This window comes from Ranitomeya variabilis, chromosome 3 (assembly GCF_051348905.1).
Source record: "Ranitomeya variabilis isolate aRanVar5 chromosome 3, aRanVar5.hap1, whole genome shotgun sequence".
NCBI classification, from domain to species: domain Eukaryota; kingdom Metazoa; phylum Chordata; class Amphibia; order Anura; family Dendrobatidae; genus Ranitomeya; species Ranitomeya variabilis.
Window position 1 is genome coordinate 657662160 of NC_135234.1, and position 144179 is coordinate 657806338.

The 144179-nt window shown below is 44.0% G+C and overlaps 1 long non-coding RNA gene across 2 annotated transcripts; it reads right to left on the reverse strand.

Moving 5' to 3' along the window:
- Positions 1-16549: 16549 nt before the first annotated feature.
- Positions 16550-114289, reverse strand: LOC143816876 (uncharacterized). Of its 2 annotated transcripts, none has more exons than XR_013224009.1 (4): positions 113709-114289; positions 91272-91319; positions 20323-20456; positions 16550-16855 (listed from the first exon to the last, which is right to left on the reverse strand). It is a non-coding gene; the product is annotated as an uncharacterized LOC143816876 (long non-coding RNA). The 2 variants fall into 2 exon arrangements; XR_013224010.1 differs by lacking the exon at positions 113709-114289 and adding an exon at positions 96492-96554.
- Positions 114290-144179: the final 29890 nt, after the last annotated feature.

Sequence of the window (144179 nt, forward strand, 5' to 3'; positions counted from 1 at the left end):
TTGGTCGCTAGATGTCTCGCGCCAGCCGGAGGACTAACTACCCCTAGAAGAGGAAAACAAAGACCTCTCTTGCCTCCAGAGAATAGACCCCAAAAGTAGGATACAAGCCCCCCACAAATAATAACGGTGAGGTAAGAGGAAATGACAAACACAGAGATGAACTAGGTTTAGCAAAGAGAGGCCCGCTTACTAATAGCAGAATGTAGTAAGATAACTTATATGGTCAACGAAAACCCTAACAAAATTCCACACTGGAGATTCAAGAACCCCCGAACCGTCTAACGGCCGGGGGGAGAACTCCAGCCTCCCTAGAGCTTCCAGCAAGGAAAGGATACAGATAATGAACAAGCTGGACAAAAATGCAAACAAAAACAAATAGCAAAAAGCAAGAAAGCGGACTTAGCTTAATCACGCAGGAACCAGGATCAGTAGACAAGAGCACTACAGATTAGCTCTGATATCAACGTTGCCAGGCATTGAACTGAAGGTCCAGGGAGCTTATATAGCAACACCCCTGACCTAACGACCCAGGTGAGCATACAAGGGATGATAGACATACCCAGAGTAAAATCACTAGTAGCCACTAGAGGGAGCCAAAAGGTAAATTCACAACACTGCGCGGTGCTTCCCTATACCGCCGGAAACTGCAATCATGTTTGATCGCAGTGTGCCGGGGGTTAATGTGCCGGGGACGGTCCGTGACTGCTCCTGGCACATAGTGCCGGATGTCAACTGAGATAGTCAGCTGACACCCGGCCGCGATTGGCCCCCTGTGAGCGCAGCTGATCGCACTGTACGTACTATCCTGTCACTGGGAATTAAGTCCCAGGTCACCTTGACGGGATAGTACGTCCAATGGGATTAAGGGGTTAAGTTTTATCTTAAGTATGTGAAATGCATGCTCGAAGCAGGTTGAGATCTGTCAATTGACTTGGCCATTGCAGAATATTCCACTTCTTTGCCTTAAAAAACTTCTGGGCTGCTATCACATTACGTTCTTGGTCAGGGAGACTCCATTTTGGATTTCTTAATTCAGGCCCAATATATTGTCCAGAGATCTTCCTCCACTCCTGAAGTGGCCCCTACCCTTGGGATAAGTACACAAATCCCCAAACGAACAGAACTTTTGCCAAATGGCCAGAGTATTAGAGGCCACGTGTTCATGAAGGTGAGGAGGAACAGATCTAGGACCCCCTGCTGTCTTTTGTGCAAGGTGGCCAACATCAAAGGAAGCTAGACTGAGTGTCACCAACACCTAGAGATGAATTATGAGAGTACCATGAAAGCATAGACACATGGGCACCGACACCCAGAGATGAATTACAAGAGTACCATGCATCTCAGGAGTGAGTCCAATATACCACCAGAACCCTGGAAGCCCTCTGCACACACCCCAGTGTCTCATATTTCTCTAGCTGTCCTGGATACCGAGCTATCGAGACTGGCTCTCCAGAACCACTTAGCTGACCCAAGTTTGGACTCTCCATATCGATCCAGCTCCAACGAACCCGTTGAGATGTTAGTCGTACCGTTTGGACCTCCCGCTAGGAAGTTATGGCCCACCCTAGATATTGGGAATTATTTCAGCTAGGAGATCAAGGGAGGAGAATTCAGTCCAACCCAGAGGGGCGGTGGCAAATATGGGAGGGGGCGAGCTAGGAGTTAATAGCTAACTTCACACCTTTAGCCTTTGTCATTGTTCTGCCATGAAAGCCACATAATGTCACGTGACCAGAAACTAAGATGGACCAGAAACTAAGAAGGTGCCTGTGGATATGAAACCTTCTCTCCATCCACAAATTATAAGAAATGGTAACGTGACGCATACAGCTAACTGCTATCCCCAACCTGTACCCTACTTTTATCTGTACTTCTGGCTGTAATATCTGTATATTACTCTGTATAGATTTGTATTATCTAGTGCGCCTTTTGGCAATTAAAATATCAATTCATGTTGGGCTGTTCTTTTATCTTGAAACCCAATTTCCCACAACCGTGAGTTTGGCTAGTACTTATATGCTACCTGGGGTTGGTTTCTGACCCAATATATATATGCTTGCTAATGGACTGGGCTTATATCTAACGAGGAACTGGTGGAGGCATACCATTCTGGTGTTATTGAGGGAGCCTGGCAGTGACAGATCAGAGGTTTATATATTTTCCCAGACTGGGACTAGTGAGATATATACCGCCCTCACAGCAGAGTGCCCCGATAATCAGTACGTGACAGGGCAGCTTCTCCGGTGACAACTTATACTAGGCGCAGTTCCCTGACTGACCTTAGGGTAAAGGGGGATAGCTGTAACTGTGTAAGCTCCGTCAAAGATTGGTGATGGTGGGGGGGATATCCATATCCCCTGGCTCTCCTCTCGTGTGTTTTTCTTACACCGTCCAATCAACCCTGCTGCATTTGGTTGAATCTGAGAAGAAAGTATCACCCTGTACACTTCCGAATTCATCTTTCTGCTTCTGTCTTCAGTCACTAGTGACCCAGTGCCATTGGAAGCCATAGCAATACAAAGCATTTATGGAAAGCAGGATGGATGAACACAGAACTTAAACACATGCTAAAAAGGAAGAAAGAAATGTTTATCAAATGGAAAGAGGGAGGCATATCTAAATAAGAATATAATGCTGTCTGCAGAACCTGCAGGGCACGAATCAGATTAACTAAAGCTGACAATGAAGGCTTGCAAGAGACGTCAAAAGCAGTAAAAAAGGATTTTGGGAATATGTCAAAAGTAAAAGAAAAGTCAAAGATGCTATAGGATTTTTACAGAATGAAAATGATGAAATGGTAAGAAAGGATGTTGAGAAGGCCGAACTTTTAAATTCCTATTTTGCATCTGTTTTCTCTTAGAAAGGAAATGTAACATCAATTGATCTTCACTGTCCTATTAAAGGAGTAGAAGAATCCAGGATATCTATAGATAGTGAGGAAACACTTAGCTAACATAAATGAATTCAAGTCTCCAGGACCAAATGAATTACACCCCAGAGTACTGAAGGAAATAGCAGAATAAATTTTTGAACCACTCTCCATAATCTTTGAAAATTCTTGGAGAACAGGAGAAGTCCCAGAAGACTGGAGAAGGGCAAATGTTGTTCCTATCTTCAAAAGGGGAAGAAGGTGGACCCAGGGAACTATAGGCCGGTGAGTCTGACTTCCATACCAGGAAAGATCTTTGAACAAATTATTAAACAACATGCATGTAAGTACCTGGATAAGAATGAAGTGATTAAACAGAGTCAGCATGGGTTTGTAACTAATAAGTCATGTCAGACTAACTTAATTTCCTTCTATGTCAGAATCACTGACTGGGTGGTTCAGGGAAATGCTGTAGATATAGTATATCTTGACTTCAGCAAAGCATTTGACAAAGTGTCTCACACATTGCTTATTGAAAAATTGACTAAGCATGGAATGGACAAGTCAACTGTTAGGTGGATTCATTACTGGCTTAGTGATCGGACCCAAAGAGTGGTTGTAAATGGCTGCACATCCTGTTGGAAGAATGTGTCAAGTGGGGTAGCACAGGGTTCTGTCCTGGGCCCTGTATTGTTCAACATCTTTATCAATGATTTAGATGAAGAAACTAAGGGTACACTAATTAAATTTGCTTAAACTGGAGCAGTGGGCAGCAACTAACAGAATGGTTTTTAAAAAGGAAAAGTGCAAAGTACTACATCTGGGCAATAAAAATTAAAAAAGCATATACAGAATGGGAGGAATAGGGCTAAGCAACAGCACATGAGAAAAAGACTTGGGTATATTAATAGATCATAAACTGAACATGAGTCAACAGTGTGATGCAGCAGCAAAAAAGGCAAATGCAATGGGATGTATTAACAGAAGCATACAGTCTAGATCACGCAAAGTCATTATTGCCCTCTACTCATCTTTGGTCAGACCTCACCTGGAATACAGTGTCCAGTTTTGGGCACCACATTTAAAAAAAAGATATCAACAAACTGGAGCAAGTTCAGAGAAGAGCGGCCAGAATGGTGACCGGTCTGCAAACATGTCCTATGAGGAACGATTACAGGATTTGGGAATGTTTAGCTTGCAAAAATGAAGACTGAGAGGAGACTTAATAGCTGTTTACAAATATCTCACGGGCTGTCACATTGTAGAATGATAATCTTTATTCTCATTTGCACAAGGAAAGACTAGAAGCAATGGGATGAAACTGAATGGGAGGAGACACAGATTAGATATTAGAAAAAACTTTTTGACAGTTAGGGTGATCAATGATGGGAACAGGCTGCCACGAGAGGTGGTGAGTAGGGTTGAGCGAAACGGATTGGACATTTTCAAAAGTCGCCGACTTTCAGCAAAGTCGGGTTTCATGAAACCCGACCCGATCCCACTGTGGAGAGAGAGAGAGAGAGAAAAAAAAAATCCTCATAGACTTGCATTGGGTTTCGTGTTTCGGTCGGCCCCCCGACTTTTCACAATAATCGGCCGATTTCACACGATCCGACTTTCGAGACAGTCGGGTTTCACGAAACCCGACTCGATCCTAAAAAAGCAAAAGTCGCTCAACCCTAGTGGTGAGTTCTCCTTCTATGGAACTTTTCAAGCAGAGGCTGCATCATCTGTCTGGGATGATTTAGTGAATCCTGCTTTGAGCAGGGGGTTGGACCAGATGACCCAGGAGGTCCCTTCCAACTCTATCATTCTATGATTCTATGAACTCCAAGTAAATCAAACTTCTGTGAAATCAAATTGTCCACTTAGGAAGCAACACTGTTTGACAATCAATTTCACATGCTGTTGTGCAAATGGAATAGACAACAGATGGAAATTATTGGCAATTATCAAGACATACACAATAAAGGAGTGGTTCTGCAGGTGGGGACCACAGACCACTTCCCAGTACCAATGCTTTCTGGCTGTTTTGGTCACTTTTGAATGTTGGTTGTGCTTTCTCCCTCGTGGTAGGATTAGAAGGATTCTACAACCCACACAAGTGGCTCAGGTAGTGCAGCTCATCCAGGATGGCACATCAATGTGAGCTGTGGCAAGAAGGTTTGCTGTGTCTGTCAGCGTAGTGTCCAGAGGCTGGAGGCGCTACCAGTAGGCAGGCCAGTATACCAGGAGACATGGAGGGGGCCGTAGGAGGGCAACAACCCAGCAGCAGGACCGCTACCTCGACTCCATGAGGATGGTCTGAATGCCCGACATCCACAGATGGGGGTTGTGCTCACAGCCCAACTCCGTGTGGGACGCTTGGCATTTGCCACAGAACACCAAGATTGGCAAATTCACCACTGGCGCCCTGTGCTCTTCACAGATGAAAGCAGTTTCACACTGAGCACATGTGACAGACGTGACAGAGTCTAGAGACGCCGTGGAGAGCGATCTGCTGCCTGCAACATCCTCCAGTATGACCGTTTTGGCAGTGGGTCAGTAATGGTGTGGGGTGGCATTTCTTTGGAGGGCCGCACAGCCCTCCATGTGCTCGCCAGAGGTAGCCTGACTGCCATTAGGTACCGAGTCGAGATCCTCAGTACCCTTGTGAGACCATATGCAGATAGCCCTGGGTTTCTCCTAATGCAGGACAATGCCACACCTCATGTGGCTGGAGTGTGTCAGCAGTTCCTGCAAGATGAAGGCATTGAAGTTGTGGACTTGCCCGCCCATTCCCCAGACCTGAATCCGATTGAACACATCTGGGACATCATGTCTTGCACCATCAACCAACGTCACGTAGCACCACAGACTGTCCAGGAGTTGGCGGATGAGTTTGGAGCTCCCCCAGACGCAGGGCCATGGGGTACTCGGTACCGGGCTTCTCTGTCTCAGTTCTGGGGTTGTCACGGTGTCTAGACCCGGTCCATGACCCTGCTAAGGGGCGTCCAATAAAAGGTGTAAGTGGTGGTGCGTGGTGCAAGTCGCGATGAATAACGAGGACACAGGGTTGCAGTCTCTTTACCTCTTTACTGAAGGCTTCAAGGTCCTCAATCCGGAGTACGATTAACAGGGCTGTCTGAGACCGGCCGGTCTGATGGCACCTCCAGAGTTCCCTTTGCAGGTGGAAATCTGTGCCTACCTTCTAGCGCCTGTGTGTTGTAGTACTTCCCTGCTGAGCACCACGGGATAGTCCTCACAACTGTTGTGTCTGTTTCTGATGTTCTTTCCCACAACCTATGTCTGTTCTGATGTTCTTCTCCGTCCCCCAGATGATATGGATAGGACGCACCCGTATGACGGATAGGCCTGGAGTTCTTCCGGGACCCTAGTGACTCCCCTCTCCCACAATTGCCCCCTATGTCTTCTTAGGTGATTTAGGTGAGACAGCCAACCTATAATTAACTGTCCTGCCGTTGGTTTGAAATAATGCTTGGAGCCCAATACTTCCTCGGCGTTCCGGCCACCGGCTACGCGCCTCAGTAGGATGTTGCCTCGATCTTACAGCACGACTCCTACTGGTGTTATCTCCTTGTTTGCTTTGATCTCGTTTCTCACTCTCCACAATAAACCTCGCTTCTTGTCCTTTCTTGAGATACCGCCGCGATGTAGTGCAGGCGCGGTTCCTTAACGTTCTTTCCTGTTCGCTAGGCCTCTGTCAGGATCCCACCCCTGACAGGGACCCCCCTGAATCTTCCCCTGCAACACCCTCTGCCACAGGATGTTGCCTGGTTCCAACCCAGTCAGCTTCTGTCCTAGCTTTCTATCTAACCCCCAGTTTTACCAGATTGTGAGGAGTGGCCTAATACATAGCGCCCTTTGCTCCCCCTGAAGGCCAGACTATGAAGTGTATTGGTGTCTGTGATACCTGGTCAGATGAACTCCTTCAGTGCCATCAGACGTACCATCACTCCCCTTAGCAGCGGAGCATGAGTACTGCAACGACCAGGACCCTGGGGCGCTGCACTCCCCCCCGGTTAAATCCAGTACTCCCGGACTGGGAAGAAAACAACAATACATGTCAGTAAAAGACATACAAATTTTGAAATGCAATAAACAAGTAATAAGTGAAAATAACAGTGGTTCCCTTTATAGGAGGTAAGGATTCTTGAACGTTACAAACATGGTTAAATATCTTAAATAACACACTATAAATAACTCCTATTACCCAACCGGGTATTCTACTGAATGCAAATACTGGACAATAATTTAACTTTGCCTCTAAGGACGTGTAAGCTGAATCCACTAAAGGCCTATGATAAAACTTCTACAATATAAATTAACTTTTCTTTCTAAGTGCAATATTTTATTTTTATTCTCTGATTTGTCTTATGCAGGACCGCCTGTCTATCTGCCCAGGCCTACTGCCTCTCTCTTAGTACCAGATCACTGAGCCATCCCTTTATGGCTCCTAGGAGGACTCATCCACTAACCCCTACGGGTTCACTTCCTGTCCTCAATTTCTAACAACATTATCAAACATTTTCTATGACTAACTAACTACATATAACCTTCCAAGTAAAACATTATTACTGTTCACAAGCAACATTGTATATTAAGTCCAAATGGTGAACATTCCCTTTAAGAGGGAACCAAGTCTCTTTAAGATAGTGCAACTACTCATGTTGCAAGTCCGTGTAGGGCAGGAACTCCGATGCTGTTTCCAGGAACAGTTTCTTCGCAAAGAGTTCTCTATCTTGTAAAACCAGTAGAGGGCACCCTTAAGAGGGTGCAAACTATTTACAGAGCAATTTGTGAACCATTCACCGTCCATGATTTGGTAGTCTTTAGAACAGTAATAACAAAACAAAAAGGCAAAATAGGGATCCCGGGTCAACTAAGGGATCCCTTTAAGAGATAACCCTGGTCAGGTTATAGCAGCAGAAAAACACAAAAAGGACGAACAGTTAACTATTTACATACTCGTGGTTCCGAGGCTTGTCCTCACAGAAGGTTACACTGCATCAATTGGTGACGGACACTCGCCGGCCGGGAAGGCTGCGGTCCTCTGTCCTCAGCGGATGCAGAATCAGTATGATTGGTTGGTCTCCCAGACGCAGTCAGGTCACCCGGCGTCTGGTTTCGAATATCAGCGGTGGTTGCAAGTTCAGTAGCAGCGATGATACACACCGTGGCGACAGTAGTTGCATTGGTCAAATCTGGGTTAGTCGTAGTCGGGACAGCAGGTGGCGCTACGGCCGGCTCACATCGTTGGACGTCTCGAGCGCACCACCCCTGTGCACTCCGGTGGCGAGTGTAGGTCACCTGGTCCTCTTTACATGGTAGCTGATTGTCATATCGATTGCGGGACGGGGTTTTCACGTTGTAGCTGGTAAAGAAGATTTCCGTCGGCAGTCCCGGTTCATGTATAGAGCCCCAACCCCGCTTCGGATGGAAGGCTAATACAGTCCCTTGCTTGACCGAGTTCCTCCTATTATGTTCAGTCTTTGGTCTCTGTACTCTCGGTGGGTCATTTGGTTCTGTCTCTTTTTGTTTTTGCCATTGTCGAATTAAGCATTGCTTATACTGTTCCCAGGTGAGCGCAGCAATGCTGAGGCCCTCCTGCCTGGTCCCATCTGGCCCGATCCGTGGGGTGTCCCACTGGAAGGTCACCCTGTTGTGAATTTGGATTCTGGGCTCCCCCGGTGGCTACTGGTGGAATTGAACTGGTGTCTTCATCTTCTCTGTTCACCTGTTCCCATCAAGATGTGGGAGTCGCTATATAACCTTGCTGCTCTGTTAGTTGCTTGCCGGTCAACAATGTTATCAGAAGCCTCTCTGTGCTTGTTCCTGCTCCTAGACAACTACTAGATAAGTTGGACTTTTGTCCATGTTTGTTTTTGCATTTTGGTTCCAGTTCACAGCTGTAGTTTCGTTACTGTGTCTGGAAAGCTCTTGTGAACAGGAATTGCCACTCTGGTGTTATGAGTTAATGACAGAGTTTTAAAGTAATTTCTGGATGGTGTTTTTGATTAGGGTTTTCAGCTGACCATGAAAGTGTCCTTTCTGTCTTCTGCTATGTAGTAAGTGGACCTCAAATTTGCTAAACCTATTTTCATCCTACGTTTGTTATTTCATCTTAATTCACCGCCAATACATGTGGGGGGCCTCTGTCTCCTTTTGGGGTATTTCTCTAGAGGTGAGCTAGGACTAATATTTTCCTCTGCTAGCATTATTTAGTCCTCCGGCTGGTGCTGGGCATCTAGAATCAACGTAGGCATGCTACCCGGCCACTGCTAGTTGTGTGTTAGGTTTAGTTCATGGTCAGCTCAGTTCCCATCTTCCAAGAGCTAGTTCCTATATATGCTTATGCTATGATCTCTTGCCATTGAGATCATGACAGTTTGACCGGCCCACTAAAGGGTTAAAATCCTTGGCTGAGAAAGGAGAGAAATAAGTAGTCTGCTGATATTTTTTTTTTTTTTTTTTTTCCTCTCCTTTGAATGGCTTTGTGTCCACCTGTTTGTAATGGATCTTCAGAGTGTAACTGCAGGTTTGAATAATCTCGCCACGAAGGTACAAAATTTGCAAGATTTTGTTTGTCATGCACCTGTATCTGAGCCGAGAATTCCTTTGCCGGAATTTTTCTCGGGGAATAGATCTGGGTTTCAGAATTTTCGAAATAATTGCAAATTATTTTTGTCCCTGAAATCTCACTCTGCCGGAGACCCTGCACAGCAGGTCAGGATTGTGATTTCCTTGCTCCGGGGCGACCCTCAAGACTGGGCTTTTTCATTGACACCAGGGGATCCTGCGTTGCTCAATGTGGATGCGTTTTTTCTGGCCTTGGGGTTGCTTTATGACGAACCTCATTTGGAGCTTCAGGCAGAAAAAACTTTGATGTCCCTATCTCAGGGGCAAGATGAAGCGGAAATTTACTGCCAAAGATTCCGTAAATGGTCTGTGCTTACTCAGTGGAATGAGTGCGCCCTGGCGGCGACTTTCAGAGAGGGTCTCTCTGATGCCATTAAGGATGTTATGGTGGGGTTCCCTGTGCCTGCGGGTCTGAATGAGTCCATGACAATGGCTATTCAGATCGATAGGCGTTTGCGGGAGCGCAAACCAGTGCACCATCTGGCGGTGTCCACTGAGAAATCGCCAGAGAGTATGCAGTGTGATAGAATTCTGTCCCGAAGCGAGCGGCAGAATTTTAGACGGAAAAATGGGTTGTGTTTCTATTGTGGTGATTCTACTCATGTTATATCAGCATGCTCTAAGCGCACTAAAAAACTTGGTAAATCTGTTTCCATTTGCACCTTACCGTCTAAGTTTATTTTATCTGTGACCCTGATTTGCTCTTTGTCATCTATTACCACGGACGCCTATGTCGACTCTGGCGCCGCTTTGAGTCTTATGGATTGGTCCTTTGCCAATCGCTGTGGGTATGATTTAGAGCCTTTGGAGACTCCTATTCCTCTGAAGGGGATTGACTCCACCCCATTGGCTAATAATAAACCACAATACTGGACACAAGTAACTATGCGTATTAATCCGGGTCACCAGGAGATTATTCGCTTTTTGGTGCTGTATAATCTACATGATGATTTGGTGCTAGGATTGCCTTGGCTGCAATCTCACAACCCAGTCCTCGACTGGAGAGCTATGTCTGTGTTGAGCTGGGGATGTAAGGGGGCTCATGGGGATGTACCTGTGGTTTCCATTTCATCATCTATTCCCTCTGAAATTCCTGAGTTCCTGTCTGACTATCGTGACGTCTTTGAAGAATCCAAGCTTGGTTCGTTACCTCCGCACCGAGAGTGCGATTGTGCCATAGATTTAATCCCGGGTAGTAAATACCCAAAGGGTCGTTTATTTAATCTGTCTGTGCCTGAACATGCTGCTATGCGAGAATATATAAAGGAGTCCTTGGAAAAGGGACATATTCGTCCATCGTCATCTCCCTTAGGAGCCGGTTTTTTCTTTGTGTCAAAAAAAGACGGCTCTTTGAGACCATGTATTGATTATCGGCTTTTGAATAAAATCACTGTTAAATATCAATACCCATTGCCGTTGCTGACTGATTTGTTTGCTCGCATAAAGGGGGCCAAGTGGTTCTCTAAGATTGACCTTCGTGGGGCGTATAATTTGGTGCGAATCAGGCAGGGGGATGAGTGGAAAACCGCATTTAATACGCCCGAGGGCCACTTTGAGTATTTAGTGATGCCTTTTGGTCTTTCTAATGCTCCGTCAGTTTTCCAGTCCTTTATGCATGATATTTTTCGCGATTATTTGGATAAATTTATGATTGTGTATCTGGATGATATTTAGATTTTTTCGGATGACTGGGACTCTCATGTCCAGCAAGTCAGGAGGGTTTTTCAGGTTTTGCGGTCTAATTCTTTGTGTGTGAAGGGTTCTAAGTGTGTTTTTGGGGTACAGAGGATTTCTTTTTTGGGATATATTTTTTCCCCCTCTTCCATTGAAATGGATCCTGTCAAGGTTCAAGCTATTTGTGATTGGACGCAGCCCTCTTCTCTTAAGAGTCTTCAGAAATTTTTGGGCTTTGCTAACTTTTATCGTCGATTTATTGCTGGTTTTTCGGATATTGCTAAACCATTGACCGATTTGACTAAGAAGGGTGCTGATGTTGCTGATTGGTCCCCTGATGCTGTGGAGGCCTTTCGGGAGCTTAAGCGCCGTTTTTCCTCTGCCCCTGTGTTGCGTCAGCCTGATGTTGCTCTACCTTTTCAGGTTGAGGTCGACGCTTCTGAGATCGGAGCTGGGGCAGTGTTGTCGCAGAAAAGTTCTGACTGCTCCGTGATGAGGCCTTGTGCCTTCTTTTCCCGTAAATTTTCGCCCGCTGAGCGGAATTATGATGTTGGGAATCGGGAGCTTTTGGCCATGAAGTGGGCTTTTGAGGAGTGGCGCCATTGGCTTGAGGGGGCCAGACATCAGGTGGTGGTATTGACTGACCACAAAAATTTGATTTATCTTGAGACCGCCAGGCGCCTGAATCCTAGACAGGCGCGCTGGTCATTATTTTTCTCTCGGTTTAATTTTGTGGTGTCATACCTACCGGGTTCTAAGAATGTTAAGGCGGATGCCCTTTCTAGGAGTTTTGAGCCTGACTCACCTGGTAACTCTGAGCCCACAGGTATCCTTAAGGATGGAGTGGTATTGTCAGCCGTTTCTCCAGACCTGCGGCGGGCCTTGCAGGAGTTTCAGGCGGATAGACCTGATCGTTGCCCACCTGATAAACTGTTTGTTCCTGATGATTGGACCAGTAGAGTCATCTCTGAGGTTCATTCTTCTGCGTTGGCAGGTCATCCTGGCATTTTTGGTACCAGGGATTTGGTGGCAAGGTCCTTCTGGTGGCCTTCCCTGTCACGAGATGTGCGAGGCTTTGTGCAGTCTTGTGACGTTTGTGCTCGGGCCAAGCCTTGTTGTTCTCGGGCTAGTGGATTGTTGTTACCCTTGCCTATCCCGAAGAGGCCTTGGACGCACATCTCGATGGATTTTATTTCAGATCTGCCTGTTTCTCAGAAGATGTCTGTCATCTGGGTGGTGTGTGACCGTTTCTCTAAGATGGTCCATTTGGTTCCTCTGCCCAAGTTGCCTTCTTCTTCCGAGTTGGTTCCTCTGTTTTTTCAAAATGTTGTTCGTTTGCATGGTATTCCTGAGAATATCGTTTCTGACAGAGGGACCCAATTCGTGTCTAGATTTTGGCGGGCATTCTGTGCTAGGATGGGCATAGATTTATCTTTTTCGTCCGCTTTCCATCCTCAGACGAATGGCCAGACCGAGCGGATTAATCAGACCCTGGAGACATATCTGAGGTGTTTTGTGTCTGCTGACCAGGATGATTGGGTTGCTTTTTTGCCATTGGCGGAGTTCGCTCTCAATAATCGGGCCAGCTCTGCCACTTTGGTGTCCCCGTTTTTCTGTAATTCGGGGTTTCATCCTCGATTTTCCTCTGGTCAGGTGGAATCTTCGGATTGTCCTGGAGTGGATGCTGTGGTGGAGAGATTGCATCAGATCTGGGGGCAGGTGGTGGACAATTTGAGGTTGTCCCAGGAGAAGACTCAGCTTTTTGCCAACCGCCACCGTCGTGTTGGTCCTCGGCTTTGTGTTGGGGATTTGGTGTGGTTGTCTTCTCGTTTTGTCCCTATGAGGGTCTCTTCTCCTAAGTTTAAGCCTCGGTTCATTGGCCCGTATAAGATATTGGAGATTCTTAACCCTGTTTCCTTCCGTTTGGACCTCCCTGCATCCTTTTCTATTCATAACGTTTTTCATCGGTCATTGTTGCGCAGGTATGAGGTACCGGTTGTGCCTTCCGTTGAGCCTCCTGCTCCGGTGTTGGTTGAGGGTGAGTTGGAGTACGTTGTGGAGAAAATCTTGGACTCTCGTGTTTCCAGACGGAGACTCCAGTATCTGGTCAAGTGGAAGGGATACGGCCAGGAGGATAATTCTTGGGTGAATGCATCTGATGTTCATGCCTCTGATCTGGTTCGTGCCTTTCATAGGGCCCATCCTGATCGCCCTGGTGGTTCTGGTGAGGGTTCGGTGCCCCCTCCTTGAGGGGGGGGTACTGTTGTGAATTTGGATTCTGGGCTCCCCCGGTGGCTACTGGTGGAATTGAACTGGTGTCTTCATCTTCTCTGTTCACCTGTTCCCATCAAGATGTGGGAGTCGCTATATAACCTTGCTGCTCTGTTAGTTGCTTGCCGGTCAACAATGTTATCAGAAGCCTCTCTGTGCTTGTTCCTGCTCCTAGACAACTACTAGATAAGTTGGACTTTTGTCCATGTTTGTTTTTGCATTTTGGTTCCAGTTCACAGCTGTAGTTTCGTTACTGTGTCTGGAAAGCTCTTGTGAACAGGAATTGCCACTCTGGTGTTATGAGTTAATGACAGAGTTTTAAAGTAATTTCTGGATGGTGTTTTTGATTAGGGTTTTCAGCTGACCATGAAAGTGTCCTTTCTGTCTTCTGCTATGTAGTAAGTGGACCTCAAATTTGCTAAACCTATTTTCATCCTACGTTTGTTATTTCATCTTAATTCACCGCCAATACATGTGGGGGGCCTCTGTCTCCTTTTGGGGTATTTCTCTAGAGGTGAGCTAGGACTAATATTTTCCTCTGCTAGCATTATTTAGTCCTCCGGCTGGTGCTGGGCATCTAGAATCAACGTAGGCATGCTACCCGGCCACTGCTAGTTGTGTGTTAGGTTTAGTTCATGGTCAGCTCAGTTCCCATCTTCCAAGAGCTAGTTCCTATATATGCTTATGCTATGATCTCTTGCCATTGAGATCATGACATCACCCCCTCTGAGCTCACATCTATCGGTTTCCCCATCGTTGTTGGTAGCGGAGGCACCAGCTTCTCCATGGTGCCTGGGGTTAGTATTACTAGCTCAGCGGTGAAAACTCGACTATTGTCGGGCTGGGGAGCGGTCACGGGAGCAGGGTCGGTCAGGAGAGCGGGATCGGTCGGGGGAGCAGGGATGCTTTCCATACCTGCGTCTGATGTGATTCCACCGATGTCGATCGGTTCCGTTAACAAGGACACTGGAATCGGCTGCAGCCCGGACCGCGGTTCTCCCGGGGCGGTCTCCTGACACGGCTCCGACCCCCATTGCTCCGCATCGGCTAGCTCCACATTCATGATAGGCTGACTCGGCTCCACCGCCTGTGGCTCCGAGAGGTCCGGATCCTCCGACTGCGGTGGGTCCGGGTCCATCTCCAGTGGGTGAGGACAGGCCGGGATCGCTCCGCCGTCGCTCTGGGACTTGCTGATCTCCATCCCTGCTCCGGGACCGTCGGTGGCACATGCACGTTGCCCCTCCATTTTCTGAGGGCATTGCTTCTCCTTCCTCTTCACGCCGTTGCAAATCAGGGGGCAGTTCTCCTCTCCTTGGCAGGTCGTCATCTCGCAGCAAGAGTCAGAGGGGGCGGTCGCCACTTTTGGTGCCGCTTGGATAGTCTCCTCCCATGGCATGCCCTTCTTCTTCTTCTGCGCTCCCCGTGGCGCTGCAATGGCGGCGGTTTTGGCGGGAACTTTTGGCGGCAAGTGGCAATCCACAGTCTTTGCAATAAGTCACACTCCAAGCACAATAAATCACAGTTCCAAGGCACACATGACCTGATTCTTCAGGCTTAAGTAGATCCTGTTCATGACGCCAAGTTTGGAGCGCCCCCAGACGCAGGGCCGCGGGGTACTCGGTACCGGGCTTCTCTGTCTCAGTTCTGGGGTTGTCACGGTGGCTAGACCCGGTCCGTGACCCTGCTAAGGGGCGTCCAATGAAAGGTGTAAGTGGTGGTGCGTGGTGCAAGTCGCGATGAATAACGAGGACACAGGGTTGCAGTCTCTTTACCTCTTTACTGAAGGCTTCAAGGTCCTCAATCCAGAGTACGATTAACAGGGCTGTCTGAGACCGGCCGGTCTGATGGCACCTCCAGAGTTCCCTTTGCAGGTGGAAATCTGTGCCTACCTTCTAGCGCCTGTGTGTTGTAGTACTTCCCTGCTGAGCACCACGGGATAGTCCTCACAACTGTTGTGTCTGTTTCTGATGTTCTTTCCCACAACCTATGTCTGTTCTGATGTTCTTCTTCGTCCCCCAGATGATATGGATAGGACGCACCCGTATGACGGGTAGGCCTGGAGTTCTTCCGGGACCCTAGTGATGCCCCTCTCCCACAATTGCCCCCTATGTCTTCTTAGGTGATTTAGGTGAGACAGCCAACCTATAATTAACTGTCCTGCCATTGGTTTGAAGTAATGCTTGGAGCCCAATACTTCCTCGGCGTTCCGGCCACCGGCTATGCGCCTCAGTAGGATGTTGCCTCGATCTTACAGCACGACTCCTACTGGTATTATCTCCTTGTTTGCTTTGATCTCGTTTCTCACTCTCCACAATAAACCTCGCTTCTTGTCCTTTCTTGAGATACCGCCGCGATGTAGTGCAGGCGCGGTTCCTTAACGTTCTTTCCTGTTCGCTAGGCCTCTGTCAGGATCCCACCCCTGACAGGGACCCCCCTGAATCTTCCCCTGCAACACCCTCTGCCACAGGATGTTGCCTGGTTCCAACCCAGTCAGCTTCTGTCCTAACATTCTATCTAACCCCCAGTTTTACCAGATTGTGAGGAGTGGCCTAATACATAGCGCCCTTTGCTCCCCCTGGAGGCCAGACTATGAAGTGTATTGGTGTCTGTGATACCTGGTCAGATGAACTCCTTCAGTGCCATCAGACGTACCATCACTCCCCTTAGCGGCGGAGCATGAGTACTGCAACGACCAGGACCCTGGGGCGCTGCACTTTAGTCCAGGCTTTGGAGGACATCCCTCATAAGACCACCCTTCGCCTCATCAGGAGCATGCCCAGGTGTTGTAGGGAGGTCATACAGGCACGTGGAGGCAACACACACTACTGAGCATCATTTCCTTGTCTTGAGTCATTTCCACTGAAGTTGGATCAGCCTGTAACTTCAATTTCCACTTTGATTTTGAGCATCATTCCAACTCCAGACCTCCGTGGGATATTAGTTGTGATTTACGTTGATTATTTTTAGGTTTTATTGTTCTCAACACATTAAACTATGTAAAGAATAAAGATTTACAACTGGAATTTCATTCAGTGATGTCTATGATGTGGGATTTTAGTGTTCCCTTTATTTTTTTGAGCAGTGTATATTACTTAGTGTAAACATGCCAAGCGAAGAAAATATTAGTGTCAAAATTTGTTCATCCACGTATGAGTCCTGAAAATATGCAATTAATTGGAGATTCGTGTGGTTAAAAATCCCATATTGCAAGAGAAAATAATCATAGTGCTATGGGTTGAGGCAACAGACTGCCAATTCAACAATCCTCTTTTACTTGCCACCAAGAAAAAAAACTTTCTCTAAGTAATCAGAACTTTCTGCTTCCTCGTCGTACGCCAGGATATGTTTTCATTTTTCCAAGAAATCCTGAGACACACAGTGTGAGCTGGGACACCACAGAGTCTGCACAGGAACAAAAAAAAAAGAAATTAAACTGACATGACACAAGACCATTATTTTATGTTCTTGGCCTGACCCCACCCCACCAACATCCTGTGCAGTGCTCTATGGTTGAGATCAAAACTCAACTGGCTAGTGAAGGCTTGAGGCACCCAGTGATGGGAAAGCATCTCTAAGCACTACACTTTCATAGATCTCAAGGTAGTGGGTTTGGAATAGCTCTGGTATTTCCACGTTATTCTCAACTTAACCCATTCATAACCAGGGTATTTATTTAGAACCTAAATTTCAGCTTTTAGAATGCTGCATTCTAAAGATGATTTTATTTTTACTTCTTAGTCTTTCCATTTTTTTTGTTTTTGTAGGACACGTGGGGCTCTCATATTATTTAGAATTTGAGCTAATTTTTGTATGGAAATCCTCCTATTCTCCTCTGTATAAAGATGACAAACATGTTTACGCTGTCAAATCTATAGTGCTGAAGACCAAGACCCTATTGTGGTTCTTCTTTAATCACCATATGAAGTTTTCTGCTGATTAAAATTGGGTGCACAGGGACCAGACTGTGCACGAGGTCTTCTCCTCCATGTCTGTGATTCCCTCCGCTGCCTTCGGTCTCTGAATAACCTCCATTTTATATATAGAATGTAAAAAAACCTCCTCCCCCTATGCCATCATAAAAGACTCTAAAAAAGACAGCAGAAAAACACAACTTGTGCACATACCCGTATAGGGTTTTTTGCAAGTATTTTCTGCTGATTTTGAAGCCTTGCGTAGTGGCGTAACTTTATTAAAAAAGAAAAACCTAAATATCACATCGTCATAAGACCCTTTGCTCAGGCACTCATATTTAAGTAAGTCACATGCTGTCATTTACCTTGTGAACCTCCTTGAGATTGTTCTACTCCTTCATTGGATTCCATCTGTGTTTAATTAAACTGATAGGACTTGATTTGGAAAGGCACACACCTGTCTATATAAGACGTCACAGCTCACAGTGCATGTCAGACCAAATGAGAATCATGAGGTCAAAGGAACTGGCCAAGGAACTCAGAGACAGAATTGTGACAAGGCACAGATCTGGCCAAGGTTATAAAAGAATTTCTCCAGTACTCAAGGTTCCTAAGAGCACAGTGGCCTCCATAATCCTTAAATGGAAGAAGTTTGGGACCACAAGAAGTCATCCTAGACCTGGCCGTCCAGCCAAACTGAGCAATCATGGGAGCAGAGCCTTGCTGAGAGAGGTAAAGAAGAACCCCAAGATCACTGTGGCTGAGCTCCAGAGATGCAGTAGAGAGATGGGAGAAAGTTCCACAAAGTCAACTATCACTGCAGCCCTCCACCAATCGGGCCTTTATGAGAGAGTGCCTCTCCTCAGTGGAAGACATATGAAAGCCCACATAGAGTTTGCTAAAAAACACATGAATGACTTCCAGACTATGAGAAATAAGTTGATGAGACGAAGATCGACCTTTTTGGTGATATTTCTAAGTGGTATGTGTGGAGAAAACCAGGCACTGCTCATCACCTGCCCAATATAATCCCAACAGTGAAACATGGTGGTGGCAGCATCATGCTATGGTGGTGTTTTTCAGCTGCAGGGACAAGATGACTGGTTGTCATGGAAGGAAACATGAATGCGGCCAAGTACAGAGATATCCTGGATGAAAACCTCTTCCAGAGTGCTATGGACCTCAGAATTGGCCAAAGGTTCACCTTCCAACAAGACAATGACCCTAAGCACACAGCTAAAATAACAAAGGAGTGGCTTCAGAACAACTCTGTGACCATTCTTGATTGGCCCAGCCGGAGCCCTGACTTAAACCCTATTGAGGATCTCTGGGGAGACCTGAAAATAGCTGTCCACCAACGTTCACCATCCAACCTGACAGAACTGGAGAGGATCTGCAAGGAAGAATGGAAGAGGATCCCCAAATCCAGGTATGAAAAACTTGTTGCATCATTCCCAAGAAGACTCATGTCTGTACTAGCTCAAAAGGTCCTTCTACTCAATACTGAGCAGAGGGTCTGAATACTTATGACCATGTGTTATTTTGGTTTTTCTTTATTAATACATTTGCAAAAAATTCTACATTTCTGTTTTTTTTCAGTCAAGATGGGGTGCAGAGTGTACACTAATGAGAACAAAATAAACTTTTTTGAATTTACCAAATGGCTGCAATGAAACAAAGAGTGAAAAATTTAAAGAGGTCTGAATACTTTCCGTCCCACTGTATGTGTATATGAAGTCTTTTTGATGAGTGTTGAAGCGGAAACTGTGCAGAAACTATACTTTTTGGGAGTTTTGCATTTTTGAGGAGGATTTGGAGAGTTTCTACATGCACACAGAGTTTTTAAGGAGTTTTTGGAGCAGAAACTGAGCAGAAGTTCTCCAAATCATTCTCAAAAAGTCAAAACTCCTTAAAAACTCTTGGGTTTCCCCTCAGTTTCTAGTTTCTGCTCTGAAAACGCTGCCAAGAAATTACGTGTGCACATAACCTTATAACAAAGCCTATAGGAAAATATCAGAGCATTCTGTTTTGAAAAAAAGGCCACGAGCTCTATAAGTGCCACCAAAACAAACAAATCTCTTGTGTATAAACAGCCGTTTCAATAGTTTGTTCTTAGCTTTACAGTAACAAATGAAGGAAACACTTTTGAAAAAATTAAAGAGACAAAGATAACACCATATAAAATGCTGTGTATGACTCCAGCCTAACTGTAGTTACAAATGAAGCATAAACTGGCGGAGCTACATTTATAAGAATACGCAATAAATAAGCAAGAAAATGTCTACGTTGATGTATTTACGGTTGTTTTTTTCCAGCTTCTTTCCCTCTCCTAAATTTTCCTGCTGTACAATGTTTACATTAAGTTTGGACACAGGCAAGAGTTTCCCTTACTGGGCCCCTCGCTATAATCTGAGGTTGTTTCCTATTGCTGCCACATTGGCTATGCATTCCTGAGCTCTGAGCAACAGCCTTTTTCTCCTTTCCCCGCCCGCCCATGCTCCAGAGGTGAAGGATTTAGTACACAGGAATTAAATTGGGGGTCTCATTGCATATGGTATGAAATCGCAACATGCGCTGTAGTAAGGCCGATATACAATGGTGTGATAACCAGATGCCCGACGGTTATACTGTAATTTCGGCACTTACGGTACAGATGCTACAGTGTGGCGCTGCAGAGTTTACCTTATCACTGTAGCAGAGCTGGATTTGGCACAGCTCATTGTGATATCGTTCTAACTTATCAATCATGATTTACTCTAGGACTGCAAATTAAAGTTATCGCTGTGCGCACCAGAAATATGGTACAAATTCACTACCTCTACATTTAGAAGAGGCGAAGGGGACTAAATAAATAATTATTGATATACATTTTCAATGTGTTTTTCTAGAATCGGTTACATACAGGGCAAGAAAAAATGAAATAATGTTAAAAATGTTCCATTTGAGCTGAGGCCCTACTTTATTTTTCATCCCCATTTTGTGTTTTGAAGGAAACTTTCCAGTTTTCTTCGGAGATTTTGGGAGAGGGTTGCAAATGCTGATCATTTGTAGTCTTGGGAAGGCAGTGGAGCAGGTGGGCTTGTCTGCAAAGTCTGTAGGAAGAATAGAATGTTAGGAATGTGGCGTTTCTTCAAGCCTGTATCCGGTTCATTTCTGTCTTACAGATGGATGGGGAAGGTCAACAAGGGTTGCTGCATTAGTAGCTATGTCCTATTCAACGCACATTCACAGCTAGTCAGAAAAACTACTGAATATAGAAAATGTGCTCGCGTCTACTAACAATTACATACAACATAAGTTTAGAACAACTTTGTAATAAGAACATATATAAAATCCACACTGGCTATACATTATCATGAGAATATTATGTATAACAATTGCATTCAAATTCCTAAGATGTTTTTGTCCTTGCGTTCCTCCAGCAGCCACCACCGAATGTCTGCACTCGATAACGATCAGGTTAGTGGCTAAGCCTACAGAGAAATACATTAATCCGTATTCACACCTGTGATCCTATATAGTTATAAATGGGCTCAATTCCATTTTTTTAACAAATAATACTTGTTGCTGCACTATTAAATAAAATATTCTTCAACTAGAATTCTGTATTCTTTGTCAGCTTCAGTAGACACTGTAACTGATGTGAAGTGGTCACATAATGTACAAAATATATTACCCTTTCAATCATTTATTAATCTACTTTCCATTTACTTTAGAGCTGGATTCACACATGCGGTATTTTTGTTCAATATTTTTTTTTCAGCCAAAGTGAGAAGTTCATTCAAAAAATAAAACAGGAGACATGTAATGCTGTTTCTTTGTCCTTTTTATTACTTTATGGCTTCAACTAAAAAAAATGTATCAGAATTGTATAGTTGTTACTTATGACTTGTATATGAACTGTTGGATTGTAAAGAGCTGCACAATATGTTAGTGCTATATAAAAAAAAATATTATTATTGTATTAATAGAGATGAACTCGTCTAATGGGCAAAAATGATAAGAAAATGAGTCTTTTGATTTTTTTTTAGACTTAAAAATTACACTTAAATAGGGGAATTTATTTGATCTATAAAGTTGTTTGCTTTTTTTCTGCCAGTTTTTCTGCCAGCTGCTTTTGCCATTGATTTGCATTTTGAAAATTGCTTAATACAAGTATGGATGCATTTTAGCATAGAAAACTATGGGTAAAATCTTCATAATTGAATTTAATACACAGGTATAAATGTCTGATATTGAGCAAAGGCATGATGCAAACGGAGCCTGTAAAAACTGATGAATTTTATCAATGGTAAATTTGGATGTGAGAAGAAAGTGATCCATTCATGGGGTCGTCTTCTGCTGAACATAATGGATTATGTTATTGCCCAAACCTGTGCTCATTGCAAGACCTTCCTAGTGAGTGAGTTTCACACTACATTTTGTGCATAAATCATCAAATACATAGGAATCTATTGCAATAAGTAAAAGAATAACAATAAGAACAAAAATAAACACTAATGTTCCAGAATGAAGTCTGAACCATTTTTACTCTAGTGTCATTTTTTACCAGAGGGTTTAAGCTTTACCGTCCATGCGTGTCTTTAATATCCTGTCCTGTGTGGGGTTAGCAAAAATTAGGTCAAGTATTTGATTATCTTCTGTCTAGAAGTGACTTAGAACAAAGCACGGTTCCTAAATGCTTTGATCTCTTATCAGAACAGGAAGCAGTGGTGTAAACATATTTTTTTATGGTGTTTATCCCTCGGATGACCTGTTTCACAATTCCCTCAAAAATATCAGCTGGATTACCTGACAATGCACTTGATTTCTGATGGTCAACCTACTGTAATTGGGTTTTCAAGTGTGGATCATGTACAATATGACATTTGCTGCTTCTTTTTCAATTTTCTTTCCCCAGTTTTAAAGGGAATCCTTTAGTAGTAAAGGTCCTCTAAGCTTGAAATTTCAACTAGTTTATTGCATGCAATTTATTTCTTTCAGATAAAAAAAATAAATGGTCTCACTACCTTTAGCGGTAGGAACTCTATGAGCCTATGTCCGATCCTTTAAATGAGAGTTTAGTCAGATAGTTCCTTATCCTGAAACAGATTTTGGTGGATGGATGTTTGACTTCACTTGACTAATAGTCATTCCCCAAAGCTCGTTTTAAGGGTTGGACTTAGACCTATAGGTTAGCTATAATTGTATTTCTTTATGGCAGAAAGCTAATTTGCTTATCTTTTCCCATGCAGCATTGCAAAAAAAGACTCTACACAGAGCCGATCTCCTTATAGAAACCCAGTCCCACCTCCCTCCTCCAATACACCATCATCACACCAAGTAAATAGTTTCATTATATTTTGTTTGCAAACACACCTATCTCCAAATTGTCATTTTTGCAGACAAGTTTGTCAAGTTTGTCACTATTACAGCTTTAGAAAAAAGATCCTATGCTGTAATAAATGGATGTAATAGATTAAAAAAACTAGACTTTACAGTACACTTCAAATTCACAAGCTTGCGACTCTGATTGTACCTTTTCTGCCATCATGTTCAGTGATCAGATTACATTGCAGGTCTCCTTTTAATGACACACAGGAGAAACGTTGCTTTGAAAATTTCCATTGGGCTAGGAGCATCATTACATTAAAAAAAAATCTATCACAGACTAGAAAATTCAATTTTTTGTAGGTTATTCAGAATAAGATGATGCAACGTTAAGCCACTGTCTCTCCTCTGGTTGTGTAGTCTGCTTTGTGTGGCTCTCACCTAGGTGTTCTGATCAATTTAACCCCTCTTCCCCGCCTTTCTTTGCTCTTGGCGTTTGCCTCCAGGTACTGATTTTTCTTCTGAAATTGTTACTAGTTCCTGTACATACTCCTTGTTAAGACTATTCAACAGCTGACCTCCCAACCTTTAGTCTAAGTGTTAATTCACACCTCAGTGTTTGTCATATGTGTGCTGTCAGTGTTTTCACTGACAGCACACTGACATATTATACTCTCAGGCTATTTACATGTCCTATTTTGTTAGGACTCTCTGGCCAAACTGAACTATTCAATTAAAAAATGGACAGTACATGGAAGATATCCAAGTTGCATCCATGTGTTTTAATTTTTTTCGCTTTCTGGTTGGAGAAGTTTTTTATAAATTCCAGAAAAACTGATGACTCAGAGATGGTAAGAATGAACACTTAGACCAAAAACAAATAAAAAATAGACCATGCACACTGGTGAAATAGTGGACCGGCATTGTTTTTGTGGATGAGAAATAAATGGAAGCGAGAATTCAGCCTAATTTCTTGTGTGCCCCCTGGTATTGTTGCCATCTGACCTTTGACTTGACCTCACCTCAGTTCACTGCTTCAAGAGACAACTGTTTGGAGCTGTGATATTGGTATTACTCTACAAAAAAGATTATATGTTGTGACCACACAGCATTTAATCTTAATTATTCAGACGTCTATTTTCAGTAGGCCAGGAGAAATAGGCTATTGTCTGAATGTTGGCAGGGTCCTCTCTCCTCCTGTACCAGTTGTGACTTGTATTGTTCAAGATTATTGTACTTGTTTTTATTATGTATACCCATCCTCACATGTAAAGCGCCATGGAATAAATGGCGCTATAATAATAAATAATAATAATAATAATAATAATAATAATAATAATATTAAATGTATGTTTTTTCTTCAGTAGGTCAAGAAACATAGACTGTTGTCATATTGTTTGAATGTTAACTCTTGAGTTGTTGTTTGCTGCAGCTTATTGTCTGCTATCTTTGGAGGACAGGGTCAAAGGGTAATTGAACAACTGAAGTTTGCTAATATGTTGATTACCTATTATATAAGTCCAGCTAGTTTGTTGACCTGCAAAACAGAAAGGGACAAACTATGCAGATTGATTAAATACTAAAACAATGAGAGCTAAACTCATCCCACCACCCCCCTGACCTGTGGATGATGACCTGAGCCTAAGATGTGGGTATAAAAAGGGATTTTCTATCCTTCTGCAAAAGGAGACTCTTTACAAAACCACAGCCAGGAATATTCTACAGGATAGCTACCAGTACACCATGGCTTCATCAAGGGGACTTTACAAAACCACAGCCAAGAACACTCTACAAGACAGCTGGCAGGACACAGCTTTGATATTCTACAAGCTGCCAGCTTAAAGACCATGATCCTAGCTGTATGAATACAGATTTGTTCCATTGACCATCACTGAACTCATGGATATGTTGACAGAAGCCAGGAATGGAACCCACCGGTCATCTGGCTTCATGGAGACATTTGTACCCACCAAAAGCGAGATGCTATTGGTGGGCGTAGTCAGCCCTGGAGTCGCAGCAAGTCAGTGGAAGTGTGAAACTCTGTAATTTGGACACACTGACCCCCCGTGTTTCCACATTTGGTAGCAGTAGTGGGATACTACTCAGTCCGGCAAATTTGGGGGAGCTGCAGGGCACTGGTGTACGTAGACACTATCCAAGAGCCCCACAACCAAGGAAGCATATAGACAGACCAAGCAGACCATAGGTCAGGCAAACACAGCAGGTTTGGGAAGCTACTATGTCCAACCCCACCAGCTCGGTCCTGGAAAGAGGATCGGAGTGGATATATAAGTACAACAAGAAACAGCAACTACAGGAGCTGTGCCAGCTCTTGCAGATTGAATGCCAGGACAGTGCCACTCAGCCAGATGTGATCCAGGAACCACAGGATGTTGAGGACGCCATGTGTGGATGCAATGGATTCGAGTTGGATCTTGTCAATTACGTGAAGAGCTCCCTAGGTCAAGCCGAGGACCAGGAGATGGATCGGAATCCTATCAGGTCTGGCTAATTAAGATGGAGGAGCAATGTGATGATACAGTATTTAATCTTAATTATCCAGATGTCTATGTTCAATAGACCAGGAGAAATAGGCTATTGTCTGAATGTTGACAATTGAATTTCTGTGTTTTTCTTCGATTGGTCAAGAAACATAGACTGCTGTCGTATGAATGATAGACTATTGTTTGAAAGTTGTCTCTTGAGTCAAAACCACAGCCAGGAACACTCTACAGCAGGGGTGGGGAACCTCAGGCCCCAGGGCAATTTACGGCCAACAATGACCTTTTATCAGGCCCCCAAGCAGATTCTCAGGGACCGCATTCTTGAGCAAGGAGCTGTATTTTGATCTCTACAAGCTCATTAAATTCTTCTTGCTTTGTTGGCACATACAAGCAGTGTTCACTACTGAACATTGAAGGGCATGCAATGAAAGATTAAGTCCTGAAACCAGTGCCAGAGTCAGGATGTACTTTGTGGGTGGCGTTTGTACAGCCCCCGAAGGATGGTATAAATATCCAAATGGCCCTTGGCAGAAATAAGAATCCCCACCCCTGCTCCACAGGATATCTGCCAGGACACCATGTCTCTCCATCAAGGGGACTTTACAAAACCACAGCCAGGAACACTGTACAGGACAGCTAGCAGGGCACCATGGCTCCATGAAGAGGGCCACAGGTTTGACATTCTACAGGATGCCAAATTAAGGAACACGGCCCTAGCTGGAAGATCTGCTCCATTGACCATCACTGAACCCCTGGATATGTTTGGGAAACCAGGATTGTGACCCACCAGTCACCTGTCTCCATGGTGACGTTCGGATAGGACAGGTTGCGACCCTCTGGTCACCTGGCCAAGTGCCTCAATAGACTGTCAGCTTCCTAAGCTTGTTGTTATCTCCTCTCTGTGTGTCCAACAAAGGCGGGGTGCCACGGGTGGGGGTATTCGGATCTGATTTGCCCTGGTCCATGCGGTCTCGGGCCAGCTGATGAGAGCACCCACAGACCTCAAATCTCTCTACATATGTACTTTAATGTTTGGGTTAATTATCAAATAGTAGCCAGACTCTATATTACAAAGGGACCAAAAATATATAACAACAAGCGGGTTCCCAAATAACTGATGCTAAAATATAACCTTTACTAGTTTATAGCCTAAAAAAAGTGCAACCATATAGTGCTAACAAAAGTGCTGGGTGCAAACATACAAACGAAAGACACATTAAAAGTGTCACCGCCAGAGGATTATATCCGATTACCTATTAATAACCGGTATCCCACAAATACCAAGGAAACATTCTTGGATAAATCACTACGGGACCAAACGGAGAACCAGTCCCGATGTCTCATACACAAATGTATCCATTAAGCCTTAAAGGGAACCTGTCACCCCGTTTTTTGAAGATGAGCTAAAAATAGCGTTAAATAGGGGCAGAGCTGGGCGTTACATTAGTGTCTTTGTGTGCCTTTATTACCCACCTATGCTGCCGAAATACCTTTGTAAAGTCGCCGTTTTCTGCTGTTAATTATCAAAACAGGGTCACCTTCCAATAAGACAATGACCCAAAGCACACAGAGGATAGCAGGGGATCCGCAAATCCAGGTGTGAAAAACTTGTTGCATCATTCCCAAGAAGACTCATGGCTGTACTAGCTCAAAAGGGTCTGAATACTTATGACCATGTGATATTTCAGTTTTTCTTTTTTAATGAATTTGCAAACATTTCTACATTTCTGTTTTTTTTCCAGTCAAGATGGGGTGCAGAGTATACATAAATGAGAAAAAAAAATTAACTTTTTTGAATTTACGAAATGGCTGCAATGAAACAAAGAGTGAAAAATTTAAAGGGGTCTGTTAGGGGTCGAGTACCCACCTCTGCACAGGGGGACTCTCAAACCATCTCCACTGCGGTCTCCCATTTTTCTCCAGCCGCAGTGGAGACGTCGGTCCCAGTGTCTGGCTCAGCCTGATACTGTGCGGATGGTTACTGCTGCCTTTCCAGGCTCAGCCATTGTAGCCAGTACTGGTCAGCGGCGAGCAGACGTCTCTGGGACTAATCCAGCTTTTCCCCTTTTGAGCATGCCCTTTTGAGCAAGATCTCTCATTGGAGGTCGGGGGTCACATGCTCAGGTGGCAGCTCCCATTGGTCCTCTAGGAAGGTCCTGAAGTTGCTCAGGTACTGTAGCAGCTAACATTGGTCCTCTAGGAAGGTCCTGAAGTTGCTGCAGCTATAAAAGGTTCGCATGGCCGCACGGCCATGCGCTAGTATCAGCTTATGTTATGAGCTTTAGCTACTCAGTGGTCTTGTCTGCTTGTGGTCAGGGTCCGGCTGAAATAAGCTACTAGAATACCCGCACCTCCGGTGAGGAGTTTGTATGGTGAATTCAGGGCTGGCGTAAAGCCATTAGAATTCCGGTTCCACCGGAGAGGAGGTGTTGGTGTGCTTGCTACTCCCTGACCACTGATTGCTTTTGCTCTGTTAGGCAGCTGTGTTTCCCTGTGACTCTAACAGGGCACAGTGTTTTCCCTTCTGTTCGACTCTGTGAAGTAACAGAGTTCGCTTCTACCGCCATATTGTGCCACCGTTTGCTAGCAGCAGGTTGGTCTCCTGCATGGTGGACCCCGGGCTGTGAACGCACCAATAATAATATCTAAATATACTCGGTGCGTTCCGCCAGCCCTAACAGGGTCTGAATACTTTCTGTACCTACTGTATATAGTGGCTTAAATGAAGCTATTTATCTCCTACATAGTAGTAATTCACCTGTTTGAATAGCAGTTTGTTTATCACAGTCCAGTTTTCCATTGACAACATTCTTGTGTTATAATTTGTTCAGATCTTCAGCTCATAAATACATCCATAAAAAAAGGATTAAAGAACTTAGTTTTCTTCACAGAAGAAGTGGAATGTCTATGTAATTGTGGAAATAAATAAATGAGTCCTATGCTAACAAGGGTGTGTTTTTAAACTTCAGGAATCCTTTGAGCTAGTCCTCATAAGCAGGGTGGTTCAGGGCAGTTGTAGTTGACAACTCCCTACGACACAGTGCCTCCATCCAATTTTTGCTGGGAACTCTGAAGGGATGCAAAAGGATCTTTCTCTTCGGCTAGGGGTCGAAGGGAGCAAATAAAGTGGCAGGATCCTCCCCTGAGGTAGGCCAAGAGGTAGGCCAAGATACTGTGTCCAGTATACTCTTTTCTGTGCTCTCGAATGGAAGGCTTTCTGTGTTCTGTAATGGAAGCTCACACACATCTTCTTTTAGCCATGTAATACTTCTCTACTCTGTCTCCTTGCTCAGCCAATTAGTATGTAAAGGGAACCTGTCACCCCGTTTTTTCAATATGAGCTAAAAATAGCGTTCACTAATTGTAACCTCTGTGTCCCTGAAGTCTCAGTATGCAAATTTGCATATCGAGACTTCCGGGGCACAGAGGTTACAGTGAAAAACCGACGCATGCGCAATGATGTGCTGTATGCTTTGCCCACAGTTGGGCAAAGCATACTGAGCAGGCGCTAGAGCCAAATCCACTGCACAACTGCAAAAAAAGAGCGCGATCTGTGCTATTCACAGATCAAGTTACGTCTGACACGCCGAGGAGCGGGGGGAGAAACAGCGATTTGGCTAAGCCCATCGTACTGGACGGGGGTGATTGACAGCCGAAAACGGCGGGTTTACTAAGGTATTATGGCAGCAAAGGTGGGGAATCAGGCTATAATAAAGGCACTATTGTAAAGCACAGCTCAGGCCCTATTGAACGCCATTTTTAGCTCATATTGTAAAAACGGGGTGACAGGTTCCCTTTAACTCTGCTACTCCTCCTCTTCCAGGTTGCAAAGAGAAGCAAAGGCTTCTAGGAACTGTAGTCCAGGGCACCGCAGTAAAAGAAGTATTAATGCCATTTTTTCCTGCTTGGCATCAGCCTCAATAACCTTCCCCTACAGGGGCTACATACGGACAGTTGATAGCATTGTTACTATACACAGTGGTAAAGGTCTGCCAGAGCTAAACTCCCTCTTACTACTGAACTCATTCATGATTCATAGAGGTGGTACTTTCTCTTTGATGTTTGAGGGCAGGGATTATAGCAATAAGAACAATTATTTTATTTATATAGCACCAACAAATTTGACAGCACTTGACAATTAAGCGGGAACATATGTTTTTAAAGTGAACCTGTCTTCAGGATTGTGCATAGTAACCTACACACAGTGTCAGGTCGGCGTCGTTATTCTGAATAAAAAGATACCTTGATTGATGAAATCCACTTTGTTGTGTTTCTTAATCTTTATTTTCAGTTTTGTGTTAAAGAGATTCTCGTGCCCTAAGGCGGGGTTCATGTATGTAGTTCTATGATTATATATTCATAATGCAGACTGCTGACAGGTCACTGATCCCTCAGTGAACTGCCCCCTAGTTTGCATAATGAATATACTAATGTGTGTATTTGAAAAAAAGCACGTCACTTAATCAAAATGGCGGCGCCTGTACACTTTCTCTTATCGGTTAGTGCCTATTATCTTCCTGTGTTTCAAAGGGAAAAAAATCACCATCAATAAGGCGGCGTTGGGTGCGCCTGTGTATTAGCATCTATCGTTTTCCGATAAACGCTACTGCGCAAACGCCGCTGCCGGATCCTTGTTGCTGCAGCCCAAAAAAAGTACAATACAACAAAATGGCAGCGGTGCTAGCACAGTAGCATCTCTCGGTATGCTACTGCACAAGCGCCTCCGCCGGCTCCTTGTTGCTGCAGTCAAAAAAATAAATTTACAGTATGACAAAATGGTACCAGAGGCGGCGCATAAATGCGCAGCGTCAAACCCACAGCAACTCCAGATTGTGGGCACATTCATTAAGAGTTTTTCAGTTTTAAAAGTGACTTAAATGTCAGATTCTGGAGATGTTTTTATGATGCAGGTAATCTGAGTGATTGATTGTATATAGGGAATAAAGGAATGTTCTGTGTTAAATATGACCCCAAGGACGTTATGGTTGAACCACCCAAGGCAATTGCAATATCAGTGATAGGTTAGAGTCATCTCACAGTTGCAAGATATCCCGTAATTAGGGGCTCCTTCCCTATCCGTAAAGATAGGAGCGCCCTAGCTATCCCTGCTCTCTGGATTATTTCTGAAGATGAAGATGCCGGGGCCACCTGCCTTACTGAGCTCCTGAATCAGCCCTTATCTGTCCCCTCCCCAACCCAGGGAAGAGAGGAGTTGTAGTGTATGAGAATACACAAACCAGACTAACAAAGGAAGACGTACAGAGGTAAATGAAAATGCCAATCATACAAATAGTGAGTAGAACGACCAAGTAAAGAAGTTTCTTTTCAATCTATAACAAGTGTCTATCTTGGTCTGAGCGCGCTAATGAGCCGTACCTTTCCTTCCTTGCAATTTACACCCTTATGGGTGAGCGGCTGAGTGCAGCACGGTCCCAGCAGACCACCTACCAACCTGTTAGGACCTGTAAGGCGTAGGACCTGCGGTGACATCAGCATCACGTGTCGATCCACATGACAGGTCAACCCCCGAACATGGAAGCGGGGATGGCGAATGGTGCATGGTAAGCACCGCAGGCTCTGCAAACGTGGTTATGCCGGTAGCATAACCATGGCAGGTTAGTGTACTTTGTTCTCAGTCTCCTCCATTTGACCGCCGGGTATCACACCAAGACCGCCTTTTTCTCTCTTTTCCATTTTTGTTTCCAATCACACAGATAGGCACTCACAAACAACAGAGTGGAACAACAGGAAGTAAAGGAAGGAAAAATCAAATAGGAGAGGATGAGAATATGCACACAGACAAATCACCAAGCAACAGTCTTTAGAACAACAATCCAAACACCTCCTCAAACAACCTAACCTCCAGCTCCTTAACCAGTCAGTGTAAAACTAACTCTAGCAATGTTGTAAATCATTAGAAGGAAGAAGTGGCAGCACTCACCGATCTTCAAAGCACAAACCCGTTGAAGCGCTCAAGCAGCGCGAAACGGCCGTCGTTTGAGCTTGTACACTCCTTTGTATATGCACCCCCGAGCCGTGAAGATTTTAATGCAATAAAGATTCATCCGCTTTGAAGATTGGTGAGTGCTGCCACTTCTTCCTTCTAATGATTTACAACAGTGTGTCTTCTGGGCTCGGCACCCGAGATCAGCTGGCCAGCGTCTGCTGACAGCCGGCGTGTTCGCAAGGCTTGGAATTGGATGGTGTGGTCAGCTGTTTTCTGCTTCAGTAACTCTAGCAATGCCTGCTTGCTAGAAGTGACTACCGTATTTTTCGGACTATAAGATGCAATTTTTCCCAAAAACTTTTTTGGGGAAAATAGGGGTGCATCTTATATTCGGAATATACTTACAATTACCGTGGCGGTGGTCCTGGTCCGACTCTGCAGCTTCCCTTCCTAGGCTGGTGCGGCCCTTTGTTGTGGTGGTGGCCTGTTGGGACGGGGGCGGCGGTGGTGTGTAGGGCGGCAGGGCTCCGTCGGCACTTCATGAATGCCGGGAGGCACACACAGATCCATTCCTGCGATGCGGTGGCCTCCGGGAAAATGGCTGCCAGGTGCAGCGCATGCTCAGATTCAGATCTCGACAACAAGATCTCATCTCCCGAGATCTCGTTGCCGAGATCTGAATCTGAACACGTGCTGCTCGGCCATTTTTCTGGAGGCCACCGCATTGCAGGAATGGATCTGCGCAGGCCTCTGGGCATTCACAAAATGCCAGCGAATCCCCACCGCCCCACAGACCACCATGGCCCCCATCCCACAGAGCACCGCCGCCCAACAGGCCACCGCCATCCCACAGGCCACCGCAGCCCCACAGGCCATTGCAACCCCACAAAGCACTGCAGCCCCACAGAGCTCCACAGCCCCACAGAGCCCCACAGCCCCACAGAGCACCTGTCTACCTGCCACACCACAGAGCAGCACCACCGCACCAGCCTGGGATGGGATTTACCAGAGGCCACCGCACCAGCTTGGACCACCGAACAACCCCTGTGACCACTCCTCCACCTGTGCCGAAACCCCTCCCCGGTAAGCTGACTTTGGACTGTAAGATGTACCCCCATTTGACACATTTTTTCCCCCTATTTTCCTTCTGAAAATTTGGGGTGCATCTTATGGTCCGGTGCGTCTTATAGTCCGAAAAAAATACGGTATATATAGCAGAGATGAGTAGCCATCACTGAACAACAGGAAAGTTTCCAGGAGCTCTCAACTGAACAGATTAACCCCTGTAAAGCTAGCAGAAACCTGCACTGTTTAATATGAAGATGAAGTGCTTTTAATCAATGCAGGAGTGCAAGAAATCAGACAGCGCGGACTTCTGGCTTATCTCTGTCATGGTAAACTCATGACAGTTAGTAGAGGGAGGAAACACAAGAAGTTCAGTTTTGGAGAGATTTAGTTTCAGAGGGAGGACATGATGTTAGATACAGCAAACAGACAAACCCTGGTATTTTGCATTAAGGTGGTGGTGAGGTGTATAATTGGGTGTCATCAGGATAGAGACCATACTAGAAACCAAATCTGCTGATGGTTTGTCCAATAGGGGCAGTGTATAGAGAGAAGAGGAGGGGGCCTAGGACTGAACCCTAAGGAACAGTAACAGTAAGGGTAAGAGGAGGGGAAGAAGAGCCAGAAAAATGGCGGTCAGAGAGCTAGGAAGAATCATAGAATCATAGAATGTTAGAGTTGAAAGGGACCTCAAGGGTCATTGTGTCCAATCCCCTGCTCAATGCAGGATTCAATAAACCATCTCAGACAGATGTCTGTCCAGCCTCTGTTTGAAGACTTCAATTGAAGGAGAACTCACCACCTCTCATGGCAACCTGTTCCACTCATTGATCACCCTCACTGTCAAAAAGTTTTTTCGAATATCTAATCTATATTTTCTCCCTATCAGTTTTATTCCATTGCTTCTTGTGTTTCCATGTGCAAATGAGAATAAGGATGATCCCTCTACACTGTGACATACCTTCAGATATTTGTAAACAGCTCTTAAGTCTCCTCTTAGCCTTCTTTTCTGCATGCTAAACATTCCCAAATCCTTTAACCGTTCCTCGTAGGATATACTTTGCAGTCCCCTCACCATCCTGTTAGCTCTTCTCTGAACTTGCTCCAGTTTTTCAATGTTTCTATGCTTCTCTTCACACATCCTAGAATTGTGTTTGCCTTTTCTTCTGCTGCATCATACCGTTGACTCATGTGCAGTCTGTAATCTATTAGTATACCCAAGTCTTTTTCACACGTGCTGTTACTTAGTTATATTCCTCCCATTCTATAGATGTAATTTTCATTTTTCTTGCCCATATGTAGAATCTTGCATTTCTCCCTGTTAAATACCATTTTATTAGTCGCTGCCCATTGTTCAAGCTTATCTAGATCCTCCTTTCTCTAGTGTTAGCTATCCCTCATAGCTTTGCAGGAAGAAAACCAGGAGAGAACAGTGTCCTTCAAGCTGATAGAGCGGAGCATAGTGAGGAGGAGCTTGTAGTCCACAGTATCAAATGATGCAGAGGGATCCAGGAGAAACAGCAGGGAGTAGTGGCCATTAAATTTATCTATCACTAGATCGTTAGATACTTTAATAAGGGTAACTTCAGTAGAAAGTGGAAACCAGATTGTGAAGGGTCAAGAAGAGAGTTAGCAGAGAGATAGCGGATTAGAGGAGAGTGGACTAAGGGTTTCAGGAGTTTAGAGATGAATTGAAGATTAGAGACAGGTCTGTATTTAGCAGTGCTGTTTTCATCGAGGGATTTTCTTTTTAGTAAAAAGGTTATAACGCCATTTTTTAATAAAGAGGAAAGGATAATGGAAGTAAGAGAGAGGTTAAATATTTTAGTTATGTGAGGGACTGTATGAGATGTGAGAGAATAGGATCACTGGTGCAGGTTGTAGGGTGAGAAGAAGCGAAGAGCCTGGTAAGTTCTTCTTTGGTAACAGGTTCGAAGGTGGAAAGTGAGATGAGGTGCAGTAGGGAAGGGGATCCAGGCTCTGAGTGGATCGTATTAAAATGTCCTGACAAATATGGTTGATGTGTAAGAGACAATCACTCTAATATAGAATGGGCCACTTAAAAAAATGTTTAGTATTCAGACAATGTTTTATTGCTTCGTGGCTACAATAAATAATTTAGTCATTATGTGGAGTGTCTTTTGGTACAATGTCTAAAGAATGGAGGGTCTTTTCATCCTCTTTAACCCTGCTGTTCTGTTCGGGTCATAGTGACCCAGGAGCAATACAAGTGTATAGTACATGAGAACAGAACAACAGGGTTAATGATGAATCTGTTATGATTGAACTGGTGGTTAGGAGCACTAGAAATGACCAGATGAGCAAACTAGTAATACAGGACGAGCTCTGGGAAGTGGGAGCTCTGCTGACCGCAAGTCCTAATCCTATCAAACAACAACTAGAAATAGCCGTGGAGCATTCCTGACTCTGCCTAGACGCCTCTTCACAGCCTAAGAGCTAACTACCCCTAAAGATAGAAAATACAGCCTACCTTGCCTCAGAGAAATTCCCCAAAGAAATAGGCAGCCCCCACATATATTGACTGTGAGTTAAGATGGAAGTCACAAACACAGAAATGAAACAGGTTTCAGCATAGGAGGCCAGACTTAACTAAACAGACTGAGGATAGAAAAGGTATCTTTGCGGTCAGCATAAAACACTAACAAAAAACCACGCAGAGTGTGCAAAAGAAACCGACTCACGGCGCGGTGGTGCCACTCTGCATCCCAGAGCTTCCAGCTAACAGAACAAAATCATGATAGCAAGCTGGACAAAAACAATGATAACAAATAAGCTAGCAGAAACTTAGCTTTTGCTGAAGTAGACAGGACATCAGAAAGATCCAAGAGAACTGAACCAGTACTAGGACATTGACAGCTGGCATCAAGTAACGATCTGAGTGGAGTTAAATAGAGCAGCCAGCCAAGGCCTCAACGAGATCAGCTGGAGAATGAATCTCAGAACCAGCAGCTCCACTCACAGCCACCAGAGGGAGTCCATGAACAGAACTCGCCGAAGTACCATTCATAACCACAGGAGGGAGCTCGAGAACAGAATTCACAACAGTACCCCCCCCTTGAGGAGGGGTCACCGAACCCTCACCAGAGCCTCCAGGCCGATCCGGACGTGCCAAATGAAAGGCACGAACAAGATCGGCAGCATGAACATCAGAGGCAACCACCCAGGAATTATCCTCCTGACCATAACGTTTCCACTTGACTAGGTACTGAAGTTTCCGTCTCGAAATACGTGAATCCAAAATCTTCTCCACCACATACTCCAACTCCCCCTCAACCAACACCGGGGCAGGAGGATCAACGGAGGGAACCATAGGAGCCACATATCTCCGCAATAACGACCTATGGAACACATTATGGATGGTGAAAGAAGCTGGAAGGTCCAAACGAAATGACACAGGATTAAGAATTTCCAAAATCTTATAAGGACCAATGAAACGAGGCTTAAACTTAGGAGACGAAACCTTCATAGGAACAAAATGAGACGACAACCAAACCAAATCCCCAACACGAAGTCGGGGACCAACACAGCGACGGCGGTTAGCGAAACGTTGAGCCTTCTCCTGGGACAATGTCAAATTGTCCACTACGTGAGTCCAAATTCGCTGCAACCTGTCCACCACAGAATCCACACCAGGACAGTCCGAAGGCTCAACCTGCCCTGAAGAAAAACGAGGGTGGAAACCAGAATTACAGAAAAAAGGCGAAACCAAAGTGGCCGAGCTGGCCCGATTATTAAGGGCGAACTGTCATGATCTCTGCAGGCAGAGATCATAGCAAGCCTATAAAGGGACAAGCTCTCGGAAGATGGAACTATACTGACCATGAACTAAGCCTGCCGCGCAACTAGAAATAGCCAGGTAGCATTTCCTATTTATCGCTAGATGCCCAGCTCTGGCCTAAGACCTAAATAGCTAGCAGAGGGAAATATAAGACCTGGCTCACCTCTAGAGAAATATTCCAAAGAAGACAGTAGCCCCCCACATATAATGACGGTGAGTTCAGATGAAACAACAAACGCAGCAGGAAAATAGTCTTAGCAAATTTGAGGTCCGCTTACTAGATAGCAGAAGACAGATAGTATACTTTCATGGTCAGCAGAAAAACACTAACAAAACACCATCCAGAGATTACCTTAAACTCTGGCATTAACTCATAACGCCAGAGTAGCAATCCCTGATCAACGAGAGCTTTCCAGACACAGTAACAAAACTTCAGCTGTGAACTGGAACAAATAGGCAAAACAAAACATGGACAAAAGTCCAACTTATCTAGTAGTTGTCTAGAAGCAGGAACAAGCACTGAGAGGCATCAGATAACATTGCTGACCGGCAAGAAACCACCAGAGAAATGAGCTTAAATAGCGACACCCACTACTGATGGAACCAGGTGAAACAGGAAAGAGGATGACAAGTCCAATTCCACAAGCGGCCACCGGGGGAGCCCAGAATCCAAATTCACAACAGCGAACTCAGCCAAAGGCAAGAAGGACACCCAATCATCCTGATCAGCAGAAACAAAGCATCTCAGATATGTTTCCAAAGTCTGATTGGTTCGTTCGGCTTGGCCATTTGTCTGAGGATGGAAAGCTGAAGAAAAAGACAAATCAATGCCCATCTTAGCACAAAAGGACCGCCAAAATCTTGAAACAAACTGGGAACCTCTGTCCGACACGATGTTCTCCGGAATGCCATGCAAACGAACCACATGCTGGAAAAACAATGGAACCAAATCAGAGGAGGAAGGCAATTTAGGCAAAGGTACCAAATGGACCATCTTAGAGAAGCGATCACAAACCACCCAGATAACTGACATCCTCTGAGAGACAGGGAGATCCGAAATAAAATCCATGGAAATATGCGTCCAGGGCCTTTTCGGGACCGGCAAGGGGAAAAGCAACCAACTGGCACGAGAACAGCAGGGCTTAGCCCGAGCACAAGTCCCACAGGACTGCACAAAAGAACGCACATCTCGTGACAAGGAAGGCCACCAAAAGGATCTAGCCACCAAATCTCTGGTACCAAAGATTCCAAGATGACCAGCCAACACCAAACAATGAACCTCAGAGATAACTCTACTAGTCCATCTATCAGGGACAAACAGCTTCTCCGCTGGACAACGGTCAGGTCTATCAGCCTGAAACTCCTGCAGCACCCGCCGCAAATCAGGGGAGATGGCAGACAAAATTTCCCCCTCTTTGAGAATACCAGCCGGCTCAGGAACTCCCGGAGAATCAGGCACAAAACTCCTTGAAAGGGCATCAGCCTTCACATTCTTAGAACCCGGAAGGTACGAAACCACAAAATTGAAGCGGGAGAAAAACAGCGACCATCGAGCCTGTCTAGGATTCAACCGCTTGGCAGACTCGAGATAAGTCAGATTCTTGTGATCCGTCAAGACCACCACGCGATGCTTGGCTCCTTCAAGCCAATGTCGCCACTCCTCAAACGCCCACTTCATAGCCAACAACTCTCGATTGCCCACATAATAATTGCGCTCAGCAGGCGAAAACTTTCTAGAAAAGAAAGCACATGGTTTCATCACAGAGCCATCAGAACCTCTTTGAGACAAAACAGCCCCTGCTCCAATCTCAGAAGCATCCACCTCGACCTGAAACGGGAGCGAAACATCTGGCTGACACAACACAGGGGCAGAAGAAAAACGACGCTTCAGCTCCTGAAAAGCCTCAACGGCCGCAGAGGACCAATTGACCACATCAGCACCTTTCTTGGTCAAATCAGTCAATGGTTTAACAACACTAGAAAAATTAGCGATGAAGCGACGGTAAAAATTAGCAAAGCCCAGGAATTTCTGAAGGCTCTTCACAGAAGTAGGCTGAGCCCAATCATAAATGGCCTGAACTTTAACAGGGTCCATCTCGATAGTAGAAGGGGAAAAAATGAAACCCAAAAATGAAACCTTCTGAACTGCAAAGAGACATTTAGACCCCTTCACAAACAAGGAATTAGCACGAAGGACCTGGAACACCATTCTGACCTGCTTCACATGAGACTCCCAATCGTCCGAAAAGACCAAAATATCATCCAAATATACAATCATGAATCTATCCAGGTACTTTCGGAAGATGTCATGCATAAAGGACTGAAACACAGATGGAGCATTAGAAAGCCCGAATGGCATCACCAAGTACTCAAAATGGCCCTCGGGCGTATTAAATGCTGTTTTCCATTCGTCGCCCCGTTTAATACGCACAAGATTATACGCCCCTCGAAGATCTATCTTGGTGAACCAGCTAGCCCCCTTAATCCGAGCAAACAAATCAGACAGTAGCGGCAAAGGGTACTGAAATTTGACGGTGATTTTATTGAGAAGGCGGTAATCTATACAAGGTCTCAGAGAACCATCCTTCTTGGCCACAAAAAAGAACCCTGCTCCCAACGGTGATGACGACGGGCGAATATGCCCTTTCTCCAAGGACTCCTTTATATAACTCCGCATTGCAGCGTGTTCTGGCACAGATAAATTGAACAGTCGGCCCTTCGGAAACTTACTACCAGGAATCAAATTAATAGCACAATCGCAGTCCCTATGAGGAGGTAGGGAACTGGATTTGGGCTCATCAAATACATCCCGGTAATCTGACAAGAACTCAGGGACTTCAGAAGGATGGGAAGACGAAATAGACAACAAACGGACATCCCCATGTACCCCTTGACAACCCCAGCTGGATACAGACATTGATCTCCAATCCAATACTGGATTATGGACCTGTAGCCATGGCAAACCCAAAACGACCACATCATGCAGATTATGCAACACCAAAAAGCGAATATCCTCCTGATGTGCAGGAGCCATGCACATGGTCAATTGAGTCCAGTACTGAGGCTTATTCTTGGCCAAAGGTGTAGCATCAATTCCTCTCAGTGGAATAGAATACTGTAAGGGCTCCAAGAAAAAACCACAGCGCCTGGGCAAACTCCAAGTCCATCAAATTCAGGGCAGCGCCTGAATCCACAAATGCCATAACAGAATAGGATGACAAAGAGCAAATCAGAGTAACGGACAAAAGAAATTTTGGCTGTACCGTACCAATGGTGGCAGACCTAGCGAACCGTTTAGTGCTCTTAGGACAATCAGAGATAGCATGAGTGGAGTCACCACAGTAAAAACACAGCCCATTCTGACGTCTGTACTCTTGCCGTTCAGCTCTGGTCAAGGTCCTGTCACATTGCATAGGCTCAGGCCTCTGCTCAGAAAACACCGCCAAATGGTGCACATTTTTGCGCTCACGTAAGCGTCGATCGATCTGAATGGCCAAGGACATATACTCATTCAGACCAGCAGGCGTGGAGAATCCCACCATAACATCCTTAAGGGCTTCAGAAAGACCCTTTCTGAAAAATGCCGCCAGGGCACATTCATTCCACTGAGTCAGCACAGACCACTTTCTAAACTTCTGACAATATACCTCCGCTTCATCCTGACCCTGACACAAAGCCAGCAAAATTTTCTCTGCCTGATCCACTGAATCTGGTTCATCATAAAGCAATCCAAGCGCCAGAAAAAACGCATCTACATTACGCAATGCAGGATCTCCTGGCACAAGGGAAAATGCCCAGTCTTGAGGGTCGCCACGCAGCAAAGAAATATTGATTTTTACTTGCTGAATGGGGTCACCAGAGGAGCGGGGTTTCAAAGCAAAAAACAGTCTACAATTATTTTTGAAATTCCGGAACTTAGATCTATCCCCAGAAAACAAATCAGGAATTGGAATTCTGAGTTCTAACATCGGGTTTTGAACTACATAATCTTGAATGCCTTGTACCCTTGCAGTGAGTTGATCCACACAAGAGGACAGACCTTGAATGTCCATATCTACACCTGTGTCCTGAACCACCCAGAGATTTAGGAGAAAAGAGAAACAAAACACACTGCAGAGGAAAAAAAAAAAAATGGTCTCAGAACTTCTCTTATCCCTCTATTGAGATGCATTAACACTTTGCTGGCCAGCTGTACTGTTATGATTGAACTGGTGGTTAGGAGCACTAGAAATGACCAGATGAGCAAACTAGTAATACAGGACGAGCTCTGGGAAGTGGGAGCTCTGCTGACCGCAAGTCCTAATCCTATCAAACAACAACTAGAAATAGCCGTGGAGCGTTCCTGACTCTGCCTAGATGCCTCTTCACAGCCTACCTTGCCTCAGAGAAATTCCCCAAAGAAATAGGCAGCCCCCACATATATTGACTGTGAGTTAAGATGGAAGCCACAAACACAGAAATGAAACAGGTTTCAGCATAGGAGGCCAGACTTAACTAAACAGACTGAGGATAGAAAAGGTATCTTTGCGGTCAGCATAAAACACTAACAAAAAACCACGCAGAGTGTGCAAAAGAAACCACCGCACCGACTCACGGCGCGGTGGTGCCACTCTGCATCCCAGAGTTTCCAGCTAACAGAACAAAATCATGATAGCAAGCTGGACAAAAACAATGATAACAAATAAGCTAGCAGAAACTTAGCTTTTGCTGAAGTAGACAGGACATCAGAAAGATCCAAGAGAACTGAACCAGTACTAGGACATTGACAGCTGGCATCAAGTAACGATCTGAGTGGAGTTAAATAGAGCAGCCAGCCAAGGCCTCAACGAGATCAGCTGGAGAATGAATCTCAGAACCAGCAGCTCCACTCACAGCCACCAGAGGGAGTCCATGAACAGAACTCGCCGAAGTACCATTCATAACCACAGGAGGGAGCTCGAGAACAGAATTCACAACAGAATCCTAATAACATCAGCAGCATCATTCATGAATGTGTGATTCTTCACAATTGCACTAGGAGAATGCAACGTTTGATAGTTACTGAGCGCAATGGATTTTTTTTCCTACCTCAGTACTCCATGCTCAGTCAGTTGAGAAGATTTATTTCTTTTCATGTCACAGCCCTGCTCTGGTAGCCTATCAGTATGTGTGCTTACGATGCAGCTCCTCTGTCAGTTGAGACACAGGTATCAGGAGCTGTGTTTCTTTAGACTGCCACCTGTACTGACTCGTAACTAGGATAGGCTGCCTATTGAATTATTATTATTAAATTATTATTTAATCTTGAACCTTTCTTGTGTGATGTAGGATTTTAGTCATCTTTGACAGATTTTTCATTTCATAATATGCCAAATTTTTTTATTGGTGAAAGGTCTGGACTGCAGGTGACCATTCCATCACCAGAACTCTTCTTCTGTGAAGCCATACTGTTGTGATGGTTGCAGGACGGGGTTTAGCATTCTCTTGATAAAATTTTCAGGGCATTCCCTGAAATAGATATTGTCTGGATAGGAGCATATCTTGTTATAAAACCTTTATATAATGCTAAGTATTGATAGTGCCATTCAAGAAGTGTAAGCTGCCCATTCCATAGGCACTAATGAAACTCCATAATGTCAGAGATGTAGGCTTTTTAACTGTGTGCTGATAATAAGCTGAATGTTCCCTCTCCTCTTGAGTCCGCAGGACATGGTATTCATGGTTTCCATAAAGAATAAAGAATCAATTTCTAAATGAGTTAACTTTTTCAACTCAAATAGAAAATTATCTAACTTTGAACTTCTGATCTGTGTTGTATGTTCTGTGGTGAATAACATTACATTCTTGTTTTCTTCATATTTTACACTGTGCCCCAACTGTTTTAGAATTGGGGTTGTACAAAACATTTGGTATATGTCACCATTTTCTGACATCTGCAACTTTTTCATTTTTCCGTTGATGGAGCTGTATGAGGTTTTTTTATTGTGTGGCAAGATTATGATTTTTTTAAACCATTTTAATAATAATAACTTATTTCTATAGCGACAAGATATTCCGCAGCACTTTAAAATTCAGAGGGAATGTGTACTGACAATATTAGACTGTTATGGTCTGGTGGCCTAAAAGCAGCATGAGATGTACTCTGGAGAAGGTGGTACCTGTACTGACCACAGACCCTGAACTTAACACCGCAACTAGAAGTAGCCGTGGAATGTACCTAGCGCTCCCTAGACATCTCGACATAGCCGGAGGACTAATTACCCCTAGAGATAGAAAAGGGAAAACTATCTTGCCTCAGAGAAAATCCAAAAAGGATAGACAGCCCCCCACAAATATTGACTGTGAGAGGAGAGGGAAAAAACATACACAGACTGAAATGAGAATTTAGCAAAGGAGGCCACTTCTAGCTAAATAGAAAGGATAGGACAGAGTACTATGCGGTCAGTATTAAAACACTAGAAAATATCCACCACAGAAAATACAAAGTCTCCACAGCTAACTAAAGATATGGAGGGTATATCTGCATCTCCAGAGATACCAGCTTGGCTAAACAAATCCTTATACAGACCAAGCTGGACAAGACAAAAACATGAAAAAGAACTGAACAATAAGGCCACAGCATGTGGACAGCAAAAATCAAGGCCAGAACTTATCTTTGTTGAAATGAACTGCAAAGCAGAAGAGACCAGGCAGGGATGTGAATCCTCCAGGAACAATGGACAACTGGCACTGACTAAAGGGTGAAGCAAGACTAAATAGCCCAGTCAAAATTGCAAAAAGTGAACACACCTGATAAATGCTGCGATTCAGAGACAGCAGCGCTACCACTTACAACCACCGGAGGGAGCCCAAGAGCAGAATTCACAACAGTAAAAATCAAAACGGGAGAAAAACAGGGACCATCGGGCCTGTCTAGGATTCAGCCGTTTGGCAGACTCGAGATAAATCAGATTCTTATGATCGGTCAAGACCACAATACGGTGCTTGGTCCCCTCAAGCCAATGTCGCCAGTCCTCAAATGCCCACTTCATAGCCAACAACTCACGATTGCCGACATCATAATTGCGTTCCGCAGGCGAAAACTTTCGAGAAAAGAAGGCACACGGTTTCATCAAGGAACCATCAGAATTCCTCTGAGACAAAACGGCCCCTGCCCCAATCTCAGAAGCGTTAACCTCAACCTGAAAAGGAAGAGAAACATCCGGCTGACGCAACACAGGGGCAGAAGTAAATCGGCGTTTAAGCTCCTGAAAGGCAGAAACAGCCGCAGAGGACCAATTCGTCACATCAGCGTCTTTCTTCGTCAAATCGGTCAGGGGTTTAACCACACTGGAGAAGTTGGCAATGAAACGGCGATAAAAATTAGCAAAGCCCAAAAATTTCTGAAGGCTCTTCACGGATGTGGGCTGGATCCAATCATGAATGGCCTGAACCTTAACCGGATCCATTTCTATAGATGAGGGAGAAAAAATGAAGCCTAAAAAAGAAATCTTCTGTACTCCAAAGAGGCACTTAGACCCCTTCACAAACAAGGCATTATCACAAAGGATCTGAAATAAAAAATCAAAATATCATCCAAATATACAATCATGAATTTATCAAGATAATTCCGAAATATATCATGCATGAAGGACTGAAACACAGATGGAGCATTAGAGAGTCCGAATGGCATCACAAGGTATTCAAAATGGCCTTCGGGCGTATTAAACGCAGTTTTCCATTCGTCACCCTGCTTAATACGAACAAGATTATATGCCCCTCGAAGATCAATCTTAGTAAACCAACTAGCCCCCTTAATCCTAGCAAACAGATCAGAAAGCAAAGGCAAAGGGTATTGGAATTTGACCGTGATCTTATTCAAGAGGCGATAATCAATACAGGGTCTCAAGGAGCCATCTTTTTTGGCAACAAAAAAAAAACCTGCTCCCAATGGTGAAGAAGATGGCCGAATATGCCCCTTCTCCAAGGACTCCTTAACATAGCTCCGCATGGCGGTATGTTCTGGCACAGACAGGTTGAAAAGTCGGCCCTTAGGGAACTTACAGCCTGGAATCAAGTCAATAGCACAATCACAGTCCCTATGCGGTGGAAGGGAACTGGACTTGGGCTCATTGAATACATCCTGGAAATCTGACAAAAACTCAGGAATTTCAGAAGAGGGGGAGGAGGCAATTGACATCAAAGGAGCGTCACCATGAACCCCCTGACAACCCCAACTAGTCACAGACATAGATTTCCAATCTAATACCGGATTATGCACCTGCAACCATGGGAAACCCAGCACAATAGCATCATGCAAATTATGCAACACCAGAAAACGACAATCTTCCTGATGGGCTGGCGCCATGCACATGGTCAGCTGTGTCCAAAACTGAGGTTTATTTTTAGCCAACGGTGTAGCATAAATGCCCCTCAAAGGAATTGGACTCTGCAAAGGCTGCAAGGGGAAACCACAACGTCTGGCAAATTCTAAGTCCATTAAGTTTAGAGCGGCGCCTGAATCCAAAAATGCCATGACAGAAAATGACGATAATGAGCAGATCAGGGTCACAGATAACAGAAATTTAGGTTGTACAGTACTGATGGTAACAGAACTAGCGATTCTCTTGGTACGCTTAGGGCAATCAGAAATAACATGAGCAGAATCGCCGCAGTAAAAACACAACCTATTCTGACATCTGAATCCTTGTCGTTCAGCTCTAGACACAATCCTATCACACTGCATAGGCTCAGGACTCCGCTCGGAAGACAATGCCATAGTGTGCACAACTCTGCGCTCGCGCAAGCGCCGATCAATCTGAATGGCCAGAGACATAGAATCACTCAGACCAGCAGGCGTGGGGAACCCCACCATAACATCTTTTTTTTTAAATTCGTTTATTGATTACAGCATGAATCATACATACATTTGCTTATATTCGTTATTATCTATAAGGTACATAAAATTACCACACATAACCATGTCTGGGATATTGCAAAGGTTACAAGCAATGCATGTCAATCATTTGTTCATATCTTATTCAAACTTTAACTACCTTAACTTCTAATGAAACCTCTAAAACTAACATGCTGCCGCTTAAAAGAGAGTTCTAGATAGATTCTGTCCTGTAAGTAGATAATGCCCATGCAATCTTACACCCTTTCCTTGTATAATTGTTAAGTTATGTTAACCTAAACAGTATGGCAAGAGGAGTTCCATCTTCCCCATATCTTCTCAAATTTGGCTGGATTACCTCTATTCTGATATAATGCCTGCTCATACGGAATAATGGAATTTACCAAGTCGACCCATGCTCTAAGGGTTGGGCAAGAACCCCCCATCCATCGCAGAGCCCACACCTTCCGTGCCAAAAACAGAGTCTCCCTCAGAAAAATTCCCGTATGACGATCCCAAGTCTCAGCCTCCCATACTCCAAACAAACATACCAGGGGTTCAAGTGGGACAGGGATCGACACCAGTGATGTCAATAATGTCGTTACCTCATTCCAGAATTGGAAGACAATAGGACATTTCCATATCATGTGGATAAAATCTGCATTGCTAGAATGGCATCTCAGGCAGTCTGATGAATGTAGACGACCCATTTTAAAGAGAGGAATCGGGGTCAGATAGGATTGATATATGATGTATAGTTGTGTCATCCTATTATTAACTGATGGGGAGACTTTAGTTGGGGATTCCAAAATTTCATCCCATTCCTCTTCCAATGTGTCTGGGAGAAGCCGTCCCCATTTCCCCTTAATTGAATCTATGGTGGATCCCTCACCCATGGATAACAGATAGGTGTACAGAGAGGAAATAAGTCCCTGGGGACCCTGCGAATTAAGGATACCTATTAACGGTAAATCTGAGATAGCTCGGCCTGTACCCATATTCCGCATGTGTGACTGGAAGGCTGACCTTAGTTGTAAGTAACGGAAAAATTGAGACTTTGGTACGCTGTAGGTATTTTGTAGCTGTTCAAAGGAGACAAAGATCCCTTGTTTATATAGATTACTCACTGTAAGGACACTGTACGATATCCAGAATTCAGTGGACGGATGACCCAGTAATACCGGAAAATAACTATTATTCCACAATGGCATTTCAGCTGCTATATCAGCAAATCCTGTTACCTTTTTAATTTGCCTCCATATTGATCGTGCTAGTCGGAGCAAAGGAAGTAAATGAGGAACCGCAGTTCTCTCCATCTCCAAAAATCCCAGTGGACAATCAATTTTGGCCGAATACAGAATATGGTGTTCGGAGTTAGGAAGAGTTTTCCCGGGCATCCACATATTCAACATTTTGGTCTGACCCGCTAGGTAATATAAATAGAAGTCTGGCAGGGCCGCCCCACCCCCTTGTTTGGGTCTTTGTAGGGTGGATAATTTAAGCTTAGGCCTAGCCTTTCCCCATATGAAGGATGTAGTAAGGGAATTTAGGGTTGCGAAGAAAGATTTAGGTATTATAACCGCGCTATGTTGAAAACAATAGCTCAATTTTGGGAGTAATATCATCTTTATGAGATTAATACGTCCAGCCACAGATAATGGTAATTTGTCCCAGGTAGCAAATTTGGACTTAACCACATCCAGTAGCGGGAATATATTAAGATGTAAGTCTAGGTGACTACTCTGGGACATATGTATTCCTAGATATTTAAACTGGGAGACAATGGGTAGCAGTGAGAGGGTTTCAAGGCAGGACATTGGGGTATGGGAGAGAGGCATCAGAGCAGATTTTTCCCAATTTATATAAAGGCCAGAAAATTTACTAAATCTATCTATCATCGTTATTACTTTTGGAAATGTGTCTTCCGTTTGATCCATAAACACCACCATATCATCAGCATACAGACCGATGACGTCCACCCTATCAGCGATATGTATCCCTTTAATATCTACAGAAGACCTCATTCGTATTGCCAAGGCCTCTATCGCCAAGGCAAATGAAACTGGGGAGAGAGGGCACCCCTGTTGAGTTCCCCTATGCAAAGAAAACGATGCAGACATTGAGCCATTCACCACCATTCGTGCCCTAGGTTTCGCATATAATGTATCTATCCCTCTCAAAAATTTATTTCCAAACCCATATTTCCGTAAACACGCAATTAAGAAGGGCCATTCGAGGGAGTCAAAAGCCTTGGCTGCGTCTAGCGAAGCCAATGCCCACTTGTTGTCTGGTTCCAAAGAACTATATTGTATGACCGACTGTACCCGCCTGATATTGATAGAAGTGCTTTTCCCAGGCATGAAACCGGTTTGATCCGGGTGTATAAGATCTAATATGATCTTGTTCAATCTAGTAGCTAAAATTTTAGTAAAAATTTTGTAATCCACGTTCACCAAAGAAATTGGTCTATATGATCCACAATCTAAAGGATCCTTCCCCTCCTTCCTGAGTACTACAACATTAGCATCATAAAACGTTTCGGGTACAGATTCCCCCTCCCATATTCCTTTGAGTACTTTCAGCAGTATAGGGGCTAGCTTGTCACGGTATTTCCTATAGAACTCTATGGGAAACCCATCAGGTCCCGGGGCCTTTCCAGTTGCCATGTTAGCTATAGCATGCTCCACCTCTTCCAGAGTAAATTCAGCCTCCATAAGGGCCTGTTGCGATGGACTTAGCGAGGGGAATGTTATATCTGATAAATAATCTAAGCACTCATAAACACCAGAGTCACTGCTAGATTTATATAACGAGGTATAATAGTCATAGAAGCCCTGAAGTATTCCATCAGTAGAGGACACTAAAGAGCCATCAGACACCCGGATCTGCAATATTGTATTGGAGGCGTTGTGTTGGCGTACCAAGAAGGCCAAAAGTGTACTGGCCTGATTCCCTAACTCAAAATAGGATTGGCGAGTGAAAAATAATTTACGCTTTGATTTAACATCTGCGTGTTGGGTATAAAGTCTCTGGGAGGTGAGCCATTCAATTCTATTACTGCTGGACTGATTAGCTATATAAGTGGCCTCTGAATCTTTTAATCTTTGTTCTATCTCCTCATCCTCCTTCGCCGTTGCCCTCTTAATATAGGAGATAGTAGAGGACAGACATCCCCTCAAGTATGCCTTCAGGGTATCCCAAAATAAACCGAGGTTTTGGAGCTCCGAGTGTACTAGAATGAAATTATTTAACTGATCAACCGTCCTGTCACTAGAGTCTATTAATTTTAACCAAAAGGGGTTCAATTTCCAGGACCTACTATTATTGTCGGATCGTCCAAATTTAAGTTTAAGAATAATTGGGCTGTGATCTGAGATCCCCCGGCTACCATGTTCAATACTATCCACCCACAATGCCAATCCACTCGACCCAAATATATAGTCTATTCGAGATAATGATTGTCTAGTGGATGAGTGACAAGTATACCCTCTGATCTCCGGGTGACTCATTCTCCACAGATCCAGCCATCCACTACCATCCATAAATAGTGCCAATTGAGAGGGAGGCTGAGGTAAAGTGTCTCCCGATGTTGCGTCATCCAATCTCAATCTGTCCATGGATTGATTCATAACTAAATTAAAGTCTCCCATGCAGATAACATTGGCTTCCGGGTATTTTAAGGAGAAGGCTAGGGCCATACGGAGAATTGACATACTGGCAGGGGGGGGTTATAGATACATAACAACACGTATTCTCGTGAGTTGATGAATGCATGCACAAAAACAAAGCGACCCTCTGGATCACGTCTCGCCTCCTTGGCCTCCCATCTGACCTCCTTGTGTATTAGTAAAGAGACTCCTCTCGAATAACTGGTGTGGAAGGCGTGTAGGGACCACTGTACCCACGGTTTTTGCATATATCGAGCCGTGTCCCTTGTTAAATGTGTTTCTATCAGTGCTACAATATGGGGGTGGCATCTTTTTATCTGTGAAAATACTTTAATTTTCTTTCTAGGGGTTTTAATGCCTCGGATATTCCAGGTCATACATATAAGTTCAGCTCCCATGTTTACTCTTGAGGGAAGAATTAATACATATCATTATTATTCGGGTGCATTTCAATAGCGTCATATTGGGCAAGGAGTTAGTGTCAGCGGCAGCCTTACTTAATAAACAACCAAAACTGAAACAGAAAACCATGTTAAACAAGAAAACTTGAACAGTAGGGGGGAGTATTTCCATCCTCCCACAGTCAAATTGAAAAGGGGATACCCTCACTGAATTCAGTGTCCGGTATTGTTGACTTTTCCGCACCTATACGGAAAGCTCAATTTTTATTGCCATCAGACAAGGAACCCAGGTTAGGGGTCTTCCACATTCGGTCCTCCATTAGACCGCAACCACTCAATCGCTTCTGCCGGGTCTGTGAAGAACAAGGAGGAGCTATTATGGACGATGCGGAGCCGAGCTGGGTAGAGCATAGAATAGACAATGTTCTTGTCTCTAAGTTGCTTCTTAACATCCACAAATCGTGCACGCTGCTTTTGAAGATCCACGGAAAAATCTGGAAAAATCGATATGGTGGCATTATCGAATTTGATGAGGCCCTTCTAACGCGCCAGACGAAGGGTGGTATCTCTGTCTCTGCAATTAAGAAGACGCGCCAGGAAAGGTCGCGGCGGAGCTCCAGGAGGGAGGGGCCTCGTAGGTACCCTATGGGCTCTTTCCACCGCAAATGTCGAGGAGAATCCATCTCCTAGTGTAGACTTGAGCCATTCCTCTAAAAATTGCTCAGGCCGCTGACCCTCTGACCGCTCCGGGAGACCTATGATTCGGATGTTGTTACGGCGCAGTCTATTTTCCAAATCATCTGCTTTTTGCTTCCAGGCATTTACGGATCCAGCAGCTTTGGTCAATTTGGCCTCCATAGGATTGATAGTGTCTTCTATATGAGACACCCTTGTTTCGACCTCAGAAATACGCCCCCTCATAGTTTGCATGTCATGTCGCAGGCGGCCCACTTCAGTATGCACATCCTCTATTTTCTCCGTAAGAGATGATCTAGTGAGGGATATAGCCTGCATTAACTGCTCCGAAGCCTGTTTGAGAGTCAGTTCTTCCTCCTCCCCTTCCCCAGTACCATCAGAGGGGCGACCCCTGCGTTGAGATGATGTGGAGTTACCTCTGAGGTTGCGTACATTTTCATGAGGGTCGTCCTTAGCAAATTTTTTAAGTTTTTCAGCAGCCGCCGCTCCTCTAGGATGTTGCATGGCGGGTATACACAAGAGGACCTCACAAATTAGTTCCGGAAGTAATTGTAGGCAAGCTGTGCTCCAACTTTATGGTTATAAATGAATCAAGCTCTAACCCCAGGTCTTGTATAGTATTAGATTGTGCTCCAAGGCTCCATAAATTTAACAGGTAATGATAGTGAGGATCGCAGGGTGGTTGTCCAAGTATTTATTTAGGCACACACCGCACCACCTCACTAGTTCCCTAGGCACAGAATTGTCTCTTAGGCAGCACCGCAGGTGCACAAAGCGCCACTCCCTGTGCTGTTAGGGAGCGCGCTATAGTAATGGCCGCCGCTCCCCTCGAGCCCCTCTATCCCTTTCAGGCGTCTTAACTATCGTGCATCAGCACAGTCCTCACCACTGCGATCCTGCCGCCTTCAGCTCCGTTGTGAGGGAAGTCCGGTTCCAGCTGGAGGTGGTGGCGCCGCGTCCTGTGTCCCGGAGCGCGCGCACCGAAGATGGCTGCCGCTCCACGTGTGTCTTCCCAGTGCCTCTGTCCCCGCAGCTTCCTACCACCTCGGATCGCTGCAGCGGCCGTTCAGAGGGTCCGCAAGGTTCCCTGGGGTAAGGGGTTCCAGTTTTTGCCGGTAACGCTTGCCGAAGTACGATAAATGTGGCAGGATAAGAGAAGGATATTTGGAGCTCTCACTCAGTGCGTCCTTCTTCTCCGGCTACATAGCCACGCCCCCGTCACCATAACATCTTTAACGGATTCAGAAAGACCCTTTCTGAAGATTGCCGCCAAGGCATCCTCATTCCATTTAGTCAGTACAGACCATTTTCTAAACTTCTGGCAATATGATTCTGCCGCTTCTTGACCCTGAGACAGCAGCGCTACCACTTACAACCACCGGAGGGAGCCCAAGAGCAGAATTCACAACATAGACATTACAGAGGTACACATGATTCCACACATACCAAGATGAGTGAGGGCCCTACTCGCAAGTTTACAATCTATGCTGAAATTGGGAGACACAAAAGGTAACAAAAGTGCTTGTTATGTAAGGTCCAGCCATCAATATAGCAAATAGGGGCATTGAAATAACACTGCATAAAGCGGTCACCAGCCAGTATCTGTGAAAGTACAGATACAAAGTGCGACTGAGTGCATGGAAGGTGTAGAAACAGATGACAGGAAGGACCTAATTCTGGGACATATTTAGGAAAGGAGAACAGGGACTAGTTACTGTATTTTTCAGACTATAAGACGCACTTTTTTCCCAAAAAAATTTGAGAGGAAAATGGGGGGTGCTTCTTATAATGCGAACGCAGGCTTAACGTTACCAGAGTAACGTTACCAGAGGTGTGGTGATGCTGTGGCTGTGGGAGGTGCGGAGTGCACCTGAGCAGGGTCCCTTCTTCAGGATCCCATCGGCAGAAATGTGGCGACACCACGACCCGGTGTCCACAGTGAGCTGAGCCAAGTGCATCACCGGTTTCCCTGCGTCCATCTTCCTGAAGCCGTGGGCCGCCAAAGGCTTCATGAAAATGGCTGCCGGAGGCTGTGCATGCGCAGATTGAAATCTCGGTGGCACACGGCTTCAGGAAAATGGCAGCCGAGATTTCAGTCTGGGCATGTGTGGCCTTCAGAGGCCATTTTCCTGGAGTCGAGTGCTGGTACTGCCCCTCGTCAGTGCAAAGTGGAGATCTGGTTTGGCTGAGTGAAAGGTGTCTGACCGGGATCCAAGAAGTATCGTTTCTCCTTGCGGAGAGTGACATGTTAAAGGGAACCTGTCACCCCGTTTTTTCGATATGAGATAAAAATATGGTTCAATAGGGCCTGAGCTCAGCTTTATATCAGTACCTTTCATATCCATCGATTCCCCACCTTTGCTGCGAAAATACCTTAGTAATATCTCCGTTTTCGAATGTCAATCACCCCGGTCCGGTCCGATGGGCAGGGCCTAATCGCTGTCTCTCTCCGTTCCTTGGCGTATCAGACATAACTAGATCTGTGAATCGCACAGATCCCGGTCAGTTTCTGCAGTTGCGCATTGAATTAGCATCTCGCGCGTGCACAGTATGCTTTGACCAACTGTGGGCAAAGAATGAAATCATTATTGCGCATGCACCGGCTTTTGACTCTATGCTCTGTGCCCCGGAAGCATAGAAAGACTTCCGGGGCACAGAACGTCAAGGAAAATGCCGGCGCATGCGCAATAATGAGTTGAATGCTTTGCCCACGTTTGGGCAAAACATACTGCGCACGCGCGAGTCGCCACTTGAATGCGCAGGCGCAGAAAACTACGCCAAAGAAAGGAAAGAAGATTCGTAGAGCAAAACCGGAGGTGGGGAGAATCTGCGATTAGGCCCCACCCATTGGACCGGACCGGGGTGATTGACATACGAAAATGGAGAGATTACTAAGGTATTTTCGCAGCAAAGGTGAGGAATCGGGAGATATGAAAGGTACTGATGTAAAGCTGAGCTCAGGCCCTATTGAACCATATTTTTATCTCATATAAAAAAAACGGGGTGACAGGTTCCCTTTAAGCATATCAAGATGAGGAGACTTAAAGCCGCAATGCTCCTCTGGGAAATATGCAAATTGTCTTTTCAGAGAGGAAGAGGACTAGAACTCTAGTGCCACCTATTGGAAGTAGCAATCCTAACAGTCAATGTTGACCCTTTAACGAGCCTTGTCACATGACTTAGGATAAAAGCCAGACCAGAATCTCAATTTGCAGACACTGTGTTTCGGGGTACTGCCCCTCGTCAGTGCAAAGTTTAGATCAAGTGTTTTTAATCAAGACAGGACCCTACCCTTCCACAGAGATGTAGATTTGTAGTCTAAGAGAGGACTCACAGGTTCCCATACAGATGAAGACTTTATTCTAAGTGAGGATGGCATTGATAGGTCCTGGTAAACGAGAAATGCCTTATCGTGGCAACCAGATACACATGAATTGGCCAATTTATGCGCTAAACTTTCAAAATTTTTCGTATTTCTAGTGCAGTAATGCAATTCAATTTTCATGCTTCATGTTTGTAAGTTGTTGCGCTACAGAGTGCTGCTTTATTTATTTTATTGTACATGAGCTGGTGATTCTAGGTTAGTACCTGTTCACATTTAGTCCATGTTTGGATGTGACGGTCAGTTTTTTGCTATTTGTATTCATTAGCTTTCTAAGCACTCCGCCTTTTAGCTTCAGGCGTTTTTAATCAAGACAGGACCCAACCCCTCCACAGAGATGTAGGTTTTTAGTCTAAGAGAGGACTCACAGGTTCCCATACAGATGAAGACTTTATTCTAAGTGAGGATGGCATTGATAGGTCCTGGTAAATGAGAAATGCCTTATTGTGGCTTTCAGGTACACATGAATTGGCCAATTTATGCGCTAAACTTTCTCAATTTTTCATATTTCTAGGGCAGTAATGCAATTCAATTTTCATGTTTGTAAGTTGTTGCGCTACAGAGTGCTGCCTTATTTATTTTATTGTACATGAGTTGGTGACTCTAGGTTAGCACCTGTTCACATTTAGTCCATGTTTGGATGTGACGGTCAGTTTTTTTATATTTGCAGTCATTAAAATAAACAGGGATTTTCATATAAAGCTGCATGATCCAGTCATCAGCCAGTAAGTTTAAAGGGACCTGTCACTGGAAAAAATGCTGTAAACATGCAGATTTGAGGTTAATCTCCAGGTTAACAGTGTTATGATGCTGTCCAGTGCCTGCACACAGCCAAATGCAGTGGTGAGAAAATTATCTTTAATCTCTCTGCTAGCATTCGGTATTCAGTCATAGGGGCGGGGCGCCGCCAATTTAGTCACCGCTCTATACAGTGTGTCTGCTGTAACTGCGCCCCCGCCCTGACTGACACAAGCCACAATGTAAAGCCAGTGTCGGTCACGGCTGGAGGCTCGGTTGCAGCAGCCGCTCTGTATACTCAAAGCGGTGAATGAACCGGCGGCGCCCCTGCCCCTATGACTGAATAACGAATGCTGGCAGGGAGATTAAAGATCATTTTCTCCCACTGCATTCAACTGCGTGCAGGTACCTGGCAGCATAATAACATTGTTAACCTGCAGATTAACCCCATATCTGCAGATTAACAGCGTTACTCCTGGTGACAGGTTCCCTTTAAGTGCAGTTATCGTGTGCCTAGGTGCACATGCAGGGTGTGGAGACAGATAAATAGGATATAGCAGATTCTGAATAATATTTAGAAGGAGGGAATGAGCGAGAGTTAGGTTAGTGAGCTGAGGTGATAGGCTTGCTTAAAGAGCTGTGTTTTTAAAGCACGCTTAAAAACGTGGGGGCTAGATATCAGTTGGATCATCTGGGGTACTGCATTTCAGAGAACTGGTGCAGCACAAGAGAAGTCTTGGAGATGAAGGTGTGAGGTTCAGATAATGATGTTATTCTTAGGTCAGTTGCAGAATGGAAGGCACTAGTAAGGCAATAGACAGAGATGAGGGAGGAAATATAGGGTGGTGCAGATCTGTGGAGAGCTTTGTGGGTGAGAGATATGAGTTTATATTGTATTCTGTAGTAAATTGGGAACCAGTGTAATGGTTGGCACAGGGTAGAGGCACCAGTGAAGGGGCTGGACAGAAATACAACCCTGGTTGCAGCATTCAGAACGGATTGGAGAGGAAAAAGTTTGGTAAGGGGGAGACCTATCAGTAGAGTGTTGCAGTGGTTCAGACAAGAATGAATAAGAGGGACAGTAAAGGTACCGTTACACTAAGCGACGCTCCAGCGATATAGACAACGATCCAACCTAAAACTAGATCGCTGGAGCGTCGCTGTTAGGTCGCTGTAGAGACGTCAAACACAGCAGCTCCAGAACGATGCAGGAGCGATGCAGTGACGTAACGGCGACTCACTTATCGTTCACGCTCCATGTAAAAACATTGCAGGCATCGTTGCTTTTGCTGTCAAACACGACGATACACGCCGATCTGACCACCAAATAAAGGTACCTTCACACTAAACGATATCGCTAGCGATCCGTGACGTTGCAGCGTCCTGGCTAGCGATATCGTTTAGTTTGACACGCAGCAGCGATCAGGATCCTGCTGTGATATCGCTGGTCGTTGAACAAAGTTCAGAACTTTATTTGGTCGTCAGACCGGCGTGTATCGTCATGTTTGACACCAAAAGCAACGATACCAGCGATGTTTTACACTGGTAACCAGGGTAAACATCGGGTTACTAAGCGCAGGGCCGCGCTTAGTAACCCGATGTTTACCCTGGTTACCAGTGTAAAATGTAAAAAAACCAAACTACATACTCACATTCGCGTCCCCCGGCGTCCGCTTCCCACACTGACTGAGCGCCGTAAAGTGAAAGTGAAAGTACAGCACAGCGGTGACCGGCGCTCAGTCAGTGCAGGAAGCGGACGCCGGGGGACGCGAATGTGAGTATGTACTGTTTGGTTTTTTTACATTTTACGCTGGTAACCAGGGTAAACATCGGGTTACTAAGCGCGGCCCTGCGCTTAGCAACCCGACGTTTACCCTGGTTACCCGGGGGCCTCGGCATCGCTGGTCGCTGGAGAGCTGTCTGTGTGACAGCTCTCCAGCGATCAAACAGCGACGCTGCAGCGATCGGCATCGTTGTCGCTATCGCTGCAGCGTCACTTAATGTGAAGGTACCTTAAAGTTCTGGACTTCTAGCTCCCACCAGCGATATCACAGCGGGATCCAGATCGCTGCTGCCTGTCAAACACAACGAGATCGCTATCCAGGACGCTGCAACGTCACGGATCGTTGTCGTTGGAAAGTTGTTTAGTGTGAAGGTACCTTAAGAGTCGCTTATCAGTTTGAATAAGAGCTGAGTGGCAGCACTTGGAACTAATACCTGTAATGAAGAGTATAAAAAGAAATAAGAGCCTCTCGTGCTCTGTTACTTCGCTTATATTCATGTTTATCCTGCCTTTCATTTTAAGTCTTTTTACAGTTCAGTTGGTTGATTGCACCTCTATTGTCATAATATTTCTATAGAATCAACATTATCAACATATTGACAAGTCATAATGTTAAAACGACCAACAAGTGAAGTAAAAAGAATTGATTATTGTGTTACAATAGCAAATGTCGGGGTGAGATGTGTTAGGCAGCAAATTAATAGTCAGATTTGAAGTATATAAATTTTGGAAGCAGGAAAAATGGGCAAACATCTAAGTGACTCTAACAAGAACCAATTTATGATAACTAGATGATTGGGTCAGAGCATCTCCTAAACGGCAACTCTTGTTTGGCCTGGTCTGATGAATCACATTGTTTTTTACATTATGTGGACGTCTGGGTGTGTGTGCATTATTTTCCTAGGAAATAGATGGCATCAGAATGCTCAACGGAAAGAAGCTAAGCCGGCACAAGCATTGTAATGATCTGGGTCTGGCATTTATGTAGATATTAGCATGATTCATAGCAAATTATTGAAGACTAACTACGCCCCTTCAGGGCAATATTATTGCCGAATGGCAGAATAATATGTCCTGCCACAATGAAAAAAATATCCAGGAATGGTTTGAGGATCATGACAAGGAGCTCAAAGTGTTGATTTGCCTTAAAATCTCCCAGATTTCAACATAGTCAAGCATCTGTACAAATCTGTACCTCACCTTGCAACCTATAGGACTCAAAAGGATCTTGTTGTGAACTATATTTCTTGGCTCTCTCTTGTGGTCACTAGCGGTATTACACTTGGATCATCTTTCTCCAGGTTGGTACCCACCTGGTTCGTTAGGCCTTGGGTGTTCCTATTTAGACTTCCTAGAAACTCAGTCTAGTGCCTGGAATCGATGTAGTCAGTCTATGTCTGTTTGCTCCTGGTCTCCTGTTCTTTGCAAGATAAGCTAAGTCCTGCTTTCTTATTTTTGTTTATTCGCTTTGCTTCTATTTTGTTCCAGCTTGTTCATAATGTGATTCCTGATTTTTGCTGGAAGCTCTAGGGGGTTGATATTCTCCCCCCACACCGTTAGTCGGTGCGGGGGTTCTTGGATTTTCAGCGTGGATATTTTTGTAGGGTTTTTGCTGACCGTATAAGTCTTCTTCCTATTTTCTGCTATTAATTAGTGGGCCTCTCTTTGCTAAATCTAGTTCATTCTTACGTTTGTCTTTTCTTCTTACCTCACCGTTATTATTTGTTGGGGGCTTGTATTATAACTTTGGGGTCCTTTCTCTTGAGGCAAGTGAGGTCTTATTTTCTCTGAAAGGGTTAGTTAGTTCTCCGGCTGGTGCGAGACATCTAGAATCAACGTAGGTACGTTCCCCGGCTACTTCTAGTTGTTGTGCTAGGATTAGATATACGGTCAGCCAAGTTACCACCTCCCTATGAGCTGGTTTTTGTGTTTGCGGACTTAGCTGGAACTTCTGAGATCCTCTACCACTAGGATCATAACAGTATTCCAGGCCCAAGGTGAATATTTATTGCATTGCAGAAGCGGGATTAAAAGAAAAGAAGTTCTGAGGTTTTTTTTTTTTTTTTTTCTTCTTCCCTTTTTTCCTCTGAGTGGCTTGAAGCTCTGCTGCAGACATGAATGTTCAGACTCTGATTACTAGTGTGGATCAGCTTGCTGCACGAGTGCAGGGCATTCAGGATTTTGTTATTAGTAGTCCTATGTCAGAGCCTAAGATACCTATTCCTGAGCTTTTCTCTGGTGATCGATTTAAATTTGGGAATTTTAGGAATAATTGTAAATTGTTTCTATCTTTGAGACCGCGTTCGTCTGGAGACTCAGCTCAGCAAGTTAAAATTGTTATCTCTTTCTTGCGTGGCGACCCTCAGGATTGGACTTTTTCATTGGCGCCAGGAGATCCGGCATTGGCAAATATTGATGCGTTTTTTCTGGCGCTCGGATTGCTTTATGAGGAGCCCAATCTTGAAATTCAGGCAGAAAAAGCGTTGCTGGCTATCTCTCAGGGCCAAGATGAGGCTGAAGTGTATTGCCAAAAATTTCGGAAATGGTCCGTGCTTACTCAATGGAATGAGTGTGCTCTGGCCGCAAATTTCAGAAGTGGCCTTTCTGAAGCCATTAAGAATGTGATGGTGGGTTTTCCCATTCCTACAAATCTGAGTGATTCTATGGCTCTGGCCATTCAGATAGATCGGCGTTTGCGGGAGCGTAAATCTGCTAATCCTCTGGCAGTGTTGTCTGAACGGACACCTGACTCAATGCTATGTGATAGAATTCAGACTAGAACTGAACGACAAAATCATAGACGTCAGAATGGGTTGTGTTTTTACTGTGGTGATTCTACACATGTTATCTCAGCATGCTCTAAACGCCTAACAAAGATGGTTAGTCCTGTCGCCATTGGTAATTTGCATCCTAAGTTTATTTTGTCTGTAACTCTAATTTGCTCATTGTCTTCCTACCCTGTAATGGCATTTGTGGATTCAGGTGCTGCCCTGAGTCTTATGGACTTGTCGTTCGCCAAGCGCTGTGGTTTTGTCCTGGAGCCTTTGAAAAATCCTATTCCTCTTAGAGGAATTGATGCTACGCCATTGGCGGAGAATAAACCGCAGTATTGGACACAAGTGACCATGTGTATGACTCCTGAACATCGGGAGGTGATTCGTTTTCTTGTTCTGCATAAAATGAATGATTTGGTCGTTTTAGGTCTGCCATGGTTACAGACCCATAATCCTGTTTTGGATTGGAAGGCAATGTCTGTGTCAAGTTGGGGTTGTCAGGGAATTCATTGAGATTCTCCGCCGGTGTCTATTGCTTCTTCTACTCCTTCTGAAGTTCCAGAGTATTTGTTGGGCTATCAGGATGTATTCAGTGAGTCGAGGTCCAGTGCCCTTCCTCCTCATAGGGACTGTGACTGCGCTATAGATTTGATTCCTGGTAGTAAATTTCCTAAGGGACGATTATTTAATTCATCTGTACCTGAGCATGCCGCAATGCGTTCTTATATAAAGGAGTCTTTGGAGAAGGGACATATTCGTCCATCCTCTTCCCCTCTTGGTGCGGGATTCTTTTTTGTAGCCAAGAAAGACGGGTCTTTGAGACCTTGTATAGACTATCGGCTTCTGAATAAAATCACGGTCAAATTTCAGTATCCTTTGCCACTATTGTCGGACTTGTTTGCTCGGATTAAGGGTGCCAAGTGGTTCACCAAGATAGATCTTCGTGGTGCGTACAACCTTGTGCGCATTAAGCAGGGAGATGAATGGAAAACTGCGTTTAATACGCCCGAAGGTCATTTTGAGTACTTGGTGATGCCTTTTGGGCTTTCTAATGCTCCTTCAGTGTTTCAGTCTTTTATGCATGACATCTTCCGGAAGTATCTAGATAAATTTATGATTGTTTATCTGGATGATATTCTGTTTTTTTCTGATGATTGGGATTCTCATGTAAAGCAGGTCAGGATGGTGTTTCAGGTTTTGCGTGATAATGCTTTGTTTGTGAAGGGCTCAAAGTGTCTCTTTGGAGTGCAGAAGGTTTCCTTTCTGGGTTTCATTTTCTCCCCTTCTACAGTAGAGATGGACCCAGTCAAGGTCCGAGCTATTCATGATTGGACTCAACCCACGTCTGTTAAGAGTCTTCAGAAGTTCTTGGGTTTTGCTAATTTCTACCGTCGTTTTATTGCTAATTTCTCTAGCGTTGTTAAACCTTTGACGGATATGACCAAGAAAGGTTCTGATGTGGCTAATTGGGCTCCGGCAGCCGTGGAGGCTTTCCGGGAGCTGAAGCGCCGGTTTACTTCGGCGCCTGTTTTGTGCCAGCCTGATGTCTCACTTCCCTTTCAGGTTGAAGTGGACGCTTCTGAGATCGGTGCAGGGGCTGTTTTGTCGCAGAAAGGCTCTGGTTGCTCTGTGATGAGACCTTGTGCTTTTTTTTCTAGGAAATTTTCGCCTGCGGAGCGGAACTATGATGTTGGTAATCGGGAGTTGTTGGCCATGAAGTGGGCATTTGAGGAGTGGCGTCATTGGCTCGAGGGAGCTAAGCATCGTGTGGTGGTCTTGACGGATCACAAAAATTTGATGTATCTCGAGTCTGCTAAGCGCCTGAATCCTAGACAGGCTCGTTGGTCGTTGTTTTTCTCCCGTTTTGACTTTGTGGTCTCGTACCTGCCTGGTTCGAAGAATGTGAAGGCCGATGCTCTTTCTAGGAGTTTTGTGCCTGACTCTCCGGGAGTCTCAGAGCCAGCGGGTATTCTTAAAGAGGGAGTAATCTTGTCGGCCATTTCTCCTGATTTGCGTCGTGTGTTGCAGAGATTTCAGGCTGGTAGACCTGACCCTTGCCCACCTGATAGACTGTTTGTTCCTGATAAATGGACCAGCAGAGTTATCTCCGAGGTTCATTCCTCAGTGTTGGCGGGGCATCCTGGGATTTTTGGTACCAGAGATTTGGTGGCTAGGTCCTTTTGGTGGCCTTCCTTGTCGCGGGATGTGCGTTCTTTTGTGCAGTCCTGTGGGATTTGTGCTCGGGCTAAGCCTTGCTGTTCTCGTGCCAGCGGGTTACTTTTGCCCTTGCCCGTCCCGAAGAGGCCCTGGACACACATTTCCATGGATTTCATTTCAGATCTTCCGGTGTCTCAAGGTATGTCTGTCATCTGGGTGGTGTGTGATCGCTTTTCCAAGATGGTCCATTTGGTGCCCTTGCCTAAGTTGCCTTCCTCTTCTGATCTGGTTCCTTTGTTCTTTCAGAATGTGGTTCGCTTGCATGGCATTCCTGAGAATATCGTGTCTGACAGAGGATCCCAGTTTGTGTCCAGATTCTGGCGATCTTTTTGTGCTAAGATGGGCATTGATTTGTCGTTTTCATCTGCCTTTCATCCTCAGACTAATGGCCAAACGGAGCAAACCAATCAGACGCTGGAGGCTTATTTGAGATGTTTTGTTTCTGCGGATCAGGATGATTGGGTGACCTTCTTGCCATTGGCTGAGTTTGCCCTCAATAATCGGGCTAGTTCCGCTACTTTGGTTTCGCCATTTTTCTGCAACTCTGGTTTTCATCCTCGTTTTTCCTCGGGTCATGTTGAACCTTCTGACTGTCCTGGGGTGGATTCCGTGGTGGATAGGTTGCAGCGGATTTGGAATCATGTGGTGGACAACTTGAAGTTGTCACAGGAGAAGGCTCAGCGTTTTGCCAACCGCCGCCGCGGTGTGGGTCCCCGACTTCGTGTTGGGGATTTGGTTTGGTTATCTTCTCGGTATGTCCCTCTGAAGGTTTCCTCTCCTAAGTTTAAGCCTCGCTTTATTGGTCCTTATAAAATTTTGGAAGTCCTTAATCCGGTGTCTTTTCGTTTGGATCTTCCGGTGTCATTTGCCATTCACAATGTGTTCCATAGGTCTCTGTTATGGCAGTACGTTGTACCTGTGGTTCCTGCTGTTGACCCTCCGGCTCCGGTCTTGGTTGAGGGCGAGTTGGAGTACGTGGTGGAGAAGATCTTGGATTCTCGTCTCTCTAGACGGAGGCTTCAGTATCTGGTCAAATGGAAGGGCTATTGTCATGTTCTCAATGGCAAGAGAACATAGCATCAGCATATATAGGAACTAGCTCTTGGAAGATGGGAACTGAGCTGACCATGAACTAAACCTAACGCACAACTAGCAGTGGCCGGGTAGCATGCCTACGTTGATTCTAGATGCCCAGCACCAGCCGGAGGACTAAATAATGCTAGCAGAGGAAAATATTAGTCCTAGCTCACCTCTAGAGAAATACCCCGAAAGGAGACAGAGGCCCCCCACATGTATTGGCGGTGAATTAAGATGAAATAACAAACGTAGTATGAAAATAGGTTTAGCAAATTTGAGGTCCACTTACTACATAGCAGAAGACAGAAAGGACACTTTCATGGTCAGCTGAAAACCCTATCAAAACACCATCCAGAAATTACTTTAAAAATCTGGCATTAACTCATAACACCAGAGTGGCAATTCCTGTTCACAAGAGCTTTCCAGACACAGTAACGAAACTACAGCTGTGAACTGGAACAAAAATGCAAAAACAAACATGGACAAGAGTCCAACTTATCTAGTAGTTGTCTAGGAGCAGGAACAAGCACAGAGAGGCTTCTGATAACATTGTTGACCGGCAAGCAACTAACAGAGCAGCAAGGTTATATAGCGACTCCCACATCTTGATGGGAACAGGTGAACAGAGAAGATGAAGACACCAGTTCAATTCCACCAGTAGCCACCGGGGGAGCCCAGAATCCAAATTCACAACAGTACCCCCCCCTCAAGGAGGGGGCACCGAACCCTCACCAGAACCACCAGGGCGATCAGGATGGGCCCTATGAAAGGCACGAACCAAATCAGAGGCATGAACATCAGAGGCAGTGACCCAAGAATTATCCTCCTGGCCGTATCCCTTCCACTTGACCAGATACTGGAGTCTCCGTCTGGAAACACGAGAGTCTAAGATTTTCTCCACAACGTACTCCAACTCACCCTCAACCAACACCGGAGCAGGAGGCTCAACGGAAGGCACAACCGGTACCTCATACCTGCGCAATAATGACCGATGAAAAACGTTATGAATAGAAAAGGATGCAGGGAGGTCCAAACGGAAGGAAACAGGGTTAAGAATCTCCAATATCTTATACGGGCCGATGAACCGAGGCTTAAACTTAGGAGAAGAGACCCTCATAGGGACAAAACGAGAAGACAACCACACCAAATCCCCAACACAAAGCCGAGGACCAACACGACGGTGGCGGTTGGCAAAAAGCTGAGTCTTCTCCTGGGACAACCTCAAATTGTCCACCACCTGCCCCCAGATCTGATGCAATCTCTCCACCACAGCATCCACTCCAGGACAATCCGAAGATTCCACCTGACCAGAGGAAAATCGAGGATGAAACCCCGAATTACAGAAAAACGGGGACACCAAAGTGGCAGAGCTGGCCCGATTATTGAGAGCGAACTCTGCCAATGGCAAAAAAGCAACCCAATCATCCTGGTCAGCAGACACAAAACACCTCAGATATGTCTCCAGGGTCTGATTAGTCCGCTCGGTCTGGCCATTCGTCTGAGGATGGAAAGCGGACGAAAAAGATAAATCTATGCCCATCCTAGCACAGAATGCCCGCCAAAATCTAGACACGAATTGGGTCCCTCTGTCAGAAATGATATTCTCAGGAATACCATGCAAACGAACAACATTTTGAAAAAACAGAGGAACCAACTCGGAAGAAGAAGGCAACTTGGGCAGAGGAACCAAATGGACCATCTTAGAGAAACGGTCACACACCACCCAGATGACAGACATCTTCTGAGAAACAGGCAGATCTGAAATAAAATCCATCGAGATGTGCGTCCAAGGCCTCTTAGGAATAGGCAAGGGCAACAATAATCCACTAGCCCGAGAACAACAAGGCTTGGCCCGAGCACAAACGTCACAAGACTGCACAAAGCCTCGCACATCTCGTGACAGGGAAGGCCACCAGAAGGACCTTGCCACCAAATCCCTGGTACCAAAAATGCCAGGATGACCTGCCAACGCAGAAGAATGAACCTCAGAGATGACTCTACTGGTCCAATCATCAGGAACAAACAGTTTATCAGGTGGGCAACGATCCGGTCTATCCGCCTGAAACTCCTGCAAGGCCCGCCGCAGGTCTGGAGAAACGGCTGACAATACCACTCCATCCTTAAGGATACCTGTGGGCTCAGAGTTACCAGGCGAGTCAGGCTCAAAACTCCTAGAAAGGGCATCCGCCTTAACATTCTTAGAACCCGGTAGGTATGACACCACAAAATTAAACCGAGAGAAAAATAATGACCAGCGCGCCTGTCTAGGATTCAGGCGCCTGGCGGTCTCAAGATAAATCAAATTTTTGTGGTCAGTCAATACCACCACCTGATGTCTGGCCCCCTCAAGCCAATGGCGCCACTCCTCAAAAGCCCACTTCATGGCCAAAAGCTCCCGATTCCCAACATCATAATTCCGCTCAGCGGGCGAAAATTTACGGGAAAAGAAGGCACAAGGCCTCATCACGGAGCAGTCAGAACTTTTCTGCGACAACACTGCCCCAGCTCCGATCTCAGAAGCGTCGACCTCAACCTGAAAAGGTAGAGCAACATCAGGCTGACGCAACACAGGGGCAGAGGAAAAACGGCGCTTAAGCTCCCGAAAGGCCTCCACAGCGTCAGGGGACCAATCAGCAACATCAGCACCCTTCTTAGTCAAATCGGTCAATGGCTTAGCAATATCCGAAAAACCAGCAATAAATCGACGATAAAAGTTAGCAAAGCCCAAAAATTTCTGAAGACTCTTAAGAGAAGAGGGCTGCGTCCAATCACAAATAGCTTGAACCTTGACAGGATCCATTTCAATGGAAGAGGGAGAAAAAATATATCCCAAAAAGGAAATCCTCTGTACCCCAAAAACACACTTAGAACCCTTCACACACAAAGAATTAGACCGCAAAACCTGGAAAACCCTCCTGACTTGCTGGACATGAGAGTCCCAGTCATCCGAAAAAATCAGAATATCATCCAGATACACAATCATAAATTTATCCAAATAATCGCGAAAAATATCATGCATAAAGGACTGGAAAACTGACGGAGCATTTGAAAGACCAAAAGGCATCACTAAATACTCAAAGTGGCCCTCGGGCGTATTAAATGCGGTTTTGCACTCATCCCCCTGCCTGATTCGCACCAAATTATACGCCCCACGAAGGTCAATCTTAGAGAACCACTTGGCCCCCTTTATGCGAGCAAACAAATCAGTCAGCAACGGCAATGGGTATTGATATTTAACAGTGATTTTGTTCAAAAGCCGATAATCGATACATGGTCTCAAAGAGCCGTCTTTTTTTGACACAAAGAAAAAACCGGCTCCTAAGGGAGATGACGATGGACGAATATGTCCCTTTTCCAAGGACTCCTTTATATATTCTCGCATAGCAGCATGTTCAGGCACAGACAGATTAAACAAACGACCCTTTGGGTATTTACTACCCGGGATTAAATCTATGGCACAATCGCACTCTCGGTGCGGAGGTAACGAACCAAGCTTGGATTCTTCAAAGACGTCACGATAGTCAGACAGGAACTCAGGAATTTCAGAGGGAATAGATGATGAAATGGAAACCACAGGTACATCCCCATGAGCCCCCTTACATCCCCAGCTCAACACAGACATAGCTCTCCAGTCGAGGACTGGGTTGTGAGATTGCAGCCAAGGCAATCCTAGCACCAAATCATCATGTAGATTATACAGCACCAAAAAGCGAATAATCTCCTGGTGATCCGGATTAATACGCATAGTTACTTGTGTCCAGTATTGTGGTTTATTATTAGCCAATGGGGTGGAGTCAATCCCCTTCAGAGGAATAGGAGTCTCCAAAGGCTCTAAATCATACCCACAGCGTTTGGCAAAGGACCAATCCATAAGACTCAAAGCGGCGCCAGAGTCGACATAGGCGTCCGTGGTAATAGATGACAAAGAGCAAATCAGGGTCACAGATAGAATAAACTTAGACGGTAAGGTGCAAATGGAAACAGATTTATCAAGCTTTTTAGTGCGCTTAGAGCATGCTGATATAACATGAGTAGAATCACCACAATAGAAACACAACCCATTTTTCCGTCTAAAATTCTGCCGCTCGCTTCGGGACAGAATTCTATCACACTGCATACTCTCTGGCGACTTCTCAGTGGACACCGCCAGATGGTGCACTGGTTTGCGCTCCCGCAAACGCCTATCGATCTGAATAGCCATTGTCATGGACTCATTCAGACCCGCAGGCACAGGGAACCCCACCATAACATCCTTAATGGCATCAGAGAGACCCTCTCTGAAAGTCGCCGCCAGGGCGCACTCATTCCACTGAGTAAGCACAGACCATTTACGGAATCTTTGGCAGTAAATTTCCGCTTCATCTTGCCCCTGAGATAGGGACATCAAAGTTTTTTCTGCCTGAAGCTCCAAATGAGGTTCGTCATAAAGCAACCCCAAGGCCAGAAAAAACGCATCCACATTGAGCAACGCAGGATCCCCTGGTGTCAATGAAAAAGCCCAGTCTTGAGGGTCGCCCCGGAGCAAGGAAATCACAATCCTGACCTGCTGTGCAGGGTCTCCGGCAGAGCGAAATTTCAGGGACAAAAATAATTTGCAATTATTTCGAAAATTCTGAAACCCAGATCTATTCCCCGAGAAAAATTCCGGCAAAGGAATTCTCGGCTCAGATACAGGTGCATGACAAACAAAGTCTTGCAAATTTTGTACCTTCGTGGCGAGATTATTCAAACCTGCAGTTACACTCTGAAGATCCATTACAAACAGGTGGACACAGAGCCATTCAAAGATTAGAAGGAGAAAAAAAAAAAAAAATCTCAGCAGACTTCTTATTTCTCTCCTTTCTCAGCCAAGGATTTTAACCCTTTAGTGGGCCGGTCAAACTGTCATGTTCTCAATGGCAAGAGAACATAGCATCAGCATATATAGGAACTAGCTCTTGGAAGATGGGAACTGAGCTGACCATGAACTAAACCTAACGCACAACTAGCAGTGGCCGGGTAGCATGCCTACGTTGATTCTAGATGCCCAGCACCAGCCGGAGGACTAAATAATGCTAGCAGAGGAAAATATTAGTCCTAGCTCACCTCTAGAGAAATACCCCGAAAGGAGACAGAGGCCCCCCACATGTATTGGCGGTGAATTAAGATGAAATAACAAACGTAGTATGAAAATAGGTTTAGCAAATTTGAGGTCCACTTACTACATAGCAGAAGACAGAAAGGACACTTTCATGGTCAGCTGAAAACCCTATCAAAACACCATCCAGAAATTACTTTAAAACTCTGGCATTAACTCATAACACCAGAGTGGCAATTCCTGTTCACAAGAGCTTTCCAGACACAGTAACGAAACTACAGCTGTGAACTGGAACAAAAATGCAAAAACAAACATGGACAAGAGTCCAACTTATCTAGTAGTTGTCTAGGAGCAGGAACAAGCACAGAGAGGCTTCTGATAACATTGTTGACCGGCAAGCAACTAACAGAGCAGCAAGGTTATATAGCGACTCCCACATCTTGATGGGAACAGGTGAACAGAGAAGATGAAGACACCAGTTCAATTCCACCAGTAGCCACCGGGGGAGCCCAGAATCCAAATTCACAACAGGCTATGGTCAGGAGGATAATTCCTGGGTGGTCGCCTCTGATGTTCATGCGGCCGATTTGGTGCGTGCCTTTCACGCTGCTCATCCTGATCGCCCTGGTGGTCTTGGTGAGGGTTCGGTGACCCCTCCTTAAAGGGGGGGGTACTGTTGTGAACTATATTTCTTGGCTCCCTCTTGTGGTCACTAGCGGTATTACACTTGGATCATCTTTCTCCAGGTTGGTACCCACCTGGTTCGTTAGGCCTTGGGTGTTCCTATTTAGACTTCCTGGAAACTCAGTCTAGTGCCTGGAATCGATGTAGTCAGTCTATGTCTGTTTACTCCTGGTCTCCTGTTCTTTGCAAGATAAGCTAAGTCCTGCTTTCTTATTTTTGTTTATTCGCTTTGCTTCTATTTTGTTCCAGCTTGTTCATAATGTGATTCCTGATTTTTGCTGGAAGCTCTAGGGGGCTGATATTCTCCCCCCACACCGTTAGTCGGTGCGGGGGTTCTTGGATTTTCAGCGTGGATATTTTTGTAGGGTTTTTGCTGACCGTATAAGTCTTCTTCCTATTTTCTGCTATTAATTAGTGGGCCTCTCTTTGCTAAATCTAGTTCATTCTTACGTTTGTCTTTTCTTCTTACGTCACCGTTATTATTTGTTGGGGGCTTGTATTATAACTTTGGGGTCCTTTCTCTTGAGGCAAGTGAGGTCTTATTTTCTCTGAAAGGGTTAGTTAGTTCTCCGGCTGGTGCGAGACGTCTAGAATCAACGTAGGTACGTTCCCCGGCTACTTCTAGTTGTTGTGCTAGGATTAGATATACGGTCAGCCAAGTTACCACCTCCCTATGAGCTGGTTTTTGTGTTTGCGGACTTAGCTGGAACTTCTGAGATCCTCTACCACTAGGATCATAACAGGATCTGCAGCTAACGACTTTGATGACAAATACCACAGGATACCTTCAGCCTTAATGAGTAACAGCCATTTTGGATCATCAAGAGGACCTACACAGAATTATACAGCAGGTTTTGAGGACATAAAAACTACAGTACTATGGTTTACATTATTGAACTACTCTGATAGATTGCTGACATAGAATTGAGTGACTAAACAGATCTAGGACTGAAAATTCAAAAGGTGAGTTCTGAATAGCTAGTTTTACAGGAATAATTGACCCTGAAACTTCTAATAGTGTGCACGTAGGAAGTCCAAAATGTTATCATTTTTAAGTCACCACACTTTTAGCTAGCAAGTGATGCTTTTTCCTTTGGACCAGCAGCGCAGCACGCCGATACAGTTACATTCTGCGGCAGAGCAGGGAGAATCGACCTCCCTGCTCTGCTACCCAGCTGCAATGGGGCCCCTGAGCAGGCGGGGGGGCCCAGTGCCAGCAGTGGCCCCCCCCCGCCCATGATCGCAAGATCAACTGTATCAGCTGGATGCCGAGACAGCTGACCATATTGATGAGAGAAGGAGCACTATGCTCCCTCTCCCATCATCCCCCTTTCAGCGTCTGACGTCACTGACGCCAACACTGAGAGGAGGTCACAATGACGTCACTACTCGGCGCCCGGTCAGGAGAGGGGGTATTAGACTGTGTATAAGTGAGCATCATACTGATTATAGGGGAGCTGTACATGGGGGGAGACTCAGGACATTATTAAATGTAAAGTGGGCACTTATTGTTATAGGGGAACTCAGGCTACTGTGACTGTCAAAAGAGGCCCACAGGGAAATATTACTTTCTAGGGGGCAAAATGTAGGCACGGTTTTCTAGGGCCCATGCACCCGGTATTACTATATTATAGAGGGTTGCTTTAGAATTTAGAGGGCACATGGTGCCACACAGCAGGTGCAGTAATAGGGACACATACGGCAGCAGCGGCTCAGCATCGCGGTATCAGCAGGATGAGGAGTTTGTGCAGGTTGAGAATAGTCCCATTGGTGACAGTGCTGAAAATGTGAGAAGTGAAATGTGTCTTTGTTGTAATCTCTGCAGCCGAGTCCTGGCTGGAAGAAGTTGTCATGTCGATCTGGGCCACATTGAAAGACGTGAAAAGTAAACAATTCCATCAGAAAGAACGTCAGCGGCAAGTCATTATCTGTAACTTTGCTGTGATCTCTTATATGTTTTGCAGGGCTGGTATTTACCACTGACCATATGGTGGTAGTATCAATGTTGGTCTTTATATAGAAATTATTTTCAGCAACAGCGCGGTCATCTGCTGAGGTCCTCCTCCGCTATTAGGGTGTGTCACCCAGTTATAATCAAGGTTACTGGCTTAGGGGCCCACTGAGAAGTTTTGTCCCCCCAAACCAAAACCCTTAGCTACGCCTCTACTTTGAACCATCACTACTTAGAAGGGTCTCTTGACATGAAAAAGTAAAGGCCAATACAGACACGCTGATAGTCAGGAACAAGCCATTAAACAACCGCTGATCCACCTGTTTAAAGCTGATCGAACATTGTTTAAAAGACGCAATTATGTAACCTCAGCATAAGTGTTAAGTTTCCTATCAGATCCATCGCATGGGCAATGAATCATTACACATTGCCAATTCAAGTTAATGGGCTGTCAGTGTAATACAGTACAAGACAGATTCTAAAGAAAAAGAAACGCTTTTCTGTACCTTCTCTCACTCGGTCAAAATGTTAGGGTCCTAAATACAGACCCTCCCTGTGCTGTTAAATCAGAATTCCCATACGTGAGTATGAAAATGACTTTTCCAAAGTAGACAATCCCATTCATGAAAATGTCTTGAATTTTTCTTTAAATAACAATTTCACGTTGAACACATTTTTGAATGTTAGTGGTGAGGTTTTATAATTTTTCATGCTGCTATTTATACTTTTAAAAAAATCCTGATAAGTTGTAACTTTCTTAATACTAACCTATCACTTCATGTTTGTGTAGGAGACTTTGAGTTTGTGATGTGTACACACAGGCAGGGTAATCTAATTATCATCACAAGCAGGATTGCAATGAAAGGTACACCTTCACTATGAGGGTTCACATGGTCTGTATAAGGAATGCAATGCCAGGACTAATCTTGGGTCTTCTGATCAAACTTTCTGCTCTATGAATCTAAAAGATCAGGTCACGACACTAACCCAGAAAGGGCATTGTGTTCCATATGCGGACTTGGAAATATGCTTGTTCCCTACCTAAGGAAGGAGAAAAATAGGTCTGAACAGCTCCTCTGTTCTTCCTCTCCCTGCACAGTGACCTCTGCACATGACACAGAGTTTGCTCTCACCAATGTCCCCCAGAAGCCAATGAGTGATTTTGAGTCAACGAGTATGCGTCAGTAACTATATTTCTAATTGGTAAAAGAGTAATGCAAACTCTATAAATTGTTAAAAAGGTATTTTACAAACGTTATCCACTATTTATAATGTATAAGCCTTAATTATGCAGACTGGTTTGGGTCAATGACAATAATAATAGTAATACATATGGTTGTGCCTTTACTTTGCTCTGTGACATTCTAAGAAAAATTCATGAAAAAGAATCCACTTGTTCCGCCTGTTCAGCTGGATGCTTTCAAAACTGTTACTATATCTGGACTTGTCATTATATTTCTAGCACAAGTTGTGAGGGCATAAACACATCGTCAAAAAAAAAAGTTGCGGTTACTTGTAATAACCTATGAGACGTTTTTTGAATGAGTTTGAACTGTGACAGCATTTTAATTAAGTCTTCATAATTACTTACCCCAAGGACACACATTACAATAATGGTTTATTCTATTAACATAACACTTTACATTTTTAAAAAACATTTCAGATCCCAGTAGAAGTATTGAAAATTCTGCTACATAAGTTCCACCTTCTATTACATTTCTTTCTTTTCATTACTTTTTATCAATATTATTAGTCTCTTCGGCAATAATTTCACTATTGCAACTGTTACATCTTTCTACATTTAATTGGAAATATTTTTTAAAAATGCAAAAATTTTGTTGTTTCTTTGATTATTTTTGGTTTTTGTATTTTAATTAGCATTTACAATTTAGAACGTACTCGTACATAATGAGAGCGCTTTGGTTTATATATTACATGTTACGTACCATCCAAAGAACTGTCCAAACAGTACAGATAGAAGCAAAGAGAGACAACTACCAGGGCCCTCTCTCCTTTTGTTATATTGTGATTTGTTTGTATGGTTGTAGTCTTTTTCCATGTATACTACATGCCCTGTTGTACGCATAAAGATTATCATTTTTACAAATAATGTAAAAAAAAGTCAAGGAAGTTTCAAAATTATATTGCCCCTTCTGTCTAGATTAGTGTTTTACTATTAGGTTACTATAGTGTTTTATGTTGACTTATGCTCCTTTTTTTGTTTGTGTCATCTAGCAGAGTATTATGCAATACTTGCTAGGCTTGAATGTAGTTTGCGCTATGTCAAATCAAAGAGTTTTCCATCAGATAGGTTGGTGTTGTTGACTATCGGAATGTAAAAGGGAAATTGGAAAACTGATCTTACAGCGGAGATTGTTATGCTAGGTTTTCTAAATATGTATGGCTATATGTTATCCTAGAGCCCTCTGGCAGTGAAGAGGTTAGTCTTTCTGGTTTCCTGTGTCATTCTAGGTCGCCTTTTACTCCCTTCTTTCTCCCTCCTTCCTTCTTCTCCTCCCTAGGCCTCCTTAGCAAACTGCTGCATGCCAATCTGAGGCCACATTGGGGAGAAAGAACATCAGGGGGGAGGGGTGCGGAGGGAGTGAGTACTGGAGCAGAGTGCGTGGGGAGAAATGACATGGGGAGGCATCTTTTCCTGAAAACCATGTGACTTGCCTGGGTTTACATAAATCACAGATTGTTTTTCCCGCCAGCTGCTACAATTTTTAAAGGAATAAGACTCCTGAGATGAAGCCAAGCGCAGAGGACCAGAATAAAGAACTATTTTTCCAATATAGCAGCCGTTCGGGAATCAGTCAGATACTATATTACCAATAGCAAACCGAGTGTATAATGTCTACATTGGCCAAGGGTCTAATTTTTTTTTCTTCTTTTTATGTGTCTCTATAGCAAAGAACAATGTGGCCTCATTCAGATGCCCAGGTTTTTTTTTCGTACTTAGAGACAAATTTATGTATGGCTGTTATGATATAATAAATATTTGTATTGGAGTTGTAAATCCTGGCTACCTTACTTTGAATCTTAGAAGCCAAAATAGGAAAATCATAAATCCCTAAAATGCGTTCAGGTCATCAGAACCACAGGGACAGCAACATGTACAAATTTACACGTGTATGCAGCGTGTGAGGGCAGAGGCGTATCAATAGGGGGTGCTGTACTTGTAGGCACATCTGAGCCCTGATGGCTTATCGGGGCCACTATACCCAGTGACAAGATATATGTCAGCTCACCTTTCCTTGAAGAAAAATTGATTGCACGGACTCCCACTGTGCAGCGAGGACATTTGAAAGAAAAAGAGTTAGGGTACTGTCACACAGTGCAATTTTGATCGCTACGACGGTACGATTCGTGACGTTCTAGCGATATCGTTACGATATCGCTGTGTCTGACACGCTACTGCGATCAGACATCACGCTGAGAATCGTACGTCGTAGCAGATCGTTTGGAACTTTCTTTCGTCGCTTGATCACCCGCTGACATCGCTGGATCGTTGTGTGTGACAGCGATCCAGCGATGTGTTCGCTTGTAACCAGGGTAAACATCGGGTAACTAAGCGCAGGGCCGCGCTTAGTAACCTGATGTTTACCCTGGTTACCAGCGTAAACGTTAAAAAAACAAACAGTACATACTTACATTCCGGTGTCTGTCCTCCGGCGTCTCAGCTTCTCTGCACTGTGAGCGCCTGCCGGCCGGAAAGCGAGCACAGCGGTGACGTCACCGCTCTGCTTTCCGGCCGCTGTGCTTACACAGTGCAGAGAAGCTGAGACGCTGGGGACAGACACCGGAATGTAAGTATGTACTGTTTGTTTTTTTAACGTTTACGCTGGTAACCAGGGTAAACATCGGGTTACTAAGCGCGGCCCTGCGCTTAGTAACCCGATGTTTACCCTGGTTACCCGGGGACTTCGGCATCGCTCCAGCGCCGTGATTGCAAAGTGTGACCGCAGTCTACGACGCTGGAGCGATAATCATACGACGCTGCGACGTCACGGATCGTGCCGTCGTAGCGACGAAAATTGCACTGTGTGACAGTACCCTAAAGATCAAAGCATCCAAAGAATCTACATTAACCCCTTCACCCCCAAGGGCGGTTTGCACGTTAATGACCAGGCCAATTTTTACAATTCTGACCACTGTCCATTTATGAGGTTATAACTCTAAAACGCTTCAACGGATCTTGGCGATTCTGATATTGTTTTCTCGAGAAATATTGTACTTCATGATAGTGATAAAATTTATTCGATATAATTTGCGTTTATTTGTGAAAAAAATGAGTATTTGGCGAAAATTTTGAAAATTTCACAATTTTCCAACTTTGAATTTTTATGCCCTTAAATCACAGACATATGTCACGCAAAATACTTAATAAGTAACATTTTCCACATGTCTACTTTACATCAGCACAATTTTGGAACCAAAATTTTTTTTTGTGACGGAGTTATAAGGGTTAAAATTTGACCAGCAATTTCTCATTTTTACAACACCATTTTTTTTTAGGGACCACATCTCATTTGAAGTCATTTTGAGGGGTCTATATGATAGAAAATACCCAAGTGTGACACCATTCTAAAAACTGCACCCCTCAAGGTACTAAAAACCACTTTCAAGAAGTTTATTAACCCTTCAGGTGTTTCACAGAAATTTTTGGAATGTTTAAATAAAAATGAACATTTAACTTTTTTTTCACAAAAAAATTATTTCAGCTCCAATTTGTTTTATTTTACCAAGGGTAACAGGAGAAAATAGACCCCAAAATTTGTTGTACAATTTGTCCTGAGTACGCTGATACCCCATATGTTGGGGTAAACCACTGTTTGGGCGCATGGCAGAGCTCGGAGGGAAAGGAGCGCCATTTGACTTTTCAATGCAAAATTGACTGGAATTGAGATGGGACGCCATGTTGCATTTGGAGAGCCCCTGATGTGCCTAAACATTGAAACCCCCCACAAGTGACACCATTTTGGAAAGTAGACCCCCTAAGGATCTTATCTAGATGTGTGGTGAGCACTTTGACCCAACAAGTGCTTCACAGAAGTTTATAATGCAGAGCCGTAAAAATAAAAAATCATATTTTTTCACAAAAATGATCTTTTCGCCCCCAATTTTTTATTTTCCCAAGGGTAAGAGAAGAATTTGGACCCCAAAAATTGTTGTGCAATTTGTCCTGAGTACGCTGATACCCCATATGTGGGTGTAAACCATTGTTTGGGCGCAGGGCAGAGCTCGGAAGGGAAGGAGCGCCATTTGACTTTTCAATGCAAAATTGACTGGAATTGAGATGGGACGCCATGTTGCATTTGGAGAGCCCCTGTTGTGCCTAAACATTGAAACCCCCCACAATGACACCATTTTGGAAAGTAGACCCCCTAAGGATCTTATCTAGATGTGTGTTGAGCACTTTGACCCAACAAGTGCTTCACAGAAGTTTATAATGCAGAGCCGTAAAAATAAAAAATCATATTTTTTCACAAAAATGATTTTTCACCCCCATTTTTTTATTTCCCCAAGGGTAAGAGAAGAAATTAGACCACAAAAGTTGTTGTGCAATTTGTCCTGAGTACGACGATACCCCATATGTGGGGGTAAACCACTGTTTGGGCGCATAGCAGAGCTCGGAAGTGAAGGAGCGCTATTTTACTTTTCAATGCAAAATTGACTGGAATTAAGATGGGATGCCATGTTGCGTTTGGAGAGCCCCTGATGTGCCTAAACATTAAAAACCCCCACAAGTGACATCATTTTGGAAAGTAGACCCCCTAAGGAACTTATCTAGATGTGTTTTGAGAGCTTTGAACCCCCAAGTGTTTCACTACAGTTTATAACGCAGAGCCGTGAAAATAAAAATTATTTTTTTTTTCACAAAAATGATATTTTAGCACCCAGTTTTGTATTTTCACAAGGGTATCAGGATAAATTGGACCCCAAAAGTTGTTGTCCAATTTGTCCTGAGTACGCTGATACCCCATATGTGGGGGGGAACCACTGTTTGGGCGCATGACAGAGCTCGGAAGGGAAGGAGCGCCATTTGGAATGCAGACTTAAATGGATAGGTCTGCAGGCGTCACGTTGCATTTGCAGAGCCCCTGATGTACCCAAACAGTACAAACCCCCCACAAGTGACGCCATATTGGAAACTAGACCCCCCAAGGAACTTATCTAGATGTGGTGTGAGAACTTTGAACCCCCAAGTGTTTCACTACAGTTTACAACGCAGAGCCGTGAAAATAAAAAATCCTTTTTTTCCCACAAAACTTATTTTTTGGCCCCCAGTATTGTATTTTCCCAAGGGTAGCAGGAGAAATTGGACCCCAAAAGATGATGTCCAATTTATCCTGAGTACGCTGATACCTCATATGTTGGGGTAAACCCCTGTTTGGGCACACGGGAGAGCTCTGAAGGGAAAGAGCACTGTTTTCCTTTTTCAACGCAGAATTGGCTGGAATTCAGATCGGATGCCATGTCCCGTTTGGAGAGCCCCTGATGTGCCTAAACAGTGGAAACCCCCCAATTATAACTGAAACCCTAATCCAAACACACCCCTTACCCTAATCCCAACAGTAACCCTAACCACTAGAGTTGAGCGACTTTCATTTTTTTAAGATCGAGTCGGGTTTTGTGAAACCCGATTTTGTCCAGAGTCGAGTCGAGTGCAGTCGGCCGATTATCGCTAAAAGTCGGGGATCGACCGAAACACGAAACCCAATGCAAGTCAATGGGGAAGCATAGTCGGCAGTGAGTGGAGGCCAGGAAAACACCTACAGTGCCCATTTTAATGCCAAAAACATCCATTCTTGTTTCTGAAGCTTGTCAATCTTAATTAACTTTATAATAATAGTTGGGCATAGGGAATTGGGGGTCATTTGGCAAAAGTTGTGGGGGGAGTAGGGCTGGCTCAAGTTTTTCGTGGGCCCAGGAAATGCGGACTACGTCACGGCGGTGTTGCAGGGAAAGGTAAGTATTTCAACGTTGCAAGTGCTGTGATCCTGAGCAAGCAGGGGGGGCCCACTCGTTCGCATTGGCACTGGCACAGGGCCCCTCAAAGTACAGCGGTGTGTTTGCATGGCGGGGGCGCCTCCCACCAGCAGCGACACTTTTGCGTACTCTGAGGGGCCCTGTGCCAGTGACGTCGCCAACGAGTATGCCCCCCCACCTGATGAAGGAACCTGCACTTTCATCTGCACCTTCCTCTCTGTCCCTGTGTAAGGTGGTATAACATGCGGGAAGGGGAACCTTACTTTCAGCAGGGTCAGATTCTGGCTGTGTAGAGTATAAGGGGAATGTAGTGGTCTAGGTCAATGTACCAGCAGACTCATCTAGCAGTGGCTGGGCAATGGGCAGGATGAGGAGGAAACAGATATAGGGCCAAAGAATAAAGTAGGCTAAATGCAGTTCAAAATTGGTAACAGGACTAAACAGGCGGCATTGCTTTGTTCAGTGGAGTAGCAAACCCAAGAGCAGCAGACACTGTTTCAAGGGCCTAACCACACTAGTAGGCCAAATGCAGTTTAATATCTGATAGTATAGGGCGAAAGCCAGAATGTGGAAGCTCAGCTTTGTTCAGTTGAGGACAACACCAGGCAGGGGCAGACAGACACCTTTAGTAGGCCGGAACAGCCAATTTTTTTAAAAAACAGCAGTTAGTAAGAGGCAGAAGGTAGAAGCTCAGCTTTATTCAGTTGAGGACAACACCAGGCAGGGGCAGACCCCTTTAGTAGGCCGGAACAGCCAATTGCATTTTTAAAAATGGTAATTTGGAACTGAAGGTTGAAGCTCAGCTTTATTCAGTTGAGGACAACACCAGGCAGGGGCAGACAGACACCTTTAGTAGGCCGGAACAGCCAATTGCATTTTTAAAAATGGTAATTTGGAACTGAAGGTTGAAGCTCAGCTTTATTCAGTTGAGGACAACACCAGGCAGGGGCAGACAGACACCTTAAGTAGGCCGAAACAGCCAATGGCATTTTTAAAAATGGTAATTTGGAACAGAAGGTTGAAGCACAGCTTTGTTCAGTTGAGGACAACACCAGGCAGGGGCAGACAGACACCTTTAGTAGGCCGGAACAGCCAATTTTTTTAAAAAACAGCAGTTAGTAAGAGGCAGAAGGTAGAAGCTCAGCTTTATTCAGTTGAGGACAACACCAGGCAGGGGCAGACCCCTTTAGTAGGCCGGAACAGCCAATTGCATTTTTAAAAATGGTAATTTGGAACTGAAGGTTGAAGCTCAGCTTTATTCAGTTGAGGACAACACCAGGCAGGGGCAGACAGACACCTTTAGTAGGCCGGAACAGCCAATGGCATTTTTAAAAATGGTAATTTGGAACAGAAGGTTGAAGCACAGCTTTGTTCAGTTGAGGACAACACCAGGCAGGGGCAGACAGACACCTTTAGTAGGCCGGAACAGCCAATTTTTTTTAAAAAACAGCAGTTAGTAAGAGGCAGAAGGTAGAAGCTCAGCTTTATTCAGTTGAGGACAACACCAGGCAGGGGCAGACAGACACCTTTAGTAGGCCGGAACAGCCAATTGCATTTTTAAAAATGGTAATTTGGAACTGAAGGTTGAAGCTCAGCTTTATTCAGTTGAGGACAACACCAGGCAGGGGCAGACAGACACCTTTAGTAGGCCGGAACAGCCAATTGCATTTTTAAAAATGGTAATTTGGAACTGAAGGTTGAAGCTCAGCTTTATTCAGTTGAGGACAACACCAGGCAGGGGCAGACAGACACCTTTAGTAGGCCGGAACAGCCAATTGCATTTTTAAAAATGGTAATTTGGAACTGAAGGTTGAAGCTCAGCTTTATTCAGTTGAGGACAACACCAGGCAGGGGCAGACAGACACCTTTAGTAGGCCGGAACAGCCAATTGCATTTTTAAAAATGGTAATTTGGAACTGAAGGTTGAAGCTCAGCTTTATTCAGTTGAGGACAACACCAGGCAGGGGCAGACAGACACCTTTAGTAGGCCGGAACAGCCAATTGCATTTTTAAAAATGGTAATTTGGAACTGAAGGTTGAAGCTCAGCTTTATTCAGTTGAGGACAACACCAGGCAGGGGCAGACAGACACCTTTAGTAGGCCGGAACAGCCAATGGCATTTTTAAAAATGGTAATTTGGAACAGAAGGTAGAAGCTCAGCTTTATTCAGTTGAGGACAACACCAGGCAGGGGCAGACATTCACCTTTAGTAGGCCGGAACAGCCAATTGCATTTTTAAAAATGGTAATTTGGAACTGAAGGTTGAAGCTCAGCTTTATTCAGTTGAGGACAACACCAGGCAGGGGCAGACAAACACCTTTAGTAGGCCGGAACAGCCAATTGCATTTTTAAAAATGGTAATTTGGAACTGAAGGTTGAAGCTCAGCTTTATTCAGTTGAGGACAACACCAGGCAGGGGCAGACAGACACCTTTAGTAGGCCGGAACAGCCAATTGCATTTTTAAAAATGGTAATTTGGAACTGAAGGTTGAAGCTCAGCTTTATTCAGTTGAGGACAACACCAGGCAGGGGCAGACAGACACCTTTAGTAGGCCGGAACAGCCAATGGCATTTTTAAAAATGGTAATTTGGAACTGAAGGTTGAAGCTCAGCTTTATTCAGTTGAGGACAACACCAGGCAGGGGCAGACCCCTTTAGTAGGCCGGAACAGCCAATTGCATTTTTAAAAATGGTAATTTGGAACAGAAGGTTGAAGCACAGCTTTATTCAGTTGCAGCTTCTTGGCAATAATATAAAGAAGACGAGACAGGACAACACTCGTTGGATGCCATATCTGTGTTTTCACTGGAAAAAAAACTGTCAGTTAACTACTTGTATGAGAAAGTTTTTGTAGCTGGAGGCCACTTTTTGTATTGTACCAGTTTTTTGTTGTATGTTTGGAACTGAAGGTTGAAGCTCAGCTTTATTCAGTTGAGGACAACACCAGGCAGGGGCAGACACCTTTAGAAGGACGGAAAAGCCAATTTTTTTAAAAACAGCAGTTAATCTGAGCCAGAAGGTAGAAGCTCAGCTTTATTCAGTTGAGGCCAACTTGAATTAGGGACTGCAGACAGACTTTGCAGGCTGTCCCTTGTGTGGACCATGCATCCAATACATTAACCCATTGAGCCACAAAGGACACGTAACCTTCCGTGGCCAGGCCTACAGGTCCATGTGTCTGTTGTCAGGTATACCTTTGGACTGACAAATTGACAGAATGCAAGGACAATGCGGTCTTTAACATGCAGGTGGAGGGGTGGGATGGCTTTTCTCGCAAAAGAATTGTCAACTGGGTAGCTCATAGCGTGGTATATCGTAGTTCATCCTGGCTTTATTAATATTAAATTAAATTAAAAAATAGGCTCTATGCACTTTATAATTGGTTCCAGGGGTACACGGGCAGCAGTGGTCTGGTCAGTGGAGGCCTAGTGGAAGGAGGGACCGCAGACAGGCTTCGAAGGCCTAACATAATTAAATTGGGCTGGCTGTAGGCACTTTATTATTAGTTACAGGGGTACACGGGCAGCAGTGGTCTGGTCAGTGGAGGCCTAGTGGAAGGAGGGACCGCAGACAGGCTTCGAAGGCCTAACATAATTAAATTGGGCTGGCTGTAGGCACTTTATTATTAGTTAAAGGGGTACACGGGCAGCAGTGGTCTGGTCAGTGGAGGCCTAGTGGAAGGAGGGACCGCAGACAGGCTTCGAAGGCCTAACATAATTAAATTGGGCTGGCTGTAGGCACTTTATTATTAGTTACAGGGGTACACGGGCAGCAGTGGTCTGGTCAGTGGAGGCCTAGTGGAAGGAGGGACCGCAGACAGGCTTCGAAGGCCTAACATAATTAAATTGGGCTGGCTGTAGGCACTTTATTATTAGTTACAGGGGTACACGGGCAGCAGTGGTCTGGTCAGTGGAGGCCTAGTGGAAGGAGGGACCGCAGACAGGCTTCGAAGGCCTAACATAATTAAATTGGGCTGGCTGTAGGCACTTTATTATTAGTTACAGGGGTACACGGGCAGCAGTGGTCTGGTCAACGGAGGCCGATTGTAATGAGTGTCTGCCAGTTAGTAGTCCAAAACAACAACTAAATGTGAATGTCTCGCATTAAAACAAAACAAAAACACTAAAGGGTGCAATCATTAGGTTCAGGGGTGGGATCCCCTGCGTTGTTTCAGACCTACTAATTTTGCGCAAAGTATTTACTGTGGTAAATAGAGGACACTGCCCCTGACTATGTTAAGTACCATCATACATGTCAGCACAATGGTATTGTCAGTGGCAGGTATGGAAGGATGTCAGCGCATAGACTTAACATTGGTGGAAGTGTGAGAGATAACTGTGGAAGTGGTAGAGCAATGTTTGACCTGGGGGTGGGTGAACTCTCTTGTGGCCGGCGTTACAGGCCCAAGGCCCCTCATGTTACAACAGTGTGTCTGACGTTGGGTGCGCACCACCACCGCCAGAGACACTTTATTGTACTATGAGGAACCCAGTAGCAATGCCGTCGACCAAAAGCGAGTACACCCACCTCTTCAGACAAACAGCAGTCTCACGGGTGCTTGCGCCAAGTCGCGATACCACGGCCCCGTGTGGGGAGTTTGGCCATTTAGGGAGGTGTAAACATGTCGTATGCTGGACAATCAGCTGCAGCAAATTAGACATTAGAAAAGTAATTCACAGTAGTCCACAGGCAAGAGCTTTTCATAGGAAAGCTAGGTGTCGGCCGGGCAAGGTGGGGCAAAAGATTTCGAAATCCAGTTGTGGTTCATTTTAATGAATGTTAGATCGTCAACATTTTGGGTAGCCAGACGAGTCCTTTTTTCGGTTAATATTGAACCTGCAGCACTGAATACTCTTTCTGATAGGACACTTGCTGCCGGGCAAGCAAGCTCCTGCAATGCATATTCTGCCAATTCTGGCCAGGTGTCTAATTTTGATGCCCAGTAATCAAATGGGAATGCCGGTTGAGGGAGAACATCGATAAGGGATGAAAAATAGTTAGTAACCATACTGGACAAATGTTGTCTCCTGTCACTTTCAATTGATGCAGCAGTACCTGTCCTGTCTGCGGTCATAGCAAAATCACTCCACAACCTGGTCAGAAAACCCCTCTGTCCAACGCCACTTCTGATGTGTGCACCCCTAACACTCCTAGTCTGTTGCCCCCTTGAGCTCGTGTGAGAACGATCACGTGCGCTGTGTGCTGGGAATGCCTGAAGCAAACGGTCAACAAGAGTTGATTGTTTGGTTGCTAATATTAGTTCCAAGTTCTCATGTGGCATAATATTTTGCAATTTGCCTTTATAGCGTGGATCAACGAGGCAGGCCAACCAGTAATCGTCATCGTTCATCATTTTCGTTATGCGTGTGTCCCTTTTTAGGATACGTAAGGCATAATCCGCCATGTGGGCCAAAGTTCCAGTTGTCAAATCTCCGGTTGTGATTGGGTGAGGGGCAGTTGCAGGCAAATCTACGTCACTTGTGTCCCTCAAAAAACCAGAACCCGGCCTTGACACGCAACCAATTTCCAGTGCCCCCGGGAAAGGTTCCGCATTAAAAATATACTCATCCCCATCATCCTCCTTGTCCTCCACCTCCTCTTCGCCCGCTACCTCGTCCTGTACACTGCCCTGACCAGACAATGGCTGACTGTCATCAAGGCTTTCCTCTTCCTCTGGTGCAGACGCCTGCTCCTTTATGTGCGTCAAACTTTGCATCAGCAGACGCATTAGGGGGATGCTCATGCTTATTACGGTGTTGTCTGCACTAACCAGCCGTGTGCATTCCTCAAAACACTGAAGGACTTGACACATGTCTTGTATCTTCGACCACTGGACACCTGACAACTCCATGTCTGCCATCCTACTGCCTGCCCGTGTATGTGTATCCTCCCACAAAAACATAACAGCCCGCCTCTGTTGGCACAGTCTCTGAAGCATGTGCAGTGTTGAGTTCCACCTTGTTGCAACGTCTATGATTAGGCGATGCTGGGGAAGGTTCAAAGACCGCTGATAGGTCTGCATACGGCTGGCGTGTACAGGCGAACGTCGGATATGTGAGCAAAGTCCACGCACTTTGAGGAGCAGGTCGGAGAACCCAGGATAAGTTTTCAATAAGCACTGCACCACCAGGTTTAAGGTGTGAGCCAGGCAAGGAATGTGTTTCAGTTGGGAAAGGGAGATGGCAGCCATGAAATTCCTTCCGTTATCACTAACTACCTTGCCTGCCTCAAGATCTACTGTGCCCAGCCACGACTGCGTTTCTTGTTGCAAGAACTCGGACAGAACTTCCGCGGTGTGTCTGTTGTCGCCCAAACACTTCATAGCCAATACAGCCTGCTGACGCTTGCCAGTAGCTGGCCCATAATGGGACAACTGGTGTGCAACAGTGTCATCTGCCGATGGAGTGGTTGGCCGACTGCGGTCTGTGGAAGAGCTGTAGCTTCTGCAGGAGGACGAGGAGGAGGAGGAGGAGGGGGTGCGAACGCCTACAGCCAACTGTTTCCTAGACCGTGGGCTAGGCACAACTGTCCCGAAATTGATGTCCCCTGTGGACCCTGCATCCACCACATTCACCCAGTGTGCCGTGATGGACACATAACGTCCCTGGCCATGCCTACTGGTCCATGCATCTGTAGTCAGGTGCACCTTTGTACTCACAGATTGCCTGAGTGCATGGACGATGCGCTGTTTAACATGCTGGTGCAGGGCTGGGATGGCTTTTCTGGAAAAAAAGTGTCGACTGGGTAGCTCGTATCGTGGTTCAGCGTACTCCATTAGGGCTTTGAAAGCTTCGCTTTCAACTAACCGGTAGGGCATCACCTCTAACGAGATTAGTCTAGCTATGTGGGCGTTAAAACCCTGTGTACGCGGATGCGAGGATAAGTACTTCCTTTTTCTAACCAGAGTCTCATGTAGTGTGAGCTGAACTGGAGAGATGGAGATCGTGGAACTTGCGGGTGTGCCGGTGGACATGGCAGACTGAGAGACGGTTGGAGACGGTATTGTTTCCGCCGGTGCCCTAGATGCAATATTTCCGCCTACAAAACTGGTGATTCCCTGACCCTGACTGCTTTTGGCTGGCAAAGAAACCTGCACAGATACTGCCGGTGGTGCGGAAAATGGTGGCCTTACAGTGACGGAAGGGATGTTGCGTTGATGACTAGCTTCATTGGCCGAGGGTGCTACAACCTTAAGGGACGTTTGGTAGTTAGTCCAGGCTTGAAAATGCATGGTGGTTAAGTGTCTATGCATGCAACTAGTATTGAGACTTTTCAGATTCTGACCTCTGCTTAAGCTAGTAGAACATTTTTGACAGATGACTTTGCGCTGATCAATTGGATGTTGTTTAAAAAAATGCCAGACTGCACTCTTCCTAGCATCGGATCCCTTTTCAGGGATTGCAGACTGAGCTTTAACCGGATGGCAACGCTGTGCTCCAACAGGTTTTGGCTTTGACACGCGTTTTGGGCCAGATAGGGGCCCGGCAGATGGAACCTGTTGCGATGTTGATGCCTGCTGCGGCCCCTCCTCCACCTCCGCTTCTGAACTACTGCTGCCTGCACCCTGTTCCTCCAATGGCTGCCAATCGGGGTCAACAACCGGGTCATCTATTACCTCCTCTTCGAGCTCGTGTGCAACTTCGTCTGTGTCACTGTGTCGGTCTGTGGTATAGCGTTCGTGGCGGGGCAACATAGTCTCATCAGGGTCTGATTGTGGATCTGTACCCTGAGAGGGCAATGTGGTGGTCTGAGTCAAAGGAGCAGCATAGTACTCTGGCTGTGGTTGTGCATCAGTGCACTCCATGTCAGAATCTACTTGTAATGGGCATGGCCTGTTAAGTGTTTCACTTTCTAAGCCAGGGACGGTATGTGTAAAGAGCTCCATGGAGTGACCCGTTGTGTCGCCTGCTGCATCCTTCTCTCTTGTTGTAGTTTTTGCTGAGGAGGACAAGGAAGCGACTTGTCCCTGACCGTGAACATCCACAAGCGACGCGCTGCTTTTACATTTACCAGTTTCAGAAGAGGAGGCAAAAGAGCTAGAGGCTGAGTCTGCAATGTAAGCCAAAACTTGCTGTTGCTGCTCCGGCTTTAAAAGCGTTTTTCCTACTCCCAGAAAAGAGAGCGTTCGAGGCCTTGTGTAGCCAGACGACAAAACTGGCTCCACAGCTCCAGACTTAGGTGGAATATTTTTATCCCCACGACCACCTGATGCTCCACTACCACTACCATCATTACCAGCTGACAATGAACGCCCACGGCCACGACCTCTTGCACCAGACTTCCTCATTGTTTTAAAAAATTAACCAAAGTAACTTTATTTGTTGCTGTCAAACAACTTACACGGTGAGCTATAACTTCAGTATGATTTCTATATCCCTTAACAGGTTGGTGAGACCACAAGGAAAATCAGGCACAATGTTACACACTCTGTTTTCTGTGGCACAAAATCACAGAGATGACACACACGCAGGACTGTCACTCAAGCACTAATGTCAATATTATTCTCCCACCTAATTTTTTTTTTTTTTTTTTTCTCAGGGAGACTTTAGAAACCAAATAAGATAAAATGTTTTTTTCAGGGACAATTTAGAAACCAAATACTAATAAAAAAAGTAAAAAAATAAAATAGCCTTTCTATGGCCCACAATTAGAGAGAGAGAGGTGGCACACCCAGGAGTCAAGACTGGCACACAAGCTGAAAGGGCAATATTACTCTCCCACTGTTTTTTTATGTTTTTTTTTTTTTTTTTCAGGGAGACTTTAGAAACCAAATAATATTAAACAAAGCAAAAAAATAAATAGGCTTTCTATGGCCCACAATTAGAGAGAGAGAGGTGGCACACCCAGGAGTCAAGACTGGCACACAAGCTGAAAGGGCAATATTACTCTCCCACTGTTTTTTTATGTATTTTTTTTTTTCAGGGAGACTTTAGAAACCAAATAATATTAAAAAAAGCAAAAAAAATAAATAGGCTTTCTATGGCCCACAATTAGAGAGAGAGAGGTGGCACACCCAGGAGTCAAGACTGGCACACAAGCTGAAAGGGCAATATTACTCTCCCACTGTTTTTTTATGTATTTTTTTTTTTCAGGGAGACTTTAGAAACCAAATAATATTAAACAAAGCAAAAAAATAAATAGGCTTTCTATGGCCCACAATTAGAGAGAGAGAGGTGGCACACCCAGGAGTCAAGACTGGCACACAAGCTGACAGGGCAATATTACTCTCCCACTGTTTTTTTATGTACTTTTTTTTTTTTTTCAGGGAGACTTTAGAAACCAAATAATATTAAAAAAAGCAAAAAAATAAATAGGCTTTCTATGGCCCACAATTAGAGAGAGAGAGGTGGCACACCCAGGAGTCAAGACTGGCACACAAGCTGAAAGGGCAATATTACTCTCCCACTGTTTTTTTATGTATTTTTTTTTTTCAGGGAGACTTTAGAAACCAAATAATATTAAACAAAGCAAAAAAAATAAATAGGCTTTCTATGGCCCACAATTAGAGAGAGAGAGGTGGCACACCCAGGAGTCAAGACTGGCACACAAGCTGAAAGGGCAATATTACTCTCCCACTGTTTTTTTATGTATTTTTTTTTTCAGGGAGACTTTAGAAACCAAATAATATTAAAAAAAGCAAAAAAATAAATAGGCTTTCTATGGCCCACAATTAGAGAGAGAGAGGTGGCACACCCAGGAGTCAAGACTGGCACACAAGCTGAAAGGGCAATATTACTCTCCCACTGTTTTTTTATGTTTTTTTTTTTTTTTCAGGGAGACTTTAGAAACCAAATATTAAACAAAGCAAAAAAATAAATAGGCTTTCTATGGCCCACAATTAGAGAGAGAGAGGTGGCACACCCAGGAGTCAAGACTGGCACACAAGCTGAAAGGGCAATATTACTCTCCCACTGTTTTTTTATGTATTTTTTTTTTCAGGGAGACTTTAGAAACCAAATAATATTAAAAAAAAGCAAAAAAATAAATAGGCTTTCTATGGCCCACAATTAGAGAGAGAGAGGTGGCACACCCAGGAGTCAAGACTGGCACACAAGCTGAAAGGGCAATATTACTCTCCCACTGTTTTTTTATGTATTTTTTTTTTTCACGGAGACTTTAGAAACCCAATAATATTAAAAAAAACAAAAAAATAAATAGGCTTTGTATGGCCCACTGAATGAGAGATGGCACACACAGGAGTGGCACACAAGCCCTGACTGAGGCCAATATTTTTCTCCCACTGATTGATGTAGTGTTTTTGTGTTGAGGTAGATTTTAGAACACAAATCAAGGAAAAAAATAAATAGGCTTTCTATGGCCCACTCAGTGAGAGATGGCACACACAGGGATGGCACTGTAGCAGAAATGTCAATCTTAATCTTCCACAAAAAAAAAAAAAAAAAAACAGGGACTGTCCTACAATTACTATCTCCCTGCAGTAATGTAAGCCAGGTATGACAGGCAGCAATAGGAGTGGACTGATGCACAAATTAAATAAAAAGTGTGGACAAACAAAAAAGATAGCTGTGCAGAAAGGAAGGAACAAGAGGATATGTGCTTTGAAAAAAGCAGTTGGTTTGCACAGTGGCGTACACACAGCAATACAGCTATCACGGAGCCTTCTAGGGCAGCCCAATGAGCTACAGCGCTGAGGGAAAAAAAAAAATGTAGCTTCCAGTGTCCCTGCACACCGAAGGTGGTGTTGGACAGTGGAAATCGCTACAGCACAAGCGGTTTGGTGGTTAGTGGACCCTGCCTAACGCTATCCCTGCTTCTGACGAAGCGGCAGCAACCTCTCCCTAAGCTCAGATCAGCAGCAGTAAGATGGCGGTCGGCGGGAACGCCCCTTTATAGCCCCTGTGACGCCGCAGACAGCAAGCCAATCACTGCAATGCCCTTCTCTAAGATGGTGGGGACCAGGACCTATGTCATCACGCTGCCCACACTCTGCGTTCACCTTCATTGGCTGAGAAATGGTGCTTTTCGCGTCATTGAAACGCGACTTTGGCGCGAAAGTCGCGTACCGCATGGCCGACAAGCACAGGGGTCGGATCGGGTTTCATGAGACGCCGACTTAGCCAAAAGTCGGCGACTTTTGAAAATGAACGACCCGTTTCGCTCAACCCTACTAACCACTCCTCTAACCCAGACACACCAACCCTATTCCCAACCATAAATGTAATCCAAACCCTAACCCTATCTTTAGCCCCAACCCTAACTGTAGCCCCAACCCTAGCCCCAACCCTAGCCCTAACCCTAGCAATAACCCTAGCCCTATCACTAGCCCTAACACTAGCCGTAACACTAGCCCTAACCCTAGCCCTAACCCTAGCCCTAACCCTAGCCCCAACCCTAGCCCTAACCCTAGCCCTAACCCGAACCCTAGCCCCAACCCTAGCCCTAACCCTAGCCCTAACCCTAGCCCCAACCCTAGCCCTAACCCTAGCCCTAACCCTAGCCCCAACCCTAGCCCTAACCCTAGCCCTAACCCTAGCCCCAACCCTAGCCCTAACCCTAGCCCTAACCCTATCCCTAGCCCTAACCCTTGCCCTAACCCTAACCCTAGCCCTAACTCTAGTCCTAACTCTAGCCCTAACCCTAACCCTAACCCTAACCCTAATGGGAAAATTGAAATAAATACATTTTTTAATTTTTTCATTTTTCCCTAACTAAGGGGGTGATGAAGGGGGGTTTGATTTACTTTTATAGCGGGTTTTTTAGCGGATTTTTATGATTGGCAGCCGTCACACACTGAAAGACGCTTTTCATTGCAAAAAATATTTTTTGCGTTACCACATTTTGAGAGCTGTAATTTTTCCATATTTGAGTCCACAGAGTCATGTGAGATCTTGTTTTTTGCGGGACGAGATGACGTTTTTATTGGTTACATTTTCGGACACGTGACATTTTTTGATCGCTTTTTATTCCGATTTTTGTGAGGTAGAGTGATCAAAAACCAGCTATTCATGAATTTCTTTTGGGGGAGGCGTTTATACCGTTCGCGTTTGGTAAAATTGATAAAGCAGTTTTATTCGTCGAGTCAGTACGATTACAGCGATACCTCATTTATATCATTTTTTTATGTTTTGGCGCTTTTATACGATATAAACTATTTTATAGAAAAAATAATTATTTTGGTATCGCTTTATTCTCAGGACTATAACTTTTTTATTTTTTTGCTGATGATGCTGTATGGTGGCTCGTTTTTTGCGGGACAAGATGACGTTTTCAGCGGTACCATGGTTATTTATATCAGTCTTTTTGATCGCGTGTTATTCCACTTTTTGTTCGGCGGTATGATAATAAAGCGTTGTTTTTTGCCTCGTTTTTTTTTCTTACGGTGTTTACTGAAGGGGTTAACTAGTGGGGCAGTTTTATAGGTTGGGTCGTTAAGGACGCGGCGATACTAAATATGTGTACTTTTATTGTTTTTTTTTATTTTATTTAGCTAAAGAAATGTATTTATGGGAATAATATATATATATTTTTTTCTTTATTTAGGATATTTTTTTTATTTTTTTTTTACACACGTGGGGAATTTTTTTTTAACTTTTTTACTTTGTCCCAGGGGGGGACATCACAGATCATTGATCTGGCAGTGTGCACAGCACTCTGCCAGATCTGCGATCTGCTGTGCAGGGCTGCAGGCTTACCAGCGCCTGCTCTGAGCAGGCACTCGGTAAGCCACCTCCCTCCTTGCAGGACCCGGATGCCGCGGCCATCTTGGATCCGGGACCTGCGGCGAGGAGGGAGGTAGGAGACCCTCGGAGCAACGCGATCACATCGCGTTGCTCCGGGGGTCTCAAGGAAGCCCGCAGGGAGCCCCCTCCCTGCGCGATGCTTCCCTATACCGCCGGTACACCGCGATCATGTTTGATCGCGGTGTGCCGGGGGTTAATGTGCCGGGGGCGGTCCGTGACCGCTCCTGGCACATAGTGCCGGATGTCAGCTGCGATAGTCAGCTGACACCCGGCCGCGATCGGCCGCGCTCCCCCCGTGAGCGCGGCCGATCGGCTATGACGTACTATCCCGTCGAGGGTCAGATAGGCCCAGGTCACCTCGACGGGATAGTACGTCTAAGGTCACAGAGGGGTTAAAAGTGCATATTTATTTCATATGTTTAAAAAGAAGTGTTGAAAATGCATGAAAATAAAATGTAAATTAAAACACACATAGACAAAACAGATGCATTTCGATTTATTCAATCATAATCATTGCTACAAGTGAAGAAAAAAGATTATCTTAGCCGAGGAGGAGTATGTGAGGCCTAATATACTGTATGAAAGGCAATGTGGGACCCATTGTAGTGTATAGCAGGCTTTGTGGGTCCGATTATAACTGTAGGAAATAGTGATGAGCGAATACATTTGGCACTATTCATTACTCGCACGAATAGTACGCTATTCAGGCTATTCGTTACTCGGCGAGTAATTTGGCATTCACCTTGGTATATTGGAGTGACCCGCCCAGCATGTTTAGTGCTTTATTTGCAAGTAATGAACATGCTGGGCTTGCTTGCCAATCACAGTAATGCCGGCTCCATCTTTGGTGTGGCATTACTGTAATTGGCTGGCCTTAAAGCATCATAGGGGAGAATTAATCCCTGCTGGCACCATCTTGTGCACATTGCAACTGGAAACAGTGTAGGGGGAGCGTAGTGTGAGTGTAGGGAGAGCGAAAGCAGCATAAAGGGAGAGTTGTAATTACAAAAAGCTCTTTTAAGAGCTCATGACTATGAAGATTAGTTCTTTGTTAGGTGTAGATAGTGTAGGGAGAGATTTAAAACGAGGGAGGGTGTAAGGCAGGCACCTGCATGTTATCATATCATCAGTGCAAGTACATGCTGCAGATCTCTGCTAGTTTGCATTGTGTTGTATAGTTTAGGAACAGACTGTGGGATTAGGGATAGAAAGGCAGGGTTTTATCCACTACAATAAAATACAAAGCAGCTCTTTTTAGAGCCAAATAATATTAGTACCAGCATATACTAAACAAATTTTTTTGAAGCTACATAATATTCCTTCGTACCAGCATATAAAAAAACTTTTTTACAGCTAAATAATATTTGTCAGTGCCAACATATAGTAACATCCTTTTTAAAAGGTAATTGCTAAATAATATTCCTCACCTATTGCTGAAATAGCAAATATTTATCTAGCAGTTGTGTGACTGGCGCAAAACCTTCTGAGCTATGGAATTGTCACTATTTACCAGTAATTTCCTGAGTCTGCTGTTGGCATGTCTCATAAAGGCGATATACAAAATAAAAAAATTCTATTGCTTAAATAAATAGCATATCTTTAGCAGTTGTGTAACTGTTGCAAACCCAGCAGAGATACACAAACATCACAATTTAGCAGTGGTAATAATTTTCCTTAGTCTGCTGTTGCCATATGTCAGCAAGGCGATATAAAAAAATATTAATTTTCTATTGGTTTAGTAAATAGCGTATATTTATCTAGCAGCTGTGCGACTGGAGCAATCCGTGCAGAGATATGCAAATGTCACAATTTACCAGTGGCAATAATTTTCCTTAGTCTGCTGTTGCCATGTGTCAGCAAGGGGATATAAAAATAATACAAATTTTCTATTGTTAAATAAATAGCATATCTTTATCTCGCAGTTTGTGACTGGCGCAAACCGTGCAGAGATATGAAAATGTCACAATTTACCAGTGGCAATAATTTTCCTTAGTCTGCTGTTGCCCTGTGTCAGCAAGCCGATATAAAAAAGACTAATTTTCTATTGGTTAAATAAATAGCGTATCTTTCTCTATCAGTTGTGGGACTGGAGCAATCCGTGCAGAGATACGCAAACATCACAATTTACCAGTTACAATAATTTTCCTTAGTCTGCTGTTGTCATGTTTCATCAAGGTGATATAAAAAAATACTAATTTTCTATTGGTTAAATAAATAGAGTATCGTTATCTATCAGTTGTGCAACTGGAGCAAAGCCTGCTTAGATACGCAAACGTGACTATTTACCTGTAATTTTCCTGAGTCTGCTGTTGTCGTGTGTAATAAAGCTGATATCTGGAAAAAAAAATAGGCACACATTGCTAGATACAGGGAATTTGTGCATAACACCTCTGTGAGGGTACTTGTGAAAAATAAAGCCAGGACATTTTGTTTTCATAACGCATTCAATATGAAAAAGGGTGACATTCAGGGACATGTATGTGGTGGTGCCCACCAATGCCGTGTGACAGATCAGAAGGTGACTGTATCACTGTATCTTATTCTAGCTTCCTGCCCAAATTTGGTCAGTGCGCTACACCACTGTCGAACCCAGACAAGTGTGAGGATCTTGTGGGTTGGATGTCAGACCAAGGCTCTAGTGTGTTGACAAGCAGCACCACAAAGTCTTCCACACAGTCCAGTCTCAGTAGCCAAGAGGATGGGACTCTGAATCCTCAACCTGGTCCTCCTTCCTCCCTCATCAAGGGTCCCAGGAGACATATGACCCCAACGCTGGCCACTCCGAGGAACTGTTTACATTACCTTGTAATTAGTCAGGCCTCTCAACGTGCACTATTAAAGAGGGTCATGAGGGGGTGGAGTGCAGTGAAGCCCAAACATTTGAGCACCCACGGCCAGGAGTAAGCCACATTGTGGAAGGTCAATTCATGTCTATAGAGGTGGAGGATAATCATGATGCACAGTTGCCATCAGGTCAGCCTAAAATCACAGCTCAGAAGGAGGATTACATTGATGAATTGGAAGACGACATGGTCGATGATGAGGCCACTGATCCAACTTGGCACAGTGGCCCGCCTAGCGAGTACAGCAGTGCAGAGAGGATTGGATCTGTAGCACAAAAATAGGCAAGAAAAGGTAGTGGTTTGACCAGAGGAAGAACTTGGTCTACTGTTGCATAGACTCCCCCCCCCACACACACACACTCGGCTAGATAACTAGCCAAGGGTGCTTTGTTCCCCTGTATGGCAGTTTTTTCTGAAAACCCTTCAGACAAAACTGATGTAATTTGCAGCATCTGCCATACCAATCTAAGAAGAGGCAAGAACACTGCCAACCTGAGCACCACCAGCATGCAAAAGCACATGGCAGCCAAGCACCCCAGTAGGTGGGGGGAACGCCTGGGTACAAAATCTGTGTCTGAGGATGAAACCACTGCCCTTTTCCCTGTGTTACTGCCTTCCCAATCTGCTGTCCAAGAAGCAGGCACTGATGCCTCCTGCCCACAACCTGCAGTTGCACAGACACAACAGTCAGAAACCATGTCCAGTTCATTGTCCCTGCGCAGCGTTCAGATGTTCCTGCCTCAGACATTTCACAGGAAGCAGAAATGTTGATGTTTCGGCTTGGTGGAACTGAGTCTTTCCGTGACCTCTTGGCGGTGGCAGCCCCATGGTACTCGATTTCCAGCCGCAACTATTTTTCCCGGTGTGCCGTCCCCGCATTACATAAGCACGTGTTACGCAATATTAGCCACGCTCTGGTCAACGCAGTCACAGAGAAGGGCCACATAACCACAGACAGACAGATGTTCTTGCAGACAGGGATGCTACATTTCCCTGATGGCACACTGGGTGAATCTGGGGAAGTCTGGGACAGAGTCAGAGGGTGGGATATCATACATTTTACCCACACCAAGAATAGCGGGCCCAACTTCTATCAGGGTTTCAGTATCCTCATATTCCAGTTCCTGTCTCTCCTTCTCCTCATCCTCAGCGGAACTAGCCTCCCCATCACTCCCCAGTTGGGAGGTCTGCAGCACTGCCTTGGCGAAGCGGCAGAATGCTCTGCTGAAGCTCATCTGTTTAGGTGATAAAGCTCACAACGCAGCACAGTTATTGAAAGGGATAAAAGAACAGACCGATCAGTGGCTCTCCCCACTGAACCTCCAATCAGGTCTGGTTGTGTGCAATAATGGGCGTAACTTGGTGGCGGCTTTAAAGTTGGCAAGCTGGTACATGTTCAACACATGGCCCACGTGCTGAACTTGGTTGTGCAGCATGTTTCAAAAACATACCCAGACTTGCCGGACCTACTTGCCATGGTACGCTGTGTCAGCACACAATTGGGAAAGTTAACTCATGCTTTCGCCGGTCTAGCTTCGCTGCAGCGCTAGCGCCAGCAGCTTTAATTTGCATAGTCACCGACTGATTTGTGACCTGCCTACACGCTGGAATTTGACCTTTCATATGTTGGCAAGGCTTAGTGAGCAGCAGAGGGCAGTGTCTGAATTACACATTCTCAATAACCGTCAGAGTAACGCTCAGCCCCCACACTGCAGAGTGGGTGTGGATCACTGACATATGTGAGGTTCTTCAAAACTTTGAGTACTGTACTAAGATGGTGAGCGCTGATGACGCTATTATCAGCGTAACCATCCCCCTGCTCTGTCTGTTAAAACGTTCACTGCAGAATCTCAAAGATGAACTTTGAATGCTCAGCAGGTGGCTATGGAGCTAAATTTTACAGTTGCTGATAATTCACAGCCCAGCCTCACACAATATTCTCAGGCCACATTGGGTGATGACGAGGGACAGGAGGAGGAGGAACATGAGTTTTCAGTCTGCACTACAGAGGGGACTCCCAATCCCAACTTCATGCCTGTCCAGCATGGATGGCCTGAAGAGGAGGAGGAGCAGGAGGCGATGCGTCATGAGGAGGAGAGGATGGTTAGTGTTCTTCCTGGTGAGGACACTGAACGTTTTACTCTTTGTTGTCTGCCACACATGGCACAGTTCATGTCCGGATGCCTTTCCCAAGACCCTCGCATAAAACACATTTTGTCCAACATGAAATACTGGCTGTGCATCTTTCTTGACCTACGGTACAAGGAGAAATGTCCTTCTCTCATGTCAGAGGCAGATGTGCCATTTTCAGTGCATGCATGCCAGAGGCCCGGTGTGAAAGACTTGCTGAAAAGACTGATAGGTCTTTAAGCGTGACAAACATGCAAAAGAATAGTAAATCAGAAAGGGGGCAAATACTTGTTTTCACCACTGTAGGAGGCTATATAGGGCTCATACTGCATTTAAGAGGCTATGTTGGGGTTCATACTGTATAAAGGAGGCTATGTGGGGGCCCATAGGAAGCTATTTGAGGGGGCACATACTGTAAATGGGCGGCTATGTGGGTCTCATGCTGTATGTAGGGGCTATGTGGGGCTCAAGCTGTATATGGGAGGCTATGTGGAGCTCATGATGTATATAGGAGCTATATGGGGCTTATCCTGTATATGGGAGGCTATGTGGGGCTCATGCTGTATATAGGGGCTATGTGAGGCCTATGCTCTATATAGGGAGGCTATGTGGGGACACATACTGTATAAAGGAGGCTATGTGGGGCTCACAATGCATATTGCGAGGCTATGTGGGGATTACACTCTATATAAAGAGGCTATGTGGAACTCATGCTGCATATAGGGAGGGTACGTGGGGCTCATGCTGTTTATAGGGAGGCTATATGAGGGGTCTCATACTGTATTTAGGAGGTGCTGTGAAAGGGCTCATATGTTACATTCAGGGATGTCAGCATACTTAATTCTGCTCAATATTAAGTGATGCAATTAATATGAACATAAAATACCGTAATAATATGTTAATACTAATATTGAACATAATTAATTTCAGCTTATTGGTTCAGCCCACCACAACAGTTACAATATCTTATGTGGCCCCTTGGAAAAATTAATTCCCAACCCCTGCTTTAAACCATCAGCATATTCAGAGGATAATCATTTATATTAAACTTAACATATGATGATCACAAAATATTGCATAGGTCATTATTTTACCAACTATTATATGTATTGCAGCTATACGTAGACAATTAAGACACTGCTTTTGTGACGTTTATTCTGGAGCTACAGTTAGATGTTCACATTCTACAATGAAATATAAAACTGGGGGGATGTTTTTGTTCACTTTTGTTGCAATCATTTTTTAGTTAGTTGTGTTTTGATTTTAAAAAGTTGCATGTTCACATTGTAGCTTTTTTTTATCGTTTTTCCCACAAGCTTCAAAAATACATGAAAGGAGCACAAGTGGAAAACGTGTTTGGAGAAGAAATGCCGCCTCAAAAATTGCTTATAAGGATCTATGGAAATCATCGCATTTTTAAATACACCAAAATAAACATCAAGAAAATAAGTGCGTGAAATACCACATCTATGCAAAATATATAAGGGTCAAGTATTACAGCTAGTGCTAATAACTACAGTGGGTTTACTCATAGAAGATCTCGTCCTTGAAGCACAGCGGGCAGTTGATTCCCTATGGAAGGTTTTGAAAACTTTTTCGCACAGTATGCTATTTAAAAAATCAACCTATTGTCATGCAATATAACGTCACAAATGCAATATTAGGCAAGTTGTCTATTTCCGTTGTGATTATATTGTCATCTGTGATCTCAACTAGAGATGAGCGAACCTCAACTTAAAAGTTCAGAGTTCGCACCGGACAGTTAGTGTCCAATGCTAATTGCCAAACACTGACCTCTCTTAGAAGTCCATTGCAATGTTTGGAGTTCCAGGGGAAGTCCATGAGAGTGAGAGCAAGAGAGAACTTTGAAACAAAGTTTGGGTCGTGTACCAGAACCCGAACTTTCATGGGTCCACTCATCCCTATTTTCAACTTATGTGGTTGATGTAGCTTAAATTTTCAGTAGGTTGTTCAATGACTCGAGGTTAAACTTTCAAAATTATAAGGCCATTAGCCAAACACAGGAGAGTGGGGTTTGGTTTTTAAAATCAGCACACTGTGACTGTCCCTGCAGTCAAACACCCCCACATTCCCACCAGCAGTTGCGACAATGGGCTTCCAAATTTGTATAATATGAGTTATTTGTGTAAGGCCACGTTCACATGTTCAGTATTTGGTGAGTTCTTTACATCAGTATTCGTAAGCCAAGACCAGGAGTGGAACAGTATAATAGAAACACGTCACCACTTCTGCATTTATCACCCACTCCCGGTTTTGACTTACAAACATTGATGTAAAATACTGACTAAATACTGATCATGGCCTAATGGATAAACTGGGAGGTCAGTCTTTTTGACGTTTCTCTACTGAAGATAATAGATAAGAGTCCTGAAAAGAGCACCCACATGTTAGAGATATAGAGTATTCAGGTTCATACTAATTCACAGTAACTTGTTAAGAGATTATGTCCAGTGGGCAATGCGATTATTGGGTTAGCAAGTTGGTTGCAACAGATATCAACTTTCTTACTTACTGCCAAACACAGGAACACAATGAGATTTTGGCTTTATTCACAAGTCTAGTTGTCACGAATTTGTAATGGATCTAGTATTAAAAAAAATAAATCAGTTACAAATGGATGCACACTTTGGTTTCCATTTTGCACCAATTTTTTTATTTATTTGTGGCAGATCTGTTTTTACTGGAGATGTCTCTTAGCACCTTTGTGTTCTGAGCATGTGCAGTGCTTTAAAAAGGATGTGTTAACATATGACAAAAAACTATGACCATCTGTTATGAACTGTTTCCCTTATACTTACTAGATAAATAAAAATGTGTCCAATTGCTATCTATTTATTTGGCTGTACAAAAATGTTGTGAAGTCTACCTTTTTTGATCCAACTAAAAGTCAGATTGGAGTCAAGCGGTAAAGATTTTAGCATACCGTACTTCTGTCTGTGACGGCGGCAACTAGCATGTATCTTCAGCACCGCCACACTCACCACGCGGTTTCACCTCACAGCAGGCCATGATGCTGAACTTGTTTCCTCTTGAACTCCTCTTTGTTCTGCAAAGATTTAAAGGGAACCTGTCACCCCCAAAATCGAAGATAAGGTAAGCCCACCGGCATCAGGGGCTTATCTACAGCATTCTGTAATGCCCCTGATGTATCCTGAAAGATGAGAAAAAGAGGTTAGATTATACTCACCCAGGGGCGGTCCCGCTGCGGTCCAGTCCGATGGGCATCGCGGTCCGTCCCGGGGCCTCTCATCTTCAAAGGATGACGTCCTCTTCTTGTCTTCACGCTGTGCCTCCAGCGCAGGCGTACTTTGTCAGTGAGGGCAGAGCAAAGTACTGCAGTGCGCAGGTGCTGGGCCTCTCTGACCTTTCCCGGCACCTGCGCACTGCAGTACTTTGCTCTGCCCTCAACAGGGCAGACAAAGTATGCCTGCTCCGGAGCCGCAGTGTGAAGACAAGAAGAGGACGTCATCGTAAGAAGATGGGATGCCCTGGGTGAGTATAATCTAACCTCTTTTTCTCATCTTTCAGGATACATCGGGGGCTTATCTACAGCATTACAGAATGCAGTAGATAAGCCCCTGATGCCGGTGGGCTTACCTCATCTTCGATTTTGGGGGTGACAGGTTCCCTTTAATTCCTCAGGAGATAAAGATTTTAGGATATGCTATCAGAACAATGAAAGCAATTGCTACCATTCACCTTTCGGGTCTCCCCAATTTCCTCATAGATTGTAAGCTTGCGAGCAGGGCCCTCATTCTTGGTACAGTGGGGGAAATAAGTATTTGATCCCTTGCTGGTTTTGTAAGTTTGCCCACTGACAAAGGTTAGGTTAATTTTAACATTGAGTGATAGAATATTAAAAATAAAATCCAGAAAATCACATTGTATAAATTCTATAAATTTATTTGCATTTTGCAGTGAAAAATAAGTATTTGATACCTCTGGCAAACAAGACTTAATACTTGGTGGCAAAACCCTTGTTGGCAAGCACAGCAGTCAGACGTTTTTTGTAGTTAATGATGAGGTTTGCGCACATGTCAGGAGGAATTTTGGTCCACTCCTCTTTGCAGATGATCTCTAAATCATTAAGATTTTGAGGCTGTCGCTTGGCTGATCTCTCATCTTCCTCATGATCAAGGATACCCCATGAGTTGCGATTTTGCATGGTGCCCAAGATCGATGTCGATTGACAGTCATTTTGTATTTCTTCCATTTTTATACTATTGCACCAACATTTGTCTCCTTTTCACCCAGCGCCTTACTTATGGTTTTGTAGCCCATTCTTGTCCCAGACATCCTTATAAAGCACTTTGGTCTTGCCCATGTTGTAGAGGTTACAGTCTGACTGATTAATTGAGTCTGTGGACAGCAGTCTTTTATAAAGGCTGATTAGGAGTGTCTTACTGGTCTGTAGGAGCCAGAACTCTTAATGGTTGGTAGGGGATGAAATACTTATTTCTCACTGCAAAATGCAAATAAATTTATAGAATTTATACAATGTGATTTTCTTGATTTCATTTTTGATACTCTATCTCTCAATGCTAAAATTAACCTACCCTTACAATTATAGACTGTTCGTGTCTTTGTCAGTGGGCAAACTTACAAAATCAGCAAGGGATCAAATATTTATTTCCCCTACTGTATCTGTTGATTTATGTGATTATTGTGATGCTGTAATGTCTTCTATTGTCTGTACAATAATGGAAAGTGCTGCGCAATATGCTGTCGCTATAGAAATAAAATTATTATTATTATTCCCCGACCTATCTCTTGACAGGAGGTCCTTCTTTAGGCAGCCCCACCTACCACTTCTTGCTCAAACGTGTTTCCTGCTCTGAGGGCCACGTGCATTTAATCTCCTCTATTAAGCTTCCCGTTAACGACCCAGCCTGTTTATTTGTCCTGCCTGACCTCATCGCTCCTGACCTCGGTTACGTTTTTTGATACTGTGCTTCCTGCCCTGACCTCGAACAAACCGGGGCCTGTCCTGGCATCGTACCTGGCGACTACCTGTGGCAAAACCTAAACTCACCATCAGAGGCTCTCGTGAGCACCAGGCAGTCACTTAGTCACGTCCCTTGAGTGTAAACCTGGTCCCTGGCACAGTGGGTCCAGTGTTACACTGTCCTTTAAATGCATGTATCCTGCGCTGGATAATTTTATTTGTATTTTTGTCATCCCAAAACAGATCTAAAAACAGAAATAACTACTGTACATGTGAACAGAGCCTAAGAAAACATATTCAAATTAGCCTGATAGTATTTAGTGATGATCCAGGATAAGACAAAAGACAAAAACAAACCCCAATACAATGTTTTTACATGCTTGCCTTATGGGTAAGATATCCTATGGGTACAATAAATCTTACTAAACCTTAAATAAATAAATATAAATATATATATATATATATATATATATATATATATATATATATATATATATATATATATATATATATATATATTACATGTAAATGAGCTGTGAAGATCCATAGGCCGGACACAGATCACACAGTGACACAAACACTCCCTGAGAATTTGCCTCCAGAGCTTATCTTAAGGCTGGAGTCACACTGCCATCAATTCTCACGGGCGAGAGAATCGGGGCGATTATGCTAATGGAACTGGGCTCAAACTCTGTCAGAGTGTCAGATAGCCAAGTGTGATCTTACTGTGTGTTATCTTACAAGGAGCACAGGTGCAGAGAAGATGGAGAACTTAATTTCTCCATCTTCTCCATTGTCTTTGCTCATGCACATCAGCCTGCACTCAGATGAAATCAAAGCGAAGTCCGATATCTCACTTGCAGACAGACTCATATGGGTGTGTGTGATCTGATTATCACAGGTGTGCATTGCCCCATAGTATAACATTATTTGTGCCGAGTGGTATCCAATAAAACAACGGATTGCACTCGGCCATGTTATACGCCAGTGTGAGCGAGCCCTAAAGGAAAGAATTTCCAGAGTGAGACATAGAGATCGGGCTGTCAGTCATTACATGTCTCACACTGGTAATGGCCCCTTTCATTTAAAATAAACTCTGAAGGCAGATTTTCATGGAGATCTATGCCCAGTCCATAGATTTTAACAGCTAATTTACATATTTAAAAAATGAGGATTTCTCAGGAATAAAACATCAGATCAGAGATATCAAGGTATCAGGTTTTTCAGCTTCCTATTACCTACACTTCTATATAGATGGCACAAGAGGGCTGATTCTACCCTGAGGTCAGACTCCCCCTGTTTGGTGTGGGCTCCGGCGCTGAGCCCACACCTTTCCGGGCACATGTCAGGCGATATGTACAGCTGATATGTACCCACAACAGCCGAGGGTGGAATCGCGATCCACCTGTGACTGTTAACTAGTTAAATGCCGCTGTCAGTCTCTGACAGCAGCATTTAACTCACGCTTCCGGCAAGCGTGCTTGAAATCCCGCCCATCGGTGACCCTGTCACGTGATCGCGGGTCACCAATGGGTTGGCATGAGAACCAGAGGTCTCCAGCAGACCTTTATGGTTGTCATAGCCAGATTGCTTTGAATCAGCGCTCATAGCAAGTGAAGATTTCTGCTACATACAGGCGATCTGATCATCACCTGTATGTAGCTGAGCCGATCGGACAAGTGCAGCTTCTAGTCTCAGGTATTGGAAAATGGCGCCAGTTTTTTAACAAACTTTGAAATTTTTTGTCATCACTTAAATAAAAAAGAATCTAGACATGTTTGGTGTCTATGAAAGTGTAATGACCTGGAGAATCATAATGTCAGTTTTAGCATTTAGTGAACATGGTAAAACAGAAAACAACATGGGATTGCATTTTTTTTTGCAGTTTCACCAAACTTGAAACTTTTTTCCCATTTTTCAGTACATGATATGTTAAAATCAATGGAGTCGTTCAACAGTTCAACTCGTCCTGAAAAAAAACAAGCCCTTAAATGGCTATTTTGACCAAAAAATAAAAAGTTATTGCTCTGGGAATAAGGGCAGCAAAAAATTAAAATGCAAAAACAAAAATACCTCTGGTCATTAAGGGGTTAACTTTATCACCCGAGACGTATCCATATGTCCCTGTGACCTGATACTTACTGACCTGGAATGTATGGATAAGTCCTGGCAATTGCTGCCGACTGTCAGATGATTCTGACAGCTGACACCCGGCATTCTGTGCCAGGAGTGGCATCATTTTGGGAGCTAGCAGAGGGAAGACAGCCCCTCTGTCCTTGGATTAGGGACCCCGCAACGTCATTCCAGGGTCCTGATCGTAGCTGTGGTGAACCGATGTCGTCATGAACCTCGCACACTCTCTGACTCTATTCAGCCACTGTCCTCCATAGCTTCACTGCATGACACAGACACTGCCACTAGTTTCTACAATGCCGCTCTGGCATCAGCCATTGATTCGGTCACCCCTGTCATTCATAGCAGAGTGTGAAGAATCAATAGACAACCCTGGCACAATAACAAGATGATTTCACTGCACTCAAACAAGCAACACTCGCATTCAAATCAGCTCTCACCTCTGCTAAAAAGGCCTACTTTACAACCCTTGTATCTTCCCTATCCCACAACCCCAAACAGTTGTTCAACACCTTTAACTCCCTCCTCTACCCTCCACTGCCCCCTCCGACTTACCTAATCTCTGCCAAGGACTTTGCCACGCACTTCAAAAATAAGATAGACCAAACAAGGCAAGCCTTTGTTGACAAACCACCACAACCCCTTTGTATGCCAGACCAATGCGCTAACCCCATAACTTCCCTCTCCAAAATCACTGAAGGACAGCTTACTTATCTTCTCTCCAAATCACACCTCACCACTTGTGCACTTGACCCAATCTCATCCCACCTCACCACCACACTAAACCCATCCCTAACCCATCTCTTCAACCTATCACTAACTTCTGGTACCTTCCCTTCTGCTTTCAAACATGCCACCATCACACCCATCCTCAAAAAGCCATCCCTTGACCCGAGCGCTATGTCTAGCTATCGCCCCATATCTTTGCTCCCATTTGCTTCCAAATTACTTGAGCAGCACGTCCACGCTGAACTTTCCTCTCACCTTGCATCTATCTCTCTCTTCAACAACCTACAACAATCTGGCTTTCATCCCCACCATTCCACTGAGACTGCTCTTACGAATGACTTAGTGACAGCCAAAGCTAACAGACAATTCTTTATACTCCTCCTTCTAGACCTGTCCTCTGCCTTCGACACAGTTGACCACTGCCTCCTACTACAGATCCTCTCTTCCTTTGGTGTCAAAGACCTTGCCCTATCCTGGATCTCCTCATACCTTACCAACCGGACATTTAGTGTTTCCTGCTCCCATACTACCTCTTCATCTCGCCCCTTCTCTGTTGGAGTCCCTCAAGGCTCTGTCCTAGGACCCCTTCTCTTCTCAATCTATACCCTTGGCCTGGGACAACTCATAAAGGCCTATGGCTTCCAGTACCACCTGTATGCTGACGACACTCAGATCTACCTCTCTGGCCCAGATGTCACCTCTCTACTGTCCAGAATCCCAGAGTGTCTATCAGCCATATCTTCCTTCCTCAAACTCAATATGGACAAATCTGAACTAATTATCTTTCCTCCATCTCGCACACCTTCCCTACCTGATCTATCTATTACAAAAAATTAATTCATACTTTCCCCTGTCCTGGTAATCCGCTGCCTCAAAGTAGCCATTGACTCTATCCTGTCCTTTAAACCGCACATCCAAGCTCTCGCCACCTCCTGTCGCCTCCAGCTCAAAATGATTGTGCATGCCCTAATCATCTCCCACCTCGACTACTGCAACATCCTCCTCTGTGGCCTACCTTCTAACACTCTCGCACCCCTCCAGTCCATCCTTAACTCTGCTGGCTGACTAATTAATCTCTCTCCTCGCTACACTCCTGCTTCCCCTCTTTGCAAATCCCTTCCTGGCTCCCAATTTCCCAGCATATCCAGTTTAAACTAGTAACACTGACCTACAAAGCCATCCATAACCTTTCTCCTTCGTATATTTCTGAACTAATCTCTCAATATCTTCCCTCACATAATCTCCGGTCCTCCCAAGACCTCCTTCTCTCCTCCACGCTTATTCGCTACTCACCCAATCGCCTCCAAGACTTGTCCTGAATATCCCCCATCATCTGGAATTCTGTGCCCCAACACATCCTGTTATCCACCACATTTGGATCCTTCAAACGGAACCTGAAAACCCACCTCTTCAAAGAAGCTTACAATCTGTAATGACCACATGCCCACCTCAACACCATTGGAGCTACTGCAACCCCTGACCTATTGTCTCCTTCCACACAATCCTGTAGAGTGTAAGCCTGCAAGGGTAGAGTCCTCTTCCCTCTGTATCAGTCTGTCATTGTTAGTTTTGTTTAGTGATATTTGTACAGGTCCTTCTCAAAAAATTAGCATATAGTGTTAAATTTCATTATTTACCATAATGTAATGATTACAATTAAACTTTCATATATTATAGATTCATTATCCACCAACTGAAATTTGTCAGGTCTTTTATTGTTTTAATACTGATGATTTTGGCCTACAACTCCTGATAACCCAAAAAACCTGTCTCAATAAATTAGCATATCAAGAAAAGGTTCTCTAAACGACCTATTACCCTAATCTTCTGAATCAACTAATTAACTCTAAACACATGCAAAAGATACCTGAGGCTTTTAAAAACTCCCTGCCTGGTTCATTACTCAAAACCCCCATCATGGGTAAGACTAGCGACCTGACAGATGTCAAGAAGGCCATTATTGACACCCTCAAGCAAGAGGGTAAGACCCAGAAAGAAATTTCTCAACAAATAGGCTGTTCCCAGAGTGCTGTATCAAGGCACCTCAATGGTAAGTCTGTTGGAAGGAAACAATGTGGCAGAAAACGCTGTACAACGAGAAGAGGTGACCGGACCCTGAGGAAGATTGTGGAGAAGGACCGATTCCAGACCTTGGGGAACCTGAGGAAGCAGTGGACTGAGTCTGGTGTGGAAACATCCAGAGCCACCGTGCACAGGCGTGTGCAGGAAATGGGCTACAGGTGCCGCATTCCCCAGGTAAAGCCACTTTTGAACCAGAAACAGCGGCAGAAGCGCCTGACCTGGGCTACAGAGAAGCAGCACTGGACTGTTGCTAAGTGGTCCCAAGTACTTTTTTCTGATGAAAGCAAATTTTGCATGTCATTCGGAAATCAAGGTGCCAGAGTCTGGAGGAAGACTGGGGAGAAGGAAATGCCAAAATGCCTGAAGTCCAGTGTCAAGTACCCACAGTCAGTGATGGTGTGGGGTGCCATGTCAGCTGCTGGTGTTGGTCCACTGTGTTTCATCAAGGGCAGGGTCAATGCAGCTAGCTATCAGGAGATTTTGGAGCACTTCATGCTTCCTGGCACCTGCTCACAGTGCCAAAACCACTGGTAAATGGTTTACTGACCATGGTATTACTGTGCTCAATTGGCCTGCCAACTCTCCTGACCTGAACCCCATAGAGAATCTGTGGGATATTGTGAAGAGAAAGTTGAGAGACGCAAGACCCAACACTCTGGATGAGCTTAAGGCCGCTATTGAAGCATCCTGGGCCTCCATAACATCTCAGCAGTGTCACAGGCTGATTGCCTCCATGCCACGCCGCATTGAAGCAGTCATTTCTGCCAAAGGATTCCCGACCAAGTATTGAGTGCATAACTGAACATTATTATTTGATGGTTTTTTTGTTTGTTATTAAAAAACACTTTTATTTGATTGGACGGGTGAAATATGCTAATTTATTGAGACAGGTTTTTTGGGTTATCAGGAGTTGTATGCCAAAATCATCAGTATTAAAACAATAAAAGACCTGACAAATTTCAGTTGGTGGATAATGAATCTATAATATATGAAAGTTTAATTGTAATCATTACATTATGGTAAATAATGAAATTTAACACTATATGCTAATTTTTTGAGAAGGACCTGTATTTTGATGTAACCCCGTCTGTAATGTAGAGCACCACAGAATTAATGGTGCTATATAAATAAATTATAATAAATAATAATAAATGAATAAAATCAAGGTCACCAGAGCTAGCAAAGTTGCTTGATCATGCTCAGAGCACAATCAAGCAACTTTGTTTGTCAGTGCAGCGTGGCATAGGAAAGCTCCTGCATCCCTATGCTATACAAGCGATATGTGTGTATATATATATATATATATATATATATATATATATATATACACTGTATATATATATATATATATATATATATATATATATATATATATATATATATATATATATATATATATAGTACCCATGAATACATATTTTTTTAAAACAACAAGCAAAAAAAAGGATATATATTTGGTATAAAAAAGGACATATATTTGGTATTACCGCGACTGGAACGACCCAATCGATAAATCTGTCCTACTAGTTAACCCCTTTAGTGAACACCATAAAAAATAAAAAGCAAAGCAAAAAACAGTGCTTTTACATCATACTGCTGAACAAAAAGTGGAATAAGACGCGATAAAAAAGACAAATATAAATAAGCATGATACCGCTGAAAACCTTATCTTATCCCTCAAAAAAACAAGCTGCCATACAGCTCCATCAGTGGAAAAATTTAAAACTTATAGCTCTCAGAATAAAGCAATACAATAATAATTATTTTTTCTATAAAACAGCTTTTATTGTGTAAAAGCGACAAAACATAAAAAATATGTAAATGGGGTATCACTGTAATCGCACTGACCTAAAGAATAAAACTGCCTCATCAATTTTACCACACGCGGAATGACATTAAAAATTGCTTTTTTTTGTTCATTTTGCCTCTCAAAAATTGGAATAGAAAGCAATTAAAAAATGTCATGTGTCTGAAAATGGTAATAATAATAATAATATCAACTCTTCCAGCAAAAAACAAGACCTCACATGACTCTGTGGGCCCAAAATATGGAAAACTTATTGCTCTCAACATGTGGTGATGCAAAAGCAAGTTTTAGAAATAAAAGCGTTTTTTAGTGTGTAACAGCAGCAAAACATAAAAAAAAGATGTGAATCTGATATTGCTGTAATCACACCAACCCGAAGAATAAAGTCGGCACATTACTTATGCCATACAAGGAATGGCGTAAAAAAAAAACAAAAACAATTCTTCACCTGCTGTTGATTTGTTCATTCTGACTCCCAAAGATCACAGTAAGGTGCACATTTATCCTTTGCTCTGCGCTGAGCGCTTATACCGAGATTTCCATGTAAATCTCTGAAATATGTGATTCATATGGAATCCCTGGAGCAAGATTCCCTATAATGAGGCAGATGGAGGAACTGTGGACGCCATAGGACATGTGATATTGCAGCATCACTGTTTTTAGGATTGCAAAAAGTGCCGTCGGCCACTGTTTTGTGTGCTTCTGAAAAGCAGTTGTTTCTGAGCTTCCTATATAAGCAGGCTTTATCATGTTACTAGCCATAGGTAAGTGTTCACACTAGGCAGTCAGCTCAGGTACCCATCCGTTTTGAGATTACCTTGACGTTTGGTGGATGGGCTCACAATTTTTGGCCAAATATTGTGCTAAGAATCTCATGTGTTTTTTCATAAATTTCACAAGCCATTATGCTATTCACGTTTCATATATTGCACATTTCCTTGCCTTAGCACAGTATGTTTTGAGTGCAGCCATTGATCTATTTGTTATATGACTTTTCTGGTTATGCACCAGTTTACACTATATTATTGTTCAGTCAGTTTCTTATATTTACTTCTGAAAAGAAGGACACAGCTGAACAGAGACCAGATGGAGTCCAGAGTGAGTCTGCTGCCTCATTATAGTGAACGGATCCCTCGGGGGTTTCATCTCAGAGATTTAGATGGAAACCCTGATAATAGTGCTCAGCGTAGAGCGCCGTATAAATGTGATCCCAAACGTTATGCAAAACGTTACTAACAAAAGATTAAACTCAATCCGCAAAAAAAGCAAGTGCCCACTCAGGTCTGTCATCTGTTAACGAAAAAATATAGGGGTTTCCACGTTACTGGTAGCACAAAGGCTCTTGAAAAGCAAAATGGCTCCTCATCCCTAAATTCAGCAAACTCTGCACTCCCAAATCCAAATGCCTCTTCCCTTCTGAGCCCCACAGTGTACCTAAACTACATATAGCATCCACGTTTGACATTTCTGAAGTGATGAGAGCCCACCTAGCTTAAGGGTGCTGGGCATAATATACTGGTGACTGCAACATACTGATCACTACAGTATACCGGTCACTACAACGGCAGTTTACAATTTTCACTCGGCAACATTCATTGCTGCTTGTTTCTGGAAAACACCCATGGAATCAAAATCGTCAATACACCTGTAGATAAAGTTCCAAAGAAGTATAATTTCCAAAATGGGGTGACTTGAGGGGGAAATTCTGCTTGAGGGAGTTCGCAAACTCTTCTAGGAAAATCTCTGCAACCAGGAGGTAAATAACGCTCCATCCCTCCCGAGTCTCTCCGTATGGCTAAGCAGTACTGTACAGCCACATGTGGGATATTGTCATATTCAGTAGAAATTGTGGGACAAATTTTGGTGCTATTTGTAGCCACTTCTTTTGTGTAAATGTAAAATCTGGAGCTAAAGCAAAATTTTGGTGGTAAAAATGTAATTATTTTTTCTTTACTGCCCAATGGTATAAAATTCTGTGACACAATATGGTGTCAATATGATCACTGCACCTGTAGATGAATTCATTGAGAGGTGTGAGAGGTGTAGTTTGTAAATTGGGGTCACTTATGGGGGTTTCTGCTGTTCTGGCAACTCAGGGCCTCTCCCAGTGGGTCTTGGCACCCACAAACCATAACAGTAAAATCTGCACTATAGTATAACGCTCCTTTCCTTCTGAGCTTTGCACTATGCCTGAAAAATATTTCCCAATTACATGTAGGTTATTGTCACACTCAGGTAAAAATGGATTTCAGTTTGTTGTAAAAAATGTTCCTATTTGTCCTTAAAAAAATTAAAACTTGGAGCTAAAACAATATTTTAGTGGTAAAAATATAATTTATTCTTTCTTCACCACTCAATGGTATAAAATTCTGTGAGGCTCATGTGGTGTAAATTTGATCACTGCACCCCTAGATGAATTTTTTGGGGAGTTTGTAAATTGATTTCACATATGAGAGGTTTCTGTGGTTCTGACACCTCAGCTGCAATGCCAATGTGATGTGGCACCCTAAAACCAATCTAGCAAAATCTAAACTCCAATATGGCGCTTCTTCCCTTCTGAGCTTTGCGCTGTGCCTCAAAAGTAAGATTCCCCAACATAAGGGCTATCAGCGGACTCAGGAAAAATTGCACAACAAATTGTATGGTGCAGTTTCTCCTGTTACCCTTGTGGAAATAAAAAATTAGGGCTAAAATAACATTTTTGTGGGGAAAATGTGATTTTTTTTACAGCTCAACCATATAAACTTCTTTGAAGCACCTGGGGGTTCAAGGTGCTCACCACACATCTAAATACATTCCTTGAGGGGTCTAGTTTTCAAAATGGGGTCATTGTGTGGATTTCCCTTGATTAGATTCTAACATTTCAACATATTCATCAGTGTGCCACACCACTGTAGATATTGTTATGGATTCTTCCTGGCGTTCTTTTGATTCCTTTTTAGATCCCCCCCTGATGTGTTTAGCACTAGTGAGGGAAAGCTCTTATTGGCCTTACAGGTGTGCCCAACAGGAGAAATCACTCTTCTTCACATATACAAGTGGATGTAGGCATTGGAGCTGAGCTACTGGGCATGTGGACACTGGATACATTAGGTGGTCATTCTGGGAAGGAATCAAAATGACACCAGACGGAACCATAGCAAATATCTAGAGGCAAGTTCTCTTTTTATGATCCAAATGTGTATGTTTTGCCTGATCTAATAAGCGGAATTCTTATTCAACCATGAAACAACTCATGAAAGCTATTTGATGGAAGGAATTCCTCCAGGTTTGTTTTATGACCCACTCTTGACTTCATAAAAAAATCTACACTCGTGAATCTGTCGTTTTGCTATGTTTCCAACTCTCCTAACTGCGAGCTGCATAAAGCAGTGACATTGACCTTGATGCTAGAGCTTCTTTTTGTTCTACTTACTTGTTTTTTTATTTTTTGGGGGAGGTATTTGCAGCAATTTTCAAAAAACACTGATTGCTGCAGTGCCGGAGTCCTCTTTTTCTTGACATGTGGCTGGCCCTGCCCACCCATAACTGATTGACAGTTTTCTCCTTATACTGTGCATATGGACATATCTGTCAATCAGCAGCTGGAGTACAGGGGGAGCCACAAGTCATGAATATTGAGTACCCTAGCAGCTAGTGAACAGATTGCAGCATGTAGTACAAGTTCCCTAAGGAACTAACAATTAATAAATGCTTTTTTTTATTATTATTATACATGCTCAATGATAATACAAATAATAATGATGATAATGATGCTAATAATAATAATAATAATAATAATAAAAATGCTTAAATTGCCCCTTTTTTCCCAATTCAAATATAAAATTAACTATGTAATGGTATTGTCGCACGTGTAAAAGTCCTCGTCATGAAAACTGAAAATTAATAAACCGAAATGGAAAACCGTGTTAAGAAAAAAAAAATCTAAATGCCAGAATTACAGATTTTTGGTCACGGCACCTCTTACATAGTCATAAAACCACTGTATACAATGGTAATGGTATGAATAAAAACTGCAGCTTGCCAAACCAAAAAACACTCATACAAATCTTTCAACAGAAAAATAATGAAGGTTAGGTGTCATAAAATGGCAACATAAATTAGTTTTTTCTTTGTCAACAAAGTTCAAAAAAATTTCGACCATTAAAATAATAATATAAAAACTTTATAAGTTTGGCATCATTGTAATCATACCGACCTGAAAAGCTCAGGTTGATATGACACGTGTAGCACACAATGAAACCCCCCTAAAAAATGGCAGAATTGCTTTATTTTTGTCACTGTTTCAGACCACTAGAAACTTTGTTCCTGTTTTTCGGGACCTTATATGGCAAAGTGAATGGCGTCATTCAAAACTATAACTCGTTCTGCCAAGAAAACAAGCTAACACAAAAATGAAAAATATATAGCTGTTGGAAGACGGGGAAAAAAATGAAAGCACAAAAATGAAAAATGGCCGGACCTAAAGGGGTTAGATGGTCCCTGCGAGCCAAGGGAGACACCTTTTTTCCTAAAAGTGCCGCAATCCTTACTGATTTCAGCATCTAAGGGGTTAATTGATTGTTAATTTGAAAGTGTGGATATACATTCACATGTTTTTTGGTGTTTGGATGTACCATATACACTTATGCTATTGATATTGATATAAAAATGGAAAGCGCTAATTGTAAATGTTGTAATAATAAGTGTACAAGTAAGAGAGCCGATACACAAATAGGATGCGTCCGACTGCCAAGCCATTTCTTGGTATTTTCATATAACTTTGCTGCTCTCCATAACAACAAGGGTGGTTACGGTATATGTGTAGGGAAAATTCAGTTCTTGGCTGACACCGAGATACAAAATACTCCAGACTAAAATAGAAAATACATTCTTGGAGACTTAACCGCTGGAACATTGGAATGTCGACAATTCCATCTTGATCAGTTTAAATTGCTGTAATAAAGATAATAATCGTTATACCCATTAGAAGTCGTATCAACCAAGGGAACGGATTTCATAAGCAACAACGTTAATCTAACACCCATGAGAAAGAATAAAGGCCGGCCTGAGACTCGGTGCTGCTCTTTGCAAAATTGCCCTTGGTGCCCCTACACCATTGTTGCGTCACTAAGGCTACTTTCACACTAGCGTCGTGCACTGCATGTGGCTATGCGTCGTTTTGCAGAAAAAACGCATCCTGCAAAAGTGCTTGCAGGATGCGTTTTTTTCTCCATAGACTAGCATTAGCGACACAGTGCGACGAAATGCCACACGTCGCAACCGTCGTGCGACGGTTGCGTCGTGTTGCGTCGGACCGTCGGCACAAAAAAAGTTACATGTAACTTTTTTTGTGCGTCCTCAGCGTCTTTTCCGACCGCGCATGCGCGGCCGGAACTCCGCCCCTGCCTCCCCGCACATCACAATGGGGCAGTGGATGCGATGTAAAACTGCATCCGCTGCCCCGTTGTGCGGCGGTTTCACTGCTAGCGTCGGTACGCCGCAACGTCGCATAGCGACGTGCGGTGCACAACGCTAGTGTGAAAGTAGCCTTAGGGTAAGTGCACACGTTGCGGATTCTGCTGCGGATTTTTCCGCAGCGGATTTTCACGCGGTTTCTTCTGCGGATTCCTCTGCTGGTTTTCAACTGCACTTTCCTATTGGTGCAGGTTGAAAACCGCTGCGGAATCTGCAGAAAGAAGTGACATGCTGCAGAAAATAATCCTCTGCGTTTCCGCGCGGATTTTTCCGCAGCATGTGCACAGCGTTTTTTTTTCCCCATAGGTTTACATGGTACTGTAAACTTAGGGAAAACTGCTGCGGATCCGCAGCGTCAAATCCGCTGCGGATCCGCAGCAAAATCCGCAGCGTGTGCAATACCCTTAGTTTCCACAGGAAAAACAGGATGGTTTTTTGGACATAGAGCACTTCTTTCAGAGTATTTTCAGCATTTTTCACCCGTTGACTTGAATGGGTGGTGAAAAAAATGCACCAAAAATGCAGGTATCAGGTTTTGCTGCGTTTTTTGTGCCAAAACCTGATTCTATGGAATAGGACTTTTTTTTAACACTAAACTTTATCAGCATGCACAAGACACGAACCTAGCAAGCCAAACCACCACAAAAAAAAAACGCATCAAAAACACAGCAAAAAACTCAAGAAAGAAGAAGGAAAACATGCATTTTTCGGCAGCTTCTTTTCTGCCAAGATATCAGGTTTTGCTGCAAAAAAAGAAAAAGCTGAAAAAACACCTAGTGTGAACTTACCCTTAGACTTTTAAATCTACAGGAAAAGGTCATAAAAAAGCCGCACCCTGAGCTTACTTCATTTTTAAAAAACATGTGAGACATTGAGTGTTTATATTGCATTTTATAATTGTCCATAGATTTACATGTAACATCTGGACAAAGCACGTTTTGCATAAAAAAAGTGGCAAAAATATGATTAAAGAAAATTTCAAAAAGTGGATTTGTTAAAAGAAAAAATATGAATCCAGCTTAAAATTTCTGTCTACTATATGTGAACAATTTTGGAAGTTTTAAATCACTTTCTAATGTCCATAAACAAGCCCATAGTATCAACAATCTACTTTATGTCCTGGGAGAAGCGAATAAAGGGGACATGCAACAGAATGGAATAAATATTATATTGGGCCCTATGCCAATTTTCAGCTTATTGTATCTATCGGTGCTGCTCTCTTCAGTGCCCCCACTTAGTTATTGACCTGCTGCTTGCTGGAAATTATAAAATAAAAAACTGCCCACTGTGCTGCATGCAGGAAGCTCCTGAGCAACTGCAGGAAGGGAATTGCAGATGGCAGGAGATGGAGTGGTGTCTATGCATGGTCACTGGTATGTTGATATCACCGATTCACCTCTGACAAGACTGTGGTAATGAACGGTGGGGATGAGTGGAGCTGTGGAAGTGTTTGGCAGCAAGTGGTATACAGAGAAGGAGTGAATAACTTGTACCTGACTCAATGTTGCCCCCACTGCAGTTTGGCGGCTGGCACCTTCTAAGCAAAATATGATGCCACAATAGTGTGAAAAAAAAAACACATTGCTACCCTAGAGTAATAACCATTGTCACATTTGCAAAAAAAAAACAAAACACGCGCAGATTGTCCTAAAATGTTCTAGTAATGTTTACTGCACAAAAGAGCAAAAAATGGCAGTTCTGTGGACACAAGTCACAAGACGCATAGTGTAAAGCATATACAGCATTCAAAATAAGATTATAATGCCAACTTGTCATTGTTACAGGAGTAAGAGAAATTAGATCCTGAAACAGGTATATTAACAGTGGCAGCTAAGGGGTTAAACTGCCTCTAAATCAGCAGGCGACCCTCAGTATAAGTCAGACAGATTCCTGATGCTGATTGGGCGAGTATATAGGCAATACTCACCCTATCATCATGAGGTATACAACCGTCATGGAGCACTTAACAGCAATCTGTCATCAGGTTTTTGCTTTGATATCTGAGAGCACTATGAGATAGGGACAATGATTAGGCTGTGTGCTGTTGTTTCAATACAATGAGCGTTTTATCAGCAGGAGATTAACACTACAGGACTACAGCTCCTGTCCATCCTGGTCCAACTCCGCCCTCACCACTGATAAGCAGCTTACTGTAAATATACATTATACACAGAAAGCTGCTAATCTGGGGTGTCTGCTGGGTCAGCTTTCTGAGATCTGCTACATGCTACATCTAAAAACTCTGATTGTATCACAACTGCAGTAATTTAAGCGATACATCATTATACTCAAGGTTTATTTTCCTACATTATGCTGCTCTTAGATGACGTAGCAAAAACCCGGTGAGCTCATGAGAAATGTATTACGCATATAGCGTTAAGAGGTTAAACACTCATAGCCCCAGTCAACTACATGCACAGACTGGGGGGCAGAGAAATCTGTCTTAAAACAGAAGTATATGGTAATGGTGAAAACCATAACATAAAGGACTATTCTTTTGTTTGTTTTGGTGAATAAAAGTTGTTTTTTGTAAAAAAAAACAAAAAAAACAAAACAGGACTGTGGAGATCTCTCACCATCGCCTCGGCTGTAGTCAATGCTCATTTGTGGTCTTCACCTTCTCAACCTGCTGGTGCAGTAACTGTCCATCAACACCCTCTTCCTGCTGAGACCTCCGGCACCATCTTCCCTGACCAATGTTCAACTGGTCCAGAATATTTCCCGAGACCCTCACATATAAGTTTCATATCTGTGCACAGGTGTTCTTCTGACCCAAGCTGCTTTTTCATATCAGCCAAGCTTGTATTCTGACCTGATTGTGTGTGTCCAGGCAAGACTTGAGGTAAACCGTGAAGATTCCTGCTGAATGACGAGATCTTACAATGGTTAGGGATTGATGCAGGACATATATTGTAAAATGTTACCACTTTTTACAATACTCAAAAAGATGTATTTTCTGTATTCAGAATAGTCTGAAAAAATGTATTTAGCAAATTCAATCTTGTAATGTTATATCATTATACCCAAGGCTCAGCCGGTATCTGAAGGAATAAGCATTCACAAGCAGGATTAGAAAAAAAAACTAGAATAAAGTTTCCTGTCATTATACTCGTAACAAAACAACATCACAATGCTCATCCACTCCTACATTCTGCATATTTTCATCTTCTGCTATTCTGGAAATCTAGTTGCACCCGTGGTTTTCTTCTTTTTTTTAGCCATCTGGTTTGCTTTTCTATTTAAAGAAAAACATTTTCATTTTAAGGAGCCTCCTGGTTCTTGTTTTGCTCAAAAGCATAAAGGAAAGAAGACGTTCAGTAAAGTCTGTATGCTGGAAATGAAAGCTAAACGAATCCTCCTATGGGCCCCAGTGTTGGACAGAAAACTAACACACGGATTTCTCAATATCACTGGAGCTTTGCTTTACACTCTAGATGTATTTTATTTATGAGATTGTTAAGTATTTTGGTAGATGGGTTTTCTATTATGATCTACACTGTATAAGACAAGCTAGGCTTGGTGCACGTCAGGAGAACATTGCCTGCCTGACTGCTCGGGGCCAACTGAAAAGTTGGGTGGAGGAAGGATAATGCTATGGGGCTGTTTTTCAGGCTTCGGCCTTGACTACTTAGTTCCAGTCATGGGAATGACATTTTAATGCTTAACCATACTAAAGCATATTGGAAAATTGTACCTTCCAACTTTGTGAGAACAGTTTGTGCGTGGATGTTTTCCGTTCCAGCATGACTGTGCCGTATGTCCAGAGAGCGCATTGGTTTTTCGGAGTTTGGTGTGAAAGAACATGACTGGCCGCACAGATCCCTGACCTCAGCGATATCAAGAATCTTTAGATAGGACTAAAACATATATTGTGAGCCTGACCCTGTCATTCAACTTCAGAATCTGACCTCACAAATGCTCTTCTAGATTAATGGGCAAACATTCCCACAGACACAATCCAAAATCTTGTAGAATTTACATCCACGTACCTGATAGATGATATCTCTCTGATTGAAGTCGTTCCCATCCATTTTGTCTTCATATCGCACAGATGCCAAGATGCAAAATATCTGCCAACACTGCCCCTCTGCAAAATATCCCCCTAATCTAATACTGCCCTCTCCAAACTTTCCTCCATACTGCCCCTCTCAATAAAGTACCCCCACTGCCCCCTTTCACAATTGTCCCCCCATTAGGTGTCCATACAGTAACATTATCCCCTCCCTCCATCCACAGTGATATGACCTTCATTTTCAGCTCTTTCATGGAGCGCTTACTATTGCCCAAGCTGTCTCTCCACTCCTCTGAGGCGCTTCGGTACAAGCAGCAGTGTGATGTCATCAGCAGCGTGCTGACCTCATCATGCTTCTTTACGTCTGGGCCAGGGCTGATGAGCGTTCTTCTGCCCCACTTGTGGGGCCACTGTGTTCAAATGTATTTTGTCTTTCAGACGCGAATACATTTTAATATCGTAAGGGAGCAGCGTCTCCAGGATGACTCCTCAGGCCGCAGAAAACCCTTTGGTGTTGTGCAGACATGGCTTACAGGAATGAAGTATGTTGGTGCGCAGTAAGAAGATGAGGGATAAAACTCTTTGTCAAAAGGTAACGAGAGAAGATTTTGAAAGAATAGGTATGAGGCATTTAAATCTTATACAGAAACTCACTGTCACTATCCATGTTTGGATCTGTGGCAGATCTGGTTTCCCTCTGATTTAAACCTTTTTTCCTTTCTAGTCATTGGGGGTTAATGCAGTTTTCTCCCCCCCCCCCCGGTGGCCACTGGTGTTATTGCATTGCTGCTGGGTCAGCTGATGTTTGTGACCACTCCCACCATCCGTTATAAGGTCACCTGGCGCATCAGCTGACTGTTGGTTATACAGGTCCTTTTAGGAGACCAACCTTGCAGCTCCCTGGTGTCAGCCAAGGCTGGTGTTTGGAGCTCAGTTGCTGTATTATCTGTGTTGTGGAGTCTTCAGCGGCGTGCACAAGCTAAGTTCTGAGTTTTGTTACTTTGTAGTTTGTGCATTCACCTTTTGGTATCGTGTTCCCCTCACTCCCATATTGTTTATTCCTGTTTATTTGCTTTGTGGTGCTGTTTACACTGTTCACCTCCTGGGGTGGGGGTTGGGGGTTTAGTTCAGGGTTTAACAGGAGACAGGGACAGGTCGGTGACTTGGGCCTCCCTACCTTCAAGGGTACCCCCAAGTTAAGGAAAGACAGGGCTTCCCCTAGCCTGAGGGGCAGTTCAGGAGCCCAGATTCCTAATCTCGTGTCTTCCTATTTTTGCCCCGTGACACTCACCTTATCAGTTACAAACATTGTAGACATTGATGCAGTATGTATACATTCTTGTTCTAACATATCAATCACATTTTTGAAAGTATTTCCATAAATTATGGAACATGGCCATTTGGAGTTTGGTCATATACACTAGTTAAAGATAACCTCCAATGTTATGTCTCCAAATACAGTGAGTAGATCAGATAAGATCGCCCAATGTGTTAGTTTTATCTTCTACTTTCAGATTTAAAGAGGATGTTTCACCAGAAAAAGAGGTCCGTTTTTGCTCTTACTTTGTTCCCGCTGCTCTTCTGAGTATCCCATTTTTTTTTTATCCGCCTTTGCAGGTCTAGAGATACAGGTGCATCTAACAAAATCATCAAAAGTTAATTTATTTCAGTTCTTCAATACAAAAAGTAAAACTCATATATTATATGAAGTCATTACAAACAGATTGGTGTTTTTCAAGTGTTTATTTCTGTTAATGTTGATGATTATGGCTTACCGCCAATAAAAAGCCCACAGTCATTATCTCAGTAAATTAGAATACTTTATAACACCAGCTTGAAAAAATGATTTTAAAATCCGAAATGTTGGCCTACTGAAATGTATGTTCAGTAAATGCACTGAATACTTGGTCAGGGATCCTTTTGCATCAATTACTGCATCAATGCGGCGTGGAATGGAGGCGATCAGTCTGTGGCACTGCTGAGGTGTTATGGAAGCCCAGGTTGCTTTGATAGCAGCTTTCAGCTAGTCTGCATGGTTGGGTCTGGTGTCTCTCATCTCACAGATTCTCTATGGGGTTAAGGTCAGGCAAGATTGCTGGCCAATCAAGCACAGTGATAATGTTGTTTTTTAAACCAGGTATTGGTACTTTTGGCAGTGTTGACAGGTGTCAAGTCCTGCTAGAGAATGAAACTTCCATCTCCAATAAGCTTGTCGGCAGAGGAAAGCATGAAGTGCTCTAAAATTTCCCGGTAGATGGCTGTGCTGACTTTGGTCCTGATAAAACACAGTGGACCTACGCAAGCTCCCAAATCCATCATTTATTGTGTATACTTCACCCTAGATCTTGGAAATCAACGTCCCAGAGTCTGGAGGAAGAGTGGAGAGGCACACAATCCAAGCTGCTTAAGGTCTAGTGTGACGTTTCCACAATCACGTAGCCTTTACCTTGATAGACAAAAAGTTAACTTTTTTGTCTCATTTGAACACGGCACCTTCCTCCATACATTTGAGGAGTCTCCTGCGTGTCTTTTGGAAAGCTCAAGTAGCCTCTACGGAGTGTACAGCTTGTTGTGGTCATAAAGACAGATACTCCAGTCTCTGCTTGGAAACTCTGCAGCTCCTTCAGGGTTACCTTTGGTATCTGTGCTGCCTCTCTGATGAATGCTTTCCTTGCCCGGGCTGAAAGTTTTGGTCGGTGGCCCTCTCTTCGAAGGTTTGTTGTAGTATCATATTCTTTCCATTTAATGATAATGGATTTTATGGTGCCCTGGGGGAGCATCAGACATTGTTTTTTTTTATAACCCAACCCTGACTTGTACTTCTCAAAACTTTGTCCCTGACTTGTTTGGAGATCTCCTTGGTCTTCATGGTGTTGTTTGGTTAGTGGTGACTCTTGCTTAATGGTGTTGCAGCCACTGTGGCCTTTCAGAAAAGGTGGTTATATTGTGAGAGACCATGTGACACTTAAATTGCACATAGTGGGGCTTGCTTTCCCTAAGCATGAAGGTAATTGCTTGCACCAGAAATTTTTAGAAAATTCATAGCAAAAGGGGTGAATGCATATGCACATGCCAATTTTTAGTTATATGATCTCACAAACTTAATTTATGCGTATATTTTTCTCACTTCACTTCACCAACTTAGACTATTTCATGCTGATGCATCACACAAAAATCGGATTGCAAAAATATTTTAAGCACATGTTGCAATTTAAAAAAAAACAGGTAACAAGCCATGGGGGTGTGGGCGAATATTTTCGCAAGCCACTGTGCATACAGTCACTTGCCGACTAGATGAAGTGTGCAAATCGCATACTTGCTGTCACATGACCTCTCGCTCCCAACACCACTGAGAGGCTTCTCAAGTCTGTGGTGACATTGAGTGACTGCAGCCTTGTTGACTAAACCCTTTTATCTCTCCAACCCAGTGAATGTGCATCTAGATCTGCTCTTCTGCGCAGGGCTACTCACAAAAGTCTGTATCTGGAGACCTGCACTTCATAGCTGTTTGTTAGACCTGGCGCCAATGCAACAAGCTGGCAGACAGCAAGTAAATCACACATTAGGGGCCTGTGAGCCTCATGTGGCTCCCAAGCCACAGATTGGGGCCCATGGTCTAGTGTGTCAGTGGTAGGTGTGGCAAGTTTCTGACATATGAGTGTAAGATGTCCAAGAAAAGGTAGTAATGAGCAAGCTTCAGTCCCCACTCGCTTCAGCATCCTACAGACAGACAACTCATGTCCCAGTCCTGGTTTGCTGGAGTGTGTGAGGTGCATCACACTTACTTTAGGGCTGCAAACCACTTCTTCTGACTTCAGGAATCACTGGTTCTTGGTATAGGTAGAATGTTACCCTCACTGGCTTCTCTAGCCCTAGGGAATCTTCTCCACCACTAGCAGTATATTTGGAGTGCAATACCTTCTGCCCCATGTAGTCTGAGCCCCTCTTTTCCTGTAGATTCACAGGCTGAGGCTGAGTGCACCTCAGGCCCCCAGCGTCCATCTCGAGGTTTCCCCAGGCTATTAGATGGAATTACATGCAAGGGTATTTTCGGCAATCCACTGCCCCGAGTATTAGGCCCACATTGTCCCTAGCAGCCTTATACCTGAGGCCGTTTCTTGACACACTCCTCTCCACTCACTAACTAATTCTGTCACTTCCTGGATTGCAAATAACTCTCAGCTCCCTTCCCAAACTGGGCTGGCCATTACAGTTAAACCTGTCTCAGCTATCTGCAGCCCCAGTGGGTATCTTCATTTTATAACATGTATAAACATCCAATACAGTTAACCCTGTAGAGTGTCAGGGAGCAAACCATCAGCTTCACCACTCCTACATTCCCCCACACTTTAATGATGGCCGTCCCTGACTATGTCAGACCTTAAAGGAAGAGTTAATGTAGAGATAAGGCATTATAAAATTCTATCAAACTGTTATGATTCCTGGAGTGGACCCACTGGATCGCGGTGATGACCGCTCTCAGGTGAGCTGACAAGGTGAAACCGACCCCTATACAGGGACCATTAGGGGCAAGCCTAGGAGGGAGATACACCACCATAGCTTGTGCCAGAGGCGCGGCTCAAGGACAACAAGGTGAAACAGGGTACTCACCGAGGACCAGACGGGCAGAGCAGCCACAGAGAAAACTCAGGACATGGCAGGGTTCACACAGAGGCTACCGGATCCTGGACGGAGCAGAGCACGCACTGGAAGCATACAGGGACTGAGCAGAGCATGCACACACTGGAAGCATACAGGGACAGAGCAGAGCACGCACACACTAGAATCGTACATGGACTGAGCAGAGCACGCACTGGAAGTGTACAGAGACTGAGCAGAGCATGCACTGGAAGCGTGCAGGGACAGAGCAGAGCACACACACACTGGAAGCGTACAGGGACCTGATGTGCAGAAACCTAAGTGGACCTAGAGGGAGCACAGAAAGGCACAATAATAATCAGGCTCTTCCTCTAGCAGGAAGTGACCTGATATACCCGGAGGCTGCTGCCCAGGCAGGACAGTGCTTCCGGGTCAGTACAACCCGGCATCATAAAGAAGCCGGAAGTGCGCGCGACCGCGACCTAAGCGGCCTGGCGTGCATGCGCGGGGAACAGGATCCCCAGCGTGGCCGAGGACCCAGAAGAGGAGGACGGACGCGGTGAGGGACCCGGGAAGCAAGGTGAGTATCACAGTGCGCCGTAATACAAACATTCTAAAACATCTTATTGCAGGCTGGTCCTGTCGTCTTCTTCCATGTGTGGATCCAGCTCTTCTCAGTTAAGGGCCCTGGAATAGCAAGTGTGACAGTCCATAACCATAAAACTTTTTAGTAGCACCAGTACTTCGCAGTAAGGACCCTGAAAAACAAGTGTCCATTTTATCAACAGGGCTTGTAGGCCAACACAGCCATAGTTTTCCATTGAAACACAGTGCAGGAACGTAGAGTCTCTGTTGTTGAGGATCTTAAAACCCTCTGAGGGCACCAACATCTGCTATTCCAGCGAAAAAAAAGACACAACAGGCGCAACAAAAAGAAAAAAACAAACAGCGGTGAAACCAAACTCAGCCACTTCTAGCCTTTTCAGCCTCAAAAGGGAAAACATGCAACAGTCCTTAAAAACTTCTCAGCAGCATCCAACTCCAACGTTTAGTAATTTAGAAATAATGGACGTTAAATCCTGTACTTCCTTTCTTTTCAAAGCCTTTCCCGGACCTTCCTTCGCTCCTCCATGAAGGCATCCCAGGCAGTGGGAGATGGTGGTCTCCTCCATTTCCAAGGGTCCTCTTCTCAGGCTGTAGCACTTCCGCAGCCCACTTGCGTAGGCTCGTATCAAGTGGCCCTGAACTTTTGGACCATCTGACCCGCTGTGGCCCGGTTTTCCTCTGAAGACCCCAAAATGGTTAGGACTGAGCATCTAGGCCGCAAATCTTAAGCACTAGGTGCCTGTGCCTCGCTAGGACATTTGGCTGAGCTATGGTCCCCGGAGAGTGATTACGATAGGGCTGCAGACAGCTTCTTCTTACTCCAGGAATCCCACTTCTGGAACCAGGGCAACAATCAATCCAGACATTCATTCATTTCATAAAAACAACCAAACTTTTACTTGGCGAATGGCAGTATTTACAGGCAGATATAGAGGATAAGGCCCAACGGGTTGTCATCTTTTCCACAAGTACTGGATACAACTTCAGCCCTGGTTCTCGGTATAGGTAGAATGTCCCTCTCACAACGAGTGTCCCAGTCCCGCTGTGCTGGTGTGTGTGAGGTGCATCACACTTTACGGCTGCAAACCACTTCTTATGACTTCAGGAATCACTGGTTCTTGGTAAAGGTAGAATGTCCCTCTCACTAGCTTCTCTAGCCATAGAGAATCATCTCCACCACTAAAAGTATATTCGGGTTGCAATACCTTCCTCGCCATGTAGTCTGAGTCCATCTTTACCTGTAGCTTCATAGGCTGAGTGCGCCCCAGGCCCCCAACATCCATCTCGAGGTTGCCCCAGGCAATTAGACGGAATCAAATGGAAGGGTATCTTTGGCAATCCACTGCCCCAAGTATTAGGCCCACGTTGTCACTAGCAGCCTCATACCTGAGCCTGCTGCTTGACACCCTGCTCTCCACACACTAACTAACTCTGTCACTTCCTGGACTTGCCACTAACTCTCAGCTCCCCCTCCCAAACTGCGCCGGCCATTACAGTTAACCCTGTATAAACTGCAGCCCCAATGGGTATCATCCTTTTATAACATACATAAACATCAAATACATTTAACCCTTTAGATTGTCATTGAGTAAACCACCAGCTCCACCACTCTTACATGAGTGGCCTGTGCAGAGAAACTGTTCTGTGACTTTGGTGTGTGTCCAGTCTGTAATTAACATGAACTATAGATGTGTGTACTGTATGAATGGTCGGGGTCCTAGATGCCCATTTGGCCCGTTGTCAACTTCTTCCCCTTAGCTAATAGATTATTTGGGAATTAAAACAGTTTGCTTCTCAATAAGCTTCAAATGGACTATGTTTTGCTGGACATTGTTGGACGTAAGTTGTTTTGTTATACCTCATGTCAAAATGCAGTAACCAAACAGTCCTGTGTCTGCTTACAATACATGTCCATAAAGAAAGGCATGTCTTATACATGGAGATCAATGTATACAGTGCCCCGAAATGCACTTTCGATGATCCTAACATCTAACAGTTTTTCACAGCCACATTAAAATTTATCATAGCTTTAGACATAATCAACCATAGGAAGGGCATGTGGCATAATTTTATTAAAGGGATGTCCAGGTTTGACACGAAAGTCTGCAGTCACTATATATGACTGCAGACTTGTGACTCCTCACAGTGCGCACGGAGAATTGAGTGAGGATGCGCACGTCTAGTCGGTGTGTGACCGTAAGTATGCATATTGCAAAGTTTTGGTGACATAACCACCTGCTCCCGGAACCAGAAAATACTGACAGCGTGCTATGCAAGGATTCACAAGTCACACAGTAGCTGCAGACTTTCATGCCAAACCTGGATAAGGCCTTAAACAATGTGCGCTAAAAAACCATGACTGAAAACAAGTGAAAACGGCTGCCAGTGTATGTTTAACTACATGTGTTTCACTCACAAACAGTACATGACCTCTAACAAAGGGAAAAAATAAACCACTGGAGAAGTTCTTTAATTAAATGCAGTGATGTGGCCCGCTCCCCGAGGAGGAACTACAGAGCAGTGATGCGGCCCGCCCCCCGAGGAGGAACTACAGAGCAGTGATGCGGCCTGCCTCCTGAGGAGGAACTACAGAGCAGTGATGCGGCCTGCCTCCCGAGGAGGAACTACAGAGCAGTGATGATGGCCCACCTCCCGAGGAGAAACTACAGAGCAGTGATGCGGCCCAGCTCCCGAGGAGAAACTACAGAGCAGTGATGCCGGAAGGAGAGACATCACAGAGAGAGGGAGTGGAAGTTGGGATATTGCCCTGTCCTTCTGGAGCAGCTCACTCAAATCAGGACTGTCCCACTATGTCCAGGATGGCTGGGAGCTATACGTTTTCCAGGGATTAAGATGTAAGGCCCAACAGAGCCACTGACGCAGGGATCAAACACAATGTGAACCCGACATAAGTTTGGTAAAGTGTTGTGAATTAGACTTCTTGGCTCCCTCTGGTGGTTATTAGTGATATGACTCTGGGATTTTCTTTCCTCAGTTTGCACCCACCTGGGTCGTTAGTCCAGGGGTGTTGCTATATAAACCTCCTGGATCCTTAGTCCAGTGCCTGGCATCGTTGTAATCAGATCCTTTTTGTTTGCTCCTACCTGCTGGTCCTGGTTCGTGCAAAATTAAGCTAAGTCCTGCTTCTTGTTTTTTGGGTTATTTGCTTGCTCTCATTTTTGTCCAGCTTGTACTAAATGTGATTCCTGACCTTGCTGGAAGCTCTAGGGGGCTGGTGTTCTCCCCCCGGGCCGTTAGACGGTTCGGGGGTTCTTGAATATCCAGCGTGGATATTTTTGATAGGGTTTTTGCTGACCATATAAGTTATCTTACTATATTCTGCTATTAGCTAGTGGGCCTCTCTTTGCTAAATACCTATCTCATCCTTACGTTTGTCTTTTCCTCTTACCTCACCGTTATTATTTGTTGGGGGCTTGTATCCAACTTTTGGGGTTTTTTCTCTGGAGGCAAGAAAGGTCTTTCTTTTCCCTTCTAGGGTTAGTTAGTTCTCCGGCTGGCGCGAGACGTCTAGAATCAACATAGGCATGTTCCCCGGCTGCTGGTATTTGTGGTGCTAGGATTAGATATATGGTCAGATCAGTTACCACTGCCCTATGAGCTGGTTTTTGTGTTTGCAGACTTAGAAACTATTTCTGAGACCCTCTGCCATTGGGGTCATAACAGTAAAGGTGCTAATGTAACACCCTAGGTAACCAGTTGTTACAGTAGTATTGCCTTCCTCATGGGGAGGGTGATGCCATGTTTGGAAGCGAGGAAGGATCCCTTTAACAGGTAACCAGCACATGCAACACTGTTCTGACTCCAGGCCAGAAGGGGGAGCTCTGAACCCGGTTTCAGGGGAGCTTTCCTAGATATATATTCTGTTTGTGAGGAGTCTGTTAGAGGGACAGAGGAGAGAGGAAGCAAACAGACAGTCTGGGAGAGGAAAGCTGGAACTGCGCAGACCCGTGGATAAGTAGCTCCTGGAAAGAGAGAGGAACAGAGCAGTCTGTAGGAGACTGAAAGGAGAAGTAAAGAGCTGGAGGGAAGCTGCGACTGAGCTTCCTCCACGCAGAAGCACAGAATTCCGGTAGCCGGAAGACCGAGGCTGTGGGGGCAACTCTATGCCCCACGGCAGAAACCGGCGGACAGGAGATTGCAGGTCGCCTGCCCACCATCAACACCCAAAGGCACAGTAACACATAGAGCCTGGAGTCATCTGATAGACACCTGTAAAAAGGCACTATTACCTGCCATGCGGGTAGTGTCCTACCAATAAGGGGGACAGAGAGAAAAGTGAGGACCTTGTGTGAGGCCTAAGGCAGCAAGGAACTACGACTCAGCACAGAGAGGAAGGCTCCCAACCCCACCTGGCTATGGGGATTCCTGAATCACTTCCAAGCCGGCCGGACCACACCACCACCAGTGATCCGTACCCTGGATTGTGGCTGCCTTACACCAGTAAAAAGGTAAAGAGACTGCAAGCTTGTGTCCTCTAGTTCTTTCTGGCACTACACCATCTTTATCTACTACACCAGGAGCCCTGGGAACCCAGCTTATCCTGTGGGAAGCTATACCATCTCTCAGGGCCGGCGTCAGCACCCGGCGTACCGGGCAACTGCCGGGGCCCTGAACAAATGGGGGGCCCACTGGTTGCCAGGACACCAGGGAGCCCTGGATGCTCCCCCTGCAGCTTCGGCACTACTTGAGCTCAGCCGTCACTTAAACAAACATGGTCGCGCACAATGCACTCTGCAGCTGTAGTAATGACGCGGCCGGGCAGACACACAATCAAAGTTAAAGGCACAGTGCCGGCCCGACCGCATCATTTAGTAGTAGACACCGCTGCAGAGTGCACTGTGTGCGGCCATGTCTGACGGCCATCAAACAGTGCGCCCTCCATAGCCACATGCCAGAGCAGCCTGATGAGCGACAAGCCAGGGGGAGGTGAGTGAGGCTTGTGTCTGTCTGTGTATGTATGTATGATGTGCATATCTGTGTGTATATCAGTGTGTATGACTATATATTTATGTATTTTTGTGTATTTGTCTTTAAATATAAGTATGCACATGTCTGTGTATTGTGTGTGTGCTGTGCATGTCTGTATTGTGCGTGTGTGCATGTCTGAGTACTGTACTGTATGTGTGTATGTCTGCGTACTGTGTGTGTGCATGTCTGCGTACTGCATGTGTGTGCATGTCTGCGTACTGTGTGTGTGTGCATGTCTGCATACTGTATGTGTGTGCATGTCTATGTACTGTAAGTGTGTATGTCTGAGTACTGTGTGTGTGCATGCCTGCTTATTGTATGTTTGTGCATGTCTGCGTACTGTATGTATGTGTATGTTTACGTACTGTATGTGTACATGTCTGCGTAGTGTGTGTGTGTGTGTGTGTGTGTGTGTGCATATCTGCCTATGTGAAAGATGAGGGGGAAGGCTAGGTCCTGTGTAGTATATCTATATTTCTCCTCCGTATCTGTGCATCATGAATCGTGGTATGTGGGCCCACTGAGACTCTTTTGCCCGGGGCCCACAAAAACCTGGAGCCGGCCCTGCCATCTCTGCTGCCATAACATCACCCCAGTGGACCCCTTTAAGCAGCATCGGTTATCCCTGACCGAAAACCACAGGTGGCGGCACGAACATTTTCACTTATAAACTTTATTCCCAATTCACTTTCCCCCTTTTATTGGACGCCCAGGGCCACGGACCGGGTCACTGCCACCGTGACCACATCCCTTTAAGAACCGGCCCGGTTCCGAGTACCCCACAGTCCTAGTGGGCGCTCCACTAATGGACTGGATGGGCTGGTATACAATAAAGTACAAAATAAATGGCAATACCCCAATGTATATGATGGTAATTTTCAGCTTCAGTGCCACTGATGTGTTACGGGGTGCTGTGCCGATGGCTGAGTAGTACAGCGCTCAGGGTGCTGTGTGCCATACATTTTCCTTGTAAACACCTCTCCTAATTGAATAAGTGCTCAATGTGGGGACCCTAATGTATTTTGTGATTTGCAGCCACACAGAAAAAAATTGCACAAGAAATCTAAACAGTAAGATTACGTTCCCACAAGGAGCTTTTGGTGAGTTTTTGATCTTGGAGAATTTCTGCACAATTGCTACACCTATTAATTAGGTAACTTGTGTTTTTTCATTGCATTTTTAATCCTGCAATTTTTTACTCTTTTTAATGTGTCATGTTTTAAATAAAGCTGCTTTCTTTTTGACACTTCCTGATATTTGGCTTTAACAAAACGTTATTGATACAGTCATTACATGTGTTTTTTATGCATTTCCAACACATACACACACTAAAAAAGTGTACATTTTTTAACGACAGATTTTTTTCCTCATGTAATGTAAGTCTATGATAAAAATCTGCAATTAAATTTCAGCGTATCTGCAAGAGGAATTGCCATGTTGCGGATTTGAAACACGTACAGTGGGTCAGTTTACGCTTTAAGACAAAACTCAGTGCCCACAAGATTTCTATAAATCCCATCCACTTTGCTTGAACTGTAGGATATGTGCACACATTAAGTATTTGGTGCAGAAATTTCTGCATTATTTCTGCATCTCTTGGCAGGAAAAACTCTGCAGAAAATAGGTGCATTTTGATGCATTTGATGTATTTTTGGTGCTTTTTTCCCCACTTACTAGTATGGCTGAAATCCGCAGTAAAAATGCTGAAAGAATTGACATACTGCACCAAATTTGTAAGTCACAAACAGCGTCGGACTGGAGCACCTTGGGCCCACCAAAGAAAATCATTCTTGGGGCCCACTATGTAGCTACATAGAAATAAATACAAGACCACCAATTGCGTGGTAAAACACTCTAATATCAGGGTATAATATAAGGTAGTACACATCTTAATTATGTACCAGGGGTTGGGGTAGTCCCCTCATAGAATAAAAAATAGCCCCCCATAGAATATAATGTAGCCCCACTCATAGAATATAATGCAGCCCCCGAGAGAATATAATGTAGCCCCATCATAGGGAAAAATGCAGCCCCCTACAGAATATAATGTTGCACGTTCCGAGTAAACTGTAACCCCATCATAAGGTATAATGCAGGCCCCCTCATAGGGTATAATGTAGCCCCCTCATAGGGTAGAATGCAGCCCTTCTCATATAATATAATACAGCCCCCCACAGAATATAATGTAGCCCCCTCAGAGTAAAAGCAGCCCCACTCATAGGGTATAATGCAGCCCCCTTCATAGGGTATAATACAGCCCCCCACAGAATATAATGTAGCCCCCTCAGAGTAAAAGCAGCCCCACTCATAGGGTATAATGCAGACCCCCTCATAGGGTATAATGCACTCCCCTCATAGAGTACAATGTAGCCCCCTCATAGGGTATAATGCAGCCCCCCACATAATATAATGCAGCCCTCCCACAGAATATAATGTAGCCACCCCCCACAAAAAGAATCCAGCCCCTCAGTCCTACAGTCTTATGGTGACTCACTCACTGACATATATGTGTGTGTGTATATATATATATATATATATATATATATATATATATATATATATATATATATATATATATATATATATATATATATATATATATATATATATATATACACACAGTTGTGCTCAAAAGTTTACATACTCCGGCAGAATTTTTTCTTTCTTGGCCTTTTTCAGAGAATATGAATGATAACACCAAAACTTTTTCTCCACTCATGGTTAGTGGTTGGGTGAAGCCATTTGACACAAATGGGTTTACTAAAGGTAACATCCTCACCTGTGACCTGTTTGCTTGTAATCAGTGTGTGTGCATAAAAGCTGAGGGAGTTTCTGGGATCCTGACAGACTCTTGCACCTTTGATCCAGCCACTAACGTTTCTGGAATGTGAGTCATGGGGAAAGGAAAAGAACTGTCAACTGATCTACGGGAAAAGGTAAATGAACTGTATAAAGCAGGAAAGGGATACAAAAAGATATCCAAGGAATTGATAATGGTAGTCAGCAGCATTGAAACTGTAATTAACAAATTGAAAATCAGGGGCTCTGTAAAATCTAAACCACGGTCAGGTAGACCAACATAAATGTCATCCACAACTGCCAGGAAAATTGTTCGGGATGCAAAGAAAAACCCACAAATAACATCAGCTGAAATACAGGACTCTCTGAGAACTAGTGGTGTGACTGTTTCAAGATGCACAGTAAGGAGGCACTTGAAGAAAAAAGGGCTGCATGGTCGAGTCGCCAGAAGAAAGCCATTACTGCGCAAATGCCACAAAGTATCTCGCCTACGATACACAAGCACAACACAGACAAGCCTAAAAACTTCTGGAACAAGGTAATGTGGAGTGATGAGACCAAATTTTTACTTTTTGTCCACAACCATAAACGCTACATTTGGAGAGAGGTCAACAAGCCTATGATGGAAGGAACACCATTCTTACTATAACGCACAGAGGTGGATTGCTGATGTTTTGAGGATGTGTGAGCTACAAAGGCACAGGAAACTTGGTCAAAGGTGAAGGAAATATGAATGCAGCATGTTATGAGCAAATACTGGAGGAAAATTTGCACTCATCAGCCCGGAAGCTGTGCATGGGACGTACTTGGATGTTCCAACATGACAACGATCAAAAACACAAGGCCAAGTCGACCTGTCATTGGCTACTGCAGGACAAAGTCAAGTTTCTGGAGTGGCCATCTCGGTCTCCTGACCTTAATATCATTGAGCCACTCTGGGGAGATCTCAAGCGTGCAGTTCATGCTAGACAGCCCAGGAATCTACAGGAACTGGAGGCTTTTTGCCAAGAAAGGTGGGCAGCTTTACCATCTGAGAAAACATAGAACCTGCAGATGCCACTGCTGCTCTATATAACACCACAATAGCTGTAGCTTCTCAATCTGTTGCCCCCTCTCGCACATATCAAAGCTTGCAAAATCAACAGACAGCCCTGGCACACCAGCCTGACCAAAGAACTGAGGCGAGTTTCCAGGGCTGCTGAGCGGAGATGGAAAAGATCCCACTCCAATGAGCACTTCATCGCATTCAAACAGTCCCTCACTACTTTCAAAGCCACACTCGCCACAGCTAAACAAATCTACTTCTCATCTATCATATCCTCCCTGTCTCACAACCCTAAACAGTTATTCAACACCTTCAATTCTCTCCTCCGTTCCCCCAGCACCTCCTCCCTCCCCACTCATCTCAGCTGAAGACTTTGCCTCATTTTTCAAGCAGAAGATTGATATCATCAGAGACAGTTTTGGTCGACAACCCCCAGAGCCCTTCCTCCCAACTGCTCACTCCTCCACCTGCAAAACCAACTTCTCTACCATTACAGAAGATTGACTCTCCACTCTACTCTCAAGATCGCATCTCACCACCTGTGCACTTGACCTGATCCCATCCCACTTCATCCCAAACCTCACCACAGACTTCATCCCAACCCTAACCCATCTCTTCAACCTATCACTAACAACTGGTGTTTTCCCCTCAAGCTTTAAACATGCCTCAATCACACCTATCTTCAAAAGGCCCTCTCTTGACCCATCCTCTGTATCTAGCTATCGCCCTACATAACTTCTCCCCTATGCCTCGAAACAACTACTGGAACATCACATCCATCTCGAACTGTCCTCCCATCTCTCTTCCTGCTCCCTCTTCAACCGCTTACAATCTGGCTTCCGGTCACACCACTCCACTGAAACTGCCCTAACTAAGGTCACCAATGACCTATTAACCACCAAGAGCAAGCGACTCTACTCTGTCCTCCTCCTCCTGGACCTGTCCTCTGCCTTTGACACAGTGGACCATTCCTTCTTACTACAGACCCTCTCATCCCTTGGCATCACAGACTTGGCCCTATCCTGGATCTCGTCATCCAGACATTCAGCGTCTCCCACTCACACCACCTCCTCACCTCGCCCCATATCTGTTGGAGTCCCGCAAGGTTCAGTCCTAGGGCCACTAGTTTTCTCCATTTACACCTTTGGCCTGGGACAGCTCATAGAATCTCACGGTTTTCAGTATCACCTCTATGCCAATGACACACAGATCTACATCTCTGGACCAGATATCACCACCCTACTAACCAGAATCCCTCAATGTCTGTCCGCTATTTCATCCTTCTTCTCTGCTAGATTTCTAAAACGTAACATGGACAAACAGAATTCATCATATTTCTCCCATCTCACGTAACCCCCCCAACAGACCTATCCATTTCAGTAAACGGCTGCCCACTCTTCCCAGTCGCACAAGCTCTCTGCCTCGGGGTAATCCTTGACACTGATCTCTCCTTCAAACCACATATCCAAGCCCTTTACACTTCCTGCTGACTTCAATTCAAAAATATTTCACGAATCTGTACATTCCTAAACCAAGAATCTGCAAAAACCCTAGTCCATGCTCTCATCATCCCACGCCTTGACTACTGCAACCTCCTGCTCTGTGGCCTCCCCTCGAACACTCTCGCACTCCTCCAATCTATTCTAAACTCTGCTGCCCAACTAATCCACCTGTCTCCTCGCTATTCCCCAGCCTCTCCCCTTTGTCAATCCCTTCACTGGATCCCCATTGCCCAGAGACTCCAGTACAAAACCCTAATCATGACATACATAGCCATCCACAACCTGTCTCCTCCATACATCTGTGACCTTGTCTCCCAGTACCTACCTGCACGCAACCTCTGATCTTCACAAGATCTCTCTCTCTCTCTCTATATATATATATATATATATATATAGATATATATATAGATATATAGATATATATATATATATATATATATATATATATATATATCACAAACACATTACTCACCTCTCCTCCTCATTTCCATGCTGATTCCAGCTCTTCTGCGGTATCAGCAGCTGCACTGGCGTCTACCAGGCGATGGAGTGAAGAGGATGATGGGAGAGGGAGCGTCAGATGACGCTCTCTCCTCCATTATTGCTTTCAATTTTATTGGCATCTATGATGCCGATACAGTTGAATGCGGCACGCACTAGGGGCGACTTACGGGCCCCATAACGGCCGTGTGAGCTGGGGGCCCTTTGGGCAGTGGGGGCCCTGGTATGCCAGCCCTGATAGCGGGCAGTGTTAGCTACAGCCTGAGGCTAACACTGCCCAGTATTAAAGAGAAATGCATATTCACTCCTCTCCACGCCCATGGGGTGCGGGGAAGAGTAAGCATTCATTTCTCTTTAGCACCAGGGACAGGCTTTAGCCGCAGTAGCTTGTTTCTGCCTCCTGTCACCCGCTGCTGATCCACTGGCACCAGGTGGGCCTCCCTCACTCATGAGCCCCACAGCAGCTGCGTGGTGTGCCGCTATTAGCGACACGCCACTGGAGCAGTGGAGGCCCTAGGCAGCTGCCGAGTCTGTATGCCAGCAGGTAGGACAGTCCGACTCTGGTCACAAATAAGCAACGTGTGCATGAGACTTATAGATTTTTATTCATTTTGCTGGTATCAGGAAACCTTTCAGGCAGAAAAAAGCAGCAAATCTGCAACTTGTGCACAGGCCTTAGAGCTGTGTGCATACGTTGCATTTTTGCGGTGTATTTTCATTGTAGATTTGTCACAAAACCTGAAAGGTTTCCTGATGCCAGAAAAATGAATGAAAATCTTGAAGTCTAATGCACACATTGCTAATACACATACTGTCATCATATCTCTCATACAACTTTATATCCCAGCGTGGAAGCCATATATTAAAAAATTGTTTGCATATTTTCATATACTGACTATGAAACATTTTTTTGTGTTTCGAGAAGCCAGAGCAATGTTGTAGGGACAATGAGGGTGAATTGAAGAAGGATCAAGTTGGGACAACCATCAGTAGGAACTAGGATGATTATTTTCTCTACTTTTACAAATAATCTCTGTATTTAAAAAAAACAAATATAGTTGAGGGTTGTAGTTGGTGGGTAACTACCACTGTCTAGGACTGGAATGCCCCACTAGATAATTGTGGAGCTGTAACCACTAAGTGGAGAATGGTCACTGTACAGGGATTCCTGGAAAGAAAGGGCCCTCTTGTGGTTACCGTATGAAGTCATCCAAACCATAAGTAACAGGGCATTAAGCTTTCAGTGTTTAGAGATCATTTCACTAAGCATTTAAAATGAATAAACCTATAGTTTAAAGTAATATAGTTTAAAGCAATAAAGTTTATTAGTAATTTCGGACTACCAGCCAGGAGTACAGAAAGCATGTACGAGGGACCATCCTAAAGGAGTACATACATGTACCCTATGTGTATGGCTCATCTAAAGCGTCAGAGGCATAGACTAGTGTGTGTAAGTAAGCTCAGGCGGCCCATACAATTGGGGTCTCTGGATCGTGGCTCCAGGAATTAATTTCTAACTACTGCAAAGTAGCTAATTCCTGATAAATTTCAATTAAAAAAACTCATAAAGAGTAGGGTAATCCTACGCATTTTAAAATGTAATGATTTTTTACAAATGAGTGAGAATGTTTAATTTTGAAATGAGTGTTTATCCTACTCAATCTTTATGTTCGTTTTTGTGCAAACTTATCTGGAATTAATTAAATCAATAAATCCTTTGATGAATTTAAAAAAATGTTGGATTGTGTTTTGGAATTTTGTTTACAAAACTAAGGCTAGGTCCCCACTATGTTTGTGACAAAGTCTGTCGGGCGCATATGCTCAGGTACTATGTGCCTAAGGGTACCGTCACACAGTACCATTTTAATCGCTACGACGGCACGATCCGTGACATCGCAGCGATCGTATGATTATCGCTCCAGCGTCGTAGACTGCGGTCACACGTTGCAATCACGGCGCTGGAGCGATGCCGAAGTCCCCGGGTAACCAGGGTAAACATCGGGTAACTAAGTGCAGGGCCGCGCTTAGTAACCCGATGTTTACCCTGGTTACCAGCGTAAACGTAAAAAAAACAAACAGTACATACTTACATTCCGGTGTCTGTCCCCGGCGTTCTGCTTCTCTCCACTGTGTAAGCGCCATAGCCGAAAAGCAGAGCGGTGACGTCAGACGTCACCGCTGTGCTCGCCTTCCGGCCGGCTGGCGCTCACACAGTGGAGAGAAGCTGAGACGCCGGGGACAGACACCGGAATGTGAGTATGTACTGTTTGTTTTTTTTACGTTTACGCTTGTAACCAGGGTAAACATCGGGTTACTAAGCGCGGCCCTGCGCTTAGTTACCCGATGTTTACCCTGGTTACAAGCGAACACATCGCTGGATCGCTGTCACACACAACGATCCAGCGATGTCAGCGGGTGATCAAGCGACGAAAGAAAGTTCCAAACGATCTGCTACGACGTACGATTCTCAGCAGGGTCCCTGATCGCTGCTGCGTGTCAGACACTGCGATATCGTAACGATATCGCTAGAACGTCACGAATCGTACCGTCGTAGCGATCAAAATGGTACTGTGTGACGGTACCCTAACAGTGGGCACACTCAAGGTAGGTGATGAGTCATCCATCCACCAAAGGGATCCCTTGTAAAGTACCAATGCTGCTTTGTATATGTTTCTCTGTAGCAGCCCTCTATATAGGAAAGCACAGTCTGCTGCATTTTCTTAAACAGTTAAAAAAACGGTATGTAGATGCATACCTACCAGACAGAGGCCAAAAGAACACACTTCTGGTCTGTCTGGTTAATGGGTGCTTATGGGAACATTACAGTATTGTCACAATTCCACACCTCAGTGTGTCTGGAAGGCAGTTATTGACTGCTCAGCTGTCCAATCTGGTGCAGGGACGTGCTCAAGCTGCCAGTATTTTGATTGACAGCTTCGTCGTCCAGTCTGGTTCAGGAGCGTAATGAACTGCCAGTGTTTTGATTGACAGCTCGTCCATCCAATCTGAGACTGGGAGGTGCTGGGCTGTTTTCAAGTGCTCCCTGTCCCAGGTGATTGCCCAGCTACTTAGCTGTGCTCTCCATTCCAGATACATGTCAGACGTAGCGTCAGCTAAGTGTGGTTGGTTCTCTCTGTGCGTAGTGTTTTGATTGATGATCTTTTGCAGCCTACCTGATCTTGGACCTTGTTCTGACCCTCCATCTGTTTAACCCCTTCGCTCGGATCTGCTATCTTTCCAGTATTTTGCCCTAGGGCCGTTACCTGACTACACCTTTATCTCTTCCCTCTGTTTATGATGTACCCTCCTGACTTTTGACCTTGGACTCCTTGACTATTCTGACTCATGGCTTTTCCTTGAGAAGTGACTCAGTGTCCCAAGTATATTTCAGGAAAGCTCCCAAAGTATACTATAAAAAACTCTCAAGAAACTATTTTAAAAAATACTAGCAAATGACACTTCAGATTTACAAAACTCCACAGAAAAAAAAGAGTTTCTTGAAGTGTCGTCTGCTTTAAAAACTGTTTGTTTTTTATCTCCAGAAAAAGACGCAGTGTGATCACACCCTCAGAGTACCATTCCTCTGCTATTCATCTTGCCCATCATAGGTGTGCTGCTGCTGGAGGACATCATGGCAAGAGGAAAAAGCAGGAGAAACTATGCTGGTCAGTGCAAAGTTAGCCGGGAAATTCAATGGCTCTCTGTCACTGCACTCTGAGTGCTGTCTAACTTGCATTTCTCAGGACTGAGACATTGGATTACTGCAAAACATTGCATTTTGCATCACCCATAAATAATCATCAGTCATTGTATAACTTATATATACCCAAAATGATTATATAACAGAATTGACACAGCCAGCAAATACCAAGCTTGCATACTGCAACATTAACAGTAAAAAAAAAAGTCATGGTTCCTAGAATGAAAAGATTGAAAAAAATTATTATTTTTTTTTTTTAAAGTGCAATTATTGTGTAAGTGTATTAAATGTTGTGTAAGTAGTAAATGTGGTCCTTCTAAAGTTTTTTTCTATAGATGAAATAGAGATTGTGTAACAGAAACAATATGCAATAAAATGAGCACAACATGTGGATAAGCAGTGCATCGACCCAGCAAATTAGATAAATACATCAGCTAAAATTATTAGATGGAATAGTATTGGCGGACAGTTAAAAGAGCTGACCCAAAAAGGATCGAACCACTGCTTCCTCAAACACTGTTTGATATTCCCTTAAAACTAAAAATCCATAGAATTTTTTAGTATTATGTACTTTTCTGTACCAGCCTTCCTTTCCCCCTTGTAGTCTAACTAACTTGATATTTGCAAATTTCATATAGGTAGAAACCCCTTTTCTTTCCACAGTGATGTACGGGGGATATCAGAATGTCAGTTAGGTCAACTAAATATTCAGCAATTTTTGAACAAATTTCACATTCCATTGTTTCCAATATACTACAATCCAGATTCAAATGTGCCCTTATAAATGACCTTATAACCTCCAGTTTATTTTTAGGGTAATTTTTTCAGAAAAATGTGATGATGAAAGTAAAATATTTAGAATTGAGAGTCCTCTCATATAAATATTATATATCTAAATATTAATCTAATTAATCTAAATATTTTTCTATCCACTGGCTAACACGGTACCAAGATATACAGTACAGACCAAAAGTTTGGACACACCTTCTCATTTAAGATTTTTCTGTATTTTCATGACTATGAAAATTGTACATTCACACTGAAGGCATCAAAACTATGAATTAACACATGTGGAATTATATACTTAACAAAAAAGTGTGAAACAACTGAAAATATGTCTTAAATTCTAGGTTCTTCAAAGTAGCCACCTTTTACTTTGACTTTCCTGTGTGATGAAAGTGATGATTTTATATTTTTACTTTTTGCACCTGGCATTTATTCTTTCTAAGGGTTTGTCTACATTAACATATAATAATAATAATAATAATAATAATAATAATTTTTGTTTCTATATCACCAACATATTCCGCAGCACTTTACTTTACAGAGGATACATGTACAGACAAAGATGTTACAGAGTAACCCTTGGTTCAACAGATACCAAGAGGCATGAGGACCTGGCTTGCAAACTATAATCTATGAAGAAATAGGAGAGACATGAAAGGTAAATGGCAAAAAGTGCTTGTATTGTACGGTCCAACCATTAATATAATAAATAGGGTATTCATATAATGCTGCATGAACCAGTGACCAACAAGTACTGTGCAAGTACAGAAGAAAGGACTGTGTAATAATTATAGGGGATAACTCAGGAGACTCTATGCGTGGAACAAGACAACTACAGGACACAGTTTTATAAGTGGTAAAGTCTATATTATCACATGGTGATTCAAACAGGTGCAGAGAGAAACTCAAGTCCACAACACTTGGTGTAAATATTAAACGCAGCTTAGCAGTCTATAGGAAACTTCAGAGGAAAATGCACTCAAGCAGAAAGTCTATGAAGCACAGTTATTCTTGAGGAATACTTGACATGAATAAATCCTTGTCTTAGTCCAAACACAGATAGATATGTTTATAAGGCAGTTCAAATAATATCTTAGCTCAACCAGGGAGGCCTGGTTAATAGTCTCAGGTTTTTGCAGAGCAGAAACAGCTTACATGTCCAGCAAATGAGATGGGAGTAAACACGAGCAGCAGATGAAGGAGGATTACTGGAAACTGGTGTATGCAGCAGGAACTCAGAGCAGAGTAGCAGGATCCCCACACAGGTTCACAGGAGCAGGTATATATCCAGGGAGTAACCAGAGTTCAGGAGCTGGATGCAAGGCAGAATACTCTAGCACAGACTGAAGGCTGGGGTAGAGTTTTATAGCAGGAAGACACAGTGCACATGAGACCAAAGACGCCATCTTGGAAAAGGGCAGTAATGCACAAAAGGTAAAAAATGTTCAGAGTCCTGACAGACTGTTAAGTCCATGGAGGGTGTAGAAAAAAAATGCTATGAGAGATCAGATTTAGAAGAAAAATTTGGAAGGGCAGAGCTGAAATAGGTAAGTGAGGTGAGGTGATAGCTAGTCTAAAGAAATGCATTTTTAGGCCACGCTTCAAACTAAGGGTATTGAGAATTAATCAAACTGTCCTGGGTACCGCATTCTAGAGAAGTGGGGCATAATAAGTCTTGGAGATGGAAGAGGGACGTTCAGATTACTGAGGATGTTAGTTTTAGGTCATTAGTGGAACAGAGGGCATGGGTAGGGTGATAGACAGACAGATATGTGGGAGATGTAGGGTGATGCAGAACTGTAGAGAGCGATGAGGGTGAGAGTGATAAGTTTACATTGGACTCTGTAGCGGCTTAGCAACCATAGCTGGCACAGTGTAGAGGCATTGGACCTGGCTGCTGAATTCAGGACGAATTGGAGAGGGGAGAGTTTAGTAAGAGGGAGACTGATTAGTAGAGAGTTGCAGTAGTCCAGATGAGAATGAATAAGAGCAACTGCAAAAGTTTTTGCAGAGTCAAATGTAAGGGAAGGTCAAATTCTAGAGATGGTTTTGAGGTGTAGGTTACATGAGCAAGAGTAAATGACAATATTGGGTTTGGGAAGGTTAGTAGAGGGAGGAAACACAAAAAGTTCACTTTTGACAGATTCAATTTTAGATAGAGGGAGGACATGATGTTAGAGACAGCAGAAAGACAATCACTGGTATTTTTTTTAGCAAAACAGGGGTGATGTCAGGAGACAATGTGTATAACTTAGGTGTCATCAGCATAGACATGTTACTGAATACAGAGAGAAGAGGACTTAACTGAACCCTGAGGAACTTTTAATTCTTTTGCCCTTAAATCAGAAAGTTTTGTTACACAAACTAGTTAATAAATCACATTTCCCACATGTCTACTTTACATCTGCATCATTTATTCAGCAGTTTTTTTTGTTAGGAAGTTAGAAGGGTTTAAAGTAGATCAGCAATTTCTCATTTTTCCAACAAAACTGACAAAATCATTTTTTTAGGGCCCACATCACATTTGAAGTGACTTTTGGGGACCTATATGACAGAAAATACCCAAAAGTGACACCATTCTAAAAACTGTACCCCTCAAAGTACTCAACACCACATTCAAGAAGATTATTAACTATTCGGGTACTTCACAGTAATTAAAGCAATGTGGAAGTAAAAAAATGAACATTTATTTACCTTTTTTTCACAAAAATATTAACTTTAGCTCCAAATTTGTTATTTTCATAAGGGTAACAGGAGAAAATGGATCCTAAAATTTATTGTGCAATTTCTGCTGAGATGTGTAGTAAGCACCTTGAACTTCGTCACAGAAGTTTATAACATAGAGCTGTGAAAAAAAATATCACTTTTTACCTACAAAAATGTACTTTTAGCCCCAATTTTTGCTTATTTTCACAAGGGTAACAGGAGAAAATGGACCACAAAATTTGTTGTACCCCAAATCTGGGGGAATAGTACTATTTGGGCTCATGGCAGGGCTTGCGAGGAAAGAGCAGTATTTGACTTTGAACGCAAAAATAGCTGAAATCGAGAGCGGACGACATGTTGCATTTGGAGAGGCCCTGATGTGCCTAAACAGCAGAAGCCCCCCACAAGTGACCCGATTTTGGAAAATAGACTCATCAAGGAATGTATCTAGATGTGTGGTGAGCACCTTGAACACCGAGGTGCTTCACAGAAGTTTATAACATAGAGCTGGGAAAATACAAAATAACATTTTACCTACAAAAATGTACTTTTAGCCCCAACTTTTTTATTTTCACAGCAGTAACAGGAGAAAATGGACCCCAAAATTTATTGTGTAATTTCTACTGCGTACGCCGATACCCCGTATGTGGGGGAATTTTACTATTTGGCGCACAGCAGGGCTTGGAAGGAAAAGAGCACCGTTTGACTTTTTGAACACAAAAATGTCTGGAATGGAGAGAGGATGCCATGTCATGTTTGGAGAGCTCCTGATGTTCTTAAACAGTGGAAAAACCCCACTAGAGACCCCATTTTGGAAACTAGACCCCTCAAGGAATGTATCTAGATGTGTGGTGAGGACCCTGAAATCCCAGGTACTTTACAGAAGTTTATACTGTAGAGCTGTGAAAATAAAAAAAATCACATTTTACCCACAAAAATGCAATTTTAGCCCCAAGTTTTTTTTTATTTTCACAAGGCTGAGGAGAAAATGGACCCCAAAATTTGTTGTGCAATTTCTCCTGAGTATGCCGATATCCCATATGTGGGAGCATGGCAGGGCTCGGAAAGGAAGAAGAAATGTTTTGGAACGCAGACTTTGATGGAATGGTCTATGGGCATCATGTAGCATTTGGTGAGCCCCCGATGTGCCTTAACTCCCCCAAAAGTTACCCCATTTTGGAAACTACACCCCTCAAGGATTTTATCCAGGGCTATAGTGAGCATTTTGAACAAACAGGTACTACACAGAATTTGATAACATTAGGTCATCATATTTAAAATGTTCATTTTTTTCATGAAAATGTTGATTTAGCCCCAAATTTGTATTTTTTACAATGGATAATAGGACCCCATAATTTGTTGCGCCATTTGTCCCGAACGCGACTATACCTTATATGTGGTGAAAAACTTCTTCTTGGGCACATGGCAGAGCTATGAAAGGAAAAAGCGCTATTTGCCTGGGATAGATTGTGAATGCCATATTGCATTTGAAGAGCCCCTGACATGTGAAAACAGCAGAACTCCTCCACTTTAGAAACTAGACCACTCAAGGAATTCATCTAGGAATGTAGTGAATAAACTCATTGGCGTCTCACAGAATTTTATAACATTGAGACATGTAAATATGACATTTTAGTGGTAAAAAAATAGTATTTTCTGCAGATAAACAAGGGTTAATAGGTGAAAGTAGACCCCACAATTTATTGCACAATTTCTCCCAAATGCGGTGATACCCCATTTGTTGTCAGAAATTGCTGTTAGGCCACACGGCAGAGCTGAGAAGGAAGGAGTGCTCGTTGGCTTTTGAAACACCGATTTTGCTAGAATAGTTTAAGGGCGACATTTGCGGAGCCCCTAAGGTGCCAGAACGGAAAAACCCCCAAAGTGACCCCATTGTAGAAACTGCATCTCTCAGGCTATGTGCACACATTGCGGATTTGGCTGCGGATTCGCAGCTGTTTTCCATGCGGTTTACAGTACCATGTAAACCTATGGAAAACCAAATCCGCAGTGCACATGGTGCGGAAAATACTGCGCGGAAACGCTGCATTGTATTTTCCGCAGCATGTCAATTCTTTGTGCTGATTTTGTGCAGCTTTTTTCACCTGCTCCTCAATAGGAATCCGCAGGTGTGAAATCCACACAAACACCGCAGGAAACCTGCAATAAGTCCGCAGGTAAAACGCAGTGCGTTTTACCTGTGGATTTTGCAGAAACGGTGTGGAAAAATCCACACACAAATCTGCAACGTGGGCACATAGCCTCAATGAATTCATCAATGGCTGCAGTGACTATTTTGTAACATCTACGCCAGTCTTTTCTTTTGGAGAATTGCAAATCTGCCAGTCTAGTGCCCATACATTGTCTCCCCATACAGTGTAGAGCCCCCATACATTGTGCCCAGTGTTATGACCCCAATGGCAGGGGGTCTCAGAGACAATAGCGAAGTCTGCAAACATAAAACCCAGCTCATAGGGCAGTGGTAACTGGGCTGACCATATACCTGAACCTAGCACACAAATAACAGCAGCCGGGGAACGTACCTACGTTGATTCTAGACGTCTCGCGCCAGCCGGAGAACTAACTAACCCTAGCAGGGAAAAGAAAGACCTTTCTTGCCTCCAGAGGAAATACCCCAAAAGGTTGGATACAAGCCCCCAACAAATAATAACGGTGAGGTAAGAAGAAAAGACAAACACAAGAAATGAACTAGGTTTTAGCAAAGAGAGGCCCGCTAACTAGGGTTGAGCGAAACGGGTCGATCATTTTCAAAAGTCGCCGACTTTTGGCTAAGTCGGCGTCTCATGAAACCCGATCCGACCCCTGTGCTTGTCGGCCATGCGGTACGCGACTTTCGCGCCAAAGTCGCGTTTCAATGACGCGAAAAGCGCCATTTCTCAGCCAATGAAGGTGAACGCAGAGTGTGGGCAGCGTGATGACATAGATCCTGGTCCCCACCATCTTAGAGAAGGGCATTGCAGTGATTGGCTTGCTGTCTGCGGCGTCACAGGGGCTATAAAGGGGCGTTCCCGCCGACCGCCATCTTACTGCTGCTGATCTGAGCTTAGGGACAGGTTGCTGCCGCTTCATCAGAAGCAGGGAGAGCGTTAGGCAGGGTCCACTAACCACCAAACCGCTTGTGCTGCAGCGATTTCCACTGTCCAACACCACCTTCGGTGTGCAGGGACTGTGGAAGCTATTTTTTTTTTTTTTTCCCCTCAGCGCTGTAGCTCATTGGGCTGCCCTAGAAGGCTCCGTGATAGCTGTATTGCTGTGTGTACGCCACTGTGGAAACCAACTGCTTTTTTCAAAGCACATATCCTCTTGTTCCTTCCTTTCTGCACAGCTATCTTTTCTGTTTTTCCACACTTTTTATTTAATTTGTGCATCAGTCCACTCCTATTGCTGCCTGCCATACCTGGCTTACATTACTGCAGGGAGATAGTAATTGTAGGACAGTTTTTTTTTTTTTTTTGTTTTTTTTTTTTGTGGGAGATTAAGATTGGCATTTCTGCTACAGTGCCATCCCTGTGTGTGCCATCTCTCACTGAGTGGGCCATAGAAAGCCTATTTATTTTTTCCGTGATTTGTGTTCTAAAATCTACCTCAACACAAAAACAGTACATCAATCAGTGGGAGAAAAATATTGGCCTCAGTCAGGGCTTGTGTGCCACTGCTGTGTGTGCTATCTCTCATTCAGTGGGCTATAGCAAGCCTATTTTTTTTTTTTTTTTTTAATATTATTTGGTTTCTAATTCTCCCTGAAAAAAAAAAAAAAAACCTAAAAAAACAGTGGGAGAATAATATTGCCCTTTCAGCTTGTGTGCCAGTCTTGACTCCTGGGTGTGCCACCTCTCTCCCTCTCATTCAGTGGGCCATAGAAAGCCTATTTATTTTTTTTTTTAAATATTATTGGGTTTCTAAAGTCTCCCTGAAAAAACAAAAAATACATAAAAAAACAGTGGGAGAGTAATATTGCCCTTTCAGCTTGTGTGCCAGTCTTGACTCCTGGGTGTGCCACCTCTCTCCCTTTCATTCAGTGGGCCATAGAAAGCCTATTTATTTTTTCCGTGATTTGTGTTCTAAAATCTACCTCAACACAAAAACACTACATCAATCAGTGGGAGAAAAATATTGGCCTCAGTCAGGGCTTGTGTGCCACTGCTGTGTGTGCTATCTCTCATTCAGTGGGCTATAGCAAGCCTATTTTTTTTTTTTTTTTTTTTTTTAATATTATTTGGTTTCTAAAGTCTCCCTGAAAAAAAAAAAAAAACATAAAAAAACAGTGGGAGAGTAATATTGCCCTTTCAGCTTGTGTGCCAGTCTTGACTCCTGGGTGTGCCACCTCTCTCCCTTTCATTCAGTGGGCCATAGAAAGCCTATTTATTTTTTGGTTTTTTTAATATTATTTGGTTTCTAAAGTCTCCCTGAAAATAAAAAAAAAAAATACATAAAAAAACAGTGGGAGAGTAATATTGCCATTTCAGCTTGTGTGCCAGTCTTGACTCCTGGGTGTGCCACCTCTCTCCCTCTCATTCAGTGGGCCATAGAAAGCCTTGTTTTTTTGTTTTTTTTTTAATATTATTTGGTTTCTAAAGTCTCCCTGAAAATAAAAAAAAAAAACATAAAAAAACAGTGGGAGAGTAATATTGCCATTTCAGCTTGTGTGCCAGTCTTGACTCCTGGGTGTGCCACCTCTCTCTCTAATTGTGGGCCATAGAAAGCCTATTTATTTTTTGGTTTTTTTAATATTATTTGGTTTCTAAAGTCTCCCTGAAAATAAAAAAAAAAAATACATAAAAAAACAGTGGGAGAGTAATATTGCCCTTTCAGCTTGTGTGCCAGTCTTGACTCCTGGGTGTGCCACCTCTCTCCCTTTCATTCAGTGGGCCATAGAAAGCCTATTTATTTTTTGGTTTTTTTAATATTATTTGGTTTCTAAAGTCTCCCTGAAAATAAAAAAAAAAAATACATAAAAAAACAGTGGGAGAGTAATATTGCCATTTCAGCTTGTGTGCCAGTCTTGACTCCTGGGTGTGCCACCTCTCTCCCTCTCATTCAGTGGGCCATAGAAAGCCTTGTTTTTTTGTTTTTTTTTAATATTATTTGGTTTCTAAAGTCTCCCTGAAAATAAAAAAAAAAAACATAAAAAAACAGTGGGAGAGTAATATTGCCATTTCAGCTTGTGTGCCAGTCTTGACTCCTGGGTGTGCCACCTCTCTCTCTAATTGTGGGCCATAGAAAGCCTATTTATTTTTTGGTTTTTTTAATATTATTTGGTTTCTAAAGTCTCCCTGAAAATAAAAAAAAAAAATACATAAAAAAACAGTGGGAGAGTAATATTGCCCTTTCAGCTTGTGTGCCAGTCTTGACTCCTGGGTGTGCCACCTCTCTCCCTTTCATTCAGTGGGCCATAGAAAGCCTATTTATTTTTTGGTTTTTTTAATATTATTTGGTTTCTAAAGTCTCCCTGAAAATAAAAAAAAAAAATACATAAAAAAACAGTGGGAGAGTAATATTGCCATTTCAGCTTGTGTGCCAGTCTTGACTCCTGGGTGTGCCACCTCTGTCCCTCTCATTCAGTGGGCCATAGAAAGCCTTGTTTTTTTTTTTTTTTTTAAATATTATTTGGTTTCTAAAGTCTCCCTGAAAATAAAAAAAAAAAACATAAAAAAACAGTGGGAGAGTAATATTGCCATTTCAGCTTGTGTGCCAGTCTTGACTCCTGGGTGTGCCACCTCTCTCTCTAATTGTGGGCCATAGAAAGCCTTTTTATTTTTTTCCTTCATTTGTGTTTTAAAA